This window comes from Peromyscus eremicus, chromosome 15 (genome assembly GCF_949786415.1).
Source record: "Peromyscus eremicus chromosome 15, PerEre_H2_v1, whole genome shotgun sequence".
In the NCBI taxonomy this organism is placed as follows: Eukaryota; Metazoa; Chordata; class Mammalia; order Rodentia; family Cricetidae; genus Peromyscus; species Peromyscus eremicus.
In genome coordinates this window covers 2,701,665-2,845,843 of record NC_081431.1, presented here as the reverse complement: position 1 = coordinate 2,845,843, position 144,179 = coordinate 2,701,665, and the positions used below count along the sequence as shown (strand labels likewise).

General features: G+C 46.7%; 1 protein-coding gene and 1 non-coding gene across 2 annotated transcripts; one reads left to right on the top strand and one right to left on the bottom strand.

The window, feature by feature from the left end:
- Positions 1-51,110: 51,110 nt before the first annotated feature.
- Positions 51,111-123,673, bottom strand: LOC131925662 (protein-cysteine N-palmitoyltransferase HHAT). The gene is made up of 8 exons (XM_059281026.1): positions 123,550-123,673; positions 112,617-112,684; positions 102,692-102,805; positions 88,705-88,899; positions 87,636-87,851; positions 77,861-78,032; positions 51,298-51,448; positions 51,111-51,135 (listed from the first exon to the last, which is right to left on the bottom strand). The coding sequence occupies exons 1-8, from the start codon at positions 123,638-123,640 to the stop codon at positions 51,111-51,113; spliced, it is 1,032 nt and encodes a 343-aa protein (XP_059137009.1). The 5' UTR covers positions 123,641-123,673.
- On the top strand, positions 109,713-109,827 carry LOC131925906 (U5 spliceosomal RNA). The gene has a single exon (XR_009383400.1). It is a non-coding gene; the product is annotated as a U5 spliceosomal RNA (small nuclear RNA).
- Positions 123,674-144,179: the final 20,506 nt, after the last annotated feature.

Sequence of the window (144,179 nt, the reverse complement as noted above, 5' to 3'; positions counted from 1 at the left end):
ATGGGGTCCTAATGTGGAGAAGGGAAAGTGGACATGCATTCCCATCCCTAACCTTAAGAAGCTATCTCTAATTGACATCCACTTGCAAAGGAAAAATTAGATGTCTCCAATGGAGCCTCATGGTATATTGACCATAAGGCCCCATGTCCAACAGTAGATGGCCAACACAAAACTCAAATGTAATTTTTTGAAGGCTTTTTGTTTAGGCTTTTTTTTTAATCATACTGGTCTTTTCCTTGTATATCATGGTTTCCAATTTTGTGGTTTTTATGGTGTGTGTATGTGTGTGTATGCGCGCGTGTGTGCATTTCTCATGCCTTGTTTCTTTTGTTTGTTTGTTCATTTTGTTTTCTTCTTGTTTTAATTTGCCTCTTTGTTTTCCTAAGAGAGAGAGAGAGAGAGAGAGAGAGAGAGAGAGAGAGAGAGAGAGAGAGAGAGAATGGAGTTGGAAGGGTGGGGAGGTGGGGTGGATCTGGAGAGGAGATTAGGGAGGGGAAACTATGATCAGAATATATTGTATGAAAAAATTATTTTCAATTAAAAGAGAGGAGGGAGTGGATACAAAAGCATTAAGAGTTCAAGGCCAACCTCGGCTACACAGTGAGTTCCAGGCTATCCTAGGTTACATGAAACCCTGTCTCACACAAACCAAACCAAACCAAAGCTTGGCAGGACAAATTGCAAAATCAAGGTTCAGACCTGAATGTGGTACACTGAGGATTCGAACAAAGTGTTTGGATCCCACAGTCCACGTGTCTACCTGGTAGGCTCCTCCCCTTTCAGCAGTTTGCATCAGCGGCTGCTCCTCAGATTGTATCTCCTCTCTCTTAAACAGTGCTGGGACATCTCAAGCCCACAGTCTCTGTACAGGCTAGCACATCTTTGGTTTGACAACTACTTCTAAATACAGATATTCTAGAATGACAGACACTATTTAACTGTCATAGTTCATAAGTGATTGTGAAACATGAGGTTTGATCAGCCCGTATTTGCTTCTCTGGTACATTAACACTGTTCCATAAAAGCCTCTGATGCCAAAGTTCACTCCTGGAGTGTGCTAGATGACAGAAATCCATTGCCTGTTGTCTGCTGACCCAGCAGAGGTACATGCTTGTGTAAGAATCCCAGGAATTACTGTCCTCCCACACCCCAGTATAAAGACCATCCTCCCATGATCTGGTATAAACATTGTCCTCCCAGACCCCAGTGTGAGCACCATCCTCCCAGACCCCAGTGTGAGAATCATTCTCCCAAACCCCAGTGTGAACACTGTCCTCCCAGACCCCAGTGTGAACACCATCCTCCCAAACCCTGGTGTGAATATAACACAAAGCAAGGATTCATCCACTGTGGTCATCACTCAAGCTCAGGCAAACTGCTAGTGTGCTCTCCCATCCCCATCTTGAAAAGTCTTCACACACACACACACACACACACACACACACACACACACACACACACAGAAAGAGAGAGAGAGAGAGAGAGAGAGAGGGAGAGAGAGAGAGAGAGCGCTCCCTTTTGTCAACTTACCTGCACCATTAAAGGCAATGCTGGCACTTACTAAAATATTTATTTCCTAGTACTATAACTTTTCAATTGTGTTCACACTATTATGAGAATTGTTACTGTTTTTCCTTGGGCTCTGGACAAAGCTGCGTTGGTGAGTAATTTGCCCATCTCTGTTATAAAGACTATCATAGTTTGCATGCAATTTTCCATAGCTGGAGTTTATCCAAGTTTGCCTTGCAATATAACAGAGACCATGCAGTCCCCTTCAACACTGAGCAGCTGGGAGAGCACAGTGACATACTGCACTACCTCATGTGCATATTTACAGTCGCATATTATCCGGGAGCTTTTAGTTAAAGGCAACAGAATCTACTCTGGCCAACAAAAAGCAAAAAAAAAAAAAAAAAAAAGGAGGGGGAGGAATAAAGAGCATAAGCTCACAGAACATCTGGGTGAGGATTGGCAGCAGCTGGACTGTGAGATAATTATTCTGCCAGATGGCTCCAGTAGACCCAATTCTGGGTAAGGCTCCCATGAGCACTTGGGCACCTATTGCACGCCCCGCCCCCATGCTGGTCACATCAAAGCTGCATGTCTCTTCATTCCTGGGTCAGAGTCAGGTCCCTGGGACACCCTCGTGGATCTCAGGACTCTTCTGAATCACAGGGATCCTGCTGATGTGGTTGACTGTACAGTGCCCTTTGCTCTTCCCAGCTGGTTAGGTGTTCCCAACAGAATGAAGAAAACAGGCGGATACGAATAACATTTAATAGGAGAAACGACTCAGTTACAGATAAAATGGGTCTGTGACGGATAACACTGATTGTCACCTTGGCATGACCTAGACTCACCCAGGAGACAAACTTTGGGGCATGTCTATGAGATAATTTCTGGACTGGGTTAATGGAGGGGGGAAAATCCTCCTATGGGCCACACCGTTCCCTAGACTGGGATCTGAATACCAGCATTCACCACTCTCTGCTTCCTGACTGTGAATACACAGTGACGCGTGACAACCATCTCTAGTTGCTGCAGCCACAACTTGCCCTACCAGGGTGGACTATATCTCCTCCCACTTCAAGCCAAAATCAGCCTTTCTCTCTTATGCTGCTTTTGTGGAGCATTTTGTCACAGCAACAAGAAAAGTGACTATATAAAATGGAAAGAAATTTCTAGAATAATCCCAAGGTGCAGCTTTGGTGTGTGTTTGATGAGCCACAGTTGTTGAGAGGGAGAAGAATGGGATTAGGGTGTGAGGAGGATGGGAGTGTCCGTACGGGGCAAGCTGAGTGAGTGACTCTCCAGTGGTTGCTCAGGATCTGAACCTCAGCATATCTGAGGGGAGCAGAAGCCTGCTTTGTCACCTGAGCCTGAGAGCATCAGCAGTGACCACACATGCTTCTTATCTACCGTCCAACAGGACAGGCAGTAGCTGCTATGGCTACTGAGCACTGAAAATGCAGCTTCACACCTGAGCTGCTGAACTTGTCCTACTAAGAGAAGAACCATCACCTCAGACTCCATCTGTGACCAGATGTGGAAGAGATCCACCCTGACACCAGGCAACTGACTCTCCAGGACCCAGACTCTAATTCAGTTCTGAAACTAGACATCTGGAGGTAGTGAGTATCCACAGCCTTGGGGCTTGGTCCCACAGGGCAGTCCCCACCTCAGGGGCCACAGACAAGCTGCTGCCTGTTTTACTGGTGATTCTGAGTGACCAGCTAAAGGCTGACAATTCCCAGGATGCCCACAGATGTCTCGGTTGATTTTCCAAGATGACTCAGAAGCAGGGAAGTGCTTACCTATGTTGACTGGTTCACTGTAAGGCTAGCAGGAAGGGCTCCACAGACAAATCACAGTAGGAGGAGCTGGGAACTGCTAAGCCTTTTCTGGGTACCTCACCTTCCAGGGACCCCCTCCCAGTGCCCAGTCTTATCATCTCCAAATGGAAAGCCCCTGGACCCTCTTCTTTCGGGCTTTCATGCAAGGGTCACAGCTGCCATGAACAACAAAGTTTTCTTCTTGCCTGACTTGGGGGTGGAGGTGACAAGATCAGGCTGAATGGCCTAGCCCTAAAGGCTGGTTCCCCTGGCAACCGGTCCCCATCCTGAGGCTGCCTGTGGGTCTATTAAGCTTTGCCTCATTAGGATGAGAGAAGCTTCTATCTGCCAGAAATTCTAAGGGATTCGGGAGCTGAGTCCTACTCCTAGTGCTCAGGGAGTTACAGAGGTCTTAGCAGATCCATGTAGGGACTGAGCTCAAAGACAAAAACCTCAGAACAAAGATCCTCCTGGTGTCCATATCTGCAAAGGCTTTAAGGGCTCTGTGATAGGAACCAGGGCCAGAAACCAAATATCTATTCCATATTCTATCACAATATCATGGTAACATCACTGAATTGTAATGAACTTGAATTTAAACAGCCATGAGAGATTAACGCCAGCGTACTGGCTGGCACCAATCTGGACAGATGCTAATATTAGGCACACCAGCACTGCTCACCAGAGGCTGATCAGAAGGGAGCTTACAGTTTATCTGATGGGATTCTCTCATTTCTCAAATAAGAAAATTCAGGCCCAAGTAAAAGTGACTTGCAACAAAAATCACCACAGCGGAGAGATGTCAGGCAGCCCCGAGCCCAGGGCTTCCGTGCCTAGCCTCATGCCCTTTCCATCTCACAGGAAGTTTCTTGTGCTGATGCAAAAAATAGCTGCAATTTGGTTTAATTCTGGTGTGTGAAATCGATGCAGCTGACGGGCAAAGCCTGCCGAAGATCACGTGTTCCCCCTGCTGAGCACACCATCTCCCCTGCCCATCAGGTAAGCAACTCTCTTAGTTATCTTTGTTATAAATAATAGAATGTACTCTAGTTAAACCTCAAAAGTCGCTCATTAAGGAAGCCTCAGTAGCTTGTATACCTCACAGAGAGCTAGGAAGCGATGCAGTCAGGCACTGTTCACAACTGACCCCACCACAGCTCAATGGTGCCCCTTCAGGACTGAAACTGGGCTCAGAGCCAGTGGGTTCCTACCACAGGGGCTGGATATGGGGCTCCAGCCCAGCACCTCTCTCTCTTAATAAAGTGGGTATCACTCTTGCCACTCGAGCTACACACTGGGTCCAACCTCCACCCACACATAGCTGTTCAGAATCTAAATCTCAAGCTTGGGGCTCTAAGATCTGTGGTGTGCAGAAAGACAGGATGCATCTGGCCTCTGCCTTACATTGTGACCCTCAAAAGACAAAAAGAGCCTCAGACACAGGAAGGCAATTCAAAAGCAGGTGACACAGACAGCACTCAGCAAATGACCATCCAATAAACCAGCCACCTGCTAAGAGCATCCTCACTCAGACTTTCGCACTTAAGAAGCACCTCTGTATTGCAGGGACTTCCATTAATACAGCAGGAACTATTTTTAACTTATTAGCAGATACCTTTATCTTCAGCAGCGGCTACTTGTAGAATTGCATGCAGGAGTCTCAACTGTGGATGCCAACACTCAGAGTGTAAGAAGTTTCTTTTGGTTTATATTACTTTTAATCTATATTTTCTAATCAAATATAGTACAGTCATAAAGATAAAACCAAAACAAAGCTCTAGCAATGCTTTCCTCAAAAGCAACAGCGGCAGGGGTGGAGTGAGCAACGGATCAAGTGGCATCAGCTAAGAACCAAAATTACTGACATGTGGGCCATGACCAAGGTCCTTCCATCCAACCAAGGAATGAAAAGCATTCCAAGACATTTAGAGTGTCTGAGCCTGGGACCAGAAATGCAGTCCCTGACCGTGATGGGAGCTAGGAAGGGACTCTTCTCCTGACACCAGACATCAGGCAAAGATTGAGGGCAAATCAGAAGGAAATGGGCTTCTTGGCAGCTCAGGGAGGAAGCCAGGCCCATGCATTCAGGCCTCTATGCCCCAGCATGGCTGACATCCAAGGTGGGAGGGCAGACGGCTACCTCGGCCATCAACAGAGGCCAAGAAGGAGAGGCGAGCCAGGGAAGGAGCTGGAACCCAGGCTTGCTGAGAGGTCTGGAGATAGGGTTGCTTTTTATGAGAAGAGAGTCCATTGTGTGTCCAAACCCCGGCATGAGGGCAGCTGCCCATGCCCTAGAGAGTTCACTGTCAGTGAACTGCCTCACTTGAGTGTTGATAAGTCAAGTCACTCCTATGCAAGTAAACAGAGCAATGAGACAGTAGTTCCAGTTACTGCTTCCCAACACTAATTAGTGTCGGGGCAGCTGCTGTAGAGGGCCTCCTTAAGGGGCAGGCACCAGCTAGACACCCCAGCGCCAGCTCCTGGGAGAAGCACAGAACTTCTCACACAGTCTGTCAGACTCACTTTGGAGAAATGGATGTCAGATCAGGCCCCTCCCTACTTTAACAACCTCCACCTCCATAGCCTCTCTGGCATTTTTGTTGCCAGTAGTTTTGAGACAGAATCTTCCCCACATAGAAGTTAAATATACACAATATTTAAAAAATATTTTAAAAAATGGAATGAATTTTATATTTATAAGCATGTAAGCAATTTTTTAAAAAATCAGAAAAAAAAATTGAAATTGAAATTGTTAACTAGAAGGGTGACCCAGGTCTTCTTTTAAAGGATGGTGATGTTCTGTGTTTTAAAAACTATTTCCCCATGAAAAGATCAAAGAAGGGGGATGTCATGCTACTAATTAGTTACTATGACAATGTACATGACAAGCAGCAGCAGAAGTAAGGAAGGGTCTATTTAGTCTCACGCCTAGAAGTTGCACCCATCACCGCAAGATGGCATGGTGTTGGGAATATGGAGGCAGCTGGTCACATTGCATTAGTGGTCGGAAACAGTAAGAAATGAGTGTAGATGCTTACCTCACATTCTCCTTTTCATTCAGCCCAGGATCCCACACTGTAAGTCGGTGCACCACACCCAGGGTTAAACCTATCTCACCACCCAGAGGCATGCCTCCAAGGTGATGCTACAGCCAATCAAATTTCCCATGGAAACTCTCAAGTCCATCCCTTGTCAACTGAATACTCCCATGTCACTTTCAACTGTAACATTCCACTCTTGGTCACCCAAGGTTTGTGGCTGCCAGTAATGAAACATATTTATTTCATCTTTAAGATTCCTCCAAACTTTAGCACTTCTAACATTTTCAAAGTCCTAAGGATCAAGGTCTCTTTGGCAACTCATCTTAACTGTGAGCACTTATATAATAAAAAAAATTACATAAGTCTAATAGATAATGCCAGAGTATATTCCCATTCCAAAATGGAGAAATGGAAGACTGGCAAGGAAAATCAGACCAGGGCAAGAACAAAACCCAACAGTAAATACTCAAACACGTTAGCTCCATTCCAGCTCCTCAGATTGGCTGGCATCATTCAGGTTCCAACAGCACTGGCTAGACCAGGCCCTTCGATTTTGGTGCCTGTGATACACGACTCTCTTGAGCACCTCCCCTCTGGCCTGTAGGTTCCTCAGGAGGTGCCCCATCGTCCTGGCATTTCCAACACCTTGGAGTCTTCATCACAACTTCCCCTTCACAGCTTCTCATGATGGCCTCTCAGGGACATCACACAGGGACTATAATCCTGCTAGATACTGCCTGGCTTCAGCACTTTTTAGACCCTTGGTAGAAAGCCTCTGTGCCCTGTCAGTCTTGAATTTTGCAAATGTCTTCAAAGTCAGTTCCACATGGACAACACAGCCGAGTTCTGCTGCCAGGCTGAAGGGCAGTCTGGCACTTTCTACCACAGCTGCTTAGCCTTTGTGGACCTTGGTGGATGAACCTGGGAAACCACTTTCTAAGGAGGCTGATGCCCACAGGGATTCCCTGTCGGAGAAACTCTCAATTCAAGCTTTCTTCAGTTTTTTGTTTGTTTTTCCTGTTTCTGTGATTAAAATACTCTAAAAAAGAAACTTAATGGAGAAAGGATTTATTTGGGCTCAGAGTTCTAGAGCGACATAGTCCATCATGTGAAGGAAGGTAGCATCGTGGCAGGATTGGGAAGCTCTCTGGTCACACTGTATCCACATTCAGAAGTGAGACCAGGCAATAGTCTCAAGGCCCTAGTGATCTACTTCACCTCCTAAAGGTTGCCTAGTCTTCCTAAACAGCTCCACCAATGGGGACCGAGTGTTCAATCACAGGGGCTGTAGAGGACACTTGACATTCAAACTACAACATAGGATCTCACGTCTCACAGTTTTACAAACCAGACATCAGGCAGGATCTTGCCTTTAAGATACATTTCCTACGGTCTCAATTGCATTGATGGCTCACTGTGTCTGGAGCTCCCTAGACAGCAACTTGAAATCCACTCACACTCCCCCCCCCCACCTCTGCACATTTTCCAAGTCTTTCTGCTTTGAATTGTCATTATAGACTTCAATAAATTCATTGAGCAAAAACAATTCCACTGCCTGAATGTTATATCTTGAGATTTCCTACACTAAACAATTTAGTTTATTACTTTTGAATTCGAACTCACTCAATTTCTCAAGATGTAGGCAGAATTCAGCCAGACTTTGTCGGAATAGAACTTTTATCGCCTCTGACCTAGTCCCCAACAGTCTCTGTTGCCCTGTGAAACCTCATGATCAGATCAGTCTTTGCTGCCTGCGTTTCTCTTGGTATTCTGGGGGGCTCTACTCCATTGTGGGGGCCCACAGAGACCCCAGCTTGTGGCTTGTTTTCATCTTGACTCAAGGTCAGAGAGTCCGAGCTTGTATTCCCTGCAACACACAAGACTGCACAATAGGATGGTTTGGCTCAAGGTGTGGTTACAGGTGTCTTATACTTCGAGGCCTCATTACAGGGTGCTTTGCCTAATGGTTACCAGATGTTTCATACCTTGAACTGTGATGACCTTGAAAGGGGGATTCTTTGCCCCCTTTATTTTGGGTATATAAAGGCTGTGAATAATAAACTCAGGTGTCTGTGGTATTGACCCAGAGCCCTCCCAAAGCTGTCCTGTTTCTCTGTCTTTTTCTTCATCTAAGTCTCTATTTCATAGCTATGTGCTGTGGGATGGTCTGTATGTCAAGTGTGTTGCTGATTGGTCAATAAATAAATCACTGATTGGCCATTGGCTAGTCAGGAAGTATAGGCAGGACAAGGAGGAGAATAAAGCTGGGAAGTGGAAGGCTGAGTCAGAGAGACACTGCCAGCCGCCATGATGATAAACAGCATGTGAAGATACTGGTAAGCCACGAGCCACATGGCAAGGTATAGATTTATGGAAATGGATTAATTTAAGCTGTAAGAACAGTTAGCAAGAAGCCTGCCACGGCCATACAGTTTGTAACCAATATAAGTCTCTGTGTTTACTTGGTTGGGTCTGAGCGACTGTGGGACTGGCAGGTGAGAGAGATTTGTCCTGACTGTGGGCCAGGCAGGAAAACTCTAGCTACAGCTATCATTTCTCAATCCTCACTCCTCCATTCAAGGACCCTTCGACAAATCAGGCAGGACCCCAACACTCCATTGGAATGACACGTTAATTTCTGCATACCACATTTCTAGGTCTTCTCTAGCCCACAACTCCAAATGTTTCTGTAGCCCTGCTACAAACCAGTTCCACTGATCTAAGGACCACATGACCAGGTTGACCACGGCCCCACTCCTCAGCATCAGAACTCCGTATTTGTTAATTTTCATGGCCATGACAAAATATCTGATGGAAGACAACTACAGAAAGGAAGGGCACATTCTGGCTCACGGTTTGAGCGATAGTCCATCTAGGCAGGAAAGTTTCGGTGGCGGGAGTGTGAGGCAGCTGGGTACACTGCACACAGTTTGGAAGCAGAAAGAAACCGATGCTGGAGCTCGCTTGCTTTCACCTTTTTTTCCTTCTATTTAGCCCAGAATCCAAGCCCAGGAGGTAGTGTCACCCACATCCAGTGGAATGTACCCTTCTTAGAAAGACCTCCCTAGATGCCCAGAGATGTGTTTTCTAGGAGATTCCAAATCCCATCAAGTAGACAATGAAGATGTTGATGAACCATCACAATTACTGTGCATCAATTGCCTTGAAGGGGTGGGGCTGTAATCCAACACTGAGGCACACATGTGTAGTCCCAGCTACTTGGGACCTGAGGCAGGAGGATTGCTTTCATCCGGGGATTCACAGCCAGCCTGGGCAACAAGATGAGATCCTTAAAAGAAAATGGGGAGCAGGAAAGGGGTCTATCTATAATTCTAGCTGAGACAAAACTGAAAGGCTAAAACTTTTTAATACAAATATTTTTTACTCTCTTGCCAAAGTTGGACTAAACTAAATCTACACATGCCAGCCTAGCATCAACAATGAGACAAAGGCATTCTATTCTATAATATTTTTTGCCAAGCTGGTCATTTTCCCTTTTTCTTTTGTAGCAACACATGAAAAATTCCAGCCAGTGTCCTCTGAGGGTCCCTGATGAATGGCTGTTTCTGCTTCCTGAAAGTCTTTCCTTGGATTTTTGTGAGACGAAGAAGGATACAGCCCACTGCTCTCCTGCAGTCATTATAAAACACCCAGACAGAAATATTCAGGCTTCCCATGTGACTGCCCCTTCCAGTCTGAGCCCTGTGCCACACTAGCATCGGCAAGGAAGCTCATCTTTCGGCTTTGAGATCACAGAACGGGCTCCAGGGAAACTTACATCACTCCAGAAAAGGCCACGTCACCACCAGCCACGTCAAAGCCACAGCTGATTAGTCAGGCGGGCTGTGCTTTCTTTTGTGCCAACACCAAGCATCTGAGAGAGCTCGCCAACCCTGAGAACACCTCAGGAGCTTCCTGGAGCCGGCAAGTAGTTCTTGGAACAGAAACAAAAGTGGTGGTGCCAATCCCTTTTACACATTCCCCTTTACAAGGGGGAATATATCTTCCCTTGGAAAGAACCCTCGAGTAGAAGCGCTCTCTCTCTCTCTCTCTCTCTCTCTCTCTCTCTCTCTCTCTCTCTCTCTCTCTCTCTTTCTCTCTCTCTCTCTCTCTCGCGCGTGCGCGCTTCTAGGCGCATAAGATTTCCTCTGGGGCTGTATCTACAGAAAATGTCACTCCTCTCTGATGCACTACAGATGACACTGCAGCTTTCTCTGTGTCTAAAGGTGCTTTGGATCTTCCTCTGGCTAAACAGCATTTTCTCGCTGAAAAAAAAAGAACAGTAAAAGCCACTCAGCCTGCCCTCTGCACCAGCTGCTCTCTCCTTCCTCCTCAGCGCAAACCAAGAGCCATCACAGTCACAGCTGTTCCTTCTGGCCCGCTGCTCTGCACATTCCGCAGTCTGGCTTAGCGTTGCTGGTCCACTGAAATGGTTCTTACCAGTGCGTCCAACCTTAAACACCCTTGGTCTCTCATCCCTAACCTCCCAAGCTAGAAGGAAGAGAGCTGGGAAGCCCGCAGCAGCCCATCCTGGGAAGCCTGAGAAGAGGCCCAGTCTGCTGCAAGCAACCAGTTATATCCATCTCCTCTACTCCAGAGCTAGGAAAGGGAGCCAGGAAGAGGCCCTCTGGGGTCTTTAAGTCCTTTGCTTGGGGATGCCATCCTGTAGTGGAGGATGAAAACACCAGCTCACAGAGACTGGGGGGCTAACAAGAAGGGGAGATGTCACTCATTCCCCAACCATAAGCAAATGTGTGTTATTTGCTCTGGCTGCCCCAGGATTCACAGGGCAGAGAGAAGCCTCCCTCCCCAAGCCCTGCTTGTTTCAAACACTGAGTAACTAGCTACAGTCTTTCAAAAAGCTCCAACCAGGGACCCAGCACCAGCTACAGCATAGCCCTGCCTTTCTCTCCTCCACAGCCCACATGTCCGGAGTCCAGAAGTGAGAGTGAGACCCCCAAGGGCAGACCATCCTTCAGTCAAGCCACAAACTGACAAGGATAAGGTAGGAATATCTTCCAGTTCAATATCGGGTTTTGCTTTGTTTTTTTGTTTTTTTGTTTTTTTTCCAAATGACAGCATCTAGACACATCCTTGTAGGAGGCACATGGCAGGCTCGATGTCTGCAGAAGCAGATTCTCCCAGTCTAACATCCCTCCTCCTCTCTCACACTTCATTTCACTCCCACCACAAATGCTTTTGAAGGTGCATCCCATACCATTAATCTCAACTTGAATACTGATAAATAATTAGGACTTGACCCCTGCTCTGAAGAAACTTACTAGAGAAAATAAATACCAACTTGTGTGGGAACAGTTCCATGAGAGTACAAAGTACCAAAACATCAAGTCCAAGCTCCACACTAGGCTGGAGGTGAAGGTCAGCAGTGAGTGTTACCCAGCAAGACCCTGGGTTCCATGCCCAGATGGAAGGTGAGGGGTTGCTATTCCTGGATGTCTTCCAAGACAGCTTTTTATAATCTACTTAGATTTGGAACTCTCCTGTCACCTCTTCTGTGTCTCTCTGGTTCATTATCCTTCCTGTGATGCTGTTCTGACCCTTGCTGCGTCTCAGGTTCACACGATATCATCTGTGTTTACCATCTTGGAGAAAATCAAGACATTGCACATTCCCAAATGTGAGGCAGACTGAAGAGATTTCAACACACGGCCTCTGAGGAGGCCTCGGAGAGGAGACAAGGAAGGCTTGACCCCTGCTGGACACTGCCGTATGCAGCCCAACACAGAGGTTCTACACAGGTGACATTTCCGTCAGCATCTCAGCAGTAGGGAAGAGGTCGTGCACTGAAGCAAGCTGAACCACCACACGACATGCAAAGCCACTATGGCTGGAGTTTAACAAACTTTCAGATCAGTTAACATGAGCCACATGTTTACAGAGAGCAAAACTCTCCAGTTGACGGTTGGTCCCCTCACAACCTTTCATCTACAGTGACTCTCTCCGCAACCATTCTTCCCTCACACATTTTGACGGGCATTTCAGTTGTTTTTTAACATTAGTAGAAGAATGGTGATCACTACGAAAAATTTAGAAAACACAGAAAAGTTTCTTTTTAAGATTCACTATTTTATGTGTATGAGTATTTTGCCTGTGTGCCCGTATGTATGTATGTACACCATGTGTGTGCCTGTATGTATGTATGTACACCATGTGTGTGCCCGTATGTATGTATGTACACCATGTGTGTGCCCGTATGTATGTATGTACACCATGTGTGTGCCCGGTGTCCACAGAAGCCAGAGGAGGGCATTGCGTCCCTTGGGATTGAAGTTACAGACGGTTGTGAGCTACCAGGTGGGTGCTGGGAATCAAACCCAGGACTTCTGCAAGGGCAACAAGTGTTCTAAAGCACTGAGCCATCTCTCTAGCCCACAAAGTTGATTTTTAAAATCATATACATTTTATAAGCACTGTCAATATTCTGGTGTATTTATTTCCACCTAACTTGTTTAATTTCATAGCTATGTGAAATTAATCTGCTCCATAATACAACTCTGGTAAAAAATCACCAATAAACTAAGTTATAAACTACTGTCTATAATCTCAATTATAGGTCTATATCTGCACTAGGTCACAGATCATATCTCCATGACTGTAAAACAGGTGATAGATTTCGTTTTGAAAGATTAAACTCAACGGGAGAGAACTGGTCAAATGGACTACTAAATGTCTGACATGAGCCAATAAAGCTCATTTTTCATTTATCTTTCCAGTGGCCTAGTGGATGGAAGTAAGACTTTGGTAAATGGGATGGCCAGTTCTGGTCGTCAACTTGATACCCTTGAGAAGACTCATCAGATCAGCCTTGGGCATGTCTACAGAACATTTCTTGATTGTTTATTGCTTTAGGAGTACTTAGCCTATAATGGGCAGTACCATCCCTTGACAGATCAGCCTGGGCTGTATAAGAAAACTAAATGGACAAGCCAGAAGAAGCAGCCAGTAAGCCATGTTCCTGGCGGTCTCTGCTCCGGCTCCTGTCTTAGCTTCCTTTGATGGTGGGACTGCAGCTTAAATAACCCTTTCCTTCCCGGGTTGCTTTTGGTCAGTGTTTTATCACAGCAACATAAGGCAGTTAACTATCACTTCCGATACAAACAGATCTGAGTGATTACTTATGTGAGATTGTGGCGAACACACACATAGTGCTAGCAATGTTTTCCTGCCAAGTAACTCAACTACTAATTCATTTGCTAAGGTTTCCCCCTTTGCACCCTTCCATAATAGATACAATATTCAGTAAGAATTAAAACAAAAGGCACTGGCTTACCTGATTAAGAAATTGTGTAGTCCAACATCAAAATACCTGATTAAAAGAGACAAAACAAGCATTATGAATAAAACATGTTTACAGCAATGGTAGACTTGATAATTTACATTCCAAGCACTGTGGAGATGTAGCTACCCTGGGCTACTTGAAGTGTGGCCATGCAGTAGCAGCAGCAGGCTGCCGCAGAGGCTTGGGCCATACCGCCAATGTCCCGTTCAGCAGCTCTGGGACCAGGCCCAGAAATTTTCTTAAGCCACATGGTTCCAATGCATGGGTGCCTGCAAACCTGAGCTCTCTTGAGAATAAAGCCCAAGTGATGGATGCCCATGTACCCTCTACACTGTGGTACGAAGGTCCTTTGATAACACTAGTTACTGGTTCATCTACCCAAAACTAAATGAAATGTGTTTGAAAGCCCAGAGCCACACAGTGGAAGGGAGGAGGGTGGGTTACTGCGTCTTCTGAGCCCAACCCTTGTGTTTCCTGCCACTCTCCACCAACAAGCACACTGTCCTTGCCTTGAGTTGTTCTGCCTTGAGCACAGACTATAGAAGGAGGGCACCTTCCTGTGCTGAGGCCTCTTGAGCCCTGGACAAAGCCTTCCCCACACCACTCAGCTGCACAGTCCACACGGGACCAAGAATAGCTACCGATATGGCCCGGGCACAAAGTTGTAATCGTACCTAAAACATTATGAGGGTTTTGTTTTTGGTTTTGTAACTTGGTGTGGTTGCTGAGAATGAACTTTGCCAATGACAAAGACAGTGTCATGCCACAATATCAAAAGATTTGAAGTGCTGGGAAGGGAGGTCTGCCTGTAGGGACACTGACTCATTTCATTTGATTTGACATTGACACTGGGTACTTTCTAAAATTATATTGAAGGCAAATTTCACATAAGCAAATTTCCACACCACAGGGGCTGGAAGGACGGCTCAGCAGTCATGAGCACTGACTGTTCTTGCAGAGGATCAGAGTTCGAATTCCAGAACCCGCAAACTGTGTCACAACTGTAACTCCAGTACCAGGGGATCTGACACCCTCTTCTGGCCTCTGCAGGCAGCAGGCACGCATGTGATATAAAGACATATATACAGGGAAAACACTCCTCATACACATAAAATTTTAAAATGTTTTTTAAAACTTAAATATCCACACCACAAATAATGAGCGTAAACTTACAATCCTGGAGGAAGAAATGGCTGCAGAAAAAAGCCTCCAGTGTGGCTGCCTGGAGCACACCTAGCAGGAATCTCTTGAGCCTCCTAAGGGTTCCATAACCTAAAGGTTCCACAACCCTCGAAAACAGCACCACCGCCTGGAGACCTATCAACTGTTCAAACCTGTAAGCCTAGGGTGGGGCCTTCCACATTTAGACCACAACACTTCCTGAGTCTGTAGAATGTGGCAAGTGCCATGTTCATTGCTCGGCTGTGCACACCATAACTGCTGAGACAGGCTCTGTGGCCCTGTTTATAACTGAAGGAACTAGAGTTCAGAGGTTAGGTAATCCACACTGAGCCCGTGGCCAGGAGGACCCACAGCTGGGAGTCAGAGCTGAAACACATGATCCTTGAGCTCTTTCCAGGCACCCCCCGAAGGCACCCACCAGCTCATGGCTTCTCAATGTTAACAGCAAATAAACAAACAAATAAATAAATAAGTGTATTATGTTTTTACAGACCATCCTGCCTCATCTCCACCTGACCCCGCCTCTGCTGCTCCCAGTGCAGCCGCCCTGCTCCCTCAGTTCCTCTGAGCACACATGTTCCTCCAATGCCCCAGGCATCCCCCAAAGGCACAGTCTCTCACTGTTTCTCACTGTTCCTAACCGCAAAGTGTTGTTCACTTCATAAACCGGTCCCTCCCCTTTCTCCACCTGATTTTGCTTCTCTCAACACAGCTGCCTGGCTTCAGGCATCCTCAGTCCCTCTAAGCACAAACACTCTGCAGAGGCCAGCAGCCCCCTGGGGGCTTGTGTCTGGCAGGCTCTGGAAAGTCATGTGACTTGCTGGGCTGCAGCTCCCAGGGTGAGGATGGAAAGACCCTATCCATAGGGGAATTACAGGAATTAAGTGATATAATGCAGAAATATGGCTCAGCATGGCACCTGGTACATAGGAGTTCTCAGTTTTCATGGGCATGCCAGATAACTCAGCAGGAGAAGCATGCTCTACACAAAGGACCTAAGACACCTCACAATGCAGCCCAGTGTAGCATGAATCTTTAAAGTTCTTATTAATAAAAACAAACCCAGGGCCTGGTATTGGGGTGAATGCTGGAAGATCAGAGAGACAGAACACAAACCACACCTGCCTCACCTCCCCAATTCCTCAGCTGATCCTGTTTCCTCAGACTGGAAGCCTCTGAGTCCTCACCCAAATGGATCTCAGCTGAACTGATGCTAAAAGCCTAAAAGCTTAACCAGGCTAGTTCCTGGTTTTCACGCCTTTTATACCTTTCTGCTTCCTGCCATCACTTCCTGGGATTAAAGGCTCTTGTTACCACACCTGGCTGTTTCCAATGTGGCCTTGAACTCACAGAGATCCAGGCGGATCTCTGCCTCTGGAATGCTAGGATTAAAGGTGTGAGTACCACCATTTTCTGGCCTTTATGTCTGTCTAGTGGCTGTTCTGTTCTCTGACCCCAGATAAATTTATTAGGGTGCACGATATATTGGGGAATACAATATCACCACAGCCCAGAAGAGGGCACATGGCCCCAGGGCCCAAGCAGGGCAGCAGGCAAGCTGTGGGGATGGGCTTTGAAGGGGGTGGGGAGAGGGCCTGGATAGCAGGATCAAGGAGATCTCAGCAGTGACCAAGACAAGGACTGGAGCACAGGGAATACCTGCCCCAGTCAGTTCCGGGCAGCCTCTCACATACTGCCTCCTTCTACTGACAGGTTTCTTTGTTTCTTTGTGAGCCACTCATTCGCTCAGTCAATACTGTATTCATGCCTTCTATGTGCCGTGCACTGACCTGGGCCCTGGTCACAGGTCAGTGGCAAAACAAAGTCCCCAACTCTCATGGCTCTCACATTCTGGCTGTAAGAAGTAAATAATTAGTGTGCAATAAAAGTCTACTGGGAACAAAATACAAACAAGATACCAGCGTGGTGTGGCCCTAGAGCTGTGGCTTGTTTGAGGAGGGAACAGTTTTTGCATGATCAGAAAGGGGCAGACATTTAGGGACCCAAATGAAAGATCCAGTCCAGAGCGTCTCCAAGGAGAGCAAGCCCCATGCTGGGATGGTGAGCATGGCTGGAGCTAGGTGGTAAGGGGAAATGGGAAACAGCAAGGTTGAAGAGAGAGTAGGCACCAGACCTTAAGGAGCCAGGTGCACCAAAGAGCTTGGGTTTTATCTGAGCACTGACAGGAAGCAGTAAAGGGCTTTCAAAGAAGAGTGGGTGTGATTAGAAGGTAACTGGCCCCCATAAGCGCATAGGCAGTAACACTATTAGGAGGTCTGACTTTGTTGGAGTAGTTATGGCCTTGTTGGAGGAAGTGTGTCACTATAGAGGTGGACTTTGAGGTTTCCTATGCTCCAGATACCACCCAGTGTCACAGACCATGTCCTGTTGACTGCAAGATGTAGGTAAGACTCTAAGCTCCTTCTCCAGCACCATGTCTGCCTGCCATGATGATAATGGACTGAACCTCTGATCTGTAAGCCATCACCTCAATGAAATGTTTTCCTTTATAAGAGTTGCCGTGGTCATGGTGTCTCTTCACAGCAATAGAAACCCTGACTTAGACAGAATTCTAAAAGAATTCATCTTTTACATGAATTTGTTTTATTTTATGTTTTGGGAAGACAAGGAGGTGGTACAGTTCAATATGTCAATTAAAAAGATCAAATTGGCTGTCAGGAAGAGACTGGGTGGATGATAAGAGAGGAGGTCACAGGAGTCATTACGGTCCAGGAGAGGTGACTGTCACTCGCCTGGAGGAGTGTGAGAACAGCTGAGGGCAAATGAGGGCAGGAGGAGTGGCTGAAGAACAGCTCTGAGAGCCTGGACTGCCTCATCCTGCTCAGCCTCACACCAGTGACCCAGGTCTCTGGCTTCCTGTGGGTCCCCCACAGCAAGGCCTGGTGGCCTGTGTCCAGACTGAGGGAACAAAGTGGCCAAGCTGAACTTGGAAAATGGTTCACCTACTGGGAGAGCTGTAAATCACCAAGACTGTTCCTCTTTATAATTAACTTGGGGTGATAACAGAATAAAACTTACCATCTTCCCCATGTTTGAGCATACACATTAGCATCATCAAGTACATCCACACTAGGGCAGAAGTCACACTCAGCAACAGAAGGGGCTTCACTGTGAAGCCACTGGCTTCAACCCCTGACAACAAACCCACTCCCCTCAAAACACATTGCCAAAGCTGTGTGTCCATCGCGGCCTCTATCTTCAGAACTCCATCTCCCCAATTGAGACTCTGTTCCTATTAAACATCAATTCTCCTCCTGATCCCTGGCAATCACTATTCTTTATGTCTCCTCAAATTTGACAGTTCTTGGTACCCCATATACATGGGGAAGATCAGCTACATCTCCTTCTTGGTGTCCTGTCCTAGGGAAGGATAGTCCACCAACTAAGATCTTCACCTTCTCTCCCCCTACATGTACCAGGAGCTCATTTCTAGACACTACCTTTAAGTGCATCATCTACTGAGTGTTTAAAAATTAAACATTCAAAATCAGACACATTATAAAACAGAACTCTGAGAGGCAAAATTTGTCTTGACATAAAAGAGAATATTCTAGGAATCTGCAATATCCTAATAAGGCAGCAAGTTTCTGGTCACCGCTCAAGCATGGGCAACAAAAGGTTAACAGGAGGCTTGGGAGTGATCTCAGAGTCCCCCTGAGCTGGGTATGGAGGCAGGGGCAGGAGGATCATGAGTTCCAGCCCAGCTTGGACTACACAGAGAGTTCCACATCAGACAGAGCTACATAGTAAAATGTAGCCGGAAATTTCTAGGTCCTGCCTTGCCCAGCAGTCCAGACAAATCTCTCCCACCCACGGTCCCATAGCAGCTTATAAAATAATTACTCAGAGGCTTATATTAATAACAAACTGTATGGCCTATGGTTTTAGCTTCTTACTAGCTAGCTCTTTCATCTTAAATTAACTCATTCCTATTAATCTAGATGTTGCCACGTGGCTGTGGTGTTACCGGTCTGCTGGCACCTTGCTCCTTTGGCGGCAGGCTGACATCTCCTTAACCCCACTCTTTTCTCCCTATCTCTTTTGGATTTTCCCGCCTGGCTCCATCCTGCCCTGCCATAGGCTAATGCAGCTTTATTTGTTATCGAATGGAAGCCACACATATTCACAGCATACAGAAAGGCATCCCACAGTAGTAAGAACAGGAGCTGGCAAGATCGCTACCAAGTGTGAAGACTCCAGTTCAGACCCCAGTTCCCACATGGTGGAAGGAAAGAATCAATTCTTGTAAATTGTTCTTGAATTTCCATACCTGTGCTGTCCTCCCCCAAGAAGTGAAATTTAATGTTTTTAAAATGTAAGACAAGTTTAAAAAAAAAAACAGGACCAAGGGCAGGTGGGGTAGCTCCACAGCCGAGCAGTTGCCTGGCATGTGCAAGGTCATGGGTTCAAATGTTTGGGGGACTCTCCGGAAGCAGATTCAGTTGAGTGCTCACTGCCACAGCAGCAGGACTTGGCTGGTCCCCAGATGAATAGGCTGTGCCTGCACTAACAGCTCCCCGTGGTCTGGATGGCTCATTCACTCACCACTGTGACTGCTTGTCTCATCAGAGCCTCACAGGGCACACTAGCAAGGCCCGTGCACCCCAACACCAGGGCTGCAGGCATACTCAAGGGCACAGGTGTGTCTCACATCCCACTTAGACCCCTGCCTGACACAGGAAGGGTCTGATGAGTGGATCCACTGTTCTACAGGCTGCCTGCCTGAAGGAGTCCTAATTCTTCCTCTCAGGTTGACTTTGTCTGTTTAGTAACCAGAAATAAAAACAGCGATAGACTGTGGCTGAGCATTGCCATGCCCACAGCTAGTATGGTGTGAATTGAAACAACTGCTATTACAGCCACTCAGTCTGAAACACATAAGCAGTACTTAGTGCAAGGTACCAGGCTCAGACCTCAGTCTTGGCCTCTGCCCCTCGGTTTACAGTCTTCATACCTTTTTTATTTCCTCATCCACTTATTCCACCAGCAGGCTGCCAAAGTTTGGCACTCACATTCCTGCAAATGTGAAAACTGACAAGGAGCTGGGAATCAAAATTAAATAGATCACTGAGACCAGAATCTGTTTGCCTACATTCCTGGTGCACTCTGAAATCCTGTTTCAGAGAGCAGAAAGCCCGTGTTCCTCTGTTCCAACCTCTCTGATGGGGAAACTGTGAAGGTGAAAGCAGGTTTCAGATGACATCATATGCTAACTGGATCTGGTCATATCATCTCGGCATGAAAACCTGAGTTCAATCGCCTAGAACCCATATTTTAAAAGCCAGGCACAGATGCTGGAGAGATGGCTCAGCAGTTAAGAACACTGGCTACCCTTCTAGAGGATCCAGGTGTGATTCCCAGCACCCACGTGGCAGGAAGCAACATTCTGTAACTCCAGTTCTAGGGGATCCAATGTCCTCCTCTGGCCTCCACAGGCACCAGGAATACTTGTTGTATACAAGATGCATATGAAGACAAAACACTCATATGAATGGAAGGAAGAAAAGAAAGAAAGAGAGGGGGCAGGGGAAGGAGGGGCAGGGAGGGAGGAAAACGGAAGCCACACACACGGCAGCATACACCTCTAATCCCAACATTAGGAAGGCAGGGACAGGTTAATTTGTGGTGCTTACTGGCCATCCAGTCTTGTTAAATAGTGAGTTCAAAGTACAGTGAAAGATTTTGTCTCAAAAACTAAGGTGGAGGCTGGAGAGACGGCTCAACAGTTTAGCGCACTGACTGTTCTTCCAGAGAACCTGAGTTCAATTCCCAGCACCACGAGGTGGCTCAAAACTGTCCATAACTCCAGCTCCAGGAGATCTGATGCCCTTTTTGGCCTCTGTGGGAACTGCATGCATGTGGTGCATGGATGCAGGTAAAACACCCATACACATAACATTAATAAGTGAAAACTAAGGTGGACAGTGATTGAGGACACCTGATAGTGACCTCTGACCTGCACATGCACACTGACAGACATGGAATGCACCCCCAACACACACAAGTTACATGTAGGCCTCTGTTTTCATTTATCTGCCTGTTTGCTTTGACAGGGGACTTACATCTCATCCACTGCCGTCTAGGGAGAAGACCAACACTCCTTGGCCTTCCGGGGCACAGGTAAGGTAGGCAGCCCCAGCTGACCCACTCCCAGAATGACCTCTTGAGTGAAGAGACAGCAGAGATGAAAAACCTCCCGAGGCTGATTTACCCCAGTCATCAAAACTTGGTATGAGTGGGATTCCACTTTGCTGACACGGTGAAAGAATAAATTCTAAATATGGGCCTTGACTCCACACCACTAATACTACAATTAATATTTCAGTAGAGCTTTTTTGTTTTAAATGAGGCACTGCCACATGGCTCTAACAGATGGTGAAGAAAGTAAGGGTCTGGTATATCCACTCCACAGCCGAGGAAACCGGCAGACTGCCTAACAGCGCCTGGTTCAGGGCAGTCAATGAAAGCCCCATAAACACTCAACCAACGAAGAGGAAATGATCATTCTCTATTTATAAGTGGCCCAATGTGAGTTCAGAGCATTTTTAAGATTTATTTTATTTTTTAATTTGTGTGTATGTGTATGTACACTCGAGTGTGTACGCACACAAGTGAGTACAGTGCCCGGGGTGCAGAAGGGGCATCAGATCCCCTGGAACTAGTGTGTAAAGTGCCTGATGTGGGTGATCAGAACTAACCTCTAGTCCTCTGCAAGAGCAGCAAGTTCTCTGACCACCAAGCCATCTCTCTAGCCCCTGGAGATTTTCTTTAATGGCTCATGTATTATAAATTAATACATTAAGTATTAATATATTTCTAAGGGTTGTGTTTATAATTTCCAGACTGAAATAGATTTTTATTTTACTCTTAAGGGAAAACAATGGCTTTTGGGGGAGGGGTAAAATATAACTATAGATCACATAATGACCAGGACAGGACTGTGGACTAGGGTTCCCTCACCCTATGAAACTAAAGGGGCAACTGATGGGGTGAGCAGAGCTTCATTTAAACAATAACTTACCTAGATACGATGTCACATGATTGTAATCTCTGCACTTAGGTGACTGAGGCTGGAGGATTATAAATTCTAGCCCAGCACAAGCTACACAGTGACTCTGTCTCAAAAACAAAACAAAACAAAAAACCCACAACCATAATTAACTAAACAACTTTTAAAAATTTAGTCTCTCTGTGTTTGTTTGTGTGTGTGTGTATGTGTGTGTGTGTGTGTGTGTGTGTGTGAGAGAGAGAGAGAGAGAGAGAGAGAGAGAGAGAGAGAGAGAGAGAGAGAAAGAGAGCATGTATGTGTTGGTATCTGCAGAGGCCAGAAGAAGGTATTAGATATCCTAGAACTGGAGTTATTTAGGCAGTTGTGAGCTTCTCATTATGGGTGCTGGGAACTGAACTCTGGTTGTCAGCACAAGCAGTAAGTGCTCTTAATCCCTGAGCCACATCTGTAGCCCCTGTTAGTCAAATTTTACAATGTCATATGCAGTAACTCACAGAGAAAGGCTCAGAAGGAGTCGGGGGCACACTGGCATGCCGAGTGTTTGACAGCATCTCACCCTTCCAAATTCTAGCCTGCACCTCGAGGGTGAAGTCTGTAAGTTGGCCCTTCCCAGAGACCCTCTCAGCTGGCTTCAGATTAAGCTCTGCCAAGAACTGGAAGCATTCAACTTCGGGATGCAGCTGGGGACTGAGCTGAGAACATCTGCAGATGGCAGACGCAGTTCACAGGCTCCCACTGCAGATGTGTAGGCAGCTGCTTCCTGCAGCTGTCCCAGCCTTTCCCCCGCCAGTCCCTGGAACCACCACGGGTGCCTTCTGTTCCCTGGAGATACTCCTCACCACCTCACCACCCAGAAACCGACAACTGTTTCTGACTTCCCAGCCCAACTCCAAAGCAATCCACAAAAGACCACAGAGGTGCTGAGGCAAAAGAGAGGAGGGGTTTGGCAAAGATGGAGGTGCGGGCACCAGGTGGGCTGAAGACCTGGAAAGGGCAGAAATTGGTGAGTCTGGATCTACGGACCAGAATGAGACTAGAAAGGAAGCTTGTGCATTTGACATTAGAACATCAGGCATTGTAGTAAACACTGCAGAAATAAACCAAGTAAGTGGGCATCCAAATCCCAGGGCCCAGTCTAGCAGAAGAAATATAAATGATGTACAAGTGTCCAAACCAAAGTGACAGGTGCAAACGAGAAATAAGTCCAGGGTGCCCTAGGTGCTTATGAGAAGACTGTGTACTTCACTCCACATGGAGCTGGAACATGGCTTCCCAGAGGAGCTGGCACCCTGGCTGGGTTTAGAAGGCTGAATGGAAGTTGGCCCTTCTGGTAAGAGGCTCTCTCCAGGTAGTACATGAAATCCACTGTACTCACTCTGGAAGCCAGCTGGTAACAGCCTTCACAGAAGGTCATTTTAGTTGGAATCTGAAGTGTGACTGACAGGGGAAAGCCACTCCTGAGATAATACAGAAGTGGTAGACACTTTCGCCCTCCCCACCCCACCTTGAGAAGCTCTTACAGCATCCAGGCCTGAGAAGCCAGCAGGACCAGCAGGCCGAAGGGAAGAAAAATACATGTTCATGGGTAGTTTCTCTGCCAAATTGTCTTGAATGTTTCCAAAGAGAAATTGGGCTCTTCAACTTGAGCCTTTTACTCCTTGGGAAAAACGACACAGAAATGTGGGGCCTGGTATCTACTTATAAGTTAAACTGGGCCTGATATATCCAGAGCCTACAGAACCAAACAACAAAAAATAGGTTAAGTCTCCAGGGCTGGGTTTCTGGAGCTGGTCACAGGAACTTACAAGAGCAGCTGTTGAGGCTTTGGCCAAGAGAATCCTAAGAGCTAAATACATCGTCTCTGGGGAGCATATCTACCATCATCTTTACAAAAAGTGCTCCACCCCTACACCATCCTGCTATGAGTACCACATCATGGTGCATGACTGCTCACATAAGGTGAATGATGAATATGTCTACTGTGGCTTAGAAAATGGCCACAGTGCCATCATTTCAACCACCAAGGCTCTTCTGGGAGAGCTGAACATTTGGTTCTAATACTATTAGACTTCAAGGCTTGCAAAATAGGTCATAATCATACATAGGAGCCTTGATAAGCCAGGCAGTTTCCTTTTTTCCCCAATGTGACCACCCAAGACATAAGGAAGGCTCCAGGATTCTCACATATCCAGATCCCCATGACTCTGTAACCGCTCCCAGGATCTGCAATGTAGCAGATTTTTTTAAAAAGATTTGTTTATTTTTGTTTTTTATGTGTATGAGTGTTTTGCCTGCATGTATGTCTGTGCACCATGTGCATTCAGTATTTGCGAAGGCCAATAGATCCCCTGGAACTGAAGTTACAGATGATTGTGAGCCGCCATGTGGGTGCTGGGATTCAAACCTGGGTCCTCTGGAGGAGCAGCCAGTGATCTTAGCCACTAAGCCATACCTCTAGCCCAAGTAGCAAAATTCTTAAGTCTCCCCCTGGGCATCATTTTTACTTACATGGCCTACCTAATCTGAGTGAATGTGGCTATTTTTCCCTCAATAGCTGTCTACCAAATTCCCTTCACCAAAATCCTGAGGAAGGATGAAAATGGGGAAAAGAACCCCATGGCAATCCAGCATACCGGGATGCGAGGATAAGGGCGAGACCAGAGGGGCACAGGTGAGGGCAAAGTTCACAGAACTGTGCCACAGTGTGAGGCTCTGAGGCTACAAGACACAGACGGCCTCCCCAGGAGCCCACAGGGCACACAGTCGGGGCTGCTGAGCCCAAAAGACAATAGAATGACCAGCTGACACAGACAAAAGGTTCCCGGCTGCTCATAAACCACGCTGCCACCGGCAGCTTCCTGGCAGTGCTCATACTCAGACCACCACAGCCCACGCCAAAGCTGGCCAGGGGCCGCTGCTCATGGAGCCTCTGACAGAAGCCACCTGCTACTGAGAGCTAGCACTGGGTCCTCCTCTTCAGGGATGCCTCTACCTCAGAACAGAAAGAGGCCTGAGCTCTTGTTCTAAGTCCAGGACTCCTCACTGAGGCGCTCAGAGTTGACACCTGTGCCACAAAACCTAAGCCTTCTTCTCCCGGTGAATGCTACCAAAAATTATACAGGTCTCAAAGAAGAAGAAAAACCACAGATCCAAATCCAAGAAACAGAGACTGCCATCAGATCATCCCTAACCCCAAAATCTAAAATCTGGAATAAAAGCGTCTTCTCAACACATTCAAAACATTTTAGACTTTGGAGCATTTTAGAGTTTTTAGATTAGGGACACTCAATCAATTAAATCTATTCAGCTGTTCTAACATTTCCCTACCCACCACCAAAAAGCCCTCTCAAATACTTTTAAAATCTTGATTACACTTACTTATTTGTTTGTCTATTGTTTGTTTGTTTTATTGGGGGAGTGTGCATGCCAAGGCATGTGTGTAGCGGTCAGAAGACAACTTTCAGCAATCAGTTCTCCCCTTCCACCCTGTGGGTTCCAGGGACTGAACTCAGGTCATCAGACTTGGCAGCAAGTACCTTTACCCACAGAGCTATCTTGGTGGCCCAAACCTCTCAAAGCGGAAACCCCTTTGGTCCCAAGTATTTCAGAGATGAGATGCTCCACACTTATACGTTGTAATTAGTCTCAACATTTTCAATGACACTTATTATGAGGAAAACTCAGTTTTACTGAGTTCAGTAGAAACACTAAAAAAATCATATTTTAAATAACGTGCTCCACAGACTTTGTTCTTCTGGATGTAAATCCATTCCTGGGAACAAAGAACTTAATTTCTCCCATTTTTCAACAAACATTTATTGAGCATTCACTATAGGCCAAATACTGCCAGGGCCTGGGGCAGATGCCACAGGTTATGGGCACTGACGGCTGACGATCAAGCACAGCCTTCTGGGAGGGTCTCTGTGATCCCTGCTGAGAACAGCGCCTCCTCCAGGCCTCACTGCTCCAGGCAGCTGGAGAGCAACACCATTGACTGCTTTCAAGACCAGAAAACCTGAGGAGCCATGGCTGTGGGGCTGTGATCCAGGCACACAAACAGGGACGCCTTCTTGTAAGCAGTCCATTCCAGCTGGTCAGTGACGCTCACACAGGACAGAAATGGCGCCCTTCTGAAAGTCCCATCCCTTTAGGGTGAAAGCTGGTGCCCCAGGCTTTGGCTTTGCCCTGTGTTTCTGCTGTTCTTTTTCCCTGTGTGTGCACAGACTTCCTACTTAGGATCCATTAGGACTTGAAAGATAATTTGTTCCTTTTTTCAGTCACTTACTCTAGAAAGAAGGATTATCAGGGAAGACAGATTGGCTTTGCACAGCAGGAGCTATCAAATTACATTAACAATCATGTTGTAATTATTCTACAAGATTACTTGAAGTAGGGCATACCTTTATGGATAGAATAATCCCTATTCAAGAAAATATAAAAGTTTAATGATACCACTTATCCACAGGTAAAAATTCCCATAAGCCCATTTATTACCAAGGCTATACACCCAAGCCACATGGTAATGGCAAGTACAAGCCCTTTGTGTGGGATTTTCTACAAGACACTTAGACCCAGCCTCACACTTATTTGTAAGAAATGGCCACAGATTTGAAGTGAGAGCCATCAACAACACTTGAGCTGAACTCACAACAGTACTCGGGCTTTCTGATTCCTGACACATTTAAGCCACATTTGTTGAATTGCCCCAGACAGAATCTATCATAGACATAGTCAATGTGTACCTATTGTATGTGTGCACATATATTTGTTATAATAGGAAGAAATAGCTAATAGAGGAATACAACTGAAACAAATAAGAAAATGTCAATACATTAGATATTATTCCACAATCTTTATGTTAAATGTTGTTTATTTATATATTGTAATCTGCTCACAAACACTGATTTTCATTTAATCACCAGTACATCACATCCTCCTGGCGGGCCCCTCACTCCCAGCATGCCCTTGGAACCTTGCCGATGCTTGCCTAGCTCAGCAGAGCTCCCAGTCCTGGACATGCACACCTTCGGCAGTCTCCCCACCACCGTCCGTGTGCTAAGGCTCCTTCCTGGCCTCTGGGCCTCTGCCCTCCTGCACTTGTTCGCCTCTACTTGGGCGTCCAGGAGCCGCTGAACATTTAGACACCCTGGATGAAATGCCTCATCTCCCCCTTGGGTTTGCCCCCCTGTGGCCTTCCCCATCCCAGGTGACAACAGCTGCGTCCTTCAGCCACTCAGGACCAGAAACCTGTACCCACCACCCATGACTCCTTAACCCTCACATCCGATCACCAAAAAAACTGTAAGGTCTACCTAAAAGCTCAAGTCAGGCTGCTAGCTTCCCAGCACCTGAACTTCAAAGGCTCTTTCTGCTCTTGGCAAGGCATTTTCAAATCCCATGACCCTTCACTCTTCTACTAAAACCCTACAATGTCTCCCCACTTCACTCAGAGGAGCAACTTAAGTCTTCACCCTCGGCTACAGAGCTCTATGTGCAAGAACTCAAAACCAGAAAAGGTTAAGATTTGGACTCGGGCCATTGGTGAGCTCAAGGGAAGTGACAGTGCAGATCCTTCAAAGGATGCTGGCCTGGCCTGACTTGATGGGTGAGTCTTGTGCTCACTGGACCACACGTGAAGGGTCACCCTCAATTCCAAGTGTCTATTTTAGTGAATGACCAGCGAAGAGAACATACTTAGATGATACCAACCGGAATGGAGAAGGGCATGGGAAGGAAACCATTTGGGCCAATGACACAAGGAACAGACACGTTAAATGTGGACAGTAGATCAGAAGCAACTCCTTCGGGTGGATTTTAATGAATTATGGCAACAGGTTCCTTAGGAGTCCTGTGAATACATCAGACTCCTTTGGTATGCTCAGCACCCAGACTCAAGGCTAAACGTGTTGTCTGTAGGCAACCATCCTGCGTGCACACACACACACACACACACACACACACACACACATACACACACACACGACTGTAATTTGTATGAATTGTAAATACCAGGAGCACCACCCCCAAGGTTGCCTTGATTTGTAGGAAGTACTGCTCCTCCCCAACACAGGTCTGTGTGGATTCAGTCTGCTTCCTACTACAGTATTACAGCAGTTAACAAAATCACTGTCCTCCTCTTCAGTCTAGACTCAGCTACCCAATGAGATACTTAAACACACCTTCGCTGCCTTCCATTTATTACATAGAATTTTGTCCCTGAGATCCTGGGGATATGCTATTTTTGTCTTCTGGTATTTAAAAAAAGCCGCACTTTTTTTTAAATTTCATATTTTAAATGTTTTCCTAAATGGAAAGTAAAAATCTCCATGCTAGAACACTTTCCTTGGGGGAAATTCATCACAGTCTTTTCCTATACTGAGTTTACACTTGACAGAAATTAAGATGTGACACTCAGGTTAAATGCCCTGACCTCAATTTAAAGTTCCAGTATAATGCCACCAGCAGGCCAGAGGGTCCCTGATTCCTTGTCCTTGAGACCATTATTTGTGAGTAATAGTCTCATTATGGGGTTTTGCCTGAGGACACACGGGGATCTCAAGCCGTGGAAGGTTCTTACGGGGTTTGATTTGGGCAGAACACCACTTCTCGAGTGAACATGATGATTCCTGGGCTGGCTTTTGTGTTTCAGCTTTCTGGTCTGCACGGCTCTCCCCTTGGGGATTCTCCTAGGAGCCAAGCCTAAGAAAGGCAACTAAGATGGAGGTGTCCAAGGAAATCAGCAGGTCTGCCCCTCTCACACAGGGCTGTGCTCACTGTTTCTGGCAGATTAGCTGCTGGAGGTGAAGCATCCCCTGAGACGTTCAGAAATAGCTTTTCCTTCTTCACAGTTTGTAAAAGTCTAAGTTCGTCCCTGAATTAACAAGTAGTTCTCAACCTGTGGGTCACAATCCCTTTGGGTTGGAATGACCCTTTCACAGGGGGGGGTCAAATATTAGATATCCTGCATATCAGATATTTACATTATGATTCATATCAGTAGCAAAATTACAGTTATGAAGTAGCAATGAAAATCATTTTATGGTTGGGGGTCACCACATCATAAGGAACTATATTAAAGGGTTGCAGCATCAGGAAGGTTGAGAACCAGTGCTCTAAGGCATCCTTGGGTCTTCACTCCAGGCTTGGTAGCTATGAGCCCATGGCACAGAGCCTGGTTAGCCATTGGAGAACAAGACTCAGATGTCAAGTCTCGTCTGGTTTCAAGACCCAGGGACCTGGTGATCAGATCTCAGATCTCTCAAGGACTCCTTGGTGTTAATTTGTTACTAAAATGGGCTTGCAGTAAGCTGAGCTTCCTTCACGACCTGGAGTTGCAACTGTCCTGGCAGGAGAGAAGATGGTGCAAAGAAACATCCCCCTGCTTTCGACCATCGGGCTACTGAGACAGAAATCTCCAAGGAACTGGAATGCACTGGAATGTCCCCAGGAGTTGTCAGACCACCTTGCAGGAAAGACTAGAGCTGAGATAATGGTGGATCAATGATGGATGGAACCACACCTTGACTAAACTACTGAGTTGCACACACCTTTACACTTAATGCCTCACGTCAAGACTCTCCCACAATGGACATGAGGGGCAGGGGCATCACTGAACCTCTGTATTTGTTCCTCTCCCTAATGTGGAAACACTGAATGAATCCCCTTTCTCTGCCTTTCACTCTTGCTTGTCTCTTTAACTGGACTCTTAAGGACGGGTGGCCGAGCCTACTTTTTTAGGGCTGCCGGGGTCCAGTAACATAATCATTAAGAACCAGGCACCAGTGACAAACCCACTCAACTGATCTCATAGTGACTTGCGGCCTTCACAAGGGATTGGCACTAGAGCCCATCAGGGAGGAGACCTGGTGTGAACATGCAAAGCCCTCCTGTGGCTCTCTGGTTAAAGATCCACACTAAAGAGATTTGTGCAGCTCTCCTGGATTCACAGATGGTCACATAGGAAGCCTGACCATCACCACAGCTTGACAAGCTCCACATATGTACGTAGCACCAATACGGTTACCAGGGCAACACTCAATGCTAACTGCTACAGAGTAGAAAAGGGACATTACAGAAGGAAGACCCAGTCAAGGAAAAGTGACAAACTACTTGGGGAGAAAAAATTGAATTGTATATGTATATATAAGAATCTCACCAAGATGTGACTCAATGATGAGATGATTGGGATGTATATACCACACTGAGCTACAGAAAAGACTCAGGTGCAGGGGTTGGGGAGGCAAATCAAGGAAAGGGGAGGAGGACATGTATGGTGAATGCAGGAGACCAGTAAGGCAGATCGTAGTCTCAGATGACTGAACTCTGTGGCTCTCTTTCTGGTTCAGACATCTTTACTGATGTAAAAAAAAAAAAAAAAAAAATTCTTTGTAAATGAAAACTTCTTGTGCAAAAGGGGAAACTTGCATCTTAATTTTAATCAGTTGAGGAGAAGTAAAACGTATTTCCTGGGTTGGCTGTGACTCAATTCCTTTTGGATCAAAATAATCAACATACCAAAGTGGCAAAATTTGGAGTAGATGAGCTCTGAACACGTTTTCCAATGTCTGCCACATGGCTCCTTCCCCATTTCCTCATGCCTCTCAGTGTGACACCACAAATACACACTGAAACATCCATGTGCTTCCTGGTAGTAGGAGAAAACATGGACCAGACCATGTAGTGACCGCTTTCGACCTCCCTTCAGAACACCTCTGATCTTTGTAATTCTGAGGGTCATTCTCTGAAATCTAGGAAGGAGCTCAGAGGCTCTCCCGTGGATGGACAGAGACTGTGTTACCGTCCTCCATTGGGGGAAACGCCCCTCGGTTGTTTTTTGCTAGTTTTTCTTATGATGACTCCATCGTGGCCTTTCCAAGCCACGCCCTCCCATTCTGAAAGTCCTGGGTGGGCGAGCACCTGGTCCTACTGCTCTGATGGGGTGACTTACCATTCCTGCTCCAGTTGCTTCTGGCCTGCTTCTGCGGACCTGCTGTGTGTGCAAGGGACTTCTCTCAGCAGCACCTTGAGCCTCTGGGAGAGTAAGGAGCTTTAAACACCCCAGCCTCACTCAGCTGACTTCCTGTGACCAGTCTCCCCTGCTGAGTCGGATGTGCCCTACTGCCCTACAGGTGTGCACCCAGCTGTTCCTGTCCCTTCTACCCTCTCCTACTCTCTGTCCCTCTGCACCAAGATCGGGACTTCTAAGGAGTGAACTCTGAAAGCTCAAAGGACAGATATGAAGACCAGTAGATGAAAGCAATTTTAAATAATTATGTGGCTCTGAGTTGAGAGAGACTGGGGACCTCATTACCCTGCTTTTCACATTCTTCATGCTGCTTCCTCGTTGAAGAGAGCAGACACAGCTTTCAAGCCATAGAGTAATCAACAAACCAAGATTTCCTTCAGGCGAACAGTCTGAGCATGGTTCAGGGGCAGGGGGTGGGGTGAGGGTACTAGCCTGCCTGTGGCCCAGGTCAACCAAGAGGACCAAGAGACTTATCTTAGCCTGCAGCAATGTCTTAAAGGTATGTCTCTGACCCTAGCATGTCCAGAGGTCCTTGACTTCCTAAGTGCACACAGCATCAAAAGGTACTTAAGCCCTAAGTGTAAATTCTGGGCACCACTCCACTAGTGGTCCTTCCTGAGGTACAAGAAGCACACTTCTCTCTCTCTCTCTCTCTCTCTCTCTCTCTCTCTCTCTCTCTCTCTCTCTCTCTCTCTCTCTCCCCTTCCCCCCCTTTCTCTCACACACACACACCACAAAGTCCATGTGAACTCTGCCTGTCCACTCCAATGGACACATGCTTGGTCAGCACTGACCTTATCTAGCAGGCAAGGACCCAGATACTGAGCAGATGACGCTCCTCTCTAATAACAACTCTAGTTCTTAATTATGTGCACTTTCCATTTCTGCAGAACAATCCTTCCAACTGAGTGGAGGACTGAGAAGCTGCCCAGAGTGTCTTCATCATGAGCGAGCAGTAGCCTAATGCACTCGTGGGAAGAATTCAAATTATCCCATTAACAGATTTGCAAGCTCGTCTCCTTTACTGTGAGAACAGTATCTGCATGTCACTACATGATAGCAAACATATTAATTAAAACCTAGATTATACTTCAATCATTAGGGATAATTTAGAGGTCTGAGAAATTATTAAATTAAAAAAAAAAAAAACATGAAGACTGGCTACTTAGTAGGCCACAGAACAGAACCCTTAGCTTTGCTGGTGAATTCATTACTTGTCCTACTGCTGTGACAAAATACCCAATAAAAGCCACTTAAGGACGGAAGGATTATTTGGGTTTGTGTTTCAAGAGAACAGTCCAGGACAGGAACTTAAGGTGGCGTCCCATTGCATGCACAGCCAGGAAGCAGAGAACCCTGAATGCTCCTGGTTAGCTGGCTTTCTGCCTTCTATTCAGTCCAGGGCTCCAGCCCACAAGACGGTACCACCTACAACTCAGGTGTGTCTTTCCACCCCAGTTAACCTAATCTAGATAAGCTCACAGGCATGCCCAGGGGCTTGTCTCCTAAAGGAATCTAGATCCTGTTGCTCACTCATAGTAACCATCACAGGTCAGGACAAATATGGGAGATTACTAATTCAAGTCCTTAAAATCCCTACCTCACTTTCACTTTCATAGAATTTTATACTGAAGAAAATCTTAAGGATATTAAATTCTATTCCCTCTTTCAGCACTAGAGGAAACCGAGGCCCCACAAGGTAACTGATCAAATGCCTTTTAAGAACAGAAGACCACAGACAGTGGCCTTACAGCCCATGTTGCCAGAAGTCCACAGTCAGCTCTGGGGCCCGCTACTAAACAACTGCACAGAAACAGACTGGACCATGACCAGGGTGGAGCAGAGTCTGCTGGTCTGCGCTCACAGGGGAGGGGGCTTGCTGTGGAGTGGCCAGGTTTCAGAATTTGGTGCTGTGTGTCCTAGAAGGAGAACTTTTAATGTCAAATGCCTGGTGTACGAGTGTGTTCCTCATCCGGACGCAGGTCCCAGCCCACTTGTGCATAGGAGAAGGTCTGTCCCTTTATTCTTGCTCCCTTTACATCCATAGACCCCTGCTCTTTTTTTTTTTTCTTCTTCCAGTTACTGCTCAACCTGAGCCAAGATACTCAAACTCACATTTGAACTCAATGAGGAGCAGAGATGCAGAACTCTCGTGGTCACATTGTGTCTTATATTTCTGCTCTACACACAGACATTCCAGGACCCAAACTGTTGAAAAGAAAAGAAAGTAGGGTAATTGGTAGCTCAAGGTCTATAAACAGGAAAATCTTGCCCAAATAACGTTTGGGCATGTCCACAGACACAGAAGCCAGTATATGGGATCCCTGGCCAAGAGGGGACAATCTGAGTACCAATTTTAGAGGAGTAATGAATTAAAAACTACTAGAAGACAGGAAGTGGGGTGTACAGGTAAATAATGAGGCATATGGGGTGTGGGAGGCCTTGTTTGCCACAGAACCCCCAAGCACCAACTGGCAAGGGCCAAAGCTGGATATCAACATTTTACACCTGAATAAAGACTAGCTCAAACAAGCTATTACCATCAAAGACAAATCTGGGGGGCATTTTAACAAAGACCAGGATATCTATATGGTCTCCAAGTGTCTCCTGTAGCTTATTCGTTAGTTATAAAGCAAAAAGCAAAAAGAAAAATTATGATAAAGTGAAGGAATCAGACCATATCTTTTCTGGATAGTAAAAATTAATACCACCAGTAAGGACAGGATACAGGGTGTCTCCAGTCTGATACCCTAAAAAGGACACACTTTTCTCACATCTGATAACTTCTGAATTGAAACAGTTTCACCCCCAAAGGAGGATCCTTAAGACTCATAAATAAACAACTCACAAGTCTCAGAGAGTTCCTGAAACTTATCAGATGCACAGGCTCTCTCTCCTTGGGGTTATAGAAACAGTAAGGACTGCTGGGGAGAAGGAAGACTCTGTGACCTGTCGAGCTACCTGTGAGTTACATACAGAGCTCCAGGGATGCAGTGTTCATGAATCAGCACCCATGCTGGGGTGGGCTTTTTAGTAATGTGGCTGTGTTTGAAGAGTCCATGCTCCTGTAAATAGCCCTTCTGTTCACATATTCCCAGAAAAAGTCATACAACTTCTTACTACGTATCTCTGTTCAGATGCACCACCTAAATACACGTCCTTTAAAGAAGAGCTAAATTCTATTTTTTAATAGAGAGAGAACATGCATGCATGTATGTAGGTTCTGGAGTTACAGGAATTTGCAAGCCACTTGGTGTGGGTATTGGAACACACACTCTAGTCCTCTGACAGAGAGGTAAGCACTCTTAACTGCTAAGCCACCTCTCCAGGCCTAAGAGCTGAACTCCTCAACATTGTAAAAGGCAGAGGGCACAGATACCTTCCAAACAAGAGACCCTGAAATTCCAATCCCGTGTCAGTCTAGTACTGTTCCACACCCCTCCCAGAGAAATGAACTCGAGGTGACTAATAGCTTATCACTGCTTGATGAGTAATCTACAGGTGGAGAAACTGACATCCTTAGAACTCACCCACTCCACCAGAATCTTCCCCACAACGAGCCTTGCAAAAGTGAATAAAACTAGTCTTTCATCAAAGATGAGTCGACTAACCAGCCACAGTTCTACATTATCACTGGGCTATGCTTCTCAACCAAGAGTGTGTGTGTGTGTGTGTGTGTGTGTGTGTGTGTGTGTGTGTGTGTAAGGGTTAATTCCTGTACTGTGAATCCTAAAATTTTGAACACAGCTTTTGCACTGTGGCAAAAAGTATTTATCTTATACAACAGAAACATTTCTATTCTCTACCTTCATGGTTGAGTCTTTAATGCCCTTCCCAGCAGGCTTTTAAAAAGTGTGCATCAGAAGATGTATAGTACATATGATAAAAACAACTTCCTTGGCTGAGATGGCCACAGCTGATTTCAACACGAGGTCTTACTTAGTTCATTTAGAAAATAAAATACATCAACTAATACCACTTCATCTACTTTGAGACATAGACATTACTTATCTAGCTGATAGTCACTAAACACATTTAGATTTTGATCTATTTTTCACACTACCCTTCCTTATCCTAAGGACACACAGCAGAAACTGGAAGGAGCTACTAGGCATGGGACAGACACCCAGCAGTCTGGAATGACAGGATGTCCAGGAACTCACTTCACAGAGGAGAATGATCACTGCCCAGCCACTGCCCGAGCTCATACAAGGCAGGTGCACGTTCTTACAGATAACATGTACATTCTTGAATTTTCTACACAGGTTGGCTAGAACTTCAGTGACTGTGAAGAGGTTGGAATGTTGCAAGTCCAAGACCTAATTAAAGATGATCCTGGGCTATCTTAGGCCCTTGAATAGTCACTGTTCCCCTCTGCATGTGACTTAACAGCCTTGTGACAATCCCACCAGCTTCCATCAATCCCAAAGTGAAGCATGTCCTCAGAAAGCACCTGAGACCATACAGACATCCCCCTCTTTACTGAAGCCCTCCGTGTGACCAATGCGTCTGAGAACTATTGATTTACCGCTTTCTTTGTTCTGCTTCTATTAAAATGTTATGAAATTGCTACCTCCTTGGAGCATGGCCTTTGGGGAAAGCTGAATCTCTGTTCCCAGGCCTTGGTCATTCATATTTGGTTCTAGAATAAACCATGTCTTTTCCTGTAAGGTAAGAGCTGCGTTTTCACGAACACTGGCTGCAGTAGAACCAGGGTTAGGACGCACCCGTCACTGTGCTCTGCTAAACAAACCCAGAGCATCACTAAATGTGCACAGTTGGCAGCCTGCTTTCCAGCCTGTGAGTCACTAACAGGACTTGAGTCATGGTGTCTGTTTGCCCACTACCTAAATAGCCCCAACAGCCTTCGTAATGGTAAGAATAAAGGCCTGTGGATTTTGTGCCAAAATAACTGTAGACAGATTCTGCGTGACAAAGAACCTCTGAACCACACGGTGGCTATTGTTACCCAGTAGCCACTTTTATGGCTGGTAAACCCACCAGAGCATCCAGGACAGATGGGGCAGTTAAACAGGCAATGACCCCAGCATCCACAGGCTCTAAACAGGCTATATTTATGCTGTGCAGTAGCTTTGGAAAATAACCTCCGGCTTTGAATCAGACAGAAGCAAGAATCTGTTTGAGTGGATGAGGACAGAGGGGCTGCGTAAAAGCCACTGCTGTGTGCATATTACACCTTTTCAGCAGTGAGAAATTCATTTAATAAATCGATTGAAGCCTGAAATCTAATTAAATGTAAAAGAGGCATCAGTCTGAAATGCTAATAAGTTCACAATGTACAAGCGCAACTCCTGCACATGCCTTTAATAACACATTGCCTGAAGTGTTTTCTGTATTCATTATGACCTGAATCGTTTCCAAACTCAACTTCAAATGCGAACACCTTTGTGCAAGAGATTCTTCTTCCCATGAAAGGGGAATGAAAGGACAAGAAGTCTTAAGGATTGAACCATGATTGTAAGAAAAAGGGAAATCTCTAAGGGACCCCATGTGCCTTTTACCCAGAAAAGCCATGAGTGAGTGTCACCTCAATACTGGCACCCTAGGCTTGGAGTCATATGAATGTTCATGCCTCATAACACAGTTGGGGCTTTCTGGAAACGAATACTTCAACTAGTTCATCCTAAGCTGGAGCCCATCTTCAATCCGTTTGCTCAATACATTTGTCTAATGTGGGCAAGTGTTGTGCTGTATGTAAAGATCAGAAGACAGCATGTGCGAGTCAGTACTCTCCTTCCATCGTGTGAGTACTGGGAATCGAACTCAGGTCATCAGGAGTTGCGAGTGACTGTCCTCTGAGCCAAGCAACTTAACATATGTAGCTGTGCCCACCTTGCAAATACCATCCCAGCAGGGCTCGTTGATAGTTTACACCTCCTCCCCCACCACCCTCCAACCTCTACCTCCCCCGATAGTGCCCAACTGCACCCTACTAAGTGGCAACTCTCCCTGTGGCATTGCAGGGGGGAGGGGCTAAAGGCAGAGGACTCCATCTCTGTGGCTACAGGGATACCCTGATCCTTGCTGAGTAGGGCTTTCTGGATACAGCCGTTAAGCTAGGAGAACCCACATCCCTTTAAGAAACCCTTCACCTATGCTCTGTCAGGACGCCCAGTAGAGCTCACTGACTCTTCAGTGACCTTCGGTGGAATCACGCCTGGGTTTGCCACTGGGACCTTAGAAGAAGGGGCAGATATGGCTTATGTCTTTCCTTGGGAAAGGATTTTAGGAACATTAGGTTCAATGGCAAGTGCCTTTGCCCACTGAACCATCTCACTGACCCCTAGAGCCCACCCTCGGCCACCAGGAGCACTCTCCTACCACAGCCGCAGAGTTCAGCTTTCCTGCTGACTCTCCAAAGACAGCCAGGCTCCTGGTGCTGACCTCCACCTGCGCCTCAGAGCAATTCTGGGACATCAGAGGTAGAGTCAGGTGCTTCAGGTAAGAGGACTCATCAGGGCTGGGCTCTGGGTCATTGCTTCCACACAGCATGCCTGCTTCTCAGCTCAAGTCCCTCCCACATTCTCCATCTAACTGAGATGTGGAAACAAAGGATACACAATGGCATCTGGGACCACTCTCCTCCCCATCTCACGACCTTCTCCTGTTCCTCACTTCATGCTCCATTACAGTGACACTCACCTCACTGCTATTCCTTGTTCTCTTAGACATGCCTCGGGCCCAGGGCCTTTGCACTGGCTGCACCCTCTTCCTGCAACACCTCTCCAGCTAGTCATGTGTCTCTCATGCCTTCCTCCAGGTCTTCACTTGCATGTGACCTTCTTGGTGAGGTCTATCCTCATCCCTTGAGAATCCATGCCCATTATCCCAGGAACCTGTGTTTGTGAGTTTATCTGATAAATCCACGTATAGCTCCAAATGAACATTTGTGCAGTTATTCAAGTTCAGAGGCCAAACCCCCAAGCCTCTGGACCTGTTACATGGAAAGGGCTCGCTGAGCTGTTGGCGCACTCCACAGTGGTAACCCATCTATGCTGTGAGACGTTCTGTATGGCAAATGTGTTGCTAATTAGTCAATAAATAAAACACTGATTGGCCATTGGCTAGGCAGGAAGTGTAGGCGGGACAAGGAGGAGAATAAAGCTGGGAAGTGGAAGGCTGAGGAGAGACACTGCCAGCCACCACAATGACAAACAGATGACAAACAGCATGTGAAGATGCCAGTAAGCCACGAGCCATGTGGCAAGGTATAGATTAATGGAAAAGGATTAATTTAAGCTGTAAGAAAAGTTAGCAAGAAGCCTGCCACGGCCATACAGTTTGTAACCAATATAAGTCTCTGTGTTTACTTGGTCGGGTCTGAGGCTGTGGGACTGGCAGGTGAGAGAGATTTGTCCTGACTGTGGGCCAGGCAGGAAAACTCAAGCTACAAATGGCGCCCAATGTGGGGCAAGAGTTTCCACCTAAAAACTGAGAAAAAAAGATTCTAAAACGGAGCTAAAAACAGCTTCCTAATTGTCTCTCTCAAATGAGCGGCAGCTGCCGGTTTGAGCTACTGGTGGGTTTCTAGCGTGCTCGCTTGACCTGCAGTATGGTGGGAATGAGGCCTCTGCAAGTGGAACATTAAGCTAGGTGGTGGATTTAGCCTTTGCTAGTACAAAACAAAAGAAAAGAGGTTTCTGGGCTACACGCTGCTTGGATAAAAGCATAGACCCACGATAGCTCCCAGAGCTGGAGGTAAACGTACGTACCACCACCATGTTGGGAAGCTGAGGTGGGTGGAGCCAGCAGCCACAGCTGCTGCAGTTTAAGGCAAGAGATTCACAATAAGACAGATTCAGATGTAATAGTTTACAATGTGTGTAAAATATACGTAGGCTTGAAAGAGACAAAAAAGGTGATATATACAGTTATATAAACAAATACATAGTTTTAAAAAATAAAGTCTTTAAAGAGACAGTAAAATTAATTTAAAAATTAAGCCACGTGAAGATGAATATTACACAGAGAATCTGGATTGTGTTGTCTTTGGGACTTTTAACTGCAGAAAAACATTTGATTGTAAAAGCTGTTGAGTTATGCCAAAATATATATTTTAAAGATACCTTGACTTCAAAATTTGGATATAAGGATATGTTGCTTTGGAAAAGAGTCTCTGCTTCTGTTCCCACAGAAAGCCAAAGGCTATGGATTTGTTCCAGATTAAGATACATCAGGTTTGACCAGCCAAGACCCCCTGAAAGGTCTCCAATGACACCATGGCCCAGATGATCCAACATCCAGAACTGTTTGAAGGCAACTGGCTCAGACAATACAGCCTCATGGACTATTCCATAATCCTAAAATTTTCTTTGTGTCCCCATAAGATACAGCGCCCCCCTCCAGCAGGAAGTAGTAAGAGAAGCTACGCCCAAATTCCCAAATTATATGTAATTTTACTTTGTTAAGGTTAAAACCTTCCTTTTTGAAAAAAAAAAAAGGGAAGTGCTGTGGGATGTTCTGTATGGCAAATGTGTTGCTAATTAGTCAATAAATAAAACACTGATTGGCCATTGGCTAGGCAGGAAGTGTAGGCGGGACAAGGAGGAGAATAAAGCTGGGAAGTGGAAGGCTGAGGAGAGACACTGCCAGCCACCACGATGACAAACAGCATGTGAAGATGCCAGTAAGCCACGAGCCATGTGGCAAGGTATAGATTAATGGAAATGGATTAATTTAAGCTGTAAGAAAAGTTAGCAAGAAGCCTGCCACGGCCATACAGTTTGTAACCAATATAAGTCTCTGTGTTTACTTGGTCGGGTCTGAGGCTGTGGGACTGGCAGGTGAGAGAGATTTGTCCTGACTGTGGGCCAGGCAGGAAAACTCTAGCTACACATCTATGCTCCCACATTTTGGTGTATTCTAGGAGATGACATCACTGTCCCCAACCATGGCATTGTGTGGTGTTCCTAAGCACAAGAAGGCCATGGTATGTCTTATCCAAGAAAAACAGTAGTGGTGTTCCCTCAGAGTTCCAGTGGGCGGAAGTTCAGTGTTACTGAGGCAAAATCATGCATAGGTGTGGTGTCTTTAAACAGAACACAAAAGAATGATAGATGAACTGAGCTTCCCAAATCTGAAACCTTCTGAGTGTCCACTTCAAAACTTCTGGAGCATGCCAAGATTCACACCATGCCAAGCTGCACACCATGCCAGGCATGCCAAACTGCACACCAGCTAGCCACACACCATGCCAAGCACGCCAAGCTACACACCATGGCAAAAAAATAAGCAACGCTTCCAACCATGACAATCATAGATGCCATTCAACCTTTACACCATGGGTTACCGTTCTTCATAGAAGACAAGGTATTAACATTGTTCCTTGGGAAGCAACTGGACAGGATCAGAGAATTCTGCTTGTATCCATAACTGTAACATTGAACATCTGTGCAGATAGGTGGGTTGGAATAAAGATGGCAAATGGGTCTGCAATAACAACACAAGCAAACACATCAAAGCTAAACCAATCAGCAGTCTTAAGACTAAAAAAGATGACACCAATAAATGTTTTAGGAGATAGAGAGACTGTCCAGAAGTTAAGGGCAAATACTGCTCTTGTAGAGGATCCGAGTTCAGTTCCCAAACTCCCATGTCAGGCAGCTCACAACCTCCTGAAACTCCACAACTAGGGGATCCAATGTTCTCTTCTGACCTCTGCAGGTACCTGCATACATGTGGCATACACTCACACAGACATATACACATACAGGTAAATAAAAATAATATGGATAAATAAAACGAATCTTGCATATATTCATAGTATAACATAAAGAGGAAATATAATCACCTATAGTGATATAGAATGCATAAATTTTCATCTCTGAGAAAATTCATTATTCATCAAAAGTCTTTCTTACCAACAATACAACCGGAATGTGTTATACAGTGTCTGATGATATTTTCATCCTTATTTGATAAGACCATTACACAGAATAATCAGCTCACTCTAATGGGGATTTTTTTTTTATTGGAATCACTCATTTTGTATCTCAGCAATCCCTAGTTCCTAGTCATGATCTGGTTGCTCACAAATTCAGAATCAAATCCAGCTCCAATCTTAAAGTACTTTTCTTATCATTACAAAAAAAAAGAAAACAAAAACAAAAACAAACCTCATTCTACCTAAGAGGGCTGAGACAGGAGGCTCCTTTCCTAAGGAGCATGTCACAAGAGAAAGATGCCCCTTGTCCACGGCAAACAGTGGACCAGAAATGACACCAAAGAGGATGAAATTATCCAGCCATCTTTCTCTGCCCGCCTCTGCTGACCCCATGACATCCTGAAGGAGAGATGTACTACACAGGGAGAGACACAAACCTAAGAAGAGAATATTTACTTCTGACTTTGGCCTCTGAGATGCCAACCTGCTGAATGCCTTCTACAACACAGAACTGCTGAGGATTGGATGTGTGCATAGTGAGACAAAGGGATGGAAAGGGGGATGTAGGAGGAGACACCCATGGGAAAAACAGTCATCTCTGTGTGGGCATCAGAGAAGCCTCCTTCCAACCTCCATCTAGGAAGTTTCTAAAGTCCTGTTTCTAACATAATGGGGGAAACCCTCAACAGCCCCATACCACCACCCACTCAGTGCCAGGCTAATGTGGCAGCTACTTCCTCCTATTCCTTGGTGCCTAAAACTAACCCTCTGCCAACAGAACCCTCTCTGTCACTTCCGCATATTGTTTCCAGGGAGTTGATACCCAAGCCAACATCATTTTCTGGTCCCTTGAATCCCACATTCTGTCACAGCCTCACACTCTAGTCCACAGAGGAGTGTGTTTCAGTCCCACTTCACTAGAGACAGATAAAGAGAGCAGAACACACTTGAAAGCATTACAACCGTCTCAGCAGAGTGTCAGCTACATGGCTGAGGGCGCTGCTGTTGTTATCACTAGACTCTGGCTGTTTCACGGCGTGTTCTACAAGAACTTCACTCCCAACACTGCATCCAGTTTCCTCATCTTAATTTGTAAGAGAATTCGATTTTTTTCTCCTCAGCACTTCCCTTAGAAAAATCCCAAACCCAAAGACAAGCATCTGTCTGTCAGACTCCTCCTGCATACCAAGTCTGAATGGAAAGTCTTTTCTTCCTTCAAGTTGGCAACTTCCCCCCACATCGACTATCTGTGGCAGAGCACAATGTCTGTTGAAATGATGACTGTAATTAAGGCAGGTGTACACACTCCTCCTTCTGGATCCTTCAAAAGGTGCATTCATTCTCAGTAAAATTGAAGGTAGGCATAATATTTTGACACACCACGTACAACACCTGATGAAAATCAGGAGATGAGGAAGACTGAGAACCCATGGTGGTCATGCCTGGTGAGTATCACATCCTTCAGGTGTGGATCAACCAGTTACACACCAAACCAAACCAGTGGTCAGAAGTTTAGAAAAGCATGATTATCTATTGAATTCATCACTTTTCTCATCACTGTGGTCAAATAAATACTTGACAAGAACAGAAGTGAGGGAAGAGAGGTTTGTTTGGGCTCATGCAGTTTGAGGGGCTAGACTCCATCATGGCAAGGAGGTACAAAAGGGTGGTGAAGGAAACAGCTCATGTCTGCTGCAGCAAGAATATGAGACTGCTTGCTCATCTGTCAGATCAGGAGTCAGATCCACACAGGAAACAAGGCCAGCTATAAACCTGAAGGACAGCCCCCATGGCCTGCCTCCTCTAGTGAGGTCCCACCTCCTGAAGTTTCAACAAACTCCCAAAACATCAGCATCCGCCAGAGACCAAGTGTTCAAACACATGCACCTATAAGAGACATTTCACATCCATCGCTTCAGCATGGACTTCCCGAGGGGAACCAGGACCCCAGCACAGGCAGCCTGGCTCCACACCTGTGTCCCCAAACACCATACTCTGGTGACTAACAAGACTCATGACCAATGCCTTCCATATGAAGAAGTCCTGGTGTTTCCTGTGCCACACTGCTTCTTATTCTAGAAGCCTTCACGCAAAGAACTTACCCACATTTCCACACAAGGAAAATGGAGAGGACAGCCTGCTGTGGGATGTATGGCAAATGTGTTACTGATTAATCAATAAAACACTGATTGGCCGTTGGCTAGGCAGGAAGTGTAGGCGGGGCAAGGAGGAGAATAAAGCTGGGAAGTGGAAGGCTGAGTAAGCGAGACACTGCCAGCCGCCACGATGAGAAACAGCTTGTGAAGATGCCGGTAAGCCACGAGTCATGTGGCAAGGTATAGATTAATAGAAATGGATTAATTTAAACTGTAAGAACAGTTAGCAAGAAGCCTGCCACGGCCATACAGTTTGAAAGCAATATAAGTCTCTGTGTTTACTTGGTTGGGTCTGAGGCTGTGGGACTGGCAGGTGAAAGAGATTTGCCCTGACTGTGGGCCAGGCAGGAAAACTCTAGCTACAAATGGCGTCCAATGTGGGGCAAGAGCTTCCACCTAAAAACTGAGAAAAAAATTTCTAAAATGGAGCTAAAAACAGCTTCCTAATTGTCTCTCTCAAATGAGCGGCAGCTGCCGGTTTGAGCTACTTGTGGGTTCCTAGCGTGCGTGCTCGACCTGCAGTATGGCGGGAATGAGGCCTCTGCAAGTGGCACATTAAGCTGCATGGTGGATTTAGACTTTGACAGTACAAAACAAAAAAAAGAGGTTTCTGGACTACACACTGCTTGGATAAAAGCATAGACCCACGATAGCTCCCAGAGCTGGCGGTAAACGTAGCCATGTTGGGAAGCTGAGGTGGGCGGAGCCAGCAGCCACAGCTGCTGCAGTTTAAGGCAAGAGATTCACAATAAGACAGATTCAGATGTAATAGTTTACAATGTGTGTAAAAGATACGTAGGCTTGAAAGAGACAAAAAAGGTGATATATAGAGTTATAGAAACAAATACATAGTTTTAAAAAATAAAGTCATTAAAGAGACAGTAAAGGTAGTATAAAAAATAAGCCACGTAAAAATGGATATTACACAGAGAATCTGGATTGTGTTGTCTTTGGGATTTTTAACTGCAGAAAAACATTTGATTGTAAAAGCTGTTGAGTTAAACCAATATGCATATTTTAAAGATACCTTGACTTCAAAATTTGAATGTAAGGATATGTTACTTTGGAAAAGAGACTCTGCTTTTGTTTCCACAGAAAGCCAAAGGCTATGGAATTGTTCCAGATTAAGATACATCAGGTTTGACCAGCCAAGACCCCCTGAAGGTCTCCGATGACACCATGGCCCAGATGATCCAACATCCAGAATGGTTTAAGGGCAACTGGCTCAGACGATACAGCCTCATGGACTATTCCATAATTCTAAAATTTTCTTTGTTTCCCCATAAGATACAGCACCCCCTTCCAGCAGGAAGTAGTAAGAGAAGCTACGCCCAAATTCCCAAATTATATGTAATTTTACTTTGTTAAGGTTAAACCTTCCTTTTTGGAAAAAAAAAAAGGGGGAAGTGCTGTGGGATGTATGGCAAATGTGTTACTGATTAATCAATAAAACACTGATTGGCCGTTGGCTAGGCAGGAAGTGTAGGCGGGGCAAGGAGGAGAATAAAGCTGGGAAGTGGAAGGCTGAGTAAGCGAGACACTGCCAGCCGCCACGATGAGAAACAGCTTGTGAAGATGCCGGTAAGCCACGAGTCATGTGGCAAGGTATAGATTAATAGAAATGGATTAATTTAAACTGTAAGAACAGTTAGCAAGAAGCCTGCCACGGCCATACAGTTTGAAAGCAATATAAGTCTCTGTGTTTACTTGGTTGGGTCTGAGGCTGTGGGACTGGCAGGTGATAGAGATTTGTCCTGACTGTGGGCCAGGCAGGAAAACTCTAGCTACAACAGCCTTTGAAGTAAAACGAACCGGAAGCAAAACAGAACAGTGGCCAGCTCCATATTTCCTTTCCACTTTGATATATGGAAGTTTGTGCTCAGACAAAAAGAAAAAGGTGGCTTAAAATATGAAGAAATAAAGTGCATTTATTGGGTCTGTTGACAAGGACCAGAGAGGGAAGAGTTGGGTAAATGAAGTAAGATAGGTGACATAGTGTTTATAGCTGGATACTGCAAATGTGTTCATCAATAATAATAACCCAATGCCTGGGGCACACCTGGGACCACATGCTTCCTTGAATCCTTTATCTTCTACCTAGTGCTACCTAAATTTTCCACATCTTCAACCACTTACCTTTCCAGGCTTTCTTTATTGGAAAAGTAAAAAAGTGAAAGGCACAGTATAAATTTTAATCTATCTGTACCTGCTGTGGGATGGTCTGTATGGCAAATGTGTTGCTGATTAGGCAGGAAGTATAGGTGGGACAAGGAGGAGAATAAAACTGGGAAGTGGAAGGCTGAGTCAGAGAGACACTGCCAGCTGCCACAATGACAAACAGCATGTGAAAATGCCAGTAAGCCACAAGCCACGTGGCAAGGTATAGATTTATAGAAATGGATTAATTTAAGCTGTAAGAACAGTTAGCTAGAAGCCTGTCATGGCCATACAGTTTGTAACCAATATAAGTCTCTGTGTTTACTTGGTCGGGTCTGAGCGGCTGTGGGACTGGCAGGTGATAGAGATTTGTCCTGACTGTGGGCCAGGCAGGAAAACTAGCAACATGTACCAATGACACTGAGCTAATATTTTGGTGTTTGCTTGCCCTATGTCCACTGCCTGAGTGTGTGGTCTCCATTAACGCTCACAGCAGCCTGCCAGAGCAAGTACTGCTATCAGTCCATCTTCATGCCTCAGAAAAATGAGGTGGAAGGAAGCCACTAACTTGCTAAATCACATGAGTAGAAGAATGTTGTAGGCTAACGGAAGCCATCCCCCTTCCATGTGACTGGGTTGGTGAAAAGCTCATGACTTCGCCCCAGTTGGCTGAATCACGGCTTCTCTAGTCCCCAACTGGATGGAGTCTTTGCTTGGCCAATCCCTTCAGCACTCACTGTTTCTAGGCCTGGCCCGGCAGGAGGTAGACCTCATGGTCACCTTTGGCTTTGTCAGGCTTACAACAACCTCCCATTTAAAAAAAGTAAAATGTTATTACTTCCTGGGGGGCTACTATACGCTCATTTCCATGTCACATTATCCTATGGGATGAGTCCTCACTGAGAGGTAAAAGATTGGACCAGAAAATGAAACAACTTACCCAGAGTCTCACAGCTGGTGAAGAGCAAGCTCTTGGGGTTAGGGTCTCTCTGGATGGGGTGAGCACTTGTGAACAAAGCCAGTTCCACCTTTCCTCTTTAGGTTCACCTAGTCTTTGTTTTGTACCAGTGATGCTGGGAGACCATGGCATACAATCTCACCAACTCCATGCCTGCCACCCTGCCCTACAACTGGAGGTTAAGCATCATTCAAAGGCAGGAAGCTCAAAGAACCAGCAGTTCATCACTGGATTTATCATCTATTGCACAGCAGAACCAACTCCCTACCTAGACATCTAAAGTCTTCTATTGACCTACCAGTCTGGGCAATTGATGCCCCACTGAGAGCAAGTGCTCAGACTCCTCCTGCTGCTCCTCCTCCCAGTCTAAAGATGTACTCACACAATAAAGTCTAGCCCCCACCAACCACTATCTAGATTCCTCTGGGATAACGGGTGATGCATGAATTTGCCTGCAAAGGCCGGAAAATGTCATAATTCAAGCGGTGTGGAAGGCAAGCTGCCTCAGATTCTTGAGATAACTGAAATTGACCCATAACTCACCAGCCACTGTGGGAAATCCTATCACTTTGCACACTTCACCTCCATAGCCAGAAATCAAATCAAGAGACATGGTCAGAATGCTAATTTGGAACCTCAGACGCAATGCCGTCTCTAATGACTCTTGGCAAAAGATACTCATTAGCGATCTCAGCTCATCTAAATTAAAACATGAAACCTAGAGATTAAGCATAGAAATTTCAATTTCTCAGCCCCATACAACCATGGAAAACTCACACCATGGGAATACAGCTGCTCCTTGGGGCTTTGCTACATTTGTAAATATTTCAACAAGATCCATGCAAAGGGAAGCCAGGGAAAGGAGTGAATAGACCCATCAGGTCCCAACTGTACCTGTGGACCATCAAAGTGAGCAGCAGTTCTTCATGGCCAATATAAACCATCCTGTTAGGGAAGATCATCTCTCCACCAATGGCCAGGGTCATCTCTTCTATGACACAAAGCTCAGATTCTAAAGACACAGCAGGCTGCTGGCAGTGGCCCTGCTATTCAAAGTGCACAGGAAGATGGTACAGCCAGGCTCATGTTAGGTGTGTAAAGTGCTGTGCTAATGACAGACTCATCATTGGTTCTAAACCTCACTCAATAACTGTTTCCAGAAGATCAGGAGAATCACTCAATAACCTCCAGGAGAAGCCTCTCTCATCTGCCATGGCCCAGGAGAACATGTGCACCACCAGCTTTCCCCTCTGTTCTTGACTAAATTCTTCTTAGGCTCAGGAAGAGGGAGCCATTCCCGGTCTGCAGCAACACCCAATATGCAGCCCAGAAACATCAGTGTAAAGCTGGATACTAGACATCACAGCTTCACGACTTGCCTTCCCTTCACAGACCATACACTCAGAAACGTAACCAGTGCTGGAGAGAGAACTCAGCAGGGAAAGCTGCCACCCAGCACCCACAGAACAAAGCTGGGTGTGGTCATATACGTCTGCAACCCTAGTGCAGGGGAAGCAGAGGCAGGCAGATCCTCAGAGCTTGCTGGCCAGCCAGTCTAGCCAAACAGTAACTTCCAGGTTCAGTGAGAGACTGTCTCAGAAGATAGGATGGAGTTGAGAAAGACATCCAACATTTACCTCTGACCTCCACATGAAAGAACATAAATGTACATATACACACACATGCACTACACAGACACACAGATGTACATATTCACTCACATGCATTACACAGACACACAGATGCACACACACATGCAATACACAGACACATAGATGTACATATGCACTCACATGCATTACACAGACACACAGATGCACATATGCACTCACATGCATTACACAGACACACAGATGCACACACACATACACTACACAGACATACAATGTACATATGCACTCACATGCATTACACAGACACACAGATGTACACACACACATGCACTACATAGACACACAATGTACATATGCACTCATATGCGTTACACAGACACACAGATGCACACACACACATACACTACACAGACACACAGATGCACACACACACATACACTACACAGACACACAAATGTACATATGCACTCACATGCACTACACACACAGATGCACACACACATGCACTACACAGATACACACATACACTACACAAACACACATATATACTAGACATCCATGCACACTCACACACAACACTGAAAAACCTCCCTGTGAGGAAGGAATAGTCTGCAAATGACACAAAGATAATCAGCATTTTAATTCTTTTTTTTCCAGTCAAAAGCCTCCCTGAGCTTTCCCCTGGGCACAATGGCTTAGAGGCTCGCCTGGATTCTGAAACTCAGCTGTTTAACCTGAAAAGGCCACCTTCTACAAAGACACAAGCCCTTCTACGTGTAAGTAGCAAGCTGGAAAGACACTTAAAAATGTGGAGGGACTGGGTGTGGTGATGCACACTGGTAACCCTGGCACTCGGGAGGCTGATTCCACAATCTCAAAACCAGCCGAGGCTACACAGCAACATCTTGTCTCAAAAACAAAACAAAACAAAACAAACCGAAACAGGGCTAGGCAGGTAGCTCTGCACGTAAGAGAACTTGTTGCTCTGCAGAGGACTCAGGTTCAGTTCCCAGAACCACATCATGCAGTTCACAAACACCAGAAACTAGTTCCAACTCCTTAGTCACCTGCATGCACACAGGGCACACAAACTCACGACGGCATGCATATGCACGTAGACATTTGCTTTCATCAATAAATCTAAAAAAGCAAGGAACCTTCTAGTCTTGCATGCTGCAGACGCTAGGGTGGGAGCCTGCGTCAGTCCTAGAGGAGAATCTATTTCTTTTTCCTTCAAGTGCTCTTGTACACGCCTTTCAATCCTCCCTCTCCAAGAGCTCCCACTTCGGAGCCTCCACAGTGTAACGGTCTGTTCCTGACTGCGACAATGGTGGACACAGGCTATCTATCTCTGTAGTTCACATAAGTTGAGGATCTTTCCTGGGCAAAAATAAGTTACATAAAGGGGTTGGAGCGATGGCTCATCAGTTAAGAGTGTATACTGCTCTTCAATAGGACACAAATTCGGTTCCTACTGCTCACACCAGATGGGTCAAACTACCTGGAACTCCAGGCCCAGTGCATGTAATATTAGGTATCTTCTGGCCTCCAAGGGCACCTGCACTCATGTACACATAACTATTCACAGATACACACACACACACACACACACACACACACACACTTAAAAATGTAAAAAAAAAAATCTTTTTAAAAAATTGATTATAGAAAACAAAAACAGACAATCTGTTTCACTGCATGAAACACAGCCACCTTGTGGTAATCAGTGAGTTAGTAACTATGGACAAAGAAACTGCCCTGGTCACCATGGTGACCACTCCAGCTGACCCTGCAGAAGACCCCAGGAAAACATCCTTCCCAAGTACACAGATGGTCACAACAGATAGGCAGAGAAGCCATGCAGGGCTCCCACCAGATGCTTGTGACATATTCCCAAATCATCCCTGGTCGCCACCACTGACTGAGGAAGCAACCTGACAGCTTCCAGTGAGGTTCATCTCAACAAAAACTATCCAGCCTTGAAAAGAGCCCCTTTGCCTGCATTCCTGGTCTTGCCACTCAAAAGGCCAGCCTGGGGCCTAATAAAATGACAAAGGAAGTGCCAGGGAGCTGCTTAACAGCCCTTCTGTAACTACAGGAAACTCCCAACCCCACAAAGCAAGATGGGACACAACTAAAATGTGCACAGAGAAGCCCAGGTCACTCTGCATGTGCCTACATGACTATGGAGGGGCAACACTGCATGCTGCCTGTGTCCTGCAGAAGAGCAGCATGGAGCATGCATGTCACCTGCATCCTGCAGAAGAGCAGCATGGGGCATGCATGCCACTTGCATCCTGCAGAAAAGCAGCATGGGGCATGCATGCCACCTGCATCCTGCAGAAGAGCAGCATGGGGCACGGTAACACTCACTGAGTTCTCCTGCTACTTCTGTCTTGGGTCTACAGCGATGAGTGAGGCAGAGCAGTAACTCTGAGCAGGGCCAGAACAAGAAAGAGGCCATCGAGGGAACCAAAGCCCAAGTTCTAAGTAGGCACTGACTCCCCTGCTGAGCCATTGCCCACCCTGAGCCTCTTCCACTGGGTCTGCAATTGCAGCAGCAATCCTAACCCTTATTACACACTGGACACATTCAGAAAAACACAGGTGCAAACAAATCCTTCTGGAAAACAGTCGTCAAAAATGATAAGGGACTTGGGGATGTTTAGGAACAAAATTCCTGGGCCAATCATAAGTTCTGGGGACAAAAAAAAAATCAGTAACAGTGAAAGAACTCAGAGAAAACCTCAGTCTATCGCACAAAACCTTGCCCAGGAACAATACCAAGTTGAGGGCTAACATCTGGAAACATCTGCCACTGTTTGCCTCATCTTCAAAAGAACTTTGGAGACAGATGTACACATCACCTTACTACTGTTACTGAAGAGACAAGACAACCAGACCAGAAGGTTTTTCAAAACCTGAGAACGAGTGAATGGCAGTGAGTGCTGGCCTAGGCTGTTACACTGTTTTTAGTCAACAGTGAGATTTACACAGTCATTTTTCAAGGAAAGCAGAGTAATGAAGATCTCAGAGCATGTCTGTGATGACATTTACTGTCAACTTGAGCAGATCCAGATTCACCTGGAAGACAAGCTTCCAGGCATACCATCTTGGATAGGTTAGCTAGGGTGAGAAGACACACTCTAAAAGCAAGTGGTACCCTTTCCTGGGCTTGGGTCTTTGATTGCATAAAAAGGAGAAGGCCAGCTGAGCACCAGCACTCACTGCTCCCTGCTTCCTGGTTGCAGATGCAATGTGACCAGCTGCCTCCAAAGCTCCCACGTCTAGGACTTCCATATTAGTCTTTACACGTAAACAGTGAACCAAAATGAAGCTTTTTCCCTTAAATTGCTTTGGTCAGGGTATTTTCTCACAGCCATAAGAAAGTCCTGTGTGTGTCCTGCCTCGCTTACCTCCACAGCTTGATGATAACTCTGTGGGGGTCAGAAAGCATGGACTGCCATCACGTTAGCAGGCTAAAGAATGTGTAGTACCACATGTGGCTTTGGTAAAGGGGAAGAACAGCAGCCAAACTCTCTGAAGCCAGCAAGCCCACTGGACACACCCAAAAGACTTAAGTAAACTATGAGACTGACCTCCACATCCCAGTAAAGCTGAACATGGTGCTCACGCAGCGGGGAAGGGGTGGTGGTGTGAGTCCGTCCAGGCGCATGAGGAGAGCCGGAGCACCAAAGAGCACCAAGTATTTCACATAGAAGAAGAGTACTTGGGCCAGGGCCAGTCCTCCTGAAAAGCAAAGGGACTCGTCAGCCACACCAGTGAAAGACAGCAGTCCGAGACTGTCCTGCTTCCCTACCAGTCCCTTCTTGCCCTCCACAGTCTTGGGCATTTGCACTTGGTCCCTAGCTGGTCCTGTTTGGGGAAAGTTAAGGGCCACAGCCTCAGTGGAGGAAGTATGTCACTGGAGTAGGTGTGAGCATGAAAAGCCACATACTTCTAGTTCACTGTTTCTTGCTTGTGAACACTCAGCTTCCTGCCCCGTAGTCACACCTGCCACCTACTTCCAGGCTGCCCCCACCATCATTGACTCTAACCCTCTAGAACCAAAAGCCCAAATAAACCCTCTTCTATAAGATGCCTTGCTGTGGTGTGTCGTCACAGCAACAGAAAAGTAACCAACAAAAAACGAGATCACCTTTATTACTGTCACAGGCAAGAGGACCTCTTCCCAAGTCACATTTTTTATCTTTAAAAAAATTGCTTATGTGCATGTGTTTGTGTATGTGAGCACATATGTGCCACAGTGCACTTGTAGAAGCCAGAAAACAACTTCTGGGAGCCGATTCTCTCTTCTCCTGGGAGCTGGTTCTCTCTTCCACTGGGAGCTCCAGGGGATTGAATTCAAGGCATCAGGCTTGTGTGGCAAGTGCCTTCTCCAACTAAGCCACCTTTCCAGCACACAAGGCATGCTTTCACAGATAATAGAGAAAAAGTATGAAAAAAATACCCATTTCATTTAAAACCTATGAGGGTAGGGGTCCTTCACAAGTCCTTTCAAAACCTGCATCCATCCAGAATCCAAAGTCAGATCAGTGAGTATTGGTGAAGACACATATATAGCACATAAGAATGTCAGACAACACAGCCACCTTGGAAAACAGAGAGGCAATTCCTCAAACAATTAAGCATAGAGTCTCCCTATGTCCCAGGAATTCCAGTCTTTGATCAAAAGAAATGCAAGTGTTTCTACACAGACACCCAGGTTAGTCTAGTTAGCAGCATTTCTCTTAACAGCCAAAAGATGGAAACAATCCAAATATCCATCAACAAGTTATGGTGGATCCAGACAATGAAATATTACTCTACCTTACAAAAAAAGTGATGTGCTCACCTAGAACTGAAGTCCCCAGAACAAAAGCCATATCTGTGTTAAAGTCTGCAAGCCTGAATGATCGAATACTACATGCTGTGGAACCAATCCCTTTGTACACTGTGAAGATCTGTCGCTTGTGACTGGTTTAATAAACAAGCTGACTGGGACAAAAGGTTAGGTGAGAAAGCCAAACTGAGGATGCTGGGAAGGAGAAGGGTGGAATCAGAGGGGTCACCAGCCAGACGCAGAGGGAACAGGAGGTGACTGTGCCATGCTAATAAAGGTACCTCCACATGGCAGAGCATAAATAGAAATATGAGTTAACTTAAAATGTAAGAGCTAGTTAGTAATAAGCCTGAGCTATTGGCCAAGCATTTACAATTCATATTCAGCCTCTGAGTTGGTTATTTGGGACCAGGTGGTTGGGACAGGAAATGTCCACCTACAACTATGTAATTGTGGAGAATTAGAATTTGCTGATACAGAGCCAAATTGCCTTAATAAACTTTAGTCCCTTAAATACCCATTCTTTGTCCATTTCTGTGTCTGACTTAACTTTTTTTCACATATCCAGTAAAATCGGGGGTCTATAATGACTTAGTAGACCATCAGCTCCCACCAACCTAAGAAGCTAAAAATGCCATCAGATGGCATCTGAGACCACAGGAGACATTTCTCTGGTTTGATAAAGCCTGCCTTCCTGATGTCCTCCAACAACACATCCAGAAAATCTTGTGATCTGTGGCTTTCTTGTACTCTGTGACTTGAAGAGTGGCTTGTTTTCCATGATGCAGGGCCGCTGTTAGAGCCACATACTCTACTAAGGTGACTATGAGGCCAGCAGTGACAACTGCTGTCAGTGTCTCTGTGAGGCTGGTGCTTGTCCTTTAGATTTCTGAAGGCCACCTGGTCAGCTGCAGAAGCCATTCTGCAGTATCTCCTGTACAAGAGGGAAGGTTCTGGATGATGCATGAACATGCCATTGCTGTCTCTCTGGGGCTTCCAGCCATAGCTGCTTTTGAAGCTAGTGAATGGTCTAACGTGGTCTTCTAGGAAGCTCAAGGAAGGTGGGAACAGAACCCCAAGTCTTTTCTAGGGCTGTGTGTTGTTTTCATGAAGGATCCCTGAGCACCTCTTGTGCCTTATGTCACTTGCAAGTCCCCCCCAGCTTTCCTTCCAATTAAATACCAGGAAGTCACCTCAGGGCCTCATGTTTTTTCAATCATTTATTTCTTATCGAGTGTGTGTGTGTGTGTGTGTGTGTGTGTGTGTGTGTGTGTGTGTGTGTCCTCATCTCAGGTCAATCTTGAGTATTTTTCTCACGTACCATCCTTGCTGGTTTTATTTTGTTTTATATTTATTTATTCATTTGTATGTATGTGCGCTTATGTGTGCACAGAGGTCAGAGGGTAGCTTTCAGGAGTCAGTTCTCTCCTTGCACCATGGAGATGCTGGGGACTGAACTCAGGTCATCAGGTTTGATGGTTAAGTGCTTTTATCCATGAGCCATCTAGATAGCCCCATCTTGCTTTTTGAGACAGGCTCTCTCAATGGAACCTGGGGCTTGCTCAGCAGACTGGGCAGGCTGGCCAGTAAGCCCCAGGGATTTGCCTCTCCTTCTCTTAGACTGGGATTACAAGCACCTCTTTTCATGTGGATGCTGGGGATCACACTCAGATCCTCATGCTCACAAAGGGAGACCTTTACCAACTACACCACTTCTCCAGCCGTTCCTGTCACTTTGGGGGGACATTGTTTGCATGTTGTGGAATTCATTCTTTTAAAGTGTGTGATCCAAGAGGTTTTAACACATTTACAAATGTGTGCAACTACCATCACTTGCCAATTATAGAATATTTTATCACTTCAAAACCAAATCTTACCCATTGTCACAGGCAAGAGGACTCTTTGTGCCTCAGTTTCTGCTTCATGTTTATTCTGAGCCCAATATGAATGACTGCTACATGGCAACACAGACCCAGGCTGTCCCAGATGACATGGAAATAGTTACACGAACTTTCATAGTCACAGAATACAAGAAAGTCGTACATCAAGGTGGGTCAAATAAGAAAACAATTGTGTCTTTCTCCCATGGCATGCTGGAAGCAGAGGTGGGCAGATCCCTGGAGCTAATGATCAGCCAGCCCAGCCAAATCTGGGAGTTTCAAGTTCAGTGACAGACCCTCAAAGGTCAAGCAGGTTCCAGGGGACGATGGGGCATTTCTTATAATGCCTTAAAGGTCTAAGAAGTCACGTGTTCTCTTGACTGGGAAGCCTTGGAGATCCTACAGAGTGGACTCTAATCAGCATGCACTTTGCAAAGGGGGTGTCAACACAGAGCAAAACAACCTCTGTGCTTCCAAGCAGGTCCTTTGACTCCTGGAAACAACTGGAAAACACTCATAAAGGCTACAAGATTCCAAGCCCTAGTGATCCTTGAGGACCAGACACTCAGCTGGCCTTATCCATAAAAACAAAGTTGATTTGGGCCACTAATCATTTATAATTCCAGTTCCATGGTATCTGCTGTCCTCTTCTGACTTACTCAAACACAAAGCACACACATGGCATACTACATACATGCAGGCAAACACTCATACACATAAGATTAAAAACAATTTTTTCAACTTAGAAAAAGATGAGATAGCTTCCTGAGAAATGACTCCCACTGCTGACCTCTGGCCTCCACAAACATGTACACATGTTATTTAATGCATGCACCCATGCACACATATACATGTACCTACAGACATCCAAACATACAAACACACACACACACACACACACACACACACACACACACACACACACACACACAAATACGCCAAGAAAAAAGCTGAAATGTGTGTGAATACAGACATACATTACATAAATACTACATGTGCTGGATAGTTTTATGTCAACTTGACACAAGCTAAAGTCATCTGAGAGGAGGGACCCAAATGTGAGAAAATGTCTCCATAAGATGGGGTTGCAGGCAAGTCTGTAGAGCATTTTCTTAATTAGTAATTGATAGGGAAGGGCCCAGTCCATTGTGGGTGGTGCCATCCCTGGGCTGGTGGTCCTGGGCTGTGTAAGAAAGCAGGCTGAGCAAGCCAGTAAGCAGCACCCCTCCATGGCCTCTGCAGCAGCTCCTGCCTCCACATACCTACCCTGTTTGAGTTCCTGCCCTGACTGCATTTGATTACGAAGAGTAATATGGAAGAGTAAGCAAAATAAACCATTTTCTCTTCAAATCTCTTTTGGTCACAGTGTTTCATGACTGCAACAGAAACCCTGACTAACACTGCACATTTATCAACAGGTAAGATATATGTGCTAGGCACACACGCCATCTTAGAAACACTCTGTGTCTCTTGAGGTATCTACCTGTTCCAGTGAACAAAGTGGCAGCCGTGAGGTGCTGCTCTGGAGCAGGGGTGGCAGCATGTTCAGAGGCTGGTTCAATAGCACAAGCTTCCACAGCCCAAGACGGGCAAGCTGCAGAAGCACAGACGTCAGAGGTGGCAGCATGTTCGGAGGCTGGTTCAATAGCACAAGCTTCCACAGCCCAAGACGGGCAAGCTACAGAAGCACAGACGTCAGGGGTGGCAGCATGTTCAGAGGCTGGTTCAATAGCACAAGCTTCCACAGCCCAAGACGGGCAAGCTGAAGATGTCAGAGGTGGCAGCATGTTCAGAGACTGGTTCAATAGCACAAGCTTCCACAGCCCAAGACGGGCAAGCTGCAGAAGCACAGATGTCAGATGCTCAAGACCACCTCAGCTCTTGGAGACAGGAAGCAGGGGGAACGTCCTGGACCCTGTGAGCAGGAGGCCAGCTCAGGAAGGGTGGGATGCTTCATGTCTCCAGTCCTACCCTCATCTCTGACACTGGTTCATGCAGGTGTCGTTCTGAGGCTTAGGAATTAAAATCAGTCGTTGAGTACACACCTTTATGAACCATCATTTGCACAAAATCTTCATCTTTTTTTGTACTTTTCACAAACAACAGAGCTAAAGGAAGGATTTTGTATGGGCATGTAACATAACTGTGGCTGAATCTAACTGATGATAATCAGGGTTTCTTTTTACTCCAGTATGGATGAAAAGCACGATCCACATGTATTTATAATCATACAACACAAGCTCTATTTACCTGTTGGTGAACATTTCTAATAGATTAAGATGGGAGGGGGGAGGCTTGGTAGTGCAACCCTTTAATCCCAGCACTCAGGAGGCAGAGGCAGAGGCAGGTGGATCTATGAGACTAAGGACAGTCTGGTTAGCAAGGATATCAAGTTCCAGACCAGCCAGGTTTGCCTAGTGAGAACCTATCTAAAAAAAGGGACCGGGACAATGGCTCAGTAGGTAGAGCACTCACTATGCAGGTGTGGGTACCTGAGTTTGTGTCCTCAGCACCCACACACATGCCTGCAATGTAAGACACTGGGGAAATGGCAATAGAGGGTCCCCAAGTCAAGCTCGCTACCTGGAGCAGATAAATCAGTGAGACCTGGGATCGAGTGAGAGGATTTGTTTCAACATACAAGGTGTACATGTACACAAATATGCAAAAATGTTTTAAATATATGAAAGAATGAACTATAATTTTCCTTGGCAACTCACTGGTTCGCAGGCATATAGGGGAAAGGGCACAGTGCTTTCAAAGTATTATAGTTACACATGTTCTACTAATTTTTGAACAACTGTGTTTGCACCCGTGGGTTGACCCTCTGCCACCTCACTCCGGATTCACGGTATCCACATAAATGGCACACCTGCTTCCCCTTGACCTAAAAATTAGCCTTCCCTTGGAAGATTTAGCCCAAGGCTTCATGCCAGATTATCTTGGACATACAACTAGCAAGAAAGCAACATATGAATATAAATTGCTCACTCTACCCTGGTTGGAATGTATACATTGAATGAGTTCTCAGCAAGTTCAAAAATACAGACTCTGAGAGTATTTTAATAGTTGTATTATTACTAGGCTTGTGTTTAACATATTATCTCAATTAGCAAGAGTTATTATTGATTTTTCTCTAACCGTATTCATTTCCCTTTTAAAATCCATACATAGGCTTGGATTCTATCCTTGAATCCAATATCTGCATATTCAGCAAGCATGTGGAGAAGGGCTACCAGTTATGGATTATGAGAGACAGGTTAGAGGCCAAATCAGGTGGCCCCAGACTTGGAGGGCTCATGGCCAGTTTCATAACGGCATCACCCATCTGCCTGGTATTTTCTCCTACCTTCATGCCCGGCCTCTCCTCTTCTGAGCAAAATCCCATTTACCCTTCAGAGCCCAGCTCCAGCTGACCTCGTCTCATTCAATGTTACTGAGCACTGACCCCCTGCTGTGCCTCCCTGGGGAGCATTAGAGGACCAGAAAACAGAGCAGTATTAGAACTCACGTCACCTGGGTGAGAACATCTACCTCATACTGTGTGCTTGTGTGCCAGGCCTGGTTCTAGATGCCTGATATACACGAACCGGTGCTCATGCCCTCCTGGGGCTTACACCTACCCAGAATCAACAGGAAATGGACATGAAAGTGAATTCTGCATGGAAGCAAGGGGGTGTGGCAAAGCATTCCTCAACAAGGGGGTAGCACCCCACTTCACCCCCCACATACTCTTCTGTGATGTCACCTTGCCTCCCGCCCATCAGCAGTAAGCTGGAGCAGGTCACTGGACCAGCACACACAGGAGAGTGCCAGGCTAGAGGTCAGACGTGTAACTCCAAAGCTGGTCCTTTAAAGGGTCAGTCTTCGGCCTGTAGCATCACTAATAAACAGGTGGTTGCACTTTTAGGAGATGAGAGGAAGTGGGGTCATTGGACACACTCTGGAAGGGGATGTTGAGACCCTCTTCTTCTCCCTCTCTTTCTTCCTTAGATGTTCTCTCGTCGCCAATCACCATGAACTGAGTAACTTCCTCCGCCATCCACTCCCTCACCGTGGGCCCAAAGACAATGGGGCCATGCAACCACAGACTGAAGTAAAACAAGCCCTTCTTTTTTTCAAGTAGACTGCCTCAGGTATTCTGTTGCAGTAACTAAAAGCTGACTGGTACTGTTTCAGATCCAGTCACAGCCTTTCCTTGGCCTGGTCCATTCAAAATGTTCATTCATGAGACAGCTTCTGTTGGAACCCAACTTCCACACTACAGGAAGTGTAGCTCACAGAGAGAGACAATGTGAGATGTGTTTGTAGGCAGGACCAGCTGGGTTCCTAACCAACAGCAGTCTCAGTTGAATGAGAGCCATCCTGGGTGTCTTGCTCTGAAATGGTGATTCAGATTGGCCACTGTGGCCGCAGACAAGAAATGCAACAAGAAAAAGCCACATCGGAGGAGGAAAGGGCGCTCCAAAATGTAAAGGTGGCAGGGGCTGCCTTTTTAATGCTGGGTCAGGGTAGTCCGGGGAAGATGGAATTGCTTCAGTGAAAACCTGCAGGGGGGCAAAGGTCAGCTGCACAGCCCATTGCCTTCTCTCAGGCTCCCACTACACTTATGACAGCGTGTTTTGTCAGACACTGTAATAAGTGACTAATAAGAACACTGTTCTGTGACTGTCACATCCGCCCACAGTTATACATACGTGCGCACGGCCATCCAAGTAAATCACAAACTCCTTCAGATCAGAAATAACGCCTCATACTCCCTGCATCCCCGGAGCCTAATATCTGACACCACATTCTTCGTAAATGCCACCTTGGAAAGCTGCTAAATGAGCGAGTCACTTACAGTATAAGACCTTCCTGTCCTGCACTTCCGGAAACTGTATTGACAGCGTACCATCGGTTCAGAGGGCTGAGTTCCTACCGAATCTCAGACCTGCTGTCGGATTAGTTCTCGGTGGATTTGGTACTTTGCATTCTCAGCAAACAGAATGCAAGCGGGAAGTAAATATTCAACAGAAGCCCTGCACTTATGTTACTCAGAGTACTCCAGCGGCCTAGCAGCCGGTCACCGCCAACCGTCAGTGCTGCCAACCCAGCCTGTCCAGGAAAGAACATGGCTTCCCGCCCCAACCCACCCCTACAAGAAGCAGGACTGATCTCAGGATGGCAGGAGGTGAAGGTTGAGTTCTACAGAGAATGCCGGCATAGAAAGGGCTCAGCTCAGCTCCCCGGAGTACAGTCCTTCCCAAACCACACGCCAGTAGACTCAGCCTCTTTTTTTGGAATTACCCTACTATGATTTTAATTGGCATAAAGCAGCTAGCAACCTGCTTCCAGCTCTAACGTGTCCCCCTCCCTCTCCCTCCATTTCTCTCGCCCTCTTCCTTTCTTCTCTCCTCTCCCTCCCTCTCTCTCCTTCCTCCCTCTGTCTAGACATGCACATGCTCAGTACACAAATGAAGGTCAGAGAAGAATCTTAACTGTTGGTCCTCAAGTCCCACCTTAAGACAAGGTTTCTTCATTATTTGCCATGGCATATGCCAGGCTACCTGGCCTGTGAGCTTCCAGGCATGCTCCTGTCTCCACCTCCCTTCTCATCACAGGAGTGTGGCACTAATGAGCTGAGCTTGATGTGGGTTCTGGAGATTTGAACTCGGGTCCTCACACTTGCAACAGCAAATGCTCTACCCACTGAACCATCCCCAGCCCTCTAGTTCTTAAATGAGCTGCTAGAGCTCTGCACTGGGGATTGAGAACAGGAGGACAGCAAGGGCAGGCCCACTCCACTCCCTCACCCTGAGTCTCAGCCTCACTGAACTCATTTCCCATCTACCCTTACACAGGTTAGTTTTGTCAACTTGACATGAACTAGAGTTACCTGGGAAGAGGGAACCTCCATTGAGGTGTGGCTTCCATCAGATTGGTCTGCAAATATGTCTGTGAGGTATTTTCATTGTTAATAATTGATATGGGAGGGCCCACCATTGGTTCCACATCCTTAATATTCTCTGTCAAAATTCTACCTTTCTTCAAGGCATCATCCAAATGTCATAATTTCTTCAAGTTCTTCTAAATGCTCAGGCCAAAATAGCCATATGTTATTTTGTAGATAAATAGCATATTACAGCTTCCTGTAAGATCTGCAGGGCAGAGACCACAGTGGGTGTTACAGGTTGAGTGTGAAATGTCACCCACAGGCTCATGAATTTGAACATTTGGCTCCCTGCTGGTGGCTGATGAGGTTGTGGAACTTTAGCAGCTGGGGCCTCACTGAAGAGAGTGGGTGGCTGGGGAGCAGGCTTTGTGGCTCAGAGTCCAGGGTCAGATCTGGCCCAAGCTCTCTACCGCTTCCTAGTTGCTAACTCCATGTAACTAGCCCTCTGTGCCCCACAGCCACAGTGATGAGCCACTCTGGCCACCATGCCTTCCATGATGGACTGTGTGCCCTGAACTGTGACCCAGAATAAATCCTCCTCCTGCAAGCTGTTTCTATTAGACCTTCTGTCACAGCAGTGGGAGGAGCTATGGAAACAGCCGGCCTCCTGACATCCCCCTCCCTGGCACCAAGAAGTGCCAGTAGAATGGCAGAGATGAGCAGGGGGTAATCTGCTCAACAGATAAACTCAAAGAATTAACCAACTTTGATATATAATATCCTGATGTTTGTATTTACCCAGCAATGTGTCATAGTGCTGGCCTTGTATAATAGACCAAAAAGCAAAGATTTACAGGGCTAATCAATAGTAGAGATTTGAACCCAACTAACTTCATAAAAAAAAACATTGACATCTCCCCCCAAATGCCATGAGATGCCACTTTTCAAAGTGATCTCGCTACATAAGATTTATAAATGTTTTTCTTTCTTTTGGTGACATGTTATTTTATAATACAAACTATATCTTTATAAACTGCATAAATCTTTGTGTTTTCACTTTTGACTAAACATTTAACCACTTCACATCCAATATCTGTCTTCTACATTATGTGTGTGTGTGTGTAGCATGAATCTTAGAGAGCCTTTATTAATAAAACAAACCCAGAGCCAAGTATTGGGTTGAACGCTAGAAGATCAGAGAAGCAGAACAAGCCACAGGTAACCTCACCTGGCCAACTTCTCAGCTGATCCTGTTTCTTCAGACTGGAAGCCTCTGTGTCCTCATATCTGAATGGCTCTCAGCTGAACTGTGCTGCTCAAAACCTAAAAGCTTAACCAGCCAAATGCTTCTAGTTTCTGGTCCTCATGCCTTATATACCCTTTTACTTTCTGCCATCACTCCCTGGGATTAAAGGTGTGAGTCACCATGCTTGGCTGTATCCTTGAACACGTGGATTTCTGCCTCTGGAATGCTAGGATTAAAGGCGTGTGCTACCACTGCCTATCCTCTATGTTTAATATTGTAGCTGTTCTGTCTCTGACCCCAGATAAGTTTATTAGGATGCACAATATTTTGGGGAACACAATACCACCACATGTGTGGAGGTGGTCCTCACATTACAAGTTACTCTGCAGATACCATGGCATCCACTTTTCTTGCCTATCAGATTACAGATGCTCAAAGCCCAACCCAGATGGCTGAACATCAGGGCTTCCAAGCAGAAGCGCTCCCTACAGAGGCTTGTCTGCTCCCTGTTGTGATCATCAGGTCATCTCTGTGTCACACAGGACACAGGAGTGTGGGGTGGATGGGGTAACCTCTTGAGTTGTTAGCTCCTGAGCAGTTTAAGGGAAACTGCAACCACCTTGTATGGCAAACACTTCATGAACCATAGAAGTAGCCAAACAGTGTTACATGTCAGTCAAGGGTTGGGGAGAGGTGCCGCTCAGCTCTGGCAGCTGAGCAAACTAGAAATATAAGGAACACGCCTCAACATAAGATGTCATATGTAATTAGCCAACAGCTGGCTTACCACACAGAGGAAGCTGGAAGTGCTTCAGATCTAGTTCCTGAAATCCTAGCCAGAGGCATCAGGCAAAAAGAAAAGAGTCCAAATTGGACAAGTCAGTTTGTCACTGTTTGAAAATGACATTAGCTTAGCTGCAGAGATAAAAACCACACACACACAAAAGAAAAGCTTGTAAAACCCGTCCTCAAATTCAGCAAGTCTATAAGACAAAAATGCCAACATATAGGGCTTGGAATACAGCACGGTGCTAGAGTGCTTGTCCACCACATACGAGGCCCTCGGTTCAGTCCCCAGTACTACAAACCAGCACGTACTCGTCAACGATAAATTATCAGAAAGAGAAACCAAGAAACCAATAACATTTACAATAGCTATAAAAAATAAGTTTCACCAAAATGATAAAAGACTTTGACCATGAAAACTATGAAACACTACAGATTAAACTGAAGAGTGAAAGAAAGGAAGGAGGGGGTAGAAGGAAGGGGAAGAGAGGAAGAAGAAAGGGAGGGAGGGAGGGAGAGAGGGGGAGGGAGGGAGGGAGGGGGAGGGAGGGAGGGAGGGAGGGAGAGAAAGATATCTCATGTTCATGGACTAGAAGAATCAATATTGTTGAAATGACCATACCACCCAAAGTAGGCTCAATATAATTCCTATCAAAATACCAATGTAATTCTTCACATAGCTAGAAAAAAAATTATAACATTTGTTTGGAACCAAAAAAAAAAAAAAAACACTCCAAATAGCCATTAAGAACAAAAATTAGAACAATTTAGAAGGCATTATACTCTCTAGCTTAAAAATATATTGCAAAGCTATAACCATCCAAACAACATATTACATTAGACCTACACACAGGTTAATTGAATTGCTGATTTTTCACCAAGGTACTAGGAATACACAGCGGGAAAGGGCAATCTTCTCAACAAATGGTACTTGGAAAACTGGATCTTCTCCTATAGAAGGAAATTAGATCTGTATCACTCACTAATTACAAGAATTCAAATACACTAAAGGCTTAAGAATGAAACTTACAAAAAAATGCATAGAAATTCTTTAGGATGTTAAGACTATTGCTGATATTTTTAGACAAGACCCCAAAACACAAGAAGCAAAAGCTGAAGTAGACATACAGGATTATACCAAGATAAATGCTTCTGCTCTGTAAAGAAGACAATGATTGGAGCAAAGAGAAAATGTACAGAATGGGAAAAGGTTTGCAAACTGTCCATCTGACCAGAATATATGACGAATTCCAAGAACTCGTGACAAAAAGACAAACCAATTAAAAATAAACATTAGTATCCTTTGAGTATACGCCCAAGAGTGGTACCACTGGGTCTTGAAGTAGATTGATTCCCAATTTTCTGAGAAACTGCCATACTGATTTCCAAAGAGGCTGTACAAGTTTGCACTCCCACCAGCAATAGAGGAGTGTTCCCCTCACTCCACATCCTCGCTAGCATGAGCTGTCATTAGTGTTTTGATCTTAGTCATTCTGACACGTGTAAGATGGAATCTCAAAGTCACTTTGATTTGCATTTCCCTGATGGCTAAGGATGTTGAACATTTCTTTAAGTGTTTCTCTATCATTTGAGAGTCTTCTGGTGAGAATTCTCTGTTTAGGTCTGTACCCCATTTTTTAATTGGATTATTTAGGTTTTTTATGTCTAGTTTCTTGAGTTCTTTATATAGTTTGGAGATCAGCCCTCGGTGAGATGTGGGTTTGGTGAAGATCTTTTCCCATTCTGTAGGCTGCTGTTTTGTCCTATTGATGGTGTCCTTAGTCTTATAAAAGATTTTCAGTTTCAGGAGGTCCTATTTATTAATTGTCGATCTTAGTGTCTGTGTGCTACTGGTGTTCTATTCAGGAAGTTGTCTCCTGTGCCAATGTGTTCAAGGTTATTCCCTACTTTCTCTTCTATCAGGTTCAGTATAACTGGATTTATGTTGAGGTCTTTGATCTACTTGGACTTGAGTTTTAGACACTTGCTCAACTATGTTCATAGCAGCATTATTCATAATAGTCAGAACCTGGAAACAACTTAGATGCTCTTCAACCAAAAAATGGATAAAGAAAATGTGGTACATTTATACAATGGAATCCTGACGAACAGAGGGAGGAAGGATTGTAGGAGCTAGAGGGCTCAAGAACACCACAGGAAAACCCACAGGAAAACCCACAACTAACTTGGGCTCATGGGAACTCAAAGAGTCTGGACCAACAACAAATGAGCCTGCATAGGACCAATGTAAGCCCTCTACATATATGTGACAGTTGTGGAGCTTGGTCTACTTGTGGGACTCCTAACAATGGGAGCAAGGCTGTCCCTAATGCTCTGGCTGGCACTTGGGAACATATTCCTCATACTGGATTGCCTCATCCAGCCTAAATACAAGGGGAGGTGTTTAGTCCTACCGAAACTTGATATGCAATGCTTTGTTGACACCCATGAAAGGCCTGCCCCTTTCTAAACAGAAACAGAGGAGGAGTGAATGGGGGGATGTGAGGGTCGGGTAGGGGAGGGAAGGGAGGGAAACTGCAATCGGGATGTAAAATAAATGAAGGAATTTAATTTTAAAAATGAAATATTAGACTGAATAGACATTTCTCAAAAAAAAAAAAAAGAGAGAGATAGTAGGTGGCCAGTGGTGTGTGAGGACATGTTTAGGACCTGTAACCATCACAGACTGCAAATCCAAACCAGAGACGCATCATCCCACTCTAGTAAGAGTGACTATTTCCAAACAGAGATGGACAGCTGTGAGGGGTGGAGAAAAGAGCATGTGTGCACCACTAGAGAGAATGAAAACCACTACAGCATTGTGGAAAACACTACCACACAACACACACACACACACACACACACACACACACACATACACACACAACACACATACACACACAACACACAGGCACACATATACAACACACACACAACACACACACAAACACACACGCACACACACACCTTACACACACACAAAACACAGGCATACACACACATACCAGCTAGCACACGACCCAGCCATCCCACTCCTGACTATATATCCGAAGGAAGTCAATGAGGAATCAGCACCCCAGCGTTTGCGGCCGCACTATTCACACCACTCAGAAACGGAGAAAAGCAAAATAAATGCCCAGCAGTGGGTGAGAAAAACAAAGTGTGGTGTGCAGACACCATGGAATGTTGTTTGTACCAAAATAATGACATCCTGACATGTGTGACGTGTGTTAAATGTGAGATCCTTATGCTACAAGAAATAAGGAAGCACAGAAGGACAGACAGACATACGTCCTCATCATGTGTGGGAGAGTTGGTACGAGAATATGATATGTGTCTTTCAAACAGAGGATTTTGGATTTTTCCAACCTAAAGAAACAATAAATGGTTTAAGATATTGCTATGTTTAGCCTGATTTAAATATCATACAATGTATGCGTGTATCAAAACATAGTATAGCAGTTGGTTCTCAACCATCCTAATGCTTCAACCCTGGGGGAGGGGCTTGGACCTGCCTCAACTGAATGTGCCAGGCTCTGCTGACTCCCCATGGGAGGCCTTGCCTTGGAGGAGGTGGGAATGGGGTGGGGAGGAAGGCTGGGGAGCAGGAGGAGGGAGGAGAGGGGGATCTGTGGTTGGTATGCAAAATGAATAGAAAATTTCTTAATAATAATAATAATAATAATAATAATATTAATAAAAGATGCTCGGCAGCCAAACGGAGGGGACAAAGCAGGGACCTGGGGCTCTCCTGATGAATGTCTGTGCTCTGCAGAGGTGAATCACCACACAGAGCCCAGATAATCCTGTCCCAGAACGCACACATTTCACTAACTACCGAGGCACACAAAACAAATAGGATAGGAGAAAAAAGATGCATAAGAATAAAAACCACTCAGCTCAGGTTGGTGGCTGTGACGAAGTGGAGGGTGGGAAATGTGATCAGCACAGGGACCCAAAGGGCTGCAATATTGGTGTCATTTTACTTCTTACGCTACATGATTAAACAAATGCTTACTGCATTTTCTTCAATACTTCTTGTGTGTGTGTGTGTGTGTGTGTGTGTGTGTGTGTGTGTGTGTGTGTGTGTAAAATCTATCACCTCCCTTGTCAGGGTAAGTTCAACAGTCACTTGGTTTCTGAGCCCATTGTGTCTTAATAACAGCTACCTGGGGGTTGGAGAGACGGATCAGCATTAGGACCACTCGATGCTCATGCAGATTAGTTGGATCCAGTTCCCAGCACCCACATGGAACCTCAATCATCTGTAATTCCAGTTCCAAAGGTTTGGGTACCCACTTCTAGCCCTGGGGCACTGTACTCATATGCACGCATGTTAAGATTCTGTTCAGTAGTGGTACCCAGCAGCCACAAGACAAGGGGGACCTGCCACCTTAGCCACCTCACCTAGTAGACTCAGGCCCAACCCCAGGGTAGACATGGAGCCTGAGCCTGTGTGACGAAACAGACCAAAAGACAGGGCACCCTTTAATGCCGAAGGAGGCTACCGTACATAGGGGAAAAGCAAAGACAGAGAAACAGTCCGGTGTGGGATGTATGGCAAATGTGTTGCTGATTAATCAATAAAACACTGATTGGCCGTTGGCTAGGCAGGAAGTATAGGCGGGGCAAGGAGGAGAATAAAGCTGGGAAGTGGAAGGCTGAGTCAGAGAGACACTGCCAGCCACCACGATGAGGAACAGCTTGTGAAGATGCCGGTAAGCCATGAGCCATGTGGCAAGGCATAGATTAATGGAAATGGATTAATTTAAGCTATAAGAACAGTTAGCAAGAAGCCTGCCACGGCCATACAGTTTGAAAGCAACATGAGTCTCTGTGTTTACTTGGTCGGGTCTGAGAGGCTGTGGGACTGGCAGGTGAAAGAGATTTGCCCTGACTGTGGGCCAGGCAGGAAAACTCGAGCTACAAATGGCGTCCAACGTGGTGGCAAGAGTTTCCACCTAAAAACTGAAAAAAGATTCTAAAACGGAGCTAAAAACAGCTTCCTAATTGTCTCTCTCAAATGAGCGGCAGCTGTGGGTTTGAGCTACTGGTGGGTTCCTAGAGTGCGTGCTCGACCTGCAGTATGGTGGGAATGAAGCCTCTGCAAATGGCACATTAAGCTGCATGGTGGATTTAGACTTTGCTAGCACAAAACAAAACAAAAAAGAGGTTTCTGGACTACACACTGCTTGGATAAAAGCATAGACCCACGATAGCTCTCAGAGCTGGTGGTAAATGTAGCCATGTTGGGAAGCTGAGGTGGGCGGAGCCAGCAGCCACAGCTGCTGCAGTTTAAGGCAAGAGATTCACAATAAGACAGATTCAGATGTAATAGTTTACAATGTGTGTAAAAATGTACGTAGGCTTGGAAGAGAGAGAAAAAGGAATATATACAGTTGTATAAAGAAATACATAGTTTTTAAAAATAAAGTCTTTAAAGAGACAGTAAAGGTAATATAAAAAAAAAAGCCACGTAAAAATGGACATTACACAGAGAATCTGGATTGTGTTTTCTTTGGGATTTTTAACTGCAGAAAAACATTTGATTGCAAAAGCTGTTGAGTTATGCCAAAATGTATATTTTAAAGATACCTTGACTTCAAAATTTGGATGTAAGGATGTGTTACTTTGGAAAGGAGACTCTGCTTTTGTTTCCACAGAAAGCCAGAGGCTATGGATTTGTTCAAGATTAAGATACATCAGGTTTGACCAGCCAAGACCCCCTGAAGGTCTCCAATGACACCATGGCCCAGATGATCCAACATCCAGAATGGTTTGAAGGCATCTGGCTCAGACGATACAGCCTCATGGACTATTCCATAATTCTAAAATTTTCTTTGTTTCCCCATAAGATACAGCGCCCCCTTCCAGCAGGAAGTAGTAAGAGAAGCTACGCCCAAATTCCCAAATTATATGTAATTTTACTTTGTTAAGGTTAAAACCTTCCTTTTTGAAAAAAAAAAAAAAAAAGGGAAAGTGCTGTGGGATGTATGGCAAATGTGTTGCTGATTAATCAATAAAACACTGATTGGCCATTGGCTAGGCAGGAAGTATAGGCGGGGCAAGGAGGAGAATAAAGCTGGGAAGTGGAAGGCTGAGTCAGAGAGACACTGCCAGCCACCACGATGAGGAACAGCTTGTGAAGATGCCGGTAAGCCATGAGCCATGTGGCAAGGCATAGATTAATGGAAATGGATTAATTTAAGCTATAAGAACAGTTAGCAAGAAGCCTGCCACGGCCATACAGTTTGAAAGCAACATAAGTCTCTGTGTTTACTTGGTCGGGTCTGAGAGGCTGTGGGACTGGCAGGTGAAAGAGATTTGCCCTGACTGTGGGCCAGGCAGGAAAACTCGAGCTACAGGCCGGAGGTCCTCATCCAAGCTAGCCTCAAAGAACATTTGCTAAACAAACGTGTGAGAGAAACAAAGGAGAGGCAGTACAGAGAAAACACCTACGGAACGGCTATACCCTTCGTGACTTGATTCAAGCTCACAGCTCAGCGAAGCCAGGACACTCACTGACCCTTCATCCAGAAGAGATGGATGGTCAGAGAGGGTAAAAAGGACCTCAGCCGCCAAGGACCACCATCTTGGAAGCCTGTTGGCCACCACAAAAAAAGATTCCAGCCAAGGTCAAGGTCAGCTGGGCCTCAGACAGTCTGTCCAGAACAGGACTTCAGCTTCTAACCCTATGGGACCTGCTGTCACTCTCCCCAGGTGACAGGAGACTGGATGAAACTGGGTAGCTGAAAACCAAATCTCTCCCAGGTAATCGTGTCTTCTGCCAAGATACTCTAACCCTCCAGCTAATTATCTCAGGGTCAAAAGGAGCAAAACGAACTCCTAGGAATGTTACCTCCCAAAGGGCTCACTCTTTGGACACTTTAAATGTGAGAAAATTGAGTTTAATAATGTTTCCTCTTATAAGATGTAAGCAACCAATTCCTCTTTTCAAAGAAAGGGTATCCTGCTGAGGAGAGAGCCACTCTATAGAACAGTAAATCCTATTTGCTCGTCCCTTTATCAATTATTTTTATCATTATACATCACACTGAAGATGAAAACTTGTCTGATAAAAACAAAGAAGACTCAACCAAACTTTTCTTAAGTATAGTGTGTTCTAAAAGCATTTTAATATGGGAAAATATGAACACAAAAACCCTGAATAGTAAAACGGAACAGGCATGCTAAATTGGGAGCTTAAGGCAATAAGTTCTATTCCCATCTTCATCATGACACAATTACACCCTCCTGACAACACCTCATATCTGATCCAGAATGTGCCCATTAGGAAGACTCCAAGAGGGCTGGGGAGGAGGTTCAGTGGTTTAGAGCATTTATTGCTCTTGCAGAGGACCTAGGTTCAGTTTGCAGTATCCACCCCAGGTGGGTTCTGACACCCTCTTCTGTTCTCCACAGGTACTGCAAACACGTGGCACATATACAGACAGGCAGGCGCACACATGTAAATTTAGGAGAAGGAGGAAGAGGAGGAAGAGGGTGTCACTCTCCCTCACAGAGCTGACTACTATTACTAAAGGGACATATGTTCAAACTCACGTTTCTATCACAGATTGCTCAGCCTCCATCCAAAGGCTTCTTATTACCGAAGGCAGTGGTTAACGCAGAGACTCACAGCAGGGGAAGCCCCAGAGGGAAGGTGGAACACTCACCTATAAATAAGATGTCTGTCCCAGCACTCGGGAGGTAGAGGCAGGAGGATCTCTGTGAGTTCGAGGCCAGCCTGGTCTACAAAGCGAGTTCCAGGAAAGGTGCAAAGCTACACAGAGAAACCTTGTCTCGAAAAAAACAAAACAAAACAAAAAAGATGTCTGTATCACCCCTGCTGAGGTTTGGAGAACACCACAGAGGAGGGGGGAAGAATCGGAGAGCTGGGGAGGAGTGTTATAAAAAGATGCCTCTGGACATGCCACGGCCACTGCATATGAACTCAGACCTGCACAAAACTGAACACATCAGCATCCCAATGTAGATGGGGCTCACAAGGCCCTGCTCCTCCTTGAGGGCCACTTAATGGCTGCTGGGAGGCGGGTGTCCTTTTCCTCCATTGTATAGTCACTTGTAAGTGGCTGGTGCTCCAGTGAACAAGCCCCTCCCCGTGCTCAAGCAAGCAACCCCAGGTAGAGTCAGTGACTCACACCCAAAGATGTGAAGGTATGAGGGGCACTAGTTAGAAAGAAGGGAGTGGGGATGAGCGGGAAATGGGGGTGGAAATGACTAAACTTCACTATGTACATGTATGAGACCGTCAAGTCGTTTTTTCATTTTAATTTTTAAAAATCCAATACAATAACAGGCCATACACCCAGCCAAGCAAGGCTCAAGGAAATGACATGGGACGAGAAAAGAATTTTACATGGGACCAAGTATTTGGAGACTCTGAAAAGTAAATTTTCAACTGGAGACGATGAGTCACTTTACCTAGGAAAAGTGATGTGCAAAATCTGTGTTCAAAAAGAACTGAAAATTAGCAAAACTAAAGGACTCTATTGTGTAACCTTCAAGAAAGAAGAATTCTTCCACAAAAGGAAATATTGTCTCCCCAACACTGATGATTTCATAGGTCCATGTCAGTTCTGCTTCAAGAGGGAAGATTTGCCTATTTTATGTGTTTAAGAAGTTATCTGTAATCTGGATCTCTAGGGCACAATAATGAAAATCATGACGTCCTGGGGGCCGCTGGGGGAAGGGGTCATGGTGGCAGGAAATAGATGGTGCAGGAGGAAACTGACATCCCTTCCAACGCCAGGCCACGCCGCATCTCCCCCGATCTGCAAGCATCACTCTAAAAGCAGCCTCACGGCACGTGGAATATCTGTAACTGAGCAGCCACCCTCCCCAGTGGTGAATCCCACAGCACCTTCAGGTTCACACTGCATTAACTTTAAATAACCTTTGGATTCTAATCCAAGGAGAGAATTTATAAAAATTAATTTTTCTGCCATATCTTAACAAGCCTTGAAATATTTTAACATTTCAAAAAGACGGAAAAGGGAGAGGGCCTGTGCTGTCTGCCGTATATGTGCGCCCTCATTTTTCAAAACAATTATCTGGTGTCAAATGTCTTCCTTCCTCCTCCTCCAGATGTTACAGAATTAGCAAAAGCAAGTGGGTGTCTTGAAGGCATCCTGTTTCCATGTAGATGGGCACACGGACAGCACCTCAGCCTAAACCCTGAGCATGAAACCCTGGACCAGGAACCCTTAGGAGATGGGTGTGTGTGCACGCCACTCTGACCAAGGCATAGTTAAGGCTTTGGAAAGAGACTCCAGGACACTCCAGGAATTCTGCTTCATCTCTGTCACTGAAAACTGAACTCCCCTTCCCCCTCTTAAAACCGATGCCAAAGCTCTTTCCTCACTAGATCCCTCCCATCTCCTGTGCCTAGATTTATCACACATTCGGTGTGAAGAAATGCTGTCCGATAGCAAGCTGAAGAAAACCTGGTCTTTGAGCTCCTCTCAAGAAAAACCACAAGCCGCCTCCCCTGCCCCCCTTGACCTCAGGCTCTGCCACACCGAAGGGTTCCAGCCAGGCTTCCTGTAAGAGTCTGGAGTTCAAAAGAAAACGGGGCTTATCTTCTGGAGATACTGTTGTAGTATTATGGACAACACGGTGCCTGTGTGACCCTGAGGACACCGAGGGAGGGATTACGGTGAGAGAAACGGCCTGGCCGTCACCACAGCCACAGCTGGGGACGAAGACCCAGGGGCCGAGTCTAGAAGGTGCCTTTAATTTTCTAAAATAAACACTGTTTTATTTTTATTTACGTATGTGTAGGGGCCTGCATATACATATGTGTACCACATGTGTGCATGTGTGCCTGGTGCCCATGAAGACCATGGAGTTACAGACAATTGTGAGCCACCACATGGGAGCTGGGAACCACACCTGGGTCCTCTGTGGGAGCAGCAAGTGTCCTTAACCACTGAACCATCTCTCCAGGTTTTGAAGGATGATGATTGAGCTGGATGAATAATAACCTACGCAAATGTGTATAAACACAAAGGCCACAGCCCAGCAGGGCCAGGGAGGCAGGTTCAGAGGTGGTCACAGGAAAGGCATGACAGCCTCACACACTTACAGTCACAACCCTAAGACATCAAGGAGACTTTTGTGTTTTAGAAAGACCCATCTGCAAGAAAACAGGGGAGGGTAGGAAACGCAGTAAAAGCCAGTGCATGAGGAGGAGCCTGGCTGAGGAACCCGACCCCGGTTGTAGGTTGTTGGTGTGGCCACCCACACCTTTACCAAGGTCTGTGACACACACGTGTGAGCAGGCTTCTACCTGGAGCAGGTGAATGTGTCATTCCTGGTGCTTGTGTCCAAACTGATAAAACAGCCGAATGCCACACGACAGTCGGGGGGCAGCAGGAGGACCCCACAAGAGAACTAGTGAGGCCCAAGGTGAGAGAGACAGGCACAGCCACCACCCGGCACCCGAGCAGAGCACTGGGGACAGTGACGGCCATGTCTGCGACCTCCATGTAAAAACGTGTTCTACTTGAAATCTATAAACTTGAGAAAATTTAAAAATATATGTTTTACTAGAGAATTCTTAATTTTGCAGAGGTTTTTCATGAAAAGGTCTCTGAAGTCATAATATGAGGACATTCAGGGACATCTTGAAAGCTGGAATGAGAATGAATATTCTCCTCTCTGGTCAAGAAGCAACAGATACAGACACACACACACACACACACACACACACACACACGTACATGTACACATGTGCATATGATCATACACATGTACACATACAATGCATATACATGTATATATGCATGCAAACACACACATATACACTCATACACATTCATATACATACACACACACACACACACACACACACGCACACACACCACCACCACCACCACCACCACCACCACCACCACCACCACCACCACATCAACATACTTTGTCGATTTCTAAGGAGAAGCCAAATATCAGGCTAATAACATTTTATCTGACTTCTAGAACTTTTCATCTAGAGATCAGCGAGCTTCTACTGCCCCCTCCTGGTCCTCTCTAGTATGTCCGCCCGAACCGCTAATGGGTGATCTCCCCCTCCTCCCCTTCTCTCCCCATCTCTCTGCCAGGACGGCACTGAACCAAACACGACTCGCCTCCCAGGCATAGCTGTGCTACTTGGGTGGGGCCGCTGGTCATGGGATTGCGTGCAGACGCTGCCTCCAGCCAGGACCACGGGGACCCTGGGGTGGGAGCAGACCCGTGTCTGGGCCGATACACGCGAGCCCAGCTTGTGGAGCAGTCATAACACCAAACTCAGAACTTTAGGATGAGGGCTGCCACCTCCCAGGTAACCTCACCTCCCCCTCTGCCCTGTGGCCCATGTGCTGACTTGTGCAGTCTCTGTGAGGGGCTGGGCAGCCCCGGCGTCGGAGGCTACACCCCGCAATCTGACAGACATGCACAGGTGTGATCGTTCCCGTTCACTGAGCGTCTCCACAGCTATTGCCCTCAGCTGCCAATGAGGGTCTCTGGGTAAGTACCACGGTCCTTTCTTAAAATTTATTTTATTTTTATGCGTATGGTGGTTAGCTGTATGTATGTATGTACGTAAGTGTACCACATGTGTGCCCAGTGCCCGTGGAAGCCAGAATCCAGAAGATGGCATTGATCCCCTGGAATTAGAATTAGATGGTTGTGAGCCGCCATGTGGGTGCTGGGAATTGAACCCCGTCTTCTGGAAGAGCAGCTTAACTCTTGAGCCGCCTCTCCAGCTCCAGGGCTGTGACTATTAATTTACAGGCAAACACACTGGAATTCTGAGATCAGTGGTTTGTTCAAGCTAACAGAACTGGTTATGACTAAAAGTCACATGTTCTCAAACATGCTTGAGAACACAGGGAGTAGGAGGGTGTGTATGGGGTGTGTGTGTGTGTGTGTGTGTGTGTGTGTGTGCGCGCACGTGCATGTGTGCACATGTGCACACACATGTAGGGACACACAAGCTACGACATGCATAGCTAGAGGTCAGAGGACATCGGGGTCTTCCTCCATCACTCTCTGCAGTATTCCCCTGAGACGGGGTCTCTCCTGAACCTGAAGCTCATCGCATTTTTTTCTTAAGTGGCTGGCTAGTAAGCCCCAGCAATCCTCCTGTCTCAGCAAACCCTTCTCCCCATAGTGTCAGGGTGAAGACATGGGCAACCACATCAGGCTTTTTGTGAGGGCTGGAGATCAGAATTCACTACCACCAGCTGAGCCGCCTCCAGCCCCAGGACACCTGCTGTTCACAGCAAAGACATATGCCTGACACACAGTACTGTTCACACGTAACAACTAGCTCACTACCGTTGGAGGTGCTGGGGTCACTGTGGCACATAAGTCCAATAGACGCCTCCTTTGAGGAGCTTATATGTGTGGTGGGAGGCAGAGATGCAAGGAGAACTTCAGGTTGTGACAAGCCCTGTGAGAACCTGAAGGTGATGGGAACATGTTGTTTTTCTCTTTTGCTCTTTGGGGGGCCCACCACCCACCTCCCAAATAAATCACACATGGAAGCTTATTATTACTTATGAATCCCCAGCCTTAGCTTGGCTTGTTTCTAGCCAGCTTTTCTTAAATTATCCCATCTACCTTTTGCCTCTGGGCTTTTTCCGTTCTCTTACTTGTGTAAATCTTACTCTTACTCCATGGCTTGCTGTGTAGCTGGGTGACTGGCCCCTAGAGTCCTCTTCCTTCTCTGGCTATTTATTCTTTTCTTTCCTAGATTTCTCCTTCTATTTATTCTCTCTGCCTGGCAGCCCCATCTATCCTTTCTCCTGCCTTCCTATTGGCTGTTCAGCTCTTTATTACTCCCCAACAGGAACATGGGGAGGCTATTTCTGTTTGGGTAACAAGGAAAGCTTCTCGGGGTAAGTGGCATTTAAACTGTGATGGGGACAAGAAGTCAAAAGCAGCAATGGCGGCGAAAGGCAGGGGCATTCCACCCTGAAGGAACAGCTAATGAAAGCACCAGGGGTGAGTCCACGCTTGCTGTGTCTAAAGACAAAGCCCCGTGTGCTGCAGCATTGAGGCAGGAGAAAGGCTGGAGGACAGGCAGACAGACACGGACAGAAACCAAAGTACGTGGCTCTTGGCTTAGGAAGCACCGTCCGCTTGAGAAGCTTTGGGAAGCCACCCAGCTATTGGGAACACGCTGCTCTCCAAAGAGGTCACACCATTCTAGAATAGGCTTTACCCAGAATGCTAATGTCCCAATCAGCCCATTCCTCATAGTACACTGTGATCTGAGTCTTTTCTATTCTATATTTTTCCATAAAAAGACATGTATTTGAAAGATTTCAAATATAATTTAGCTCTAAGAAGGGAAAAGGTCCATCCCATCTGAGCGCACAGAATATAAGTGATGGGTTCATAACCTGCATATCAAAGCTAATGATATTTCTGCCAGGTTCTCATGAAGCCTTGGGTGTCTGGTAAGATGGCTCAGTTCAGAAGGAAGTGGGGGAGACAGCCAGAGATCCCCACAAGTCCTCCTGGCAGAGCCACACCCTGGGGCTCTGGCCCAGACTGTTCTTCCCACCAGTCATGGGTAGGAAAGTCACCTAACTGCAATGCCCTCCAGATGCAGAATCTGTACCCAGAGCAAAGTGAGGTTTGAGACAAGGAGCAGGGAAACTCAAGACAGGAGAAAGGGGTGTGAAAACTCTCAGCTTTCCCAGCATTAAAGGTCAGGGAGGCTTACATCTTAAAGCTTTGCAATTGGAGGATGTACAAATTAGTACAGCCACTCTGGAAATCGGTGTGGAGAATCCTCAAAAACTGAAAATAAGTCTACCATATGACCCAACTATACCACTCCTTGGCATATGCCTAAGGGACTCAACATCATACCCCATGGATACTTGCTTAGAAATTTTCACAGCTGGCCTAGTCACAATAGCCGGAAAATGGAAACAACATAAATGCCCTTCAACAGATGAGTGGATAATGAAGATGTGGTACATATACACAATGGAATACTATTCAGCCATAAATAAAAATGAAACCATGCAGAAAAGAACTCCACAGAATCTAACTTTGGCTATCAATACAGGTGTGCACGTATCAGTAATTCAAGACGTCATACGGTGGTGGTGGGGGCTGGGAGTATTGCCTGTCTTGGGAGTGTTTGAAAACACCAACACCACGGCCACCCAGGTGTGTGTGCCATATTGTCTGATGTTCAGGACAAATGAGAAAGAAGATGGAGATCAGGTCAGAACATGTGTGGCCTCTGTTGTTACGGGCAGAGGAATAATGGAAGATGGTTTCTCACAGACAAATCCTTTAACTGGAGACTGTGTCCTGGGGAAAGAAGACCTCCATCCCAGCTTGCTGCAAGATAGAAAAAGATGCAAAGAAGCCAAAGAGACCAACAGAGAAATGCATGTGCATGTGCACATATGCACACTGCATACATACACACCATCTACTGTATCTACAGGACATGTGCACACTGCATGCACACACAAACACCATCTACTGTATCTACAGGACATGTGCACACTACAGCACACACACACACACCATCTACTGTATCTACAGGACATATGCACACTGCACACGCACACATACACCATCTATTGTATCTACAGGACATGTGCACACTGCACACACACACACACCATCTACTGTATCTATAGGACATGTACACACTGCACACATACACACACACACACTATCTACTGTATCTACAGGACATGTACACACTGCACACACACACACACACACACCATCTACTGTATCTACAGGACATGTGCACACTGCACACACACACACCATCTACTGTATCTACAGGACATGTACACACTGCGCACACACACACCATCTACTGTATCTACAGGACATATGCACACTGCACATACACACACCATCTACTGTATCTACAGGACATGTGCACACTACATACACACACACACACACACACACACACACACACACCATCTACTGTATCTACAGGATGCATTGTGAGGCTACCATTTCACTGACCCCTCAAAGTAGCTCTGCAAGGGCAAGCCTTGTTTTTGAGAAGAAGGTATGCAGACAGGTGTAAGCACCACCCAAGGCTGCCCACCATCAGCTGGGGGAGCTGGGATCCCAACCTAAACCTACACAACTCTGAAGCTCACAGGGAAAGGGAAAAAAACATCCTGATGGGGTCTCAGAGCACCAGCCCCTAAAACAGCCTCCCGCGCCAGCCAGCAACTCCACCCTCTCCCGCCATGCTGCCTCAGGTAAGGATGTAGGTCCAGCCATAGGTCGGTTCCAGCCCAAGGAGGGGGTCACTCATCCTTGATTCTCAGTTCGCACGGCACAGCCCTCCCTCCATCAATTACACCAAGCAGCCCACACATGTAAAACCTCGGCACAAGAGGAATAAGATTAAAAAATAAAGCATGTTGGCTCTGGGCCACGGCAACCCAAACACCCACAGGACACTGTCTCTCCAAAGCTAAGTGCTGTTTCTGGTCCTGCTGATGGCCATTCCCACAATTACCTAAGGTCCAGCAGGAAACGCTCTCCAGGAGGGGAATGCTGCTGTAGAGGGCATGCATGTACATGAGGTGGATCATCAGTTCAGCCAGCCACCACCAGCAGAGCAGGCGGCCCACGCCCTTGGCTAGCAGGCAAAGGCTATGCTTCGGAGAGCTGAGCTCTGGCTGCTGCATCTGAAGAGGAGACAACAGAGAAGGCGGCGTTAGACAGTGCTTGGTCCCAAGCCACGCAGAACGTCTCTCCTGTGGTGTTTCAGATAAGGTTTGCACAAATTATCATTGCCGTTTCTACGGACAGGGCACGGGAGTTTGTTTGTCTTAAGGACACGTGATTTTCCTGGGTAAGAAAGTTACATTCCAGTTAGGAAACTGCCTCAGAACAAGAACAGGTGTGCCAACACAGTACCTACAGCCAAGAACAATGCCAAAGTCTGCGTCCTTCTACCCCAGCCCTGACCTGAGACAGCCCAGGCTGGGCCAGGATTTCAGGTGCTCTGCCCCTTGAAGCTGCCTCTCTTTGGGTCCTGGCCACCCTGGCTGTTCACACTCACCACCCTACTCACGCCTGAGCTATTAGGCTGAGGCGACACTAGATACAGGAGAGGGCAGCAGGGATGGAGTGTGAGTGGCGTGGAAGAATCAACGATGTCTGTCAGGCTACCTTAAGAAGAAGAGTAAATACTCAGAGGAGACAAGTGTCTCGCTGAGCGGTAATAGACTGGATTCTAGCAGCAGCCACACAGCTGCATGATCCTGAGAAGTTACTCAACCCCCCTGGGTCTTGGTCTCCTCAAAATAAAGTGAAAATTAAGATGGTAGTGGTGAGATGCGAGTACTAAGTCCAGCACCCACACATTTGAAGTGTGAGTACTAAGTCCAGCACCCACACATTGAAATGTGAGTACTAAGTCCAGCACCCCCACATTTGAAGTGTGAGTACTAAGTCCAAGACCCACACATTTGAAGTGTGAATACTAAGTCTAACATCCGCACATTTGAAGTGTGAGTACTAAGTCCAGCACCCCCACATTTGAAGTGTAAGTACTAAGTCCAGCACCCGCACATTTAGAGTGTTAGCAGCTGTCACTAGCAGCTACACGGCCTCTGGGTGTGGATTCGCCTTCTTTCCTGAAGGAGCCCCAGAACAAGGGTGGTGTCACAGCAGAGCCCACATCGAATGTCAGGTAGGTGTCTCCATTGTCTACAGACAGAAACACAGAGGGTGGATATCCTGAGCATCCATTATCTGACCCAAGCGCTTCAGACCTTGGGGTTTTGAATATTCCCAGACTATATACCACTCGAGTACCCCAGACTCTGGTCAAAAGCCATTGGAATTTTGCAGGATTTCAGACATTTAAATTATAATCAGTGTGTGGGTGAGGCCATCAGAAAACTCCTCTACCATGGTGATGAAGCTGTGGGGTCACCAACTTGGGGTCACCTTGCTGTGGGGCCACCTCGCTGAGGGGTCACCTCGCTGTGACACAGAAGCAAGCCGTCTGGGTCAAAGTGCTAAGAGCCTCAGGAGCTATGCTGGTGGATAACAATTCTCACACAGCTGAATCTGTCCACCTTCGAACAGGTGCTGAGCACACGGCCTGCAGCCAAGGTCCCCAGAAACCCAGCCTGCATCTGGGGTGCCAGAACCATGCTGGCGTACAGGTCCGACCTGGTGAACAGAGACACTAGATGGGCAATGGTATAAATTCAGTTTGCCTCTCAGCAAAAGGCCCTCGTGGAGGCCTCCTGGGTGTCCCCAAGCCACAGGCAGTTCAAACGACACAGACAGCTGTGATGAACCGAAAGCATGCGGTCCACCCGGGAGCCTAACTAACCCTTCCCTAAAACTGCTTTTCTGAAGCATACGTCTGTGCCACCGCTGCCAGAGGGGACAGAGCGTCTCCTGTAGCGCTCCTTCTGATGGTCGTGCCTCCACACGTGGAGCCACAGAAATGCAGATTCCTTACCTGCACAGGTGCACACAGGAGAAGGGTCCTCACCCAACTCCTCTGTCAATTCACTCTAACCTAAAAAGGAAAGGGGAGGTGTTCGGGGCTGGGGAGATGGCTCGGTGGGTAAAAGTCTTGTCAAATAAACAGGAGGACCCACGTATGGTCCAGAACCCACATCAAAGTCAGGCACGGTAATACACACTTGTAATCCCAGAACTGAGGAGGCAGACGGGGGTCACATCCCTGACCAGTCAGCCTAGCCTACATGGCAAGCTGCTGAGGAAAGACCCTGCTTAAAAAAAAAAGTGATGGCTACACACACACACACACACACACACACACACACACACACACACACGCATGCTCAAACTCACAGACACACGCATGTGTGCACACACACACACATGAGTAGTCATTTGCCCTTCTGGAAGGCTGTGCATCCTGACAGTCCATTTACACTTGAATGTATGGAGTCTCTTCTATTCAAAGTCGTTTGTCCCTGGTCTCGCAGCAGCAGGGACAGGCTGCTGCACAGCGCTCTTCCTCGGAGCTGCACAGAAAGCATCCAGAGTCTGAGACACTGTCGACCTTAAGATCACCGGAAACTGCCAGGGTGGGAATTTCAAGCTCAGACTCCACTGAGAAACACACATTAAGTCGTCTGCCAACTGTATTTTAAAACGCATTACAATTTAAAATCTCATTTCATGCAAATTGCATAAAAGGGAACGTCACCTTTCTCCAAAGACTGGGATGACAGTTGTCAGAGATGATGTCCTTTGCGCAGGAGTCATGCACGTGCCTGAGAGCAGCAAGGGCCTTTCCCGGGGCCGGTCGCCTCGTCAGTCCCTCTGCAGGAGCACATGTACCTCAGCCTGTTCCTTCCGAGTCGGGGCGGCTTCTCCTCGTCCAGGTCCCTACCCTACTCCCCATGAAATGCTTCTTACTCAGGCCCGGCACTGGTGGCCCCAGCCCAGCCACCCACAGTAAGGCCAGCGATGTACACAGCTCTCTCCCAGGATGACCACCACGCCGGCAGCTCACGCCGCTGCCACAAACCACATGTGGTCTAGACAGCCGGAGCCTTGAGGCCCTCAGACCCACCAGACACTTGTGTCTTTTTTTTTCTTTTTTCAAAACTCACTGTGTAGCCAAGGTTGGCCTTGAACTGTGTGTGTGCATCTGTGTGTCTGTGTGTCTGTGTGTCTGTGTATGTGTGTGTGTCTGTGTCTGTCTGTGTCTGTGTCTGTGTGTCTGTGTGTGTGTCTGTGTGTGTGTCTGTGTGTGCATGTCTGTGTATGTGTGTGTGTGTGTGTTTGTATGTGTCTGTGTGTGTGTTTCTCCAGTGATCATTACCTACTTGATCCATACTCTAATGTTAGAAGCACAGCAGCGTTTCAAGCAACAAACGAAGTCTTCTAACTAGGCACACCTACAGGCAGGACAGTGTGCCCAGATGGCAGCATTTGCAGTGACAGCGTCATGGAGAGTGAAAGAGAGTTTTGTCTCTAGTGGTTAATATTTACATCTGGTAGGGTCTGAGTCTCACAATCAACTCACCAGCCGACGCTGGATCGATTTATTCTACATTTTGTACTGGTCTATCTCTTCCAGGTTTTCCCATTCATCCGATAGGCAGCATGGCTTGGAGACTTACTCTCAATCGTTGGCACTGCTTATCCCTTGTTCCCATGTCTCCTCCTCTCAACTTCCTGCAGTGCTGGCACAACTGTCAGAAATGGGCATTGTGGGTCTCTACGAGTCTGCTCCTTTCCCTGTTCCTAGACTGTGCCCATTAACTCCTGATACTATTTATTAGCATTTCTCCTAGACTCTTGTGTTTAAAATCATTCTCTCCAGAACAGTTATGCAAATTTGTAATATTATCATGAACTCTTTCAGGCTAGTCACAAGGTGCATTGAAAAGGCAACATCCTGTTCTTAAAAAGCCTGAATGCATGGTCACACTTGAAACATCAAAGGCTTTAGGGGCTGAATGGTCCACTGTGTGTGTGTGTGTGTGTGTGTGTGTGTGTGTATTTTTTAAAGATTGATTTATTTATCATATATACAGTGTTCTACCTGCATGTGTTCCTGTGGGCCAGAAGAGGGCACCAGACCTCATTATAGATGGTTGTGAGCCACCCTGTGGTTGCTGGGAATTGAACTCATGTCCTCTGGAAGAGAAGTCAATGCTCTTAACCGCTGAACCCTCTCTCCAGCTTCACCCACTGTATATTTTTGACAACATCCCTTCTGGCTTGCCCAGAGGAGTGTCATCTGGGGGAAGTCTTCCTTTTGTAATAGCTATTTTATCCATAGCTCTGAGAAAGTGGAACTGGAGGCAGCCAGCACTATGGCTTGTATGGAGAAGGCAAGGAGAGCAGGCAGTACACATGCTCTGATCATGCCCAGAGTTATGCAGCAAACTGGCTTTGCCAAAATGGGTCAGGTTCTCCAGGGCCTTGCCACAAGGAGAATTTGTTCGTGCTATTCTCAGGCCCTGTCCCCCGAAGAAGTCACAGGGCTCCTGGCAACCTATCTCCTGTCCTGCCCCTGCCAGCCACTCTCGGCCAGGCCCACCCTCCCTACAGTGATTGTCTGGTCCCTTCCAACAGCCCAGCACAATGGCTTCCTCAGAGGCCAAGGATGGCCAGTACTCAGACCCCTCTGCTGCGGTGCCCATCAGGCTGGACATGGGGACGGACGGGGAAAGGCTGCTGTAGCCTAAACTTCCCCTGAACTTGCCACATGCTTTTGACTAATCACAATAACAGCAGCAGTGAGTGTGGTAGTATACAAGCATCAAGGCTCATCGCCTCACGGGACCACATGCTCCCCACAACAATCCAGGCTCTGCTGACTTTTCCATCCCACAGAAAAGGTAACTGAGGCACAAAGCAGGCAGCATTTGAACCCGGAGCTGGCTTCCACAGTAAGGGTCCCATTTGTACACTGATTGTCTCCAATGGGTGGGGAACACAGTCCTTGGTGAGGAAAGTCCCAAGGAGCACCACTCAGTCTGCCTGTCACCCTATCCGTCCCCACTGCAGAGTCTGCCTGCTCAGGGAAGACTGAGGCCCCAGACTTTCCAACAAAGCATATCAGCAGGCCACCCTACTTTACCCAGGCCCTGCCTCACAGCAGTTCAGGATCTTAACTCCCCAGAAATACGCAGGAAAGTAGCTGGAGCCTGGGTTCCTGACACTCCACAGGCCAGAAACGGCCTTCGAGATAAGGCAATGAGGCCAGGCAGTAGGTAAAATGTCTTATTTGGTGAGTATTTCACATGCTGTAGAGTATAGAGGACACCTCTTCCATACTTCCCTCGTATGCATACATAAATGCATGTGCTAAAAATTGGAGTAACAGATGTAACCTGAAGAGGTGTTCCTCTCTCTTTTTAGTACTTGAGATTCCCACGGAGATCCAGCTTGTCCCTTCTGGGTCTATTTCCATGTGGGACGCTGCTGCCCCCTGGTGGTGAAGCCTCCTCCTGCGCATTCTCACAGTGCTTCCATTATCGTTCAAACCCCTCTTCCCAGGCTTTCCCTCCTAGATTACCTCATTACAGAGGAGGAAAGCACCCACAGGCTCCCTCAGCAAATGCAGAAATCACATGACTTCTTATTCTTTGTGTGTATAATGTGTGTTCCTGTGAGTGCAGGACCGTAGAAGCCATGATGCACACGTGGAGGTCAGAAGGCAATCTCAGGTGCTGGTCCTTGCCTTCCACCTTGAGACAGGGTCTCTTGTTCACTGTGTACACCGGTCCAGCTGGCCCACAGACTTCCAGGGGTTCCACCAAGCCCTGGCACTACAGGTGTGCACTGCGTGACTAGCTTTACGTGGGCTCAGGGGATCTGAACTCAGGTCTCACATTTGCAAAACGAGTGCTCTGTCCACCGAGCCGCCTCCCCCAGACTCTGCCTGGCTTTTTATTTAGTATTTATTTTGTCCTGTGGCTTACTGAGCATTTTATTTTTCTAGGATGGCTTTAATGAATACAGGCAGACCAGAGAGGAATGTTTTGATTTGCCTTTCCAAAGTCCCTACTCTCAGTAACTGGAAAGCATAAGAGAGAAATAAGTAAGACCCAAGTAGATGTCAGGCAGTGGTGGAACACACCCTTAATCCCAGCACTCGGGAGGCAGAGGCAGGTGGATCTCTGTGAGTTCAAGGCCAGCCAGGTCTACAGAGTGAGTTCCAAGAAAGCCAAGGCTGTTACACAGAGAAACCCTGTCTCAAGAAACAAACAAACAAACAAACAAAAGATCTGAGTGGACCCTGAGCCCCTACGGGGTGAGCCCATCCATCCTCTCTACTGACACTCAAGGAAATGGCGGTCCTCGGCTAAGGGTTTGGATGAACCGCAGCCTCAAATCTGCCCCTGAGGGCCGGGCATGGGACCTGACCACACGCTCGCTCCCATTGTTCCTGTTGGACCCTGAGGGCTGCAGCTGGAAAGGAGGAGATGAGAAATGGGAAGAATGGATTTGCATCCCAAGAGTGCAGCTCCCACTGGGCAAAGCTCCCTGTGCATGTGACGCAGTTGGGGAGACTCTTTCCTCTGAGCGGCTTTAGTCTACTTCCCCAAGAATTACTGTCCATCCCGGGGGAGGGATGGGGCCGAGGTTTAGTTCAAAAGTTATTGGCTGGAAAGTTGGGAAGAAGCCAAGTTCATAATGTCAAGGAAATTGCAGGAGGCCGGATGTGGAAGGTCTGAGTCGGCCAATCCTGTGCCAGCACCGCCTCACCCGACTCCTCAGACAAACGCAGGACAGTGGTTCTCGGCCTCCCGGAAGCACAAGTCACCCTTCAGGCACCTGGCAAGTCACAGCATTGAGCCCGACCCAAAGCCCGGGTCAGTCATAGGCCTGAGGACCCACATCTCAGTCCTGATGGTGCTGATGCTGCAGACCGGGGACCACACGCGGGGTCAGCGGCCTCATTAACCACCGTCTTTACACAGTATCTAAGACACAATCTCAAATGCGGATCTACAATCACCTCACAGCCCAAGAATCAGACTGAAGTGTGAGGAACCGTAGAGCATGCCTGCCCCGGCCTGAGTGCCCGAGACACCGGGAGATGTCTGCTGGGCAAAGGCCTGTACTCCACTGACAAGTCTAGAACGCTGCTGTTTCTGTAACGCAAACACAGACTTCTGCATGAATGTGTGACGCTGGAATTTTTAAGATGAAATAAGTTGTTCCTAAGAGCCTTCCTTTTCCCTCACCAGGCATCTTTCACATTGTCACAGAAACAGCAATACTTCTGGTCCTGTGCTCTAAACCATGCTACCAGACATGTGCATGTATGCGTGTGCCGTATGTGAGTGCATGCATGTGTGTGCTGTATGTGAGTACATGCATGTGTGTGTTGTATATGAATGCATGCATGTGTGTGCTGTATATGAGTGCATGCATGTATCGCTTCTCGGCCTTTTGGCTAAGATCATGAGTGCATGCATGTGTGTGCTGTATGTGAGTGCGTGCATGTGTGAGCTATATGAGTACATGCAATGTTTTATGTGTGTGTGTGTGCTGTATGTGTGCATGCACAGGTGTGCTACACCTATATGCAGACATGTGTGTGTATACACGTGTGTTATATGTGGGTATAGGCATGCATTGTATGTGTACACATGTGCATCCATGTGTTGTGTATACATCTGTATGTACATGGATGTGCTGTGTGTGCTTGTGTGTTGTATATGTGTTACATGCATGTTTTGTGTACACATGTATGTTTATATGTGTCTGTACATATTTTCTTCTTCAAGATGGCTGTGCTTTGGTGGAGGCAATGTCCCTTGGGAACCATTGTTTTAGGTACTAACACATGGGTTTAAACTCCCTTAAGTATGTCCCAGGAGGTTAGCTGGGGGTGGGAGAGATGTCTACACAGAAGGACAAAGGATGGCTTGACCGACTTCTAGGATGAGCTGCTGTGCAGAGAAGGCGCCTGCAGAGCGAGAACGGCCATCGCCTGTGAACGTCCTTCAGCTCCGTTTGATTTCTCACCTCGGCCTCCAGAACAACAGAAGGCACATCAGGCCACCTCATGAGCAGCCAGTGAGCAAGAGGCTAAACCACGTGCCGTGCCGAGCAGCAGGCCTCCTGCTCTTCCTGCTTCTTCACATGAAACGTCAGAGTCCAGCTTCCTCCTCCCCGGCCTTCCCTGCAGCGCCGATCACCCAAACCTCACAGCAGCCAGGAATGGACCAAGTGGCCACCGCCCCTGAGCATCAGCCCCTCTTAGCCCTGGGTGAACTCAGAGGCCCAGACAAGTGTCTGCTCAGATCCGCAGCACACCTAAGTGGGGAGACGTGCATGGCATGAATGAGCACAGCCAACACCCCAAGTCTTGGCCTTCAGCGGGGCTTCTTACTGACACAAAGCAGCCTTCTTAGCACTCACAGTGATAAAATCAAAACACTGATCAGCCCTGTAAGCGCTGAAGGTGCCCCATGTCTTGTCAAATGCTCAGCCACGGCTTCACTCTTTGTGTGAATTAAATAATCCATCTCATTAGTATGCAAATTTACTTTAGTCTTTAATAAATGGTGAAAACTGCATGTATACCAAATAACTGTTTAAAATAAATGTCTTTAAGATTTGTTAGCAATAAAAGCTTGATATGTCTATTTTATGTCTACACACCTGGGTGTTGCTGGAGAATTTCTGTCCAGCTCCCGCCACCAAGTCTCGCCAGTCCCAGAGCCCACTTATAAAATAAACACACAGACTCTTACATTATTTAAACTGCTTGGCCATTAGCTCAGGCCTGTTATTGTCTAGCTCTTACTCTTATATTTAGCCCATTTCTATTAATCTTTACTTTGCCACATGGCTCGTGGCTTACTGGTACCTTACATCTTCCTTGTCCTGATGGCGGCTGGCAGTGTCTCTCTCCCAGCCTTCCACTTCCCAGAATTCTTTTCCTTGTCCCGCCTATACTTCCTGCCTAGCCAATGGCCAATCAGTGATTTATTTACTGACCAATCAGCAACACACTTGACATACAGACCATCCCACAGCACCTGGGTTCAAGAAAAAATTCCTAAGGCAAGATAGGCTTGCAGAAGTGTCTTTGGGGCCACTACAGAAGTTGTTATAAAATTCATTTACTGATTTGCTAGGAAATTCTAGTCATCAAATCAAACAGCAACTTTTGAAATCGAACACTGGGTCTGTGAGCTGGCTCAGTGGGAGGAGGTGCTTGCACACAGGCTTCACACACTAAGCTCAACGCCGGGATCCTCAAGCTGACAGCAGAGAACAGATTTCCTACAGTTGCCTTCTGACTTCCACATACATGCTGTAGCATGTGTGTGCCTTTACACACACACACACACACACACACACACACACACACACACACATAAATAAATAAATAAAAATTTAAAGTCAAACATTCTAACACAATCCAATCCAAAGACACTAGCCCAGTACTCACATCAGGAGGAATGATGCAGAAAGATATTCAAGTCTTTGTTTTCCAGTATCAAACCATTCTGTTCCTTAAAAACCTGCAACTCGGAATACAGGATAGCCTGGAATCTGACGAGGTCTTCCGGGCGGTATGGCGTAGGAGGATGTCACATCTAAAATGTCACATCTAAACACACTTCTGCCACTTTCTACTCCACATTCACGATAACACACAAGGGTAACCCCTGCCAGAAACACCACCAATTCGTTACCGTTAGAATGAATTATTTTGGGTTGTACATGTAGAAGTCTTTTACTATTCCCAAACTGTTTGTGAACCCCACACTCATTATGCAGCCCCACTTGGGGTCCCCCAGAGGATCTACCTGTCTGAAGAACTCCGGGAAGTTGAGGATGGGCCCGTTGTGGAAGAGGGGATAATAGAAGACATAGGCCAGCAGCCACGGGAAGGAGTAGGGGGCGCGCTGGGCAGGCGGAGGCTGCCGGCACAGCTCCAGGCTGAAGCTGGTGTAGAACAGGCAGCGCACAGTCAGTGTGAACTGTAGCAGGTAGTATTCATTTTCTGTCTTGTACCACCTCCTCTGCAAAAGCAACAAGCGGGGACAGCCTGTGAGTGAGCGGCAAGGAGGCATCAGCCCGATGCAGGAGCTGCCTGGGGAACCCGGACCACGGCTTCCCCAGGAGAGAAGCAATGGGAGAAAGCAGTGCCAAGGAAATCCCACCGGCAACCAAAGCAAGCAGTGTGAGCTGCCGTGTGGCTGGGCGGTAGAGCACGTGCCTTGCACATCTGGGACCCTAGGTCAAATGAAACACTTTATGGCAGTATATACAAGATTCCCAACCAGGAAAGGGTTTTAATTTGGTCCCTAAGGAACTGGGCAGGCTGTACACAGAATTAACCACTCAACAGCCATATAGACTGCCTCTTGCCCAATGTCCACCTCCACCAAACACACAACCAAGAAACAATCGTGTCTGTCAAGATGCCATCCCATGGCACATCAAGGCTTGGTCTGTGACCTTGAGGCAAAACACCCTGTTTTCACTTTCTGTACAAAGTGCTTCTGTGACTAGCTATATGAATGGATAATTAATAAGCTATCCTATCCACTAAGAATAAAGACATTTGTCTGAATGTCTTGGCAGGTTTAAGCATAAAGAGAGGGGAGGGCTCTGTTTCTACCCCTCTGGTCCCATGACATTAACATGGAGACTGGGAGAAATGGTAACCCTGGATAACCTCACAGGCTCAGACATAAAACCAAGACTGATGAACGCTGATGAGACTGTGCAATAACCCTAGATGGCCACTAGGCGGAGCCCCAGGAGAGGCTACTGTTGTTCTGAGAGTGGAGAGACATCTACTGGATCAGAAGCCTTCCCGTTCCCCCCCACCCCCACCCCCATGGTAAGGTGTGCAGGAGGGGGACTTACCTTAACTTCCTCCACACTGTGCAGCCTCAGGGTGGAGAGCAGGAGGAGAGAACACAGCCAGGATAGGAGCATTGACCGGAACTGGGCCACGCAGAAGGCGATGGTGGTGTGGAGAAAGACCATGGCCACACCGGGAGGCCCCAGCACACACCAGCAGGCCCACATTCCATAGACCATGACGATCCAGGGTCTCTGCTGTTGAAGGGTGGTCCAAAGAGAGGGACAGGAGGCGAGTTAGTGAGTGTGGCTAGGAAGGCACCTGTGTGGATGAGGGCAAGCTTTTGTGACCAGTCATCTGCCAGGTCCACCAAGAATCAAATAGTCTCCCACAGCTCCTGCCTTCAGAGCCTCCTGGACTGGATCCCACAATGGTGAGATGCTCAGCTGACTCCTGAACAGACACAGGAGAGAACAGCCAGCTGGGAAGGCCACATTCCCACACCCTGCAGACAACGTCCTCCAGAAGCCAGAACGAGGAGGGTCACAGACACTTCTGGGGAGCCTCAGCAGAACGTGGACATCTGCACCACGCCTTTCTGATGTCTTAGACTTAAAATCAGATACCTAATTACATCTTTTTGGAGTGTTCAACCAGTGTGCGTTCTGCTGAGGACACCTATGGACGCAACCCAAGACAAAAACTGCGAACTTGCTTGAGGATCATGAGGCTTTTTTTTTTTTTTCAATTTCTTTTCATAACTCAATTTTGCAGTCCTTGAGTGTGAACTTTTTAGATGATAGTGTGACCCAGACGAAGCTGAAAGGTTGGACACCCTTAACATACTATTTACAGTCAAATTTATGTCACAGGAAATTCTCATCTTCTCAGCTTTCTGTGATGTCAAGATCTCTAACTGATTAACACGTTAGTCCCATTTCAAGAGGATTCAAATCCTATTCTGTTTAATTAACAAGTAACTCAGTTGTTCCACTGATTAACCAAACAGTGGTTAACACATCTTTGCTGCCATGATGCCTCTTCCTGTGTCCAAGTACTAAATCCTCATTTTACAACTGCAATAGGTCTGGGGGGACGGCTCAGTGGGTAGAGCACTTGCTGTGCGAACACGAGGACCCGAGTTCAGATCCCAGCACCTACGCAAAGCCACTCATGCTAGCATGCATCTGTAGCCCCAGCATCCTATGGGGAGGCGAGAGGCAGAGGCAGGGGAATCCCTAGAAGCTCAAAGGCCAGCTAACCTGAAGCACCCAGCAGTGAACAAAAGATGCTGCAGGTTGTCCTCTAATTTCTACACATCCCTAGTGGGACAATGGTGCCTGCACTCATACACACAGACATACATCATACACACACACACACACACACACACACACACACACACACACACACAAAGATAAATAATTTTTTAAACTGCAATAAAGGGCCAGAGTTGGCTCAATGAGTAAAACTGCTTGTCACCAATGTTGCAAGTCCTGTGATGGGAGTTTAATCCCATGTGAAGGTGGAAAGGAAGAACCATTTCTACAAAGTTGTCCTCTGACCACACACGCCCCCACACACACACAGCATAAATACACACAACAAAAAAGACTGCATGAAGAGATGAGCATGTGTCTGGGTAGGAGAGCGCTCGCCTGGCACATGCCAGGCCTTTGGTGTGATCCTTAGCTTTACCAAAAATCAAGAAAAGGAAAAAGCAGTAAGTTTTTTTTCCATTTTATGTGTACAGTGTTTGTCTGCATGTATATATGTGCACTGTGTGTGTAGAGCTCACCGGAGATGGTGGAGTTACAGATGGCTGTGAGCTACCGTGAGTGCTGAGAACTGAACCCGGGTCCTCTTAACTGCTGAGCCTCCTCTCAGCCCCAGGTTTTAGTATGAAGGGGCAGTTTGTCAGCAGTTTCACGTCTGAAGCTTTGCGTCACCATGATCTACCTGCATGACCTTCAGCAAGTTCCCCAAGCTCTCTGAGGCTCTCGCTGCACATAGAACTGGAGCAGTCACGACCTCACAGGTCACCGTGAGTACAGTGGAACTGCGTGTGAAACACACTTAGTATGCACATGCAGAGTAAGGGCTCCTCCCACGCTGTGTCTATAGTTCAGCTGATAGAGCGCTTGCCCGATGTACATGAGGCACTGTGTTCCAGGCCCAGTACTTTACAAAGTGGATACAGTGGCACATACTGTAATTCTAGTACTCACAGGGAGAGGCAAAGGGGTAAGAAGTTCAAGGTTATCCTCCGCTATATAGTGAGATTGTAACCAGCCTGGACTATAGGGGGCACTGTCTCAAAAAAAAAGTGTGATGTTATAAGTGTGATGCGTTGTGATGCGTTTTGAATGATGGGTTTTCAGAGAATTTTCAAAACTGAAAAGTCAGATGAATGAACTTAGGCCTTCTGGTAGAAATGGGGAGCTGAGCCTGGCAGCCCAGGGCCTGCCCTCCCAGCTCCTCAGGAGGCGGAGGCAGGAGAATCACAAATTGAAAACCTGCCTGGGCAACTGCCTGAGACCTTGTCTAAAAACAAAAGTAGACACAGGACTGAGAGCATAGTTTAGTGGCATAGGGATTGCAGAACACACATGTGGTCAGAGGGTCAGTCCCCAGGACGGCCAGAGAGACAGACAGACAGAAAGACAGAGGAGACAGAGAGAGCCGGATGCAGGGCAGGCCTGGAGTGTAGCTTGTCCATCTTGTCCCATCTTGTCCTAAGTGTAACCCCTCTAAGCTGCCGCCCACATCTCCTCTTCGACAGACCTATATTCCAGCTCAAGAGAACGTCTGAAATGTGAGACTAAGTCAGCCACTTTTGCGTTCCAAGAAAGCCAGAGAAATGTGAAGTTCATTTTTACGGTTTTTTCCATCCTGCTAACCACAGAAAACAGCCACATAAATTTGCTTCAAACTTTCCCCAACTCTCCCACCTCTGGGCAGAGTCCAATTTCCAGAAACGAGGTTGCCAAAGACTAATTTAGCACATGGTTTTAACAAGTGGCGGGGAAAGGTTCTTTTCAACACAACCTACAGCATGTGCTATGGAGACTGTGCAAGCATGTCTACACACGTATGCACACACAGTCACACTTTTAGTAAGTGCCATTTGATCTGCTTGGGAAAAACCTGTTTGCTGAGCTTCATTGGAAACTCACCACAGACAGAAGCTGCTCCAACTTGGAGCTGAAAGAGCCTTCAGAAATACCTAACCAGCCACGCTCCAGGGAGTCTATGATGGATTTGACAGAGCCCACAACGGCCATTTTGTGTGCAGACAAATGCACCCCACACCCTCCTGCGGGCAGACAACACTAGGTGCTGTCCTGAGACCGCATGGGGGACACTCTTCCACTGACCTCGGACTCCCCAACGTTTGCACTGCTGTCACCCTCCCCACCACACACATCCTGAGGATGTGCAAACCAGAACGCCACTAAAATGCTCACGCACAAAGTTAAAATGTTAAAATGACACTGGCATCCCCGCCCAACCCAAACGTTATTAAAACCCAGATGCAGCATGGCCAGCCCCAAACTGATAACCAGAGCAGGGAGGGGAACCCCCACTGCCATCACCACGGTCCCTTCCACATACAGGCTGGGCTCTGGAATCAGTGCTACAGAGAAGGGTCGGAGACACCAGAGTGGCAGGTCCATAGCAGAGGCCTAAGCAACCCTCCCCCACCCATCTTCACTCTGATGTGCTTATGTAGGGTCCAAGCACTTGTCTACCTCCTAGATACATATGTATGAAACCAATCACATGAACCAGGACAGAACTGTTGTAACTTTTCAAAAATTAAAATTAAAAAAAAAAACAACAAATAACACGCATCATGTTTTATCCCAAAACAATGCTTCTAACTTGTCATTAAATGGGCCAGAAAGTTCTTTCCTGAGTTCTCAGGGATCTGAACAGACACACGGGACTTTGGTCACATGCTCTATGTCAGTCTCAGGTTTCTTTAAAATGTTAATTTATTTTTCTTTTGTGTATATGAATCTTTGCCTGTGTGTATATCTATGTGCCATGTATATGCCTAGTACCTGAAGAGGCCAGAAGACAGTGCTGGATATCCTGGAAGTGGAGTTATAAATGGTTGTGTGTGCTGGAAACTGAACCTAAGTCCTCTGCAAGAACAGCAAATGCTCTTAACCACTGATCCAGCTGCCTGACTTGGGTTGTTAAAGCCCACTATCTTAGGGTTTCTACTGCTGTGATGAAACACATGTTAAAGTAACTTGGGGAGGAAAAGGCTTACACTTCCACATCACTGTTCATCACTGAAGGAAGTCAGGACAGGAACTCAAGCAGGGCAGGAACCTGGAGGCAGGAGCTGATGCAGAGACCATGGAGGGGGTGCTGCTTACTGACTTGTTCCTCATAGCATGCTCAGTCTGCTTTCTTATAGAAGCCTGGACCACCAGCCCAGGGGTGGCACCACCCACAGTGGGCTGGGCCCTCCCCTATCAATCACTGATTAAGAAAATGCCTTCCAGACCTGTGTACAGCTAGATCTTACGGAGACATTTCCTTCATTGAGGTTCCCTCCTCTCAGATGGCTTTAGCTTGTGTCAAGTTGACGTAAAACCATCCAGCACACCCATCTAGAAGTCAAAGTGGCCCAGTTCATTCGCATGAGACTCGTGAGAACTGTGATTGGTGATTACTGATTTCTAGAAAAGAAGGCCCAAGAATCCGAACTCTTCCCCAAGCTTCCATCACCCTGCCCATACCTCCCCAGGGTTACACACACATGCACACACACACACACACACACACACACACACACACACACACGTCTGGGCTTCTGTAGCTCTGGGTTGACACCCACCTACTTACCAACCCAGGAAAGTGAGGAAAAAAGAAAACCAACCTCAAGATTGAGCTATAATGTTTCTAATTTAGAACTTCAAATTTTAAGCAAATACAAATTTATACATTTTTCCTTTTGTGTATGTGTGTGTGTGCATACATGTTTGTGGGTATGCATATGTATTCATGTGTGTTTGGAAACCAGAGGTCAGTCTTGGGTGTGTCCTTCCTTAGGTGCCATATATCTTGGTTTATTTTTATATTTTTATTATTTTATGTCATTTATTATTATTGAGGTGTGTTTGTGTGTGTGTGTGTGTGTGTGTGTGTGTGTGTGTGTGCAGGTGTGTTCATGCCAGGATGCTTATGTGGCAGTGAGAGCTCACTTATGAAGGTCAGTTTTCTCCTTCTACCATGTGGATCCCAGGGATCAAACTCGGGTCATGAGACTTGGAGGCAAGCACTTTTAATGGCTGAGACATCTCACCGGATCACAACTTATTTTTTGAGACAGGGCCTTTCACTGGCCCCGAGCCTACCAAGCAGGCTAGGCTGACCATTCAGTGAGTCCCAGGAATCCCGCTGTCCTCCTCACCCACAACATGCAGCATTTTCTATGTGGGTTCTGTGACTCAAACTCGGGGCCTCAGGCACCGAGATGAGAACTGAGTTGCCTCGCCGGGTGCACGGTGTTCTTTTTCTAACTGAGGTTTTTATTGAGATAGCTGTAGGCTCATTTGCACTCGTAAGAAATAACAAAGACAGGGGCCTTTTTCATTTCACTCAGTTTCCCCCAAAAGTAACCTTTGCAAAACCAAGAAATATTATCATAATGAGGACACGGATATAACTACAACCCACCAAACTCACTGATTTATCCAGTTTTGTCCCTATTTTCTACACAATTCTACCACACGTGTAGGTTCCGCGTCCACCACAGCAAACACCTAGAACAGTCTGGGAATCCACACCCACTCCACGTTCCCCTGACCATCCTCATCTCCCACCCAAAATTCTCCATTTCAAAGAAATCACACAGCACGCCAGCAGAGATACAGCTCAGTTGCCGTGGCCGACACTATTCTCACTAGTTAGTGCAGAGTATTCCACAGTATGGACAACCACAGTTTGCTCAGTCGTGTCCCAACCAAAGGACATCTCCCATGTTTGCAAGTCAGGGTTATTTCCAGTAAACCTGGTAACCACGTCCCTGTACAGGTTTTTGGTGTTGAAAATCACTGTTCATTTCCCGGGAACGAATGCATGCCTGAGCAAGCACCAGCCGGCAGCATGCCCGTTACATGGCCAGCACCACAAACAGCTCTCTGGTCTGCCACTGTTCATCACCGACAGGGGGACAAGTGCTAACCCCACATTCCGCACCCCACAAGCCCATGTGCTGTCCCATGTTTCAGCAGAGGCTTTCTGGAAGGGACATGGTGCTGTCTCTTTGTGCTCTAGCACGGGGACGAGAGCCTGCGCAACTTGACACTTGGTTAGATGGGCTGAGGGAACTGTGTGGGAGCAAACAATGACCCCACTTAGCTCTCTGGATTCCATGGCTTTCCGTTTTTAACAGATGAGAAGTAAAACAGAAGAAAATTTCGAAAGTCCAAGATGTTACAAAAAAACCAGGGCTTTCTTAACAACAGAGCTAAAGCCAGACTTGGCCATGGCCTTTCTGATGGGATGCAATGCACACCACAGAAAATACAGACAAGCAGACCCCGTGCCACATCCCACCACAACTTGGGCCACTGACCCACTTCTCAGAATGGAACATGACCAGTTTTCCAGCTGGTGGTCTTCCTGAGTAAACTGAAATCCTTTCTTATTCATATTTCATGAATGTGAAACCAGAATCTAGCCTGGTACCTATCTCAAACAATCCTAAACGGCAGAATAAGTGGTTGAATGGGAGAAAGGAAGGCATGGATCGATGGATGGATAGGTACATACTGATGGGTGAGTCAATGGGTGGGAGGGTGGATGGATGGATATGAGTGGGTGGACAGACTATGGATGAGTGAGTAGGAAGGGGTGGGTAAGTGAATAAATTGGGGTGGGTAGATAGGGTGTGTAGGTGGGTAAAAATGGTTGGAGACAGGTGTGGGGATTGGCAGGTGAATGGATGGGTGAATGGTGGGTATGATATGAGTAGGTGGATGGTAGTGGGTGGATGGATAGATAAATAGGGTAGGTAGGATGGCTGGGTGGGCAGACAGATGAATGAAATGGATGGATGGATGGATGGATGGATGGATGGATGGATGGATGGATGGATGGTGAGTGGGTGAATCAATGGATGGATGGATGGGTAGATAGATGGGTGGTGGAGAGGAGAATGAGTGGATGGGTAAGCATCCCTAAGACTTCAGATTTAACTTGACAGAAGACAAAACCAGCATCAAAATGTTGGGCTTTGATCCACTAATGTGAAAGTCTACCATCTTCCACACCTCAGATTCCACCTTACCCCTGAGAAAAGGCTTCCTTCTCCGCAGGTGCAGACAAAGGCATCCCTTCACCGCTCATGACCTGCCACCTGCTTCCACTCACACCCACCAGTCCACAGCAGCCTGGTACCAGCCTCAGAGAGGATGCCTCTAACAGGAAGTACTGCCTGTCACCCCATTACACTGGGTATGGCACTAACCCGGGACACCAACTAACCGTTAGTCCTATGCCCACGCTAGAACTGGCACCAACAACAAAGTCAGAATCCAGCCCTAGAAAACACTCTGGCAATGGCCCCTCCCATGCCTCTCTGTGTTTGCTCCAAGTACCTGTGCTACAAGTACCAAGTGGCAGCCAGATGTGCCTCAGATGCCCCTGTTAGCTTACATCTGTATCGAAGAGTGGGCGCTCAAAACTTGGTCGGCACCCCACTGGCAATGGATCAGACCACATCTGCCAAGAAACCACTCAGTGAACACTGTTTGAGAAATAGAGAAAGGTACATGGCTTGTTACATTTTATCTCAATTGAAGTAAGTACTGAAATAAATAAATAGAAATATATCTCACATAAGAAAAAATATATACATATATGAAGTCTTCCCCCAAAGAAGAAAAAGTAATCTACTCCATCCGAGTCCAGACAGCTGCATCCCACTAGCTCTTCATGGAGTAAAAGGCAGTGGGCCCTTATCCAGGGAACTTCGTCTCCTTAGACAGGCACTAATGGAAGGGTAGAGCAAGTTCCAGGAGAAACATCAGTGCACAAGGTTCTATTTGTGTGTGGATCTGACACTCCTCGGGGAGAGACTGCTCAGCCCACAAAGGGCCAACCCCGGAGGACCAGGTTCCTCAGCCCGGTGCACACCCAGCAGAGAGGACCTGAATCACGGGGCCACGACTAACCATGCTACTCCCCAACCAGACCACAGCAACAAAAGCATGGAGCCCCACAGCAGGCCAGCCTTCTCAGAGCTCCCACAGGGTCATTTTAGTTCTGAGGGCAGAGAACACGGCGTCTCGGGTGGTGGGAAGCCACAGAGGCATGAGAGGATAGAGGCATCTGTGACCTGCCCCCACAAAGTCCAATCATAACAGACCCACAGCCAGAGCTCGGCCATTACTCAAGCTCCTTTGGTCTCCTCACAGAGCTTGGAGGAAACTCAGAGAGGGGCTGACCTGGAGGAAAAGCATTTAATCTCAGCCAAGGAGCTCAAGGGAGAGCTTTATTACTTTATTATTTTACATGACCAGAGGGAGGGAGGAGGAGGGGAAGGAGGAGGAGGGAGGACTATACTCCTGGAAGTAGCCTTGCCCTCATTAGGAAGTGGTGGCCATCCTGGATGGAGGTGGGAAGCATTCTTCTGGAGTCCGGGCTGTGACCAGAAGCCAACTGGTGACTCCCCAGCCCGCCCCCCACTGCACTGCCCAGGCTTCAATATGCCCCAGGGGACCACAAAGTAGACACAGCTGCAGCCCAAATCTTCCACCCTAAAAAAGCACCAAAAACAATCCTGCCAATGAAGGCCACGAGGAACACTCGGTCCAGGTGGTGAGAGGCTGGGACTACTGTGGCCAAGGTCTGGGACCAGGCTCACAGAAAGGCCAAGCGGACGGACAAAGAAGCACTGTGGCTCAGCCGCAGGCAGACCTGCCAGCCAGCTGCCTCCCAGTCCAGCCTTGGCCACACAAGGATGAGACACATTGCAAGAAGACTCAGCTCTCACTCTGCCTCCTCCCCAGCATGGGGTAAGATGTGTTCTGCAGAGGTTAAGTGAGTGTACCTGCCCAGCCAGACATGACAGCACCACGTAGGAAGCAGAACATGGTAGCTCCACTTCCCAAGCCAGAACTGCAAAGCCACCTCCTGGGAGGCCTCTGACTCCAGAATAGCCAGCGTGCCCGGCCTGCTCCTCGCCCTCTGCACTTGCTGCAAATGGGGTAGCCACCACCGTGCCAGGCATGGCTCGGTGATCAGCGCTGCTTCATTTCTGGCTTTCCAGTCTGCTGACCGTCCCTCCCCACCACCTCCATAAAAGCAATCCAGCTCCCAGTCCTTGCCTTGACCAGCCTAAAACAGAGCGGTTCAGAACACACACAGTCACAGGCCCAGACCCTGCCTCTGTCCTCGAGGACTGTGGACCTGTCAGCACTTCCCTTCTTTGCTCCAGTGTGAGGGGCTGAACCCAGGTCTCCACACCTTAGGCACAAGCACAGCTCTGCCAGCCTGCCTCACTTCTTTCTTGAATATTACATAGAAACTCCTGGGAGAAAATACCAGAGGACAAGAGCAGCCGCCACCAGGTCCCTGGTTCTGCCCACCTGCATGCATGACAGAAAATACTGCTTAGCAGTCACTCCCCAGAAGCCAGTGCCATCTCCACTGCAGATCTGAAGACCACGCTCAGAGGCCAGAAGTGACTTACGTTGACAGACTTGATGGCTGCACACACTCTGAACCACTCCAAGTGCGAGTTCTACACCATGGATTCAACCAGCCTTGGCTAGAATGATATTAATATGAAAAATAGAACACATACTTTCCTTGTGGTTACCCCCCATATACCACAGTATCACAGCTATTCAGCTTCTATATTGTATTAGGAATTACAAGCAAGATGTTGAGAGGATGTGTGCTGGTTACCGGCAAATGCCACGCCATTTTATATCAGGGCCTCGGGGGCCAGTGAGAGCACTCAGTACATAAAGTGCCAGATACTGTGCCTGATAACACAGGTTTGACCTCCTGGTCCCACATCATGGAAAGAGAGAACTGACCACAGAAAGTTGTCCTCTAACCTCTACATGTACCATGGGTCATACACACACACACACACACACACACACACACACAAACACATACACACACAAACACACACATACACACACACACAAACACATACACACATACACACACAAACACACACATACACACACACAAACACATACACACACATACATACACATACACACAAACACACATACACACACAAACATATACACACATACAAACACACAAACACATACATACATACACACACACATACACAAACACACAAACACACACACAAACACACACACATACACACACACATACACAAACACAAACACACACACATACACACACACACAAACACATACACACATACACACACACACACACAAACACATACATACACACACACACACACAGAGAGAAAGAGAGAGGAGAGAGAAATAGAGAAATAATTTTTTTTGAGAAATAATTTTTTAAGTTTACATCAGACACTCAGGCATCTATGAATTTTGACATATTTAAGGGTTCCTGGAAGCAATCGTCCAGTGGACCCCCAAGGTCCACAGCAACACTGCCTCAGAAGAGAAGCCTGAAGTAAGAGCTTCAAGTAAACTGAGTCCCACACTGGGGACTAACGGCCCGACACATGGACCCTTGGGTTCACAGTCAGCTACATCCAGACCACAGCGGCTGTCTCATTTCACACTGCACCCAGAACGCACCTGTCAGTGCCCACGCTTCCGAGTCTCCTATGCATGGAATCATAGCTGATGTATTTCTCTACAACTTGGCTCACTAGTTCACCATCACAAGCCACAGATGCACCAATGCTGATCACAGCAGCTAGCCACAGATGATGCACCAATGCTGATCACAGCAGCTAGCCACAGATGATGCACCAATGCTGATCACAACAGTATAATCTGCTCTCTTTCATGAAATGGTTCTCTACAGCTCATCTGTGTCACCATGCTGGACACCGGGTTGCATCTAGCTCTCCATCTCCAGAGAGCACGCCAGGATTCACACTGCTATCTGTTGGTGGTTTACCACAATACACTGCAGAGAACCCATGTCCTCCCTTCCAGAGGAGCATGGGCAGTCAATGCTTGGTCTCTTCAGGGAATTCTTGTTTATTTTTGCCAATTGAAAAGTATGAATTGATAACTTTCGGCTGTTTTTAAGATGTGTTTGCTAACCCTGGTGGTGGTAGCACACGCCTTTCATCCCAGCACTTGGGAGGCAGAGGCAGGCAGATTTCTGTGAGTTTGAGATCAGCCTGGTCTGCAGAATGATTTCCAGGACAGCCAGGACTACACGGAGAAATCCTATCTCAAACAAAACAAAACAAAACAAAGATGAATTTGTTAAGTTATTAATGAGGTTTGACTTTCCCCCCAAGTTTAGGGATAGTAAGTCATTTACTTATGGGTAGAGAAGCTTTATGTTAGAAATAGAATGTTAAACTGTGGAGATGGAAAGATGGCTCAGTCCTAACCCTGAGCACTGGCTGCTCTTGCAGAGGACCCAGGTTCAGTTCCCAGCACCCACAGTGCAGCTCACAACCACCTGTAACTACAGCTGCAGGGGATACCATGCCCTCTTCTGGATCCACCTGTACCAGGCACACACTTGGTGCACATACACACATGCAGGCAAAACACATATACATGAAATGTTTTAATTTAACTGAGTTGGGGTTAATTAATTTATTTATTTTACATGTATGAGTGTTGCGCCTGCATGTTATGACTGTGCACGACATTTGTACCTGGAGGAGGCCAGATGAGGGCATCGGATCCCCTGAGACTGGAGTTACAGACAGTTGTGAGCCGCTGTGTGGGTGCTGGGAATTGAACCCAGATCCTCTGGAAGAGCAGCCAGTGCTCTTCACTGATGAGCCATCTCTCCAGCCCCCAAAAAAAGAAAAGCAAAACAAAAATTAATGAGAAACTTCTAAAAATATCAAAAATTGAAAAAGTAAACATAAATTTGAAGAATTTACAATAATTTATTAATAATAAATAAACACTAACTAGTGAAAGCTGAGGCAGATGTGCTCACCACCACCTTGGGAACAACAGAATCCCAGTATATTATTTACCATTTGATCCATTCTAAACTTGAACATATCCAAGTCTGACAGAATCTAACACCTCAGCTTTGCCACTGCAGAAGACAAGTGACCACTGAGGTACAGAAGTCGTCAGTATCACTAAAGAGAGCGCATGCTGCCCAGGCTTCCATCTTTGAGACAGAGTCAGAAAGCACCAACTTTCCAGAAAAGATGTTCAGCACACACCTCTAACCAACCAGGGACAGCCTGTTCCTCAGCTCAGTGCTAGAAGGCCTTTTGGCCCTCAGTTCCATCACCTCCTTGAGTCTCTCAAGGAACTGAGCTTGCCTCTTGGGTTGGTCCAGGCCAGTCTGGTTGGGTCTGGGTCTCTCTTGCAGATTTCCAAACACAGGCTCATTCTTCACATTAGGGACTGGTAACAGAAAGCCTCTATCAGCAAGTCCTGGGCAAAAGCCAGGCAGTCCCAAGTAACAGGGTGAGCCCTCCTGGAAGTCTCCTGGGCTCCCTGCTAGCTAGCTAGCCCTGCAAAGCTGCCACGATCCAGCCTCTTGTGAAATCTCTTTTCAAATATCTGTTTTGAAGACCTGTCATAGGCTAACTCAGGGACAAACCACCACAGGATCCAGCATAAAATGACACTACACTGCTCAATGCTAAAGTCTCTCGTGTGTGTGTTTGTGTGTGTGCGCACGCACGCAGGTCAGAGATCAATCTTCCCTCAGGAGCCATCACCTTGTTTTTTAAGACAGGGTCTCTCATTGGCCTGGAGCTTGCAATGTCGGCCTGGCTGGCTGCCTAAATTCCTGGGATCTGCCTGGCTCCAGCCCCTCAGTGCTGGTGTTTCAAGCACCTCCATGCCCAGCCGCTCTTTATGTGGGTTCTGGGGGTCAAACTCAGATCATTGTGCTTACACAGCAAGTATGTCACTGACAGCACCCACTCTCCCACCCCCCGCCCCAGCTCTGCTGCTACTTTTTTAAAAGATTTATTGTTATTCTACATGTATGGATTTTGGCCTATGTGTTTATATGTGCACCACATGTGAAGCCAGATAAAGGCAATGGATCCCCTGGAACTGGAGTTACAGACCATCGTTGTCTTAGTCAAGGTTTCTATTGCTGTGATGAAACACCATGACCAAGGCAACTTGGGGAGGAAGGCTTTATTCGGCTTATACTTCCACATCACTGTTCACCACTGAAGGAAGTCAGGACAGAAACTCAAACAGGGCAGGAACCTAGAGGCAGGAGTTGATGGAGAGGCCATAGAGGCTGCTGCTTACTGGCTTGCTCCTCCTGCTTTCTTAGAGAACCCACAACCACCTGCCCAAGGATGGCATCACTCACAATGGCTGGGCCTTCCCTGTCAATCACTAAGAAAATACCTTACAGCTGGATCTTATGAGGCATTTTCTCAATTGAGGCTCCCTCCTCTCAGATGACTCTAGTTTGTGCCAAGTTGACATAAAACTAGCCACTACAGTTGTGAACCACCCTGTGGGTGTGAGAACAGAACCCACATCCTATGGAAAAGCAGCCAGTGCTCTTAACTGCTGAGCTATCTCTCCAGGTCCATTTGTCTCCACTTCTTATCAATAGTATCTTCCACTCCCTTATGACCTGTGAGGCCACACATATTCTCCCAAGCAAGCAAGTCTTCACTAGACCATTCCACCAGGGATGATCTTACTGAATGCCAGCTGAGTCAGTTCACTCTGAAACCTTTGTATGGGATCTTTTTAGGAAATAATCTGGAGGAAGTCAATGCAGGGAGAGATGGGAAGACACCTTCAACTGAAGAGTCACTTGGACTAATACTGTTCCCAGGCTTCCCCACTGATACCCCATCTCCTGATTCGTAGCTCAGGCCTCTTCACCAAACCCAAATGACACATGGACACATACCTTCTTTGCAAGTAGTGTGGCCAACTGAGACACAGCCAAATGGCCAAGGAACAGCCACACCAGGCTCCGTTTCCCCCATTCCAGCCAGAAGTTCCACTCAAAGTCAGTCGGGTCCTAGGAGGGAAGAACAAGAGGTGGCATTACTGGAGGGACCGTACATGTGTATGACCTGGAGACAAGGCATTTCCAGAGGGACTGTAACATGTGTGTGACTTGGAGAGAAGTCCATTGGGAGTCCAGATTCTGTCAGATGGCATTTACCCACTTAGAACCCCAACCTTGCCACCTACCTTGAACTCCAGCCTGGTCTCCCCACAATTCTCCAGGTGTACTAACTCAGAGTGTTCATGGACACTGGTCCTCCAGGATGGAACTCTATTTTGTTAGCCCATTTTGTAAAAGATAAAACAGACTAATGGATCTTAACTCATGTATCCAAAGTCACATGACAATAAAGAATGAGCTCCAGTGCTGTGGTAGTTACCTTTCTGTTGCTGTGATAAAACACCATGATTGAGGAAACTTACAGATGAGAGAGTTTATTTGGGGCTTACAGTTTCAGAGGGTTAGTGTCCATGACCATGAAGTAACAGAGAACAGCAGCAGGCAGACAGGCATGGTGCTGGAGTAGTGTCTGAGAGCTCACATCTTGATCCATAGCACGGAGGAGAGAGAGCTAACAGGGAATGGCATGGGCTTTTGAAACTTCAAAGCCTGCCCCCAATGACACATTTCCCTCCAACAAGACAACGCCTCTTAATCCTTCCCAAACAGTTCCACCAACTGGAGACCAAGTATTCAAAGATATGAGCTTATGGGGGCCATTTTCATTCATACCACTACTGATGCCAAGACACTTTCTCACTAATAAGAAACATGTAAATTAGACACTTAGTACATTGGCATAGGGTAGGTGTACTAATTCTTTACTTACAGTCAGCATGATAACTGGATAAATAAATGAACTAATTTCATATCAATTTGCAATAAAAGAATAACTACAGTATGTGTCCGCCCCTTCCCCTGGAGCAGCTCCTGTAAGCACAATACTCTGGTACCTGGCTCCATGTCTGTGAGGCAGCCACAGGGGCAGGTGAGAGGACATGAGGAAATTCAACCTGAGGAGCTCCATCAGTGGCCACAAGTGCGAAGCTGAGCACAGAGAGATTGGCTGCCCACAACATACAGCATAGCCAGTGAGCATCTCAGCACCACATGATGGTCAAAACTTACCCAGCTTATGTGGGTAGCAGAGGGGGGGGCCTTCCCACACCTGCTAAGGGTCAACATCCTCCTTATCTCTACAGGAGGATTCAGTACCTCACTTGAATGGAAATGGAGGGGGGTGGGATTTAATCACACCTGAAATGTAGGAGGCAATTTCATGCTTTTATTAAAACAAAATATTTGTGTGCTGGTCAGGGTTTTGTCAACTTGACAAAGCTAAAGTCACTGGAGAGGAGAGAACCTCAGTTGAGAAAATGTCTCCATAAAATCAGGCTGTAAGCAAGCCTGTAGAGCATTTTCTTAATTAGTAATTGATAGAGGAGGACCCAGCCCATTGTGGGTGGTGCCATCCCTGGGCTGGTGGTCCTGGGTTCTCTAAGAAAGCAAGCAGAGCAAGCCAGCAAGCAGCACCTCTGCATCAGCTCCTGCCTCCAGGTTCCTGTCTTGACTTCTCTCAGTGGTGGAGCATAAGCTGAAATAAACCCTTTCCTCCCCAAGTTGCTTTGGGTTAGTATTTTATCACAACAGCAGAAATCTAACTGTGACAAGTTGCTTCCCAGGACTGAGTTCCCAAATAAGACCACACACACACATCAAAAGTTTAGACGCGTGCTAGCACGCAGTATTCATATATGTCATCTGCAGGGATGGCCAATTCTCATTGTCAACTTGACTGGAATTGGAATCACCTGGGAGACACTCCTCTACCTCTGCCTGTGAGGCTTCTCCAGAAAGACTGAACCATGGAAAGAACCACCCTAAAAATGAACGGGACCATTCCACTTGATTGGGCTCTCAGGCTGAACTAAAAAGGGAGAATGAGGAGAAAGTGAGCTGGGCACCAGCATTCATCTCCCTTCTTCCTACTACAGATATAATGTGACCTGCCACCTCACATTCCTGTCACCATACCCTCCCTGCCACGACAAACTGGAACTGTGACCTCAAATGTACAAATAATCTTCCTTCCCTAGGCAGCCTTTCTTAGATATTTAGAGCAACAAGGAAAGTGACCGATATGCATGCTCATAACTGTGAGTCCCGTGCACTTCCTGTCTGTGTTAACTATTATGCTTCACTTCGTTCTATTTACTAAAAACCACACTCACGGCCAGTAAGACTGTGGTGGATAAAAGTGCTCTCTGCACAAGCATGATGACCTGAGTTGATCCCCCGGGCCATGTGAAAAGCCAGACATGGTGATAAGCATTGGTAATCCCAGCACTCCCAGGGCAGGAGCCAGATGGCCAGGATATGCTATAAGACAGCATCTTCTACATACAACAGGGAGCTGCACCAGTTGACATCCTACTGTGGGTGGGGGACATCCCCCAAGGCTCCACCCATATGTGAAGAGAGAGCTCCAGGCAAGTAATGGCTGCTAAGGGAGGTAGAATTGTCTTCCAGGGATAAGTCAGCTCATCCCAAGTGGTCAGTCCTAAACACGTATAAATACAAGCAACACTAGAGGGACTCAGTGTTATATTCACACACACACACACAGGCATGCACACTATTGAAGAAGAGGTCATGAAGTTGAGAGGAAGTGGTGGGGGCATGAAAGGAGTTGGAGGGAAGGAAAGAAGGAGGGGTGGAGGGCGTAAACAGTAAATATAGTAAATATAGTGCTCATTATACGAAATTCTCAAAAACTAAAATAAAAAATTAAGTATGAAAAAAAAAACATGGCCCTAGCCTCTCTGATAAATCACAACTTTTCCAAATTTCAGCCTCAGGGAGAAACCTAGACAACACAAGGTGGGGCAAGGGGGCGTCAGTGATGAGGTCAGGCTCTTTGCCCGAAGTTTAGGGGTCTATGTCATTAACCTATGAGAGCTCCCAAGTGCTGGGATTTTTTTTTTCTTTGTTTCTTGTAAAGAAATATTTTCAGAACTGGGCATCATGCTGAATGCCATGGAAGCACTTGAGAAGTGAAAGTTAAGATCCAAGAGTTCAAAGGTCATCCTCAGCGACATGCTAAGCTCCAGGCAAGTCTGGGCTACAGGAGCCCCTGTCTCAAAAAGACAACAGAGTGGGTGAGATGGCTCAGTGAGTAAAGATGCTTGGCCAGCCTGGTGACCTGAACAAATCCCCAGGAACCCGTATGACAGAAGGAGAGAATCAACTCCCAAGAGTTATTCTCTGACCTCTGTGCATAGAATGTGTGTGTACACATACATGTGCACACATGTAAATTGTTTTTGAAAAAAGTCATGGCAGATGACTATGTGATTTTTGTTGATGGATATTTTACCAGCACATGGTTCCAATACCACTTCAGCCCTCTGTAGTACAACTCCATGCCTTAGGTTAGAAGGTGGAAAACTACATTTCCCAGAATGCCTTGCTGCTCACCTGTCTGTCAATCACTATGACTCTGAAAGTGGAGGAACATAATGATGCCTGTGAGACTCTTCTGGAGGAAGAGTGGCAGAAGTCCTTTACTGAACACCACAGGGTCCATCACCTGAAGTGTGCAGCTTCCCAAGCCTTTCGTTAGTGTGATCACAGCACAAGTTCCCAAGCCGGAAGCTGGCAGAAGAAGCAAACCACCTCGACTGCCTATAAATCTGCAGACAAGACCACTAAGGGAGGGAGTCCCGCAGGAAGTCTGCACAGAAGAGGTGCTTTCTGGGTGAACTTGGGCTCACCCTTCATCCAGCAGTTACTGGAAGACATTTCTTTTGACAGCTGCTTTGCCGTTTCTAAAATGATTCAAACTAAGTCACTGTAGGGCTCACGGTTTCCAGAACCAACAGCCACCCCCTGCTGAATGACAGGACGCTCCTGAACTGAACCTTCTTCTCCAGGACACGAAGTCTCTGCTGAGCCACCTGTGCCACCACACGGGTGAAGAGGGGGCTGGCAAGGAGGGGCGGATCCAAGAAAGCCAACTCAGGCAGCACCGTGCCGAACACCCTCACCGCCTCAGCCTGGCCACGTGGTTCAGGGGTCACGGCCAAGGAAGATGAGACCCACCGGCTCTGGTGGTAAAGGGCTTGCTGTGCAAACATGTCAACCTGAGTTTGATCCCTAGAACCCACGTAAAAAACAAACAACACAGGTGTGGTGGCTTGAATGTGACCCCCACACTGGGAGGTATGGACAGGAGAATCCCTGGGGCTCACTGGCTAAGTAACCTGTCTCAAAACACAAGGTGGACTGTGACTGAGGAAGACACTCAGGCTTGACAAGTACACATGTGCACACAAGCAAATACACAGGAGAAGTGATTACATCTGAAGGGCCTAACTGGTGGAAGTCACATCCTCTGATATCTTCACCCCAACACCAACCTAAGCCCCCAACACCCCCTGGTTACAGATCTCCACCCACCAAGCTCCCACACTCTGGTAATACCGGCCACACATACTTAGCCTAATATGGGTAGACTTGCTACCCACTTTATGTGCTCCATAGCCTTCCCTTTGTTCTTGAAGCTAATAAAGAGGTCTGTATTAGTTACTGTAACAATCTCTCTAAGGCTGAGTGCTTTATAAAGAAAAGAGGTTTATTTCTGCTCCTAGCTTGGAGGTTCAAGGTCCTGGCACCCGCTATCCTAAGAACCTCATGGTAGGTGGCAGGAACAAGTGTGACTAGGAAGATCATAGAACAAAGCTAGATGCCAGAGGGACAGATGCCAGACCTTCTGAGGACACTCCCTAGCTTCTCTGCTGCTGTGATAAACACCAAGACCAAACCAACAGAGCGGCGGAGAAGGGCTCACTTCATCTCAGGTTATATTCTGTTCTCCAGAGAAACCACGGCAGGAACTCAAGGCAGGAGCTAGAAGCAGAGACCATGGAAGAGTGCCACTTACTGGCACTGTGATCAGTCAGGATCACAGTTAGCTAGGTGTCTTACATAGCCCAGGCCCACAGGCCCAGGGATGGCGCCACCCACAGAGGGCAGGGCCTTCCTACACAATTAGCAATCAAGAAAATGACCCTCAGATCTAGACAAGTCCCCAGCTGAGACACCCTCATATAACTCCGAGCTATGTCAAGTTCACTCCTGAAAAGCCCCCAATCCTTTCCTTTTTAAAAATATGTTTAGCAATCATCTATGTCTATAAACCTGAGGAGGCCAGAAGAGGATGTTGGATATCCTGGAACTGAAGCAGCAAATGATTGTGAGCCACCATTTGAGTTCTGGGAATCAATCCCGAGTCCTCCTCAAGAGCAGCCAGTGCTCTTAACCGCTGAGCCTTCTCTCTCCAGGCCAACGCCCCACTCAAATGTTCTGTCACTTTTAACACTGACACACTAAGAACCGAGCTTTCAACATCCTCCTGCCATAGCCAAACCATAGCAGAATCAAATGTCTAAAAAGAAATCCTAAATTTCAACATGAGCTCAGGATCACACACACACACACACACACACACACACACACACACACACACACACACAACTTCTTCCCACTGACCATGTTTTCTCCAAGGCATTTTTGGAGAGAAGAATTGTAAGTCACGAAACAAGGCTGATGTAAACCCTGGGAATCACGACCCAACATATGTCATTTAAGACAGCTGTGGTGGTGACGCTTATGATACCACTGTCTGGGGCAGCAATTCTCAACCTGTGGGTCACAACCCCTTTGGGGCGTATATCTGATATTTACATTACAATTCATAGCAGTAACAAAATTACAGTTATGAAGTCTCAATGAAAATAATCTTATGGTTGGAGTCACCACAGCATGAGGAACTGTATTAAAGCGTCACAGCATTAGGAAGGCTGGGAACCACTGCTCTAGGGGGTACAAGAGGATCTCAAGTTCAAGGACTTCCTCAGCTACATGGCTAACTTGAGGCCAGCCTGGGCTACATGAGATCCTGCCCCCTCCCAAAAAAAAAAGTAACACAGTAGAATGACTACAGACCATATTACACAAACTCACGCCTCTCCTAATGGTACTGATTTACACACATCATAATACTGGCTCTCCAAATATCAGAGAGACAGTGTGTGTCCCTATAACATGGAGAAAACAAACATCTCCAGTCCTTTGGGGACCACAGCCTCTCACTCGGGCCCTGATATTCAGAGAATTTGGCATGGTGGCACATGCCTGTAATTCCAGCATCTGGGAGGCTGAGGCAAGAAGACTACCATGCGCTTGAGGCCAGCCTGGGCTACTCGGTTAGACACTGTCTAGGGGGAAACGTCTTTGAGCTTCTTTACCTAGGGCGCTGCACTTACATGTGCTGCACGTGACCGCATGTTCACGTGATCATATGATGATGCTATATACGCACTCACAAAGAGCATTAGGAAATCTGCATGAGGCCTGTGGATCTGACTGGGTGCCTCCGTTTGCAGAGTTCTCTATAGAGATCTGAAATCCCCAGTAAGCTTTGTTATCGTTGCAACCTCCTGTAGGTGTATAATTACTTCTAAATAAATAGATTTTATAGAAAAGAAACAGAAATCATACTCCAAATCCCCATAAACACAACAAATACAAGCAAGTGCCTGCGACTGAACCGGTAAGTCCAGACCTCCCTCCGCTCCGCCCCCTTACGGTGATTTGCTGTGAACCAGGTATTTGTGAAACCTGGAAACCAGTGAGTCAGACTTCTCATTTGCATACCCATAATTCCTTGCACGTAAAACAATCTTTGAAGTCTAAAAAATATATATGTATATATATATTACTCAACAACTCTAGCTAAAAGAACTTGGATTACTTAATAAACAAGGTGGTGTGACGTTCCTGGGGGTTGAAAATCTCACTGTCAACGAACTAGGAGCTGCAGTTACTAGTAGACATAGCTGAAGTTAGTCTTCACATGCTCTGGTTTCTCTTCAGACCGTATAAATCTTTCGCCTTTTACTAAAGATTTCCGTGGAGAGAAGCAAATCTGAGTCCTAACCAATTTTTTGAAGCCTTGCTCTTGCAAGGCTGATAACTTGGTCTCAAGATAAGACTGGCTATTTGTGGGATGATTGGCTTCTCATGCTTTAGCAAGAAGTGTCCTAGGCTTTGGTTTCTGTTGCTCCATTTAAGGAACTGTCCTGGAACAGTGACCCATCAGTGGTAAGGTGAACCCTACAGATGGACAACAGAGATACTGGCTAATGGTTTATATCTTTCTTAAATATTCCTATGCTAAGTTGAGGTCTACAGGTCCTGGTGCACACTTGGGCTATACCAAGACCCTGACCCAAAGAAAATACAGGCAAACAGTTGAACTCAGATCTAAGATCTCACTTTATCAGTTCAAGATGTAGCTCAACCGCCCTCTACTCCTCTTCTAGGGGTCTTTCCCCCAACAGACTGTCTACAGCACTCAGTGCTGAAGCTTAGCAACCACAGTGTGGACTGACATTAGAGGCCCAGGTTAGTTAGACATGGCTACAATCCTCCTGCCTCACCCTCTTGAATGCCCAGGTTACAGGCTGTAACCCCCGTACACCATCATGCCCAACGCTAATATCCTCCTCAAGCTTTCAGTAGGGGAGATATTCAGCAAGGGGCCCAGTGCTAAGGACAGGTGTCCACCTCCTTGGTCTGCTGGAAACTTACCAGGCCTCAAAATTTTCTCTCTAACTCTACTCCAAGCCACCTACACAATATGCAATGTGACAGGCCATGGCAGGATGGACAGATGGGTGCTCGGGAGCACTAGACAGTTAGATAGGTGTCAGGTGGCTCCAGGGCGTGACTCTCAGCACTGAGAACTTCTCCCCCAAGGCAGGGGTTGCCTACACACATGGACCCCTGATGCTGGTCATTATGAGAGATGTCAGGAAAAAATTCTAGACAAAGTCAGGGGCCAAACCCTGGAACCATGGCAGGACCTGTGGAATGGTGGGAGACAGGAAGGCTGCGGAGGCAAAGCCCCTTTGTCTAGAAACAGCAACAGGCCATGGGGCTGAGTGTGGTCCTGACAGTGAAGCCTGTCCGTGCCTGACCCCAAGTTCACTTCCTTAGGCTTCTCTTCAGCCAGGTCTCCTGCTCAAAGGCAGGTCTGCTTATTTTTGCCTCTGGCAAACAATTCTGTATTATCTGAAATGCCTGTGGTGCTTTTATAAGCCACACAGTAACGCTGGGTCTACAGTGACCCACGGGGCTACCTCCCTGACTTCCCAGATCCCACTGGGACGAAACTCCCCAGTTCCCTCATCTTATAAGCAGCACAAGCTACCAATCCTATATTCTTACTAATGATTCTAAAAAGAGCTGTCATGAAATATAAACACGTAGAAAAGGTGTCATAAATGCTAGTCCAATTTACATCCAATTGTATTAGGAGTTGTGTTTCTGGGTGAACATGTGTGTGTATGTATGGAAGTGTGTGTGTGTGTGTGTGTGTGTGTGTGTGTACCACAGCACACATGTAGAGGTCAGAGGACAGCTTGCCTGAGCCAGTTCTTTTGCTTTGTGTGGGTTCTTGGGCCTGAACGGTGATCAGGCTTGGCAGCAAGTGCCTTTGCCTACTGAGCCATCCCACCAGCTCTACACTCGGCTTTTCCCACAGGTTCTAAGGAATCCACTCCGGTTCTTATGCTTGTATGACGGGGACTTTACTGGTTGAGCTGTCTCCCCAGCCCACATCTGAATTTTCACAGAACTGTCCAGTGTGTAGAACAACAAACGCCAGAAAGGACACCCCACACTGGGCAGGGCCAACACCAGCCTTGCATCCAACACAACGCCTCTGTACAGCCAGAGTGGAGGAAGGGCTGGGCAGCCTGGTGAGTGAGGCTGGGAGCTGAAGTAAAGTTGCTGCAAGTCTAGAACCTGAAGCTGCCCGCACAGGCCTCGGGACAGGGCAGGCAGCTTCACTTCGGAAAGGACTGCCTCTAAACACCTGTCGGGAAACAGGGAATTCAGAAGACCACGGGGCACTTTATGCCCCACGCAGCCCATGAGAGCAGCCGGCCTCAGGATGGAAACACTACATACACGGAGTACAGGTGAAGTGTGCGGTGACATTCTTGAAACACTGAAACACTTTAGCACTTGGAACACGTAAACACTGAAAACAGAAAAATGAATGTGCCGTCCAGACGTGGCTTTGGCTTGAAGTCCACCATCTACTTGCCCTGAGCCTCCCACCATCCAAGTCAACAGTGACATGGGGTCCTGTTAGGGAAGCAGGTGGTGGTGGTTTGAATAAGAATGGCCCCCATGGCTCATATATCTGAATGCTTAGTCATCAGGGAGTGGCACTACTTGAGAAGGATTAGGAGGTGTGGCCTTGTTGGAGGAGGTTTCAGAAGCCCATGCCAACACAGAGTCTCTTTCTCTCTCTGCCTGTGGATCAGGATATAAAACTCTTAGCTACCTCTCCAGCACCGTGTCTGCCTGCATGCCACCATGCTCCCTGATAATCGACTAACCTCTGAACCTGTAAGCCCCTAACTAAATGCCTTCCTTTATAAGAATTACTCTGGCCATGGTGTCTCTTCACAGCAACAGAACACGGACTAACATCGAGGTTCTGGTGGGAGCAAAGGGGGAATCCGGCTTCCCTCCAGTGGAAGAAGAGGAGCTGGTACCCAAGCACTTCCAGAAAATGAGAACATAACACAAGTCTGAGGCCTTCTCCAACACAACATGCTCTACCTTCTCAACAGAAAAGGCACGCAGCTCCGGATTGCAGCCGAGCACTCTTCTGATGCACAAAGCAAGGCAAGACCCTGGCAGGTTTTAAACATCAGAAAGCTGGTCACTATCTACCCCGTACCTTCTTCAATCCTCCAAATAGAGAGTCCGTCTCCAGCTCAAATTCTTGGTCCAGTTCATCTTCATGCTCTAATAAGAAAAAATAATCTCTGTTAATCACGACTTAACTAAATTGGGTGTAAATAGCAGAAGGACCCAAAGAAGTTAAAATACTTCCTGCAAACCCAATAGCAGGCTGGCCCGCCATATCCCTGTAATTCCTTCCCTATGTTGTGAACTGAGTTCCAGGGATGGCTGATAGAAATGTCCCTCTCACCTTGGATAAAGGCCACAAAGAGAGAGAGAGATTGTGAGAGAAAAGCACTCAACACGAGGAGCCAGAGAAGGTTGCAAGGCTTGGCTGTATAGAAACAGGCTGTCCAAAGAGTGGGGTGTGGGCTCCCTGCAGGCAATGTGTCCTCACAGAGTCCTGAGGATTGTCACTCCTCATGGACAGATATCCAATGGCAGGTTCTCAGCATCTCTTCTTTCTTGGGCAACTCGATTTTGCACCTTTGAGCTTTTAGATAATTGTAGACTATCTTTGGAATGACTCACATCTGTAATCCCAACACTTGAGAGGCTGTACAGGTATGGAATATTTTTACATAGACCATGACTCAAAACTGGTGTGGCATCACAGAATTATATGACAGGAGCTAACAAGGTTTATAAAATAGAAGGTCAGGATAGTAAGCATGCTTATAGGTGACCAGTACAATAGACTACTGAGTGTATGTACAACATAAACACGTATACAACAAAGCTGAGACCTCATCACCAAACAACAGCAGCAAAAAAAGGAGAAGGTGTTCTCTTAAGGCTGAGTGTCCTTCATGGTAGCCATGAATACTGAGATGTCACTCTGAGCCTCGCCCTCACAGCAACCCCCACCTCAGCCTCCTGAACGTTGGCGTCGCAGATGTGAGCCACCATCCAGACAGACTAAAATTAGCTAAAAGCTCACAGCTGCAAAATCGAGTTGCTCAGTGAAGAGCAGATGCTGAGAACCTGCTGCAAGACATCTGCCCATGAAGAGGAGCAGCCCTTGAGATGCTGTGAGGACACCTGGCCTTCTGGGAGCTCACACCTCACTCTTGACAGCCTGTGTCTGTGACTTAAATGCAGTTAAACAAGTGACTACCACAAAAGGACAGAAGCCCCTCTGCCTGCAACTCCTCCCAGGCCACTGAAAACAAAGGCTGGGGAGCCCCATCCCAACACCACTGGGGACCAACCCTGGAAATCCCCCGCATCACCGAGGACAGAGCCTGGGTACTCCCCATGCCAATCACCGAGGACAGAGCCTGGGCACTCCCCATGCCAATCACCGAGGACAGAGCCTGGGTACTCCCCATGCCAATCACCGAGGACAGAGCCTGGGCACTCCCCATGCCAATCACCAAGGACAGAGCCTGGCACTTCCCATGCCACTGGGGACCTGCAGCCAAGGCAACTCTCTGCTAAGGTCCAGTTCCATTTCCCAAAACACAGCCTGAGAACATTAGAAGTAGAACAGTTTCCACCCAAGAGCCCTGGCTATCAGTCAGCTCTTTATTCTCCCCCTTCACAAAAGGCTACATCAGATTCCCATCTACCTACCAAAGGCGAGATTTGCATTTTAATCGCTGCCAATGAGCTGTTGTGTAAGTCATTCACTCACAGCCACTAACCTTCCACTTTCACCCTACAAATTCTGTAGTAGTTCTGGGGTAGGGTGCTTAGAGGTCATTACACACACACACACACACACACACACACACACACACACACACACACACGTCATGCCCTCCTGTTTGTATGTATTTGAAAAACTCCAGTCAGCTCCTACTGAACCTTATTTCCCTAAGAGAACACAGCAGACTGTGGCAATAAATGGAAACATGGAAGGGAACAGAAAAGATGGGCTTCTAGCAAAAGAACTTAATGGCAAGCCAAACTCAAATATTCATAAGCAGATTATGTTATAGCAAAGATGGACATGATAAGAAATGGGTTTTCCATGACACTTGAAGCCCAGAGCTTCTTCCCCCTCCAGTTCCCTCTCAGAGAACGAGAATGTGACTCACAACTAACCCAATAAAAACAAGTGAGATCTGTAAACAGGATGCAAAATAGCAAATGCAAGAAGACCCCCAATAAGGCCACTCCTCCCAAAATCTGAACTTCTCAGGCCACTTGCTGATGGAGCCCTGTTGGGGGAGGGGCGTGTCGCCAGCACAAATCACTGACTGGAGGCAGGGACAGGACCAAGAAGCTGGGGCCCCGATACTAGAGGTTCAGTGAGAGATACTGTCTCAAAATAATAAGGTGGACAGCGAATGAGGAAGAAACTCCACATTATTTGCTGTTTTCTCAACCACCATGTTGCTGTGGACCACACACCTTAAGGACCAGAATCAATACAGAAGGAGACACCAAAGCAGGCTTGAAAAGGGCTAGACTAAGAGATCTGGCAGCCCTGTAGGGAAGTCATGAGTGACAGACATGGTCAAGTGCATGAGGAGGTTACCATCTAGCACACTGGGAGCCTTGACTGTCACTGTGAGAACAATGCAAAGCACTTAACTCCTATCCCTGGGCCCTATTAAAGGAAGGCCCTTTGGTGGTCCCACCCACCCTCAGCAAGCTCCCAGGGCAAGGCCACCTGTTCAAGATGTTCCATGCTGTTCCCCTCAGCATGGAATGAGCTCTCTGAAGTCACCAGCCTGATTGAGAACAAATTCTCTAATCTTAACAGACAGTAATCGCCTCCTCACCAAGCCCTTGTCCTGTGAGAGGTTGATGCACAGCATGAACCCTGTTAAAGAACAGGTCCACTCACAAGGGCTGCTGTGTGCTCTCCTAGTCTGAGATTAGTAATGGCTGTGCCGGCAGGGGGAAGGGAAAGCTTGGGCTGTGTTTGACTCCAGCCGTACCCCACCCTGGAGCCAGCTGCTACACAAAGCAAGAAACTGGAGGTGGCGAGTCAAACAGAAACTTTGCACCTTGAAAATGTCTCTTTAGATCCCCAGGTGCTACCACTTGTTTAAAGAGACTTCAGCAGCAGATCACTGACTTGTAAAGGAAGGAGAACAGGCAAAGTGAAAACTCAAATCAAAGGAAAGCAGAATTCCATTTGTGCAAATATCAGGAAGGGGCCACGTCTGCAGGACACGCCTGGGGACTGTGGGGTCAGCAGGATCTAACTTGGCTACCGTTCATTAGAAAATGATTGCCACAGCAAACACAAAAGCTGCTGAGTTTAGTTAAGTCCAAACTCTGTTCTCTGAGAAAGAAAATAAACCTGCTAAAGGGATAAATCTGAACATTTTCTTAAGACAGGGAGATGAGGTGTGCAGTATCTGAATCATCTAAGAAAATGACACATGACTGTAGTTGATGCATTTGAAGAGCTCCGTGACCTGGGAAGATATTATCATCAAACTGCCTTAAAAAGAAAAATGGAAACATGTCAATAACACGCCAGATTTTGGGAACTTTTCAATCAATCCACTTTGGAGGAGACTTGGGCCTCGGCAAGCTGACAAGAGTGAATCCAAGTGGACAGAGATTTGAGGTACTAGATACAGTGGTTCACGAGGAAGGGTGGCATACATTGGACACAAAGAGGCAGAATGCCGTGTCAAAACCTCCAAGGCTAAAACTGCGGTCTGACCAGGCGCACTCAGAAACTGATTCTTATTTCAACTTTGAGAATAGTGGTCTAGACACCATGGCCAGAGTGGGTGCAGAGTCTAGACACCATGGCCAGGGTGGGTACAGAGTCTAGACACCAGGGCCAGGGTGGGTGCAGAGTCTAGACACCAGGGCCAGGGTGGGTGCAGAGTGTAGACACCATGGCCAGGGTGGGTGCAGAGTGTAGACACCATGGCCAGGGTGGGTGCAGAGTGGAAGTCGGGTTGCTCCTCATAACTTGATTCCCTCAAAAGAAAAAGAAAAGCATTAGCAGGTTGAAAAAAGAAAATCCTCTATCATCTGATGTGGGGCTGCGAGTGATTACAATTCAACCCTTATTCTTGGCAGCTTTTTCTGTCATGGACTTGTCTAAGCATATGTGCGTTTACATGCTCACATGTATAAGTATATGTGCGTGTACATGCTCACATGTCTAAGTGTGCATGTGTGTACGAGTGGTCAGAGGACACCCAACCTTGGCTGATGTCCCTCAAGAACACTGTCCATTTTTATTTTTGAGACAAGGCTCTCACTGGGCTAGAACTCATCAAACAGGCTAGACAAGGTGGCCAGCAAGCCCTGGGGACCTGCCTGTCCAAGTCTCCCCAGCTGAGATTACAAACTACCACCTCCAGCTTAAAAAAGTCTCTGGACACTGAACTAAGACCCTCCACTGAGTCATCTCCTGAGACTGTCAACTTTTATTTTAAATGCTCGTTTATTTTTTATGTTTTACATGTATGGATATTTTGTCTGCATGCATATAGGTGCATGCATATATGTGCACCATATATGTACAGTGCCCACAGAGGTCTGAATAGGACATTGGATCCCATAGAACTGGAGTTAGAGGTGGCTGGGAGGTGCCATGTGGTGCTGGGAACTGAATCTGGGTCCTCTGCAAAAGCATGGAGTCATGTGGTGATATTTTGAACAAATAAAATTTGCCTGAAGATCAGAGGACAGAACAAGCCACTAGATTAAACACAGAGGCCAGACAGTGGTGGCACACACCTTTAATCCCACCACTAGGAAGGTTGAGACAGGAAGTGATATGGCTGGGCAGAGAAAGGAATATAAGGCAGGAGGAGACAGGAACTGGCTCTCCGAGGTGCTTTCAGGCTGAGGAGTTGGTAAGGTAAGAGGTGGTGGCTGTGGTTTGCTCTGCTTCTCTGGTTTTTCAGCTTTCACCCTGATATCTGGCTCCGGGTTTTTATTAAGATCAATTAGGATTCATGCAACAGAGTCATCTTTCCAGCCTCCAGACTACCAATCTTTAAAAAGGAACTAGAACGATTCTTTAAAATGACTTTAAAATTACTGAATAAAACTGTAGAATTTCTCAGTGGTAGTACAATCCATGCAAGGCCTTCCTCTGAGGCTGCAACTAGAACAGGACAGAGCAAAGCATCACTGCTACCTGCAGGGAGTTAGCAAGAGTCAAATAAGTCAGTGGGATGGAAATACTTCAGTAAATTGCTAGAATATAAAACAGATGAACCAATGTAAGTATCTTTACTATAGATATAATATAGATATAATCAAGTAGAAAATATAATTGGAAAACTACCCAATCATGAAAGGAAAATGATCCGGGAAATGTTATTAATAAGAATTTCAGGGTGGTGGCAGTGGTGGCGCACGCCTTTAATTCCAGCACTTGGGAGGCAGAGGCAGGAGAATATCTGTGAATTTGAGGCCAGCCTGGTCTACAGAGTGAGTTCCAGGACAACCAGGGCTACAAAGAGAAATCCTGTCTCAAAAAACCAAAAAGAATTTCTGAAGGAGCTATCATGAAGACAAAGAGTGAACCCACAGGAAGAAACCTGAACCCCAGGTGGAAACGCACGTCCAAGAAGACCAAACACAGACAAGGGAGTTCCCAAGCGCAGTGTGACCCTAACAACACTCTGAATGGGGTTGGAGAATCTTGACAATTTCAAACCTGTCCCTGGAAAAAGTAGACCAATTAGAAGAGCTAAGAAAGACCGAAAAAGAAGGAACAACTCATGCGCATGCTTGGGGGTGAGGTGCACTTCACCCAGAGACTTAAATAGAAAGCAGAAGCCTCAAAAGAGTGCATCATGGTGCAAGGATGATTGGCAGGTCAGTGAGATGCACAGGCAACAGTCCGCAGGTCAAGCACTACCCACACCATGTTGCAGTCCAGCAAGGAATGGTTAGTGGTATTCAGTGGACTGTTTGTGAGGAGGCTAGCTCTGCTTACACAGCCTCTACCAAGGGCATCTGAGATGGATGGTTGACTTGCAGGGTTGCATCATGGGACACTGTGCTAGGAAACGTTCGTTGGCAGCCCAGGACTACTGGTCTACATAGCAAGTTTCGTGCCAGTGAGGTCTACCCAATGAGACCCTGTCTCACAAAATAATAATAATAATAAAATAAAAGAACCAGACATGGTGGTGCACACCTGTAATCCCAGAACTTGGGGGGGGGGGTGCTGAAACAGAAGGATTGTCAGGAATTCAAGGTAAGCCTGGGCTATATAGAAAAACCCTGTCTCAAAACCACAAAAACCAGCTGGAGATGTACCTCATTCCATATACTATTTGCACAGTACACATGAAGCCCTGGGCTCAATCCCCAGAAAAAAAAAAAAAATAGGCATGGTGGTACATACCTGTCATCCCAGCACTTAGGAAGTGGAGGCAGGAGGATCAGGAGTTCAAAGTCATATATAGCAAGTTTGAGGCCATTCAGGACTGTAGAAGACCTTGCTTCCAACAAACTACAAATAAATATTGTTTTAGATTTTTAAAATGTGTGTGTGTGTGTGTGTGTGTGTGTGTGTGTGTGTGTGTGTGTGTGTGTGTGTAACTGCATGAGTTTATGTACACTATGTGCATGCAGGTGCCCTTGGAGGCCAGAAGAAGCCTTTGGATCCCTGGAACTGGAGTTACAAGCAGTTGCAAGCCACCCAAGGTAGGTGCTGGGAACCAAACCTGGGCCCTCTGACAGAGCAGTAAACACTTTTAACCACTAAGGCATGACATGAGCCAATAATTTTTTTTGAAACCTGCAAAACAGTGTAGTTTCACTTTATAATTCCTACTGTGGAAACCTCCTGGGAAAAGCAGTCAGACACATACAAAGATACAAACACATTCCTTAGGAAACAAATGAGCTAAAACCTCCAACCCATGAAGTCGATACAAAAAGAACAAAGCAACCCAAACAAGGAAGACAAAAATAATATGTTCAGAAGGTGATGCACCGGAAAACTCGAAGGACCATGGAGTGATCTAAAAGAGGAAGATTCGCGGGCACCCAGCACAGCTAATCAAAGAAAGAAAAAGACACTGGGGAGGGGGAAAGGAAAAACAGAACAGGAGAGGGAGAAGAAGACAGAAATAAAATATACAGAGAGGTGAGGACTGCGGCCAGAATGAGGAGAGGAGCGGTAAAGTCAACATCTTAAGCTCACAGAGAAGGCAAGGCTAAGGAGACAGACCTGAGACTACACCGCACGATACACCCAACTGGAACACCACACAAAATGGACAGATTCCGAGAGCACTACAAACAGTCAAAACACACACAAGAACCAGAAAATCTGAGCATGAATAGCAGGGCATACAGTCAGAAGAGGCAGGACAGCCCGTCCAGTGCTTCCACAGGTGGCCACCTTCGTCACTGACAGCTGTCACTAGTGACCACTCTGGTCTTCAGAAAGGCTTACATCAAACTGGTACAGCCACAAAACCAGATGGCCTGTTTTAGAGAAGGGCATTCATGCAAGGCTCCTTAGGATCAAAGTAGGCCAGGGCATGGTAGCACAGAGAGGAGGCAGGAAGATGACCATGAATTTGAGGCCAGTTTGTGCTATACAGTGAGACTTTGTCCAAAAACAAAGCAAAATGCGAGATGCATGACAGGGAATATCTTCCCTTGCGTTCCAGGTGAGTGTTCCCACCTCTCCTGAGTTGTAAGGTGCAAAGCTGAACATGGGCAGTTCCTTACAAAACCACACTTGCCACGGGATCAGCAATGGCATCGGTGAGTACACAAGTGAGGTAAGAAGCCACCAGTGTAAAACCCTGCACACCACTGTTTACCGTGGCTTCGTGTGCAGCTGCCAACACTCGGAAGTAACTACAGTGTCCTCCAGTGGTCAACGGACAACTCAAATGCAGTGCATCCAGACACTGGAACACTACACAGTGCTCAAAAGAAGAGCTGTAACCTAAACCCTGGTTTGATCCCCAGCACTGCATGAACTGGGCCTCATAGCCCACATCTCCCATCTCAACACCCAGGAAGTGGAGGCAGGAGGGCCAGAAGTTCAAGGTCATCCTCAGCTACATAAAAAGTTCAAAGCCAGTCTAAATGCTGCATGAGACCTGTCTCCAAAAGGGAAAAGAAAGGGAAAGAGATGAGCTGTTGAGCTGTGGAACACATTTACGTCCCCTCAACGCTTCTCCCTGCATGGAAGAAGCCATGCTAAAAAGACTATAAACTATGGGACTCTCACTATAGGACCTTCTAGGAAGAGCAAACCATGGAGACAGTAAAAAGACCAGAGGTTGGGGGGGATGAGTGACAGGACAGATCATTTTTGAGCGGACAAACTGCTGTGTCATATTCTAATAATGGACATACATCACTATACACTTCTCGAATCCACAAAGTATACGATACTCGAGTTCGAGCTCTAATGGAAACTGAGGACATCGGCCAACAATGCTGTGCCAAACAGACTCAACTGGACAAATGCGCCCTGTGGTACTGGACACTGACAGAAAGTGGCACAGACACAAACTAGAAACTCAGGCATTTGGGAATTCTGGACATGCTATTCAGCTTTGTCACAAACCTGAAACTACTACAAAACAAAAAAACCTTTCCAAAAGGGAAAATGTTCACACAATATTGAGTTAGAAAAAAATGGCAGTTATTATTTTTAAATCACAAAACTTCAAGATAGCTTATCATGTAGCAAAAGACAAGTAAGACAGCCATCTATGGAAGAGACTGACTCGCTGGTAAAATGCAGCCATCTAGGGAAGACACTAGCTCGCTGACAAAAGCTATCCTTCCTTTCTTCTGCTCCAACAAGGCACCTTAGTGCGCTAGATAAATGGCTCCCCACCAAGACAACCTCTCCAAGCTGCTCTCTCAGCTAATGAGAACCCAGGACTAGTGCTAGAGGATGCGATGTGGACAAACACAACAGAAGCAACCTTTGGGTCATGCTTTCAAAAGCAGAAGGTAACTTCACTTCTCGTCCATCTTTCCTGCTGGGCAAAAGGCAAACACAAGAGCTACAGCTGGAGCAGTGACCTCACACAAGGCAGGGCCACCTCTAAGGACCTTGGAGTCACGGGCGGAGGAGCGGGGCATCTCAGGCTGACTAGACTCCACATGACCCAGGGACCTACTGCTGCCAAGTCTGACTTCTGAGTGACACTCCATTTTACTGTGCTTAGCTAAAGAGTCCGTGAGACAAGGAGAAAAGGCCCCAGGGTGAAGCCAGACTTGGAGCTCCTTCTACACTGTCTCTGAAAGCTCAAGGGTCCAGGAAAGAATGAAGCTACTTGGCCAGTCTCAACTCTCTTGAATGGCCAATATGGAGAATGAACAGCGAAGTCAACCCTGGTGAGCTGTAGGGTGGGATAGGCTGCCCAGAACCTATTTGCTATTGTATTGTATTACGGTCCTGGGGTTGAACAGGACCTGACAAATGCTAAGCATACCAGTGAGCTACAACCCAATCCCCAGTCTGCCATTCTCAGTGACTGCATCAACTCTCCCCACTCTCCCCTGCCTTCAGAAGCTATAGAGATGGCTCAGTGGTTAAGAGCACTGGCTGCTCTTCCAGATGACCTGGGTTCAATTCCTAGCACCTACATGACAGCTCACAACCATTTATAAATGTTCCAGGGGATCCAACACATTCTTCTGGCCTCCATGGGTACCAAGCATGTCATGGGGGCAAAACACTCATATGCATAAGATAAAATTTAAAAAGTATTCTTTAAAAAGACAGAGCCCAAATCTCTTAGTGGACCTGAACAGCTGCCACACTCCTACACCTGTTCTTCAAGCTGAGGTCAGGTCTCCCCATGACCCATCACTCTGCACCCCAGTTCTGCTGAGTGACTTGTGGCTCTCCTACAATGCTGTGTTCTCTCTCATCCCAGTGGCAGATGCAAGCTTATCTACAGCCTACAACCCCATCTCTGTCCACGGGTCCTCAGCATTCTTTGCTACCTGGCTAGCACCTAAGCTCCCTTTAAAAATTATATTTATTATTATCATATTTTTGTGTATGTGTGTACACCTGTGCATTATGGTGTGCACACGGAGGTCAGGAGACAACTTTCAGGAGTCCGTTCTCTTTCCACCTTTCTATGAAGAGATCTGGGGGCCAAATCTAGGTGATCAGCCACTCCAGGCAAGCGCTTTACCCACAGAGCCAGCTCCCTAGCCCAGTTCCCGTTCCTCCTAAAGACCCGCTCAGCAGCCCTGTGTGGTGGCTCTACCTGCCAACCCATTACTCAGGAGGTCAAAGCAGGAAGACCACTGTGAGTTCAAAGCCAACTTGGGCTACCAAGCGATTTCACAACCAGTGTGGGTAACTTAGCAAGATCCTATCTCAAAACAGAAAGTACAAGAGAGGGACAGGGAGGTGGCCTGGGGGTAGAATGCTTCTAGCATGTGATACAAGATCCTGGGTTCAGTTCCCGAGACAGGAAAAAATAAAAAAACTTTAAACTCTGGAGAGGGGCTTAGGGGCGGTACATTTCTGCAGCCCCAAGCTACTTAAAAGGCTGAAGCAGGAAATCCTGGAATGTGGGGCTAGCCTGGGCAACACAGCAAGATAAAAGAAATAAAGAGAAAGAAAAAAACAGAAGGGGTGGGAGTGGCTAACTCCCCAGACGCCCTCGTGTGTCTGAGATAAGCCTGCAAAGGAAGCTGTTGAAAGAAAAATAGTTTACTCTGAATCCCTTCCAGAGAAGTTGGATCAAATGTTCCTGCTGTTGTCGGGTTGGGGACACTGCTCAGCGGCAGGTCACGTGCTCACAGGTTCTTCCCAGCACCAACAAAGCAGCAGCTGTTGGAGAGGACAGGCCGCAGGCTCACATAAACGACCAGGAGGGACAATCCTGGGCTCTGCCACGGACTCCAAGTGCACACATCTGGGAAACCGAGCCCACAGGTCACATTGCCATGGGAATGTCCTCTTGAACCCTCCACCTCAGACACTCCCACCCCACTTCTTTCTTGACGGGCATCGGCAAGCCTTGGAGTCTTACCCCTGGAGGCTTTGTAAACTTCATAGAAAGAGTAGAAATGGAAGCCCAGGGAGGCAAGCAGGCAAAGAGCCAGTTCCCATCGGGGCAGCATTGCTGGAGTCACTGGTTCCCAATGCAGCGTGGAGAGTCTAGGAGAGAAACAGACACACTGTCACTGAGCGGACACTGGACACTGGCCTCTTGATGTCAACTGAGTTAGCTGGCACTCCCAAGGACCTTCACTTTTCAAGGTGACACTGGCATAATCCCAACCAAACAAACTCCCATTCTCATTGACCATACTTACCCCTTCCTACATCCAACACACACAGACACACAGACACAGACAGACACACACACACACACACACACACACACACACACACTCCCCATTTGCCTAGGTCTTTCCCTAGATGTATCACAGAACATATCAAATAATTCCCTTTTCTTGTGTGGCACACCTGTCTCCCCTTGTGAAAAACAAGGACCATGATAATTCCTTTGAAAGTCCAAGTAACAGGAAAGCACAGATGGTTTAGCCTCCCACTCTTCCTCCTCCTCCTCCTCCTCCTCCTCCTCCTCCTCCTCCTCCTCCTCCTCTCTCTTCTTTTCCTCTTCCCTTTCTTGCTTCTCCTACACATACTCAGCCTCCTTTCTCAAAAAGGAACTGGGTTTTTATCTGGACACATGAACACTGAGTTCCACACATGATGCCATGCTTATCTCCCTCATGATTAAGGGAGGGTGAGGCTGTGGGTAACCTCTTCTTTTCCTCCCTTATGCTGACCAAAACTGGGACAGTCCCCTTGAGTCAAGAGGGGAAAGCTACATGGAAGACAATGGAGAAGGTACCCCAGTCCATGACTCCACAGACCACCTCACCCCCAAGCTACCCTGGTACACCTAGCAAAACTGTCACAAGAAACAGAGATACGCTTCTTGGCTGTCAAGTCTCCACTGGTCCAGCACTCTCTGTCATGGCAGCTAAGTCTACATTCCAGGTGTCAGAGAAAGTAACAGAAAGTTGAGTCCTAAATTCTGCAAATTAGGGCTGGAGAGATGGCTCAGAGGTTAAGAGCACTGGCTATTGTTCCAGAGGTCCTGAGTTCAGTTCCCAGCAACCACATGGTGGTTCACAACCATCTATATAACAAGATCTGATGCCCTCTTCTGGCACGTAGGCATGCATGCAGACAGGACTGTTTATATAATAAATAAATAAGTCTTTTTTTTAATTCTGCAGATTAAATGACCCCAAGTGTCCCCAAGCAATAAAGCATTAACTAAATTTACACCCTTTTATGCAAACATCTTAAACACATGTTATGGTGGGCACCAAATTAAACGGTACAAATTCTTAAGTTCCAAGCAAACATTTCTAATCAGGAACAGTAAAGCTAGGAGCAGAATTCCATTCTCCCATTTTGTTTCCCTGGTGGCCCAGTGTGGCAGGGAAGGGCAGAAGAGGGAGCATTTTACAGATGACAGATGTGACAATGCCTCATAGTCTGGAAGACCTGAGCCCAGCCTAAAGACAAACATTCTATCATACATTTGTGGAGTCTAAGAAGGTCACAGTCATGGAAGCAAATGGTAAAGCCATAGTGACCAAGTCCTGGGGCAAGTGATCCAAATGTCCCCATTTCAGTCAAGTCCAGTAAGAAAACATGCAAGGTAACAGCTGTGTGGGTTGTCTGGATTTAATACGTCACAAAAGATACTCACATCCAAACAGTACACTGTACATCAAATAGACATACATTTCCAAATTGAAATGAACCACTGTGTCCTAGACCAAACCCAGGTCAACCCCTGCTTCTTCCCGAAGCCAAGGCCAGCCCCACTCAGGCTCATGCATAGAATCCCTTTTCCTCAGAGCCTGACTTGGAACCTGCTACACACAAATTCCTCTCAGACTTCCAAGAGATAGGAAGGAAAGGCCATCTGGGCCTTCATGAGGACAGAAGCCAGTGTCCCTTCACCCAGCACACCTATGGCCATGACCAAGACCTTAGCCAGGAAGGGTAGTCTGGTTTCTCCCAAGAGTCATGATGGCCTTTGCTCGCTCAAGGACCCTGATTTCATACATTTCTCCTTACTTTACTACAGCCATCTCCTAGAAAAAGTTTCTGAAATTCTGTAGGAGCAGAGGGGCCATCTCTCCTGTGGTGGAAGGGAATTTTCTGTTGGTATTTTAGCATTTCTCCTGTCATGGAAGACTGAGGTTGGACTAGACACCTGTCTCATCTCATGAAAAACTGGGGAATTGTGAAGTACTCTCAAAAGTATATAATTGAACATAACCTTGAATGTCAAAGGAAAGCACTAGAAGATATACTTTTTCAAAGATACTCTGTCCTTTTTTAATACTATTTATTTTACATTCCCAACCTCAGTTTCCTCTCCCTCCTCTCCTCCCAGTCCCAAAAGATACTCTATCTTGAGTAATGAATGCCTCTGCATGAAGGATTTACCCCCTGCAAAGTACAAAATTCATTTTTATAACATTTCTTTTTGCTGCATTATAATCTTATATAACCTTAGCTCTATTATACGCGGGGTTCACATACGCAATGATACATAGTGTTAATAATTACCAGAAAAGCCATAGGACAGTCTCCTCCATCACATCTAGAATTTGGATCTGGTCCCTACAGCTTCCACCCAACAGCTCAGGGACAAACGCCAGCACCCAACGCTGTTAGGAACCACCACTCTTCCATGTGCTGGTTCAACAACATGGGACAGCAGCCAGGTCCCAGCTGCAGTTCCTCATGAGGCTGGTGAAGGAGTTATAGTCAACTGCTTAGCCCAGGGCCAGCTCTAAGCACGCAATAAACATAGGTAGCTACTGGTTGGTGGATTTAATGCATTGCCAGCCTACTTATCCATGGCCCAAAGTAGAAGAAATCCAACTAAAAACATCTCACCTGGCCACAGCCATCCCACCCGCTCCTGCTTCTCTTCCAGCAATTGGCAGCCTGCAAGTCTTCTCTGGGGTCATTCTTCCTCCTCCTCCCATGCTCACGGGCAGCATGTAAATAGTCTTTGGGCACACCTGGGAGAGATTATCTACACTAGTTTAGCCTCTGGCCATGCCAATTTGGATTATCTAGATTGGATTACCTCTGGCCATGCTTTCATTTGTTTAGGTTAATCGAGCTGAGAATACCCACCATAAAAGTGGGCAGCGCCACTCCCTGAGAGAGAGTGAGCTGAGCACCAGCATTCACTTCTCTCTGCTTCCTGACTGTAGATGCAACAGGACCAGCAGCCTCATGCCCTTACCACCATGATTTCCCTCATATGATAGGCAGTGCCCTCAAACTGTGAGCCAAAATAAACTCTTTTCCTTAAAGTGCTTTTGTCAGAGTGTTTTATCCCATCGACAGGAAAAGTAACCAAGCCCCACCCAGTGCATGCTGGGAACTGCAGACAGTTTGGAACCTTCTGTATACAGGCACCCTTGGCTGTAAAGGGCATCCCATCCCAATAAATCCCAGCTAAAATATCCACTCAATACCACTCAAAAAATTCTAAGTCATGTTATTTTCAGTCAGGGTCATTTGTACTGTCATGTCCTATCTAGAAAGCCACAGAATGAATGCCTCTCCCATTATACTTGAGTCTACATGCAGCATGGCTGTGACTCCTGCTGGACACTTACATGCACCATGGCTGTGACTTCCGCTGGACACTTACATGCACCATGGCTGTGACTTCCGCTGGACACTTACATGCACCATGGCTGTGACTTCCGCTGGACACTTACATGCACCATGGCTGTGACTCCTGCTGGACACTTATATGCACCATGGCTGTGACTTCCGCTGGACACTTACATGCACCATGGCTGTGACTTCCGCTGGACACTTAGATGCACCATGGCTGTAACAACTTCTGCAGTGTGAGATGCAAGAGCAAACTGAGCATAGATTTAGTTTTTCCTCTCTTCACAATTTCATGAATAGAAGATGTTTTTACCACAGAGCTCAGCAGCTCCAATTTGACTCCTTTTCTTGCCTTATTAGGAGCTTTCAGCTTGTCTCTTAAAGCAAACAGCGTGGGGCTGCTCAGCAGTACGTCTGAACTGCCAGTCCTGTGCTTTGGGGCCATCGTTGCATTTCTTAGCACAAGCACCCGAGGCTGTGACAGTTAGTCTAGGAACTGAGCCTATTAAGTGACAAGGTGGGAGAGTGCAGATGTTTGGACCCACTGGACCAGGGAGAGGCTATGTCCTCTGTGCAGTGGACATATTTTCACACCACTCAGAATGGTACACAATTTAACAGTAGCTAATTGTTCCTTTATGAAATTTTCCATTTAATATTTTTGGATCACAGCCAGACACAGATGATCCGATGTGACAGGAGGGTCCCACTGGATATTTAATTATCTAAAAGTCCCCAAGAATCCTATAAACACTGGCCATCAGCAGGGAGGCCTACCATTCAGGCCCTCAAGGGGGAAGTGGAGACCAAGTCTGGAGCCAAACTGTGAGCATTCAGGCATCTGTACTGGCCTGCCCCTGGGGTCTTGACAGAATGCCTCCTCAGCTGCAAACACTAAGAGCACCCCCGTGTGCATTTGCTGTATCCTTATAAAAGGCAAGTCTTGCCCACCTCCCAACTTTTTCTCTTCCTTTGCTCTTGTCCCCAGGGACTGATCTTTGTCCCTTCTCTGTCCCTTCTCTCCCCTCCCCTCAATAAACCTCCCATGTGGGCCCTGTTGTATGGTGTGACGCCTTCCCGTCGTTTTTAAAATACATTTGGTGCTGTGACTCGGATAGGTTCTCCTGGCAGTCTGAGACGTGCTGGGACCCTGGAACCTGGTCCGCCCGTGACAGCCCTACTTTCCCACCTAACGGATCGCTGGGACTCTCCATCCACCACTGACGACTGGTAAGCCACCTCCCTGCTTCTTCACTTCTGGCCACTTCCCACGAGTGAGGCTTTGTTTCTCGAGCACAGCCCTCGCCTTTTGGCTTTTCTCGAAGTCCTGGTACCAGGCAACTGTGTCTCTCTGGGGCTTTTAGCCCTCGGCCCCTGTTCTTGCAATGACAACTTAATGAACAGCTTGTGCCCACTTAATCTGATCCTCCCTGGATCCCTGGGATGCCAGAACATTCAGGCTTCGGATCTTCTCTCCACCTCATCCTTGGGAACTCTGTCATACACCTCCTCCCTCCCATTGGGATGTCTTTTGGAGACCCACTGACTACTCCTTTCTTTCTTTTTTTTTTTTTTTTTTTTTTTTTTTTTTTTTTGTTTGTTTTTCGAGACAGGGTTTCTCTGTGTAGCTTTGTGCCTTTCCTGGAACTCGCTTTGTAGACCAGGCTGGCCTCGAACTCACAGAGATCCGCCTGCGTCTGCCTCTCGAGTGAGTGCTGGGATTAAAGGCGTGTGCCACCACCACCCAGCTCTGACTACTCCTTTCAAATCAAATCTGGCCTCAGTATTCTTTGAACCAAGCAGTCAGGGAACCAAGAAAGAATTCTCCACTTTTTCTTTTCCTTTGCTCCAGGACCTGCTTGTGTGTCTGCTCTCCCTCTCTAAATGTTGTCTGTTTGCTGCAGTGTGGGGGTCAGACGGAGAAGCCAGCTTCGTCTTGCTCAGCACACACCGGTTCTCCCTTTCTATACACTCAACTCCTGTCTAATTCTGTGTGTATGTGCCTGTAACTATAAACAGCAACCATGTGGCTCTCCTCCATCTCGGCTGGTGACCTCATCATGATTTCTTGTGAGCGCCAGGGAATCGACTTGGATCCATCTTGAACAGCATCTTACCAGGTCCAAGCGGCACCAGATGGTTCCACTGGACAGTGAAGTGAAACAGCCAGCTACCCTAGGATGTAGCCAGCACCCCAGCTTTCTCAGGTCCCCCAAAGATGACTGACACACACCCCCAAGGTCAGCAGGAAGCATTCTTGAGAACATGGTGCCCTCATCCCCACCTCACCTGCTACCCCTTTCTAATTCCTCATCTTTTATAAGAAACAAAAGGTGGGAATATTAGCATTCAGGCATCTGTACTGGCCTGCCCTTCGAGTCCTGACAGGCTCTGTCCTCAGCTGCAGCCACTAGGAGGACCCCCTATGCGCATTCGCTACTTATAAAAGGCAGGCCCTGCCCACCTCTTTTCTCTTTCTCTTCCTTCGCTCTCTGGGGACCAGTCTCTGCCCAGTTCTCTCCCTCCCCTCAATAAACCTCCCATGTGGGCCCTGTTGTATGGTGTGACTCCTTCCCGTCGTTTTTTTTTTAAATACAGCACAAACCACAAATACGGTGTACATTTAAGTTCTATCAGCAAACTAGTCCAGGCCTCTACAGTGAGCTGGCAATCAAACACAAACACACAGGTAAGTCCAAAGCTGCAGGACCAGGCTCCCAACACGTTATCGACAACAGACAGAAGAGAACTAAGGTTGACAATGTTTTTAAAGTATCTGTGGCTCACAAAATCAAAGAGACCTACACCCAAAGAAAAAACACCTTAGCCGCAAAATATTGAGAACTCCGCCAACAGCGTTTCTGCGTTAGAATGGCTTCCGCTCTCCTCACTCTGTCCTTTATCACCCACCTGATTCACAGATGCCATCACACAGACCCTCACAACTCTTTTTCTCCTTTCCAGGAGTCAGAATTCCACTGAGATCCTCGTAGGGACAGACAGAGGCCAGCACTGACCAGAAATGGGGACCAGAGTTCCTAGTTCCCACCCTCTCAGAGGCAGAAACCCTACCCTGTCTGGGGCAGAGCAGCAAAGCATCTCCCCATTGTTCAATGTCTTCTCATTCGTGAGTGTGAGTGTGTGTGTGTGTGTGTGTGTGTGTGTGTGTGTGTGTGCATCTGTATGCACGAGTAGCTGTGTGTATACCCTCGTGCAGAGGCCAGAAGGCAGAACTGGGTATCTTCCTCAATTTACTGCCCTTGTTTTTTGAGACAGGGTCTCTCGTTAAACCTAGAGCTCACCGAATTTGTCTAACTGGTGGTGAACTCCAGGAATCCCCGTCCCCACTCCCCCGGTGCTGGGGTTGCAGGCACATACCACTGTACCTGGATTTTTCTTTAAAACACGGGTGTTGGAGATCTGGACTCAGGGCCTCAGACTTGTGTGGAAAGCATTTCACTAAATAAACCATCTCCCCTTCCCATGTCTAACAAGGGGACGTCCCTTTGTACAGCTTTCCTACTGTTTCTCAGTAGCTCTAATCTGATAAGAGCACTTTGCAGGTTAACTGTGCTGAAAATGCAGTCACAAGTATCAGTTCTCACCATAATTACAATCCTGAAGGTGTCATTATCTACACAGAGGAAACCAAGACCCAGAAAGGTTAGGAAACCTGCCCAGAGTCACACAGCAGAGCAGCAGAGCTGATTCTCTAACTTTCCCTCGGCAGCCTCACTTTCTCAGATTCCTTTTTTGTTCTCAAAATCTATAAAGAAATAGGTCTTTCAGGATGCTAAACGATAGTATAAGCTATCTAAATGTAAATAAATGTAAATGTAGGTATAATTTTAGGTACTTCCTAAGGAAACTTGAAAGCCAACTAGGTGTAATTAAAATACGTGAATGTCTATCTACCTTGTCCATTCTCCAGAGACTCGCTACAGAGGTCAGAGTAAGCCATGCTAACTCATGTGTGTGAGAGTTGGTGGACCACAAAGAGGCAGGCCGAGCAGGGGGGCATTTTAGGAGGGATGTGCACTCCACAAGCCATAATAAAGTGAAGAGAATTCACACTGCTGGGACAACCACAGCTTTGAGGAGAGTGAGGCAGTGGGGCGACTCCGGCCTCGGCTTCTTCTGAGATCCAACGGGATGGAATAGTAGTAGCCTTGTTTGCAGACTATAAATTAACATGATTCCCTTCCCCTAGAAAACAAAGTCCAGACTCATGGTGATCCTGCCAAGGCCAACCAACAGGCCCTGCTCTCCTGCCCACATCCTATAAAGGGAGACCCTTCTCCACACCTAGCACCACCACGACATGCAGGGGGTGATGGACAGCCTGGAGGTGACTCCAGGACTCAGCAGAAAGTCTTTTAACACAAACTGAGGGCTTCTAACCCTGCAGCAGGATGCACCAGTTCCCAGCTCAGTAGCCCCACCCCCACGTCCTCCGCCGGGTGCGTGCTGGTTTTGAATGGGATCCTACATGATCCTGGCCGTGTAGGTGGTTCTGTTGACATCACCCTTGGGCCACCTGAGTGACTAGAGTCAGTGCATAGCTCAGATGTTGGCAGGCAAATGTTGGCTTGCCTACGTCTGGCCCTCCGTATTAGCAGACACTGATGCCTCAGGGTGAAGCTGGAGTTGTAAGGCACCTGACTGGAATGCTGGGAACCCAACTCTGGTCCTCTGGAAGTGCAGTGTTTGCTCTTAACCACTTAGCTGCTGTCTCTCCAGCCCCTCAAGCTGTTTTTTAATCCAATTGCTATAAACTTGAAAAAAATCAAACCAGAAGAAAATTAATCCAAAAGCAAAATTTTATGCTCGGTCCTCAATTTAGCATTCCCAGACTTCCACGTCACCCCAATCCTATCATCAAACACAACCCTAAGTCTTTTTATATGAGCATTAAAGACCAGCAAAAGGGAATCAACTTTACAAGTCCCTAATTCAACAAAAAATACTGATCTGATATTGCATTTTTCCCCTTGACAGTTCTCAACCTATCTTGAGGCCTTTTAATCACCAATAATATGCCCTCTACATTTCAGACTCCCCAGATTAGGGTAAATCTGAATGAGCCAAATTTCTCTTACAGCAGAACACTTTACATATTTTTTATTAAAGTATACTTTTTAAAATGCAGGCTTTTAAGACATGGACTTGCTGTTGAGGTCAGGCTGTACTCTGTCCTGTCACTCCATATTGTTTAAAACGATTCTTTTCCCAGGCTGTTGCCTCATCCTGAGAGACTCCGTTTCATAAGCAGCTTTGACCCCATTAGGGAAGGGTGACTCTGACCCCTTGTCCCCGTAAACGCCACCATTTGACCAGCACTTGGAACAGATTGATAACTTATTTCTAAAGGTAGAAAGGGTGCCACCCCATACCTTTATCAAAGCACACTGGGGTCACATTAGCATATTTAAATCATCCAATCCAATCTCTGCATCCACAGGTCAGCTTCATACAGTTTAGAATTTCACTTCGCACAGCGCTAACTTTCTTGGTTTCATTCGTTCTCTTCAGGACTGTAGAATGTCCCACCATATAAACAACTAGAGTGCTCACCCCTCCACTGAGACAAACCAAGAGCTGTTTCCAGCCAGGTCTTTAAATCGACCTTTTGACATATGCCTTCCTGCTACGTCTAAGAATGGGACACCGGCCATAGGGGCTGTGTACATAAATGCACATAAATGATGCCTCAGAACAGACTTTCAGATAGGCCAATGCCCATGCCCACAGCAGCAAACTACCAGCTCATCCGCATCCTCTGGGCACCTGGCTTGCTGGCCTTGTTCATTTCAGCCACTCAGGACTGTAGAGGAGTACCCAGCATGCTTTCATTTCTCGCTCCCTGACTGTTCATGAGGTTTGCCATTTGCTTGTTTATTGGGAATTTGGAGGTGACGTGACACCTGCCCAGTTTTCCTATGAATCTGTCTGTCTTTTTCTTCCTCATTTACTGATGTCTTTCTACAGCTTGAATGGACACACGTGGGTCTGTGTACCATAGATTCTTTGGTCCATTCTCTAACTTGCCTTCTCTTTATGGAATCCTTAGTTAGTCACCAGTTCTGGCCAGTGTTTCCCTTTATAGGTGATGCTATTTTGTGTGCTGACGTCACAGAGACGTTTTACTTTGCTTTTTTCTAGAAGCATGTGGTCTTAACCTTCTCATGTACGATAAATGGCAATTAATTTTTATATGGGATGAGACAGAAGAAAAGATTCAGCCAATGGTGGCTCACACCTGTAATTCCAGCACCCAGGAGGGACTGCTGTAAGTCCAAGGCTAGTGTGGGCTACAGAATGAGGCCTTGTCTCAAAAGCAAAACAAACAAAAAGTTATTGTCCAGTGGACTTCCCATTGATCCAGCATCCTCTCTAGTTCCTCCTCTCCCCAGTGTATTCATTGTGACCCTGTCACCAATCTGAGATAACACATGCATTCCGGCCTGCACACTCAACCAGGTATCAGCCCCTCAACCCTCACTACAGACAACTCCCAAGAAACTATCAGAGCCAACTTATCAACTTCTGTTTTTGAAAAATAATCTCCTGGGTTTTGATTGATTTTATTTTTTTAATACAGGGTCTCTCCATGTACCCCCCCCCCCCGCCCCCCGCCTTGCCTGGAACTTGATATGTAGCCAGCCTAGACCAGACTGGCCTGAGACACACAGAGCTCCTCCTGACTGCCTTCAGAGTGCTGGGGTTAAAGGCATACCCCAGCACAATCAGCCCAAGACTGGATTCTAACTGACTCTGTGGATCGAAAAAGAAATGACATATCTTCCATCATTTAAAATCTTTAATTTCCCTCCCTTAAAAAGGTGTTTTTGTTTCCTGTTTGTTTGTTTGTTTTTAGACCATGTCTCTTGTTACTAGGCTGCCTCCAATGATGTGACTGAGAATGACTGAGTACCCAGTGCTGGACTTAGAGACACATGCCACCACACCTTTTTTATACAGTGTTGAAGATGCCACCCAGAGCTGAGAGTGCTTGGCAGGCACTCAGCCCACTGAGCCACAGCCCCTGCCAAAAGTTTGTGCTGCTCATTGGTAGAAGATTTATCTGAGGTTTTTCCCCCCTTTATTCCATAGTTGGGCTTTAGCTGGTTTATTCATTTTTGAACAAAGCTTTCCTGAGTAAACCCAAGCAGCCGGCCTGCTGTCCTTTTTCTAGAATGCTGGGATCATTTGCCCCCACATAATTTCATTGTATCCTTTGTATCTTTTTTATTGACTTTTGGTCCCACACAGTTTCCAGTAATTTCCTTGTCAAGTTTCATAACAATGCTATGTGGCCTTATAAATAAACAAATAGTAGCCCTCTTCCTTTCTTGTTATTTTTGTGATGTTTGGAAGATCTCACTACAAAGCTGGCTGGGCGTACAGATTTGGCAGGGAGCAGGATTTTAAGTTACACTCAGTTCTCAGGACTACTCAACTCTTGTTCTCCTGTCTTGAATTTTTATCTTAATTTTCAAATGCATCAGCATGATACATTCGTTAGAGCATCCTCAGGTTATCTCACGCTATGGGCTAAGCTGCAAAAATCCATTTCCTTCCCTGACACTAGTGTTGAGGGGGGATGAGAAATGTCCCCTTGTTCACTGTTTGAATACTAGGTGCCCAACTGGGGACCCTGTTTGAGGTTGGAGAACCTTTAGGAGATGGAGCCTGGCGGGTCACTGAGTCTGAATATTGATGTTTACAGCCAGGCCACACTTCCTGTTCATTTTCTGCTTCCTGAATGTGGATACAATGTGACCCGAAGCCTCTAACTCCCCTTCCCACTGATGGATTTAACACCTAGACCAGCATGGGGAATAAACCCTCTTCCTGGAACTGTTTCTTGTGGGCATTTTGGTCAGAGCAAGAAAAAAGTAGCTAAAACAACAACCAGTGATGCCCTGAAACCCAGAACTGCTCTTCACTGTAACTTGGCTGGATTGAGAATCACCTGTGAGGCAGGTGAAGCCCACCCCTGTCCAGTCAGTGAGGGCTTTCCAGGGGGGTTAGCCGAGGGGAAGGCCCACCTGAATGTGGATGGCCCAGACAGACTAAAACAAGAAAGCCACCTGAGGGCCCATGCTCCCCCTCTCTGCTTCCTGGCCACCACGATGTGAACTGCCCTAGTGCGGCATGCCCTCTTCGCTGCCAGGACATGAGCCAAAACCACTCTCTCCTCCCTAAGTGGTTTATGACATGGATATTTGGTCACAGTGACAAAAAAACTCATATACACACTCGCTTACCATCACTGAAAGGAGAGAGGGTGCAGTCCACCACAGACACATCCACTCTGCAAGTGTCACCCACAGAAGGAGCAGAGCAGGGGTGAGGGGTGGGGGGGAAAGAGGGGGTCGAGGGTGGGGTTGTGAACAATCCAGCAGTTCCCTCTAGGAAGCTTTTTTCACTAAAACAACTGTGAACTTGAGCAGAGGAGACACTTAAGACTAACAGATGTCAGAATGTGGCCAAAATGCTTTAGCCACAAGGGTCCACATCTATGTCCCTGCACTTGGCTGCTGAGGCAAGAGGATTCCAAGCTCCAGGCTAGCCTGGGCTACACAGTGAGACACTGTTGCAAAAACAAACAAACCCATTAAACAGTAATAACAAAAACAAACAGAACTTAGAAAGAAAATTACCTCTCAGCAAGTTGCCATGAGGTCACAGGCCTCTACTCCCGGGGTAGAATTCAGGGGCTGTGAACTCACATGTACATCTCTATTTTCACAAGTTGGTTTTTGTTGTTGTTTTGTTTCCAGACAGTTTCCCTGTGCAGCCCTGGCAGTCCTGGAACTCACTCTGTAGACCAGACTGGCCTTGAACCCAAAAATCCACCTGCCTCTGCCTCCCAAGTGCTGGGAAATGTGGACTATAAACTTGCAGTGAGTCTGGTGAAGCATGTCTGGAGACTCCTCAACACACACAGTCATACGACCACTGTCCTAAGTCTGACAAGAATGGCTGATGGAGGTGTGGGTCACTCTCAACGAGATTAACTGCTTCAGATGATATTTTGTTACTTCAGGCCGTTAATAAAGAGCATTGTATAAATTTGAGTTTTAGTAGCATTTTGATAATTATTTCAATGTCATTTCTAATCCCTGTACTTTTTAGTGTCTTTTACTTATTTTTAAATTTTCGGTTTTGTGTTTTGAAACAGAGTCTCACGTCTCAGTGGCTGCCTTGACCTCTTGCAACACCATCCAGGGCTCTTTCCATACCTTTTAAACAGTCTCCAAAAAGGCCCGTGGCAAGAACCAAGGATTTATTTCCCCCAGGCCCCGAAGTACAGCAGCACCATATGGCACACACCTGCCCCTGGTCACGAGGACATCCTGCTAACAGCCAACCCGGGGCCTTGACCTCACCCAACGTGTCCCATCTCATTTTCTTCTCCAAAAAGAAGCAAAGTAAAGAACAGGCAAAGCCTTTGCACCCAAAGAAGGGTCCAAACCCCAGCCCCAGCACCGGCTAGTCAGTGGGGCTGGCGGCCTTGAGCCCTCTTCACTCCTCCAGGTAGGAGAAAGAACACAGATGTCTCTACAGGCTGCCACCTCTCAGGTCAGAACCGCCTTTAGCCAACAGAGATAAAAATCACAGGGAAGGTGGAACACGAATAGAAAGTGAAGGGAATGGGATTCTCAGCCCCACTCCAATGCATCCCATAGCACTGAAGGCTTCGCTGTAAAAATGAAGATACCACACTGCAAGGGGCCGGCGCACAGCAGTGCCCCCCAAGCTCCCTCCCTCCCTCAAAGGCTGTGTGCACCTAGATTCTGGAAGGTGTCTCCAGTCTTGCCACTGAACCTAAGAGGGAAACCGAGTCCAGAGAGTAGAAAGTGAAAGAAATCACTAAGAAGTAGGGAGATGGTTCAGTGGTTAAACACAGGCTTGAAGACACAAGGTCAGATACACGGATGCACATAAAATGCCCCAGGGCCTGTAATCCCCACCGTCTCCAGGGGCCCAGCACACACACACACACACACACACACACACACACACACACACACACACACACACACACACACACACACACACACACACACACACACACACACACAATAGAAGAAAAGAGAAAACTCTTTGCGCTGTCTTTGCGCTGGGCCGGGCGAAACGGCCATGTTGGCGCCTTCTCCTGCACAGAGCAGCAGGGTTGGCGGGTTCCCGGGGCTACGCGCCTTTGTGTTGCCGCCCTAGGGCGCGAGGACACGGGAAGCGGAAGCGCCGCTGCGTTTCTCTCCACGTCAGCGGCGAGCCTCCCACGACCTGCTGCGACACCCCAGCCAGCCCCCTGCCTCTGCGCGGGTGGTAGTGGCGGCCTCTGCAACCGCAGACCTCTGCGCCCCCTCCAGCTCCACGCGAGCCCTCCCGCCTAATCTACACGCGCGCCCACGCCCCCCCTCTACGCGCTCGCCCTCCGATTCCCCACGCACGCCCCGCCGACCCGCTTGCCCGGCCTGTCTAGAACGGGTGAAGTCACCTGAGTCACCGCGGGCAGAGCTGGGTTCGCGGGGAAGTAGGCGTCCCCACCCCCCGCCGTGCGGAGCCGCGGCCCGGGAAGGACGGGCCAGCAACTCAGCGCGAGTCGGAGGCCGCGGGGGTGAGCGCCTGGCTCTGAGACGCCGCGCCCGGGTTCTCGGACACGGGATTGGCCGGCGCTCTGAACATTTACCCGAGCAAAATCACGCAGATCCCGCCAGAACCTCAGGCGTCTGGATTTTTCCCCAGGTCCCCAAAGTAATGAGTCTAGGGTGAGGGGGTGTGCGGCCTGCCCTGCAGCAGAAGATGACTAGGCCGGTGAACGGCTTTTAGCAGTCATGGGTAGAGTTGGGGAAAATCTCTGGAAGACCTGGCTTTGCTCTCTGTGAGACCTAAAACCATAACTTCCACCTTCCCCAGCACCAACTAAAACAGCCATACCGGGAGTGCCTGGTTGCACAAATAAAAACACAGGGTGCCCAGTTAATACTGAGTTCACATGAACGGTGGATACTTTCTTGGTCTTTTATGGCCTCTCTTGGGGACATACTTTTATACTTTAAAGTTCCTGAGGGCTGGGGAGATGTGGCTCAGTGGGTAAAATGCTTGCTCTGCAAGTGTAATCCCCACACCCAAGTAAAGAGCCTGGCATGGCTAGAGTGGCTGTAGCCCATCCTTGAAGGTAGGGATTCAAATGAAGCCCCAGACCCTGGCCAGCCAGCTCAGCCTAAGCAGGAAGCCTCCGGTTCAGCTAGAGACCCTGCGCCAAGGAAGCAGGGTGAGGAAAGAGGAAGATGTGCAAGTCTTGCTCTGGCTTCTTCAAGAGCATTCAGCGTGCATGCAATACACATGTCCTGTTTATCTGTAATAACTGGGTGTCTCGGTGTCTGGCCACTGTAATAAATGCCAGGGTTTGGCAAGGAAGGTGGCAAAGTGTGAGCTCTGCTCAGGGACAGCCAGACCAAGGGCGCGGGGGGGGGGGGGGGGGGTGACACTCTCCTGTGTTTCTAAATGACCCCCGTGGGTACTAAGGTGGGCTCGTCGTCCTTTATACCCCAAGCCCTTTTACAAGTGCACAGTGTTCATCTGAAGACACAAAATAAGACAGGTTTGACTACGTGTAAATCAGAAACATCGGTTTAAGAGAAAATGTCCAGAATTTTAGCATTGCCAGAGACCCAGCTCAGCAGTGGGGCCTCGCCTCACCTGCAGAAGACCCACCAAAGAAAAAAAAAAAAAAGGAAGACTAAGCGATGAACTGACGAATGTGCTTTCAGGAACATTCGAAGTGTCTCTTTTTATTGCACATAGATTTAACGAGTTGATGAAAACATAATTCAATTGCAAACAGACAAGAGATTTGAGTGTGGCAATGCATTATGGTAAAATTATTTTATATTCTAAGAGACTGGAAACTTTGCTGGGCCTCACAGCCTAAGCTAATATACACACCGAGGTCTCTTAAGACTGATAGCCCACTGTGTACTCAGCCTGTTTGTTTAACCGCCTTTAAGAGAACAATGTAACAATCAACTTCACTTGCCTTGCCTTTCCTGTGTAATCAACTTTTACAATCTAAGCTAATGCGTAGCTATTACCTTAAATTATGTGCTCTTCCATGCCATGATCCAGAGTAACGTATGTGTATTCTAATAATCATTTGCTGAAAACAGCAGAAATAGGGGTTAAAAACAGTCCTATAAAATGAATAGTCACCATTTAAGTGTTGAACACAACTTCAGGATATTGCTTGTTCACTGTTTGTTGTCTGGGTCAGTTGGAGCCAGTGACTTAATCCCTTGTAAAATCTGTTAAAGATTTCTGCATAGTGTCCCCCATTCCTTCCCCATGTGGTAAATACAGAGCAAAGCCCTTTGTTAGGGACAGATACACATGTACACAGTCACAGCCTTCAGGCAGGTACAGAGTCAGACAACGGACAGAGGACACAGGGAGCATGAGGTAGAGAAATCACATCTGGACTCACTCTTGGTTAAATGACACCAAGGAGACGTGCTTTGATTTCATCCCTTAACGTGACACAGACTCACACACGCGGAGACTTTTGTGCGAGTGTTCCAATGGTCTGCATGTTGGTGCCCCATGTTGGGGATCTTTAATGCCTTTAATCCATGCGTTTGCATTGATGGTTCACTAAAAAATAAAATAAGAGGAAGAAAGTCAATCAGGACACAAAGATTCTGCAAGGCCCAAAGAAATGCATGATACACTGGCCTGGTAACCAGGCTTGGGATCTCAGCTGAGGCAGAAGGATCACAAGTTTGAAACTTGGGTATGAAGTGAATTCAAGGCCAGCCTGGACAATTAAGTGAAACCGTGTCTCAAAATGTACAAGTAACCTGACCACGTATGAGAGCTTCTAAATTCCTATTTGTGTTCTCTTAGGAGCTGCCGTTCAAATGCATTTCCAGGTGTTACTTTTCTCTTCTGATCAGTACTGGAAATAACTCGGGGCTCTGATTTTGCACATTTCTGCCTGTTCGATTATTTCCATTGAATTTCATTTGATTTTGATCTTAGGGTCCCTTTCATCTTTTGTTAGTTCTCACCATTTAAGTTTAAATCTTCTAATAAAAGTTTGGCAGAAACTTAAAAGTAAAAAACATAAGTAAAAAAGGGCTGAGGATACAGCTGTAGACACCTTTCCTAATGTATGTGAAAATTTAACAGGAAAGTACTTGCCTGTGCAAGTACAAGCATGTGCAAAGTGCTGGGTTCAATCCTCAGTATCACAGGAAAAGAAAATTGCAACAAATAAATGATGTTAAAGGTTGGAAGTGTGTGGTCTCACAGTATCTATAAGGAACTGCCAGATGTTGTAGTGGGAATTTGCTCCGCCCATGACTTTGGGCTGTCTGGCCTGATAGAAGTGAAGCTTCTTATCTGCTACTTGACTGTACTCAAAAGGGAGGAGAAAGGGAATTGCACTCTCTTGGGTGGTGAAGATGGCGTCAGGTGGCGTGAAGCAACTGGATTTACCTCATCCTGTATCATTGAGTCTGTTTTCCCCATAGACCCCCTTAATAAACTGATGTATGTAGACCACTGAGGCTCTTCTTACAGGTGGCGCTCAACGTGGGGCATGAACCCAAGACCCTGAGATTAAGAGTCTCATGCTTTACCAACTGAATTAACCGGATAAATCTTTCCCGCCTCCTGGTACCTGGATAACCAGTCAGAGGCTTAACAAATTGTTTGGTCTATGGCTCAGACTTCTTGCTACCTAGCTATTACATCTTAAATTAGCCTGTTTCTATTAATCTATATTTTCCCATGCGGCCATGGCATTACTAGTCTGCTGGCATCTTGTTCCTTGGGAGGCTGGTTGGTGTCTACTCTGACTCTGCCTTCCTTCTCCCTGTATCTTTCCTTGGATTTCCCACCTGGCTATAACCTGTCTTGCCATAGACCAGAGTAGCTAGCTTCTCTATTAACCAATAGTAGCAACACATATTCACAGCGTACAGAAGGACCATCCCACAACAAGATGTGTTAGCTCTTTCATCATGTACCTGAAGGAAACTATTTCAAGTAGCTTTTAGACTCAGGATTTCAGTCCACAGTCACCCAGGGACTTGGCTCCATGTAGTGAGGTGGAATGGTGGGGTAGGAAGCTTGTGGTAGAATGAACTGGAAAACCTCGCGGTGGACAAGAGGCACTTGGGGTAGGGTACAGAGGAGGGGGCCAAAGAAGGGGACAAAACATGATAGGGACCCAAGGACATGTCCCTGTGACTGACTTCTGCACACTAGACCCCGTGGACTACAGTTTCGAGCGGCTGGAGATCAAGCCTTAAACACATGAGTCTGTGGAGGCAATTCCTATGCAAAGCAGGAATGAGAGAATATCCCATCAGCAAATGCGCTGGAACCTGTCAAATCCTTAAGACATTTTAACCTATTGGCTTTGGTTCTAGTTATAGGAATAAGTATAATGGGAATAGTCTATCATATAGAAAATAGTTTTCAGCTTTATTGAAGTGTAATTGCCAAAACTGTATTATCTAAGGGGTACAACCTGAAGTCTTGATCTATGGACACATTATGAAATGATTACCACAGTCAAGCTAATTAACATCATTTTGCAGTAACCGTTGTGTGTGCTTACGTGTGTGTGCATGTAATAATACTTAAGGTCCATCCTCAGCAAATTTCAAGTCTACACTATTTTTCATTTTTTTTTTTATTTCACTTTTTTGAGACCCAGGCTGACTTCGAACTCAATATGACCTTGAACTCCTGATCCTCCTGTCTCCACCTCCTGAGTGCTAAATTATAGGCATGCACCAACACACTTCATGACAGTATGTTATGAACCACATCACCTTGTGAGACAGTTTATCTTAAATTGCTCAGGTGCTCTATTCCATCTCTTGCTGTTAGCCCCAAAATCTACACATCTTTAGAGACTGACCTGACTAGGGTGACCAGGGAATGAAGAAATGGCAGACACACGGACACATGAACAGGAAAACTGGGGTTGAATGAGCCATGCACTCTCATGGAGATGCACCACCAGCCCCAGAACTCAGTGTGTTAATTATCTACCACTAAGTGAGGTTTATTGTGTACAGCAGAATGAGGAGGCAGATTAGCTCATTTGGGTAGGAGGTCTCTGTAGGGAGCAGACTCAGGCTGTAGATGTCCTGGAGGAGGAAGCTGTGGATGATACTTTGTGCATTCATTGGTTTTAGCTAAAGTTTTATTCTTCCTCAACACTCAGTTGGACCAGAGGAAGTCTTTGACTTTGATCTATACCTGTCCCAGGAAAGGCTTTGCCACTCCCAGTGGTCTGAGGCACCGGCATTGGCTCATGTCAATAATGCACATTCACTCAGGACTTCATTCCCTTCCCACAGCTGTCCCCTGTGTTTTTCTCTTGTGTACTACTCCAGCACTTCCCACTCTATGAATGTCTCTTGTTTGCATATTTATTATTTATGTCAGCATTATTCAAAGTACTGGAAAGACAATGCATTAGCAGATTATAAGACACAGTTAATGGGCCATAGCTAGGCTCAATTTTTAACAAGATGAAAGGGAAGAAAACATGCTACTGGACTTTTATTAAGAATGATGAGTACTGTTGGAAATGGTGCATCTGGTTACAATGAACCAGATAAGAGAGATAATGGGCGATTAGAATGGATTTGATTGACTAGTAGAAGTTGTTCTATAATCTGAAGGCAGACATTCCATCTGGTATAGGGTGTCCACCATTGTAAAGCAGTTGACAGTTGATATTTCATATTACCACCACTCATAGCTCTTTCAAAGACACTTGTTAGAAAAAAACGTTCTCCATTTAGTTAAATAAACCTGAATCTCCCTTTAATAGAATTTCTGCTTATTGTTAGAAGGAAGAACAATGAAATCAAAACTGGAGAAATGCAGCTGGCAAGAAGGCTTAGCAAGTGAAGGTGCCTGCCCCCAAGCCTGCATGCCTATGTTGATCCCAGGGACCACAGGGTGAAAGGAGAAAACTGACTTCTACACGTTGTCCTCTGATCTCCACACCTGCACCCACACCTGCCCCCTTCACACACAATAAGCAAATAAGTAAACGTTTAAAAGTTAAAAAAAATGTAGGCCAGGCAGTGGTGGTGCATGCCTTTAATCCCAGCACTCAGGAGGCAGAAGCAGACGGATCTCAAAGAGTTTGAGGCCAGCCTGGTCTACAGAGCTAGTTCCAAGGCAGCCAAGGCTACAGAGAAACCCTGTCTCAAAAAAAAAAAAAAAAACAAAAAAAGTAACTGGGCGGTGGTGGCGTGTGCCTTTAATCCCAGCACTCAAGAGGCAGAGGCAAGTGGATCTCTGAGTTTGAGGCCAGCCTGGTCTACAGAGCAAGTTCCAGGATAAGCTCCAAAGCTACACAGAGAAATCCTGTCTGGAAAAAACAAAAACAAAAACAAACAAAAAAAAAAGTTAGAGAAATGCTCAAATTCAACTGGAACTATAAACAAGGGAAAATCTGAAGTATACTGATTGACCTTAGGGCTTCATACACACACTTGGCAAGGCTCTACCACTGAGATAAGTTCCCAGCCTTTGCTTGACTGTTTTTTTTGGTTTTGGTTTTGTTTTGTTTGTTTGTTTTGGGTTTTTTGTTTTGTTTTGGTTTTGTTTTGTTTCTTTTTTTTCGAGATAGGGTTTCACTCTAAAGTCCAGGCCAGCCTAGAACTCATAATAATCCTCCTGCCCCCGTCTCTGAATTGCTGGGATTATAGATATGTACCACCACACATGGCTTGAGGTATATCTTTAAAATCAAAGGAGAACCTTTTCATTCTCTCAATTTGCTTTATTATGTGTGAACAAAGCCATATATCAAACAAAAAATCATTTTTATATTGGACTATTTCTACAAACTGATATTGGCAAAAGCAAAAATAAACAAACAAAAGGTGTCCATGGAGGCCATACAGAGTGCAGGCTGAAGCTTAAGGCTTC

Excerpts from the sequence above, each read along its gene's own strand:
- LOC131925662 (XM_059281026.1), bottom strand. The coding sequence starts at position 123,640 with ATGCTGCCCCGATGGGAACTGGCTCTTTGCCTGCTTGCCTCCCTGGGC. Across the intron at positions 112,685-123,549 it reads AGTTTACAAAGCCTCCAGGG|AGCATGAAGATGAACTGGAC; the intron begins GTAAGACTCCAA and ends TTTTCTTATTAG. Across the intron at positions 88,900-102,691 it reads CCACACTACTTGCAAAGAAG|CAGAGACCCTGGATCGTCAT; the intron begins GTATGTGTCCAT and ends ACCCTTCAACAG.